The 126,330-nt window shown below is 44.2% G+C and overlaps 2 protein-coding genes across 2 annotated transcripts; one reads left to right on the top strand and one right to left on the bottom strand.

Annotated features, from left to right (window-relative positions):
• Window positions 1-57,953: 57,953 nt before the first annotated feature.
• On the top strand, window positions 57,954-115,361 carry LOC115893155. The gene is made up of 3 exons (XM_030916102.1): window positions 57,954-58,064; window positions 61,306-61,409; window positions 113,284-115,361. The coding sequence occupies exons 1-3, from the start codon at window positions 57,977-57,979 to the stop codon at window positions 113,455-113,457; spliced, it is 366 nt and encodes a 121-aa protein (XP_030771962.1). The 5' UTR covers window positions 57,954-57,976; the 3' UTR covers window positions 113,458-115,361.
• On the bottom strand, window positions 87,635-104,880 carry CHRNA1 (cholinergic receptor nicotinic alpha 1 subunit). The gene is made up of 9 exons (XM_010353720.2): window positions 104,764-104,880; window positions 99,900-100,045; window positions 99,747-99,791; window positions 97,977-98,086; window positions 95,025-95,220; window positions 94,309-94,546; window positions 90,359-90,582; window positions 88,617-88,856; window positions 87,635-88,292 (listed from the first exon to the last, which is right to left on the bottom strand). Exons 1-9 carry the CDS (start codon window positions 104,804-104,806, stop codon window positions 88,161-88,163), a joined length of 1,374 nt encoding a protein of 457 aa, XP_010352022.1. The 5' UTR covers window positions 104,807-104,880; the 3' UTR covers window positions 87,635-88,160.
• Window positions 115,362-126,330: the final 10,969 nt, after the last annotated feature.

The following is a 126,330-nucleotide window of genomic DNA, read 5'->3' as shown; positions in this document are numbered from 1 at the left end:
GTATCTTGTGCTGAACTCCTATCTCATTCTGTGAGTTAGAATGCCTTAACTGTCTGGGAATGCAGCCCAGTAGGTCTCAGCCTCATTTTACCCAGCTCCTATTTAAGGTGGAGTTGCTCTGGTTCACATGCCTCTGACAGTCTCAATCAGTTGCCTATGGTTTTGCAAGATGTCAACATTTGAGGAAGCTAGGTGAAGTGTATATGGAAACATTTTTACTGTTTTTGCAACTTAATTGTAAGTCTGAAATTATTTTAAAAAGTTAAAAAATTAAAGATAAAAAATATCAAACCCTAAAATTCTTCAACAGACACCTTGTTCCCTTAGGTGATGCCAAATTTTGGCTTAAAATGAAGACATCGAAGTTAGTAGCATGCAAAGGTATTATGCTAAACCTTTGTGGTCATGTACACTTTGATATGAATGAGTTAATAAGAAAAAATAACTTGGATGCTGCTTGAAGACTAAGCTAGGCTAGAAATGTTACAGTGATCTTGGGAAAAAGGGAGAAGTGAGGTAGATAGAAGGATGTTGAGATGCAAAACTAGGACAAACCAAGCAGGGCACAATCTCATTAAATACATATATTTGCTTACCATTTCATAACTGCCATCTGGGGACTTACTTTGACCTCTAAATTAGCTTAGTAGTGCCTTAGAACGTCCCCTCTTATAACAAGCATTTGTTTATTCTAATTACTTCTTCCCCAGTAGATAGTAGCCCCAGTCTAGGGGAAGAGAGTAGGCAAAGGGACCTGCCTGCCTGGCTCACCACATTCTTCCCAGCACCAGCACATTCTCAGTATTCATTACCACTTGATGAATAAGTGAGATGCTTTTACAGAGTACCTCACTGAATTCTTACAGTAACTTTGTGATTTAGATATTTGTCCTCATTTTACAGATGAGAAAACTGTGACTCAGAGAGCTTAGGTAACTTGCCCAAGACCACTTAGCTTGCGGCCTTCCAAATCCAGATTATTTTGATGCTAACACCCTTGTTTTAACCACTATTTAATACCGTCTCTTGGCTTTACTTCCTATTTTTGTTTTTGTTCCCTCTTTTGAGCTTTTGCTGGTGTGAATGACCTGAATTGACTGGCATCCAAATTCCTTGGTGCCAAACAGCAAAATAAGAAAATACTGTTTCTATTGTTGGAAAGAATTGTTGAGATTCAGGTAGATCTGGCTAAAGGCTGTTTACTAGCTTCGGTTTTCTTTTCTGCATCAATGCAGGGAGGAAACGGAATGCTACGTGGGACGACAGCACCATGCTAGGCCAGGGATACTGTGAAGAATCAGGATTTATTGGGGAGGAAGGAAGGAAGGAAGTTGCTTTGCACCTAAAAAATGCTCAGCATATATTTAATAGATACATCCAAAACTGAAAGGACTGAGCTCTTGAGAGCTAAATATTTTACCTATTTACACTACACCTTATTCCAAAAAAGACTTAAGACAGTAAGAGTTGAACAAGATGAAATTTAAGCTTTAGTCTGAGATAGCAAATTTAGTAAATATTTTGACTTTATCATTTTCTTTCCTTACTAAAAATAGTTCTTATTCTAAACAATTCAAATATTCCATAAGCATAAAATATAGAAAATGAGTCTCCCGCAATCCCATTCACCAGAGATAGCCACTAATAGTAGGATATATATTATTCCCTGTGTCTTTTTTCTATGTATTTTTATTTTTCTTAATCAACAAATATTTAATGAAAGCCAGGTGAATGGGATCATATTGTAAATCTTCTTCTTCTAATTTATTTTTCTTTTTCCGCTAAATAATCCGTATTCATTTCCTGTTGCTGTGTAACAAATTACCATAAATTTAGCAGCTCAAGACAACATCCATTTATTATTTCATGGCTCTGTAGAAGTCAGGACATGGTGTGATTCAGTTCACAGGTATCACAGGTGGCCTGAGTTCTTATATGGAGGTGCTGGAGAAAATAATCCACTTCCAAGCTCATTCAGGTCACTTGGCCCTGTGAATTCAATTCCTCATGGCAGTGGGGCTGAGGACCTTGTTACCTTGTTGGCTGTCACCTGTGGGACTGCTCTCAGCTCCTGGAAGTCACCTGCATTGCTTGCAACATGGCTTTCTTCTTCAAAGCCAGCAACAGAAAATCTCCCTCATGTTGAATCCCTCTCATACTTCTAGTCTCTTTTACCTGGAAGAGCCTAGTCCCTTTTAAGGTCTCAGGTGATTACGCTAGGCTCATTGAGGACAATCTCCCTATCTTAAATGCAGCCCTAATCACATCTACAAAATCCCTTCACAGCGGCATCTAGATCAGTATTTGACTGAACAAATGAGAGAAAGTGTGTGCACACCAGGGGATGAAAATCTTAGAATTTTGCCTACCATAGGTAACAAGGATTGTCTTTCCATTTCTCTAAATATAAATCAACCTCATTCTTTTTTAAGAACTGCAGTCTTTTACTGTATAACGTGTCATAATTCAACCAAAGCCCCTCTTAGTGGATATTTATGTTAATTCCAGTTATTTGTCTTTTAAAAATGCGTAATAAACATTCATGCTCTTAAATGCTCATGCATCTACATTCTTCTTAGTATCCTGACTCACAGAAGTAACTTCCATTAGCTAGTTGGAATTGCAAGATGGAAGTGTTTGCACTTTTTGATGGATACTACTAAATTGCTCTCCAAAATGTTGGTATCAGTCTGTACTTCCAATGACAATATATAAAAACGGAAGTAGCTAATTCTTATAAAGAAACTCCCTCATAGACTGTTTCATGTGCAATGGTTAAGTGCATGAGCGCTCAGTGAGGTTGTTTGGCTACCAATCTTGCCTTTTTGATTTCCAATGTGACCTAGGGCAGGTATCTAAGCCTTAGTTTCTGTATCTGTAAAATGAGGACAATAATAATGGCACCCCTTTGTAATCATTTTTTTGTTACTGTGTAACAAAGTACTCTAAAACTTGTGACTTACACACTTATTGTCTCCTAGCGTCTGTGGGTTAGGAATCTGGTAACTAAACTGGGTGTTTTTGGTTCAGGATCTCGCACAAGGCTGCAGTCAAGGTGCCAGCCAAGTCTCAGGGCTTGACTGGAGGACGAGCTACTTTCCAGTTCACTTGCATGGCTGTTTCAAGATTCAGATCTTCACTGGCTGTTGGCTGGAGACAGCAGTTCCTTGCCATGTGGGTGTCTCCCTGAGGCAGCTCACAACATGGCAACTGTTTTCCCTCAGAGTGACTGAGCAAGAGGGGACACGTGAGATGGAAGCCACAGTCTTTTTGTAACCTAACTTGAAAGTGACATCACATCACTGTGCTGTATTCTACTCATTAGAAGCAAGTCTCTAAATACAACCCACACTTAAGGTAAGAGTGTGGCACATAAATATGAATATCAGCTGGCCCTGGTCATTGAGGTCATCTTAGAGGCTTCTTTCTTTGCTCTTCACTACGTGGTCATGGGCTTAAAGTAAATTAATACATGTCAAATAATATAAATAGTGTCTGACTTTAATAAGGACTCAAGAAAAGTTCATTGTTTTTGTTGCTACCATCACTATCATCATCATTGTTCAGTAGTCTCACCTGTTTTCCTGTTAGTATCACATTAGAAACCAAAAAGTGGCTACTGTTTGGATTGTTTAGCAGGCAGTGTCCATCAGGAAACAGAAAGCTTCTCAAATGAGGTGCTATAGGAAAGCTTAGTAAATGAATTGTTTACAAAGGAGTTTAGGGAAAGGAACAAGGGATGGTACCATGCTGCAGAGCTGGAACAGCAGGGGGCCATTACCACGCTGGGCCTGAAGAGGAGGGGATGTGAACCAGAACCTGGGGAGGGTGGCTTCAGCTCTAGGAATTGCAACCCTAGATGATGCAAGAATGATGGCAAGCCATGGTGACCCAGTGGGATGAGGGAAAAGGGGGTAAATACCCTGAAATACCCTGACTTTACTCCTCTCCTGGCCAGCTCACCCATCATGTGAGCTCACTCAGAAGCCAGAGGACAGGAAACCCACAATGCTGTCCATGCAGATCAGCCTCCCTGGCCTGGAACAGGTGGAGAATGGTGACAGTGGAGGGGTGAATGGAAAACATCTGGCATGGGCAGGCACAGCTTCTCCCTAATGGGACTTTCCTGGGAACAGGACACCATGGTTCCTTCATGTAAAAGAGGAACTGAAAGGCAGTTAATCCTGAGTTTCCAGGATTGTGGGCAGGGAGAGGTGGTGGCAGGAAGCCTGCCTCCAGAGGTAATTGATCCAATCGTTGGTTCTTGGTCCTCCTTACCTTTGGGCCAGTGAGAAAGGTACAGGGGTTTAAACTCATAACTGGCAGATCCAGGGTAGGTGTGTCAGGAAGCCCATGTGGGCTGCAGGTTTTATTTTACCTGGAGAATGGACTTAATGACTTGAAGGTGTCTGTTTTGCTCCTGTCTTCTGACGCCTGTCATTGCTCACTGCTCAGGTATGGATGAAGGTACCCGCTGAGGACCTGAGGGGCTGCCAAGGCACAAGGTTTTCCAGAGGTTGTTCTCCAGCCATAACAAGGATCCAGGAGCCTCACTTCGGGAGAGAATGCAGTGTAGCTGGAGGGCCCAAGGAGAAGTGGAAACAGTACAATAACCAAGAAATGGGTGAACCCAGTGGGCTCGAGGCAGGCCTTTCCCTCCTGATGGCTACATTCACAGGGACTCCGTGTGCAAATTGGAATGTTTTTGAGCAGTTGCTTTCATGCTTTAACCCTGCTGGAGGGGAAGACATGGGAGAGGTCAGGAAAGGTTGCATTTACTTTACTGTGCTAATTGATATTTATCTTTTTAAATGCTGTGTGAAGATGCAGTTAAAATACGAGTGATCTGGGGACAACTCTTTTTTTTTTTTTTGAAATGAAATCTTACTCTGTTGCCCAAGCTGGAGTACAGTGGCATGATCTCGGCTTACTGCAACCTCTACCTCCCAGGTTCAAGAGAACCTCTAGCCTCAGCCTCCTGAGTAGCTGGGACTACAGGCGTGCGCCACTGCATCCAGCTAATTTTTGTAGTTTTAGTAGAGGTGAGCTTTTAAGATGTTAGCCAGGCTGGACTTGAAGTCCTGACCTCAGGTGATCTGCCCGCCTCGGCCTCCCAAAGTTTTGGGATTACAGGCATGAGCCACCATGCCCGGCTGGTGAGACAACTCTTTAAAAGGTAATGGGGGCACTAATTAAAACATTCCAAGAGTATTTTGAAGAGCTAGGGATAATAGGAAATTGAGGGATGGGGAATGGAATAGAATAAAAGATATACACACACACAAAGAAGACTATCAGTTAACATTGACTTAGATGAACCCATCCTGAGGAAGATTCTCAACATAAATATTAATAGATCCCTTATGGTGGATGTTTAGAAGATAAAAAATTAAAATCCATCAGTAAAGAAACACAGGACAAATCATCTTTTAACAATTACTTGTTGCAATGCAAATGCACGCACAGGACTAGCACCTCTTAAGAAGCAAACAGTATTGGTTTATTTTTGTTGCAGTTAACACTCAATAGTCCAAGGACAGAAAGCCCCTTGTCCTGCTTCTTCCTTCTGGTAACTTCCTTTTCTCATTTTTAGGGCAAATTGCCCACTGCACCAGCCCCGGGAAAGCCCAAGAAGGAGACCATTTTGTGTTCTTTTAGGTAATGGTCAGTCAGGTGTTGCCACAAGGGGAGATCAGGAGAGGTTCAGCGGAAAAGTTTACCATGATCTCACATCCTAGAAACAGGAGGCACAACAGGGCTACGTGGGAAACACCAGTGTGGGTCAGGGGCAGAAGGGACTGGAGGGGTGGGAGAGCCTAGGCCATGACCTTTTTTGGAGTTTTGGTGGGAAAGGCAGGGCAGTGCAGGGGAAGCAGTTTAAGCCTGGCTAGTTTGAATAATTTCCAAGGGCTCCGAGCTATAGGGATGGTTCCTCCTTGCCTGGTACCTGTCCCTGGGATGACAAAGGCAGAGGAATATTGCCTTTTGGGTATATGGCCAGATAGAGGAAGCATTGTTCTGGATTAGTTAGTTTGCATATCACAGGGTTGTTCCCAGCTGCGTGCTTTTGCTATCTGTAAGATTTGGCTATCCGCAGGAGGAGGAGCAGGCTGTCCTCAGCCAGAAACGTTTTTAAGATGTCAAAGCATCATAATGTACAGAAAATTAAAAATATAAACAATACAGAGATGGAAATAAGTATGGACAGAAGATGGTCTTCACAGACCAAGTAAAAAGGAAAGTATACACTTGAGCCTCAAACAGGAAGGGACTAGAAAAAACTTGTGGGTGCCATCTGCTTTTCTCCTCTCACATGCCAGATGAAGAAACTGCCAGCCACCATGCAGATGAGCACTCCCCAACAAGCTAATGACAGAGCTGAGTTCCACCCGTTCTGGCACTCTACTCACACAAAGCATCCTTCTCCATAGCAGAGCCATTGCAAAGCAGTATGAGGAAAGTGCCGGAATGGGTGGAACCTAGCTCTGTCATTAGCTTGTTGGGGAGTGCTCATCTGCATGGTGGCAGGCAAAATGGGTTCCATTCTTGTGGAACTTAACTCCGTAAAGCAAGTCTTCATCTTGCTCACCCTCAGTTGTCCACTTACCTCATTCTTCCTGGATGTGGGACAAGAACTTGGAACCTGCCAAATAGTGGGACTGAAAGAGCTGTAACACAAACAGGGCTAAAACATGACACCCCACCCCCCCCCCCGCCCACAGCACGTTGCAGGCAATGAGAAGAAGAGAAGATAGAAGAAGAGAAGAGCTGCAGCCCTTCAGGGAGCCCAGACCTAGGAGCTACCTGAGCCAGGGTTGTGATGCCCTCTTTGGGGCTCAGCAGGTCCTGGCATCTCCAAGCTTCCAGAGCACTGCATTCCCTGGTGCCCGCAGTGGAAGCCACTTGCAGTATGCCTGGTCCAGCCACAGCCTTGCAGGGAGCCAGTGCCCATGCAGCACCTGGAGCTGCCTGCCCCACTGCAGTGGCTGGATCCTGCACTTGCTCATTCACAGCCCCCTCGCTGCTCCGCACCTGGCTTGCCCCTGGCAGGCGTGGGATCTGGGCCAGTAGTGAGAGCCAAGCACAACCCTCCACGGTGATACTATGCACATTCAAAATGTTTGGAGCTCTCTGCACTGGTGCTTTCCTATGGAGGAAAAAAAAAGTATACTTCCTATGGCTTGGTGATTCCAGGCGTTGTAGTGATGAGCGCCCTTGGAAGGTGGTGCTGGAGGATGAGTTACTGAAGCTGCCTCCCTGTACCCAGGCAGCACCAGCCAAGCAGCATGAGAGGAAGGGGTTGGGCAGAGCAGCATCCTGATGGATGAGGGCTGAGGGACTTGGTTTCTGTGGGGGGCTTATATGAACTGGACGTTTGGTGACCTGATCAAGTGACAGGCAGGCCAGGGAGGCAGGTGTAGAATGCTGGGAGCAAGGTCCTCTTGCAGGAGAGGAAGAAAAGAATGGCTTAAACAGGCAATTAGTAAATGAGGTAAGGAGTGGTGGGCAAATGGGAAAGCCCAGAAAGCTTTAAAACAATAGATGTCAGCAGCAAGGTCAGTTCTACAGCACAGTGTGGGCTGTCGGTACCAAAAGCCCAGTTTCTGTTAAGGATCACCGGAGTGATAAGACCTGAGGGCTAAACTGGATAGAATGGACCCAGAGGGGCTGGAGGGACCAGCTGGGCCAGAGGGACTGACTTCCTGGGAGGAAGGAAGCAGTTCCTGCCTTCTCACTCATCACAGACTGGAACTGGGAAATTAAACGGCCACTTCTGGGCCTGTAGAGAGAGAATGCTTCGCATGGTACCCACCTAGTGGGAGAAAACCGTCAATGCAAACTCTCCCTGATCCCTGAAATCCTGAGTTCCTTTGATATGGTGTCCCATCAGGTACAACAGTGGTTCCACACGTCTTTTGGCCACAGGAGACTTTCTTAACACAATATGATGTAGAGCACCAAATACCTAAAGCAGATGAAGGCAGAGCTGCTCTTGGAAGGGCAGGGTGGGCTGGAGATAGAAGCTCAAATGCCTGGCCTTCCACAGTGGACCCTGAGGCATGGTTTGAGAACAACTGCCTGGAGAAGCAAGCCCATGTTCCTTGATGTGGCATTCACAGCCTTCCTTGACCCTGTTTTGTTCTCTCAGCTTGTCCTCAGCCAAGTATAGAACTATACTTACGCCTCCAAGTATAGAACTGCTTCCACACATCCAAAGCTGTTTTCATGCCTCTGTGCTTTTGCTCATGCTGTTCCTTCTGCTTGGAATGCCTTTCCTACTGGCTGCCTCTGACCTAGTCTTGAGAATTCACCAGTGACGTCATCTCTTCTGAGAAGCCCTCTGGGCTCCTGTAGTACTACTGATATCCCTACACCTGAGAAGCTACCTCCTTCTACTGAAATTCTTTCCACATCTATTACCCCCACTAAACTATAAACTCCCCAAGGCCAGAAATTTTTTAAACTGAGTCATCCAATCCCATTCAGAGTACCTGGCTTAACTGATGTTCTTATTACCTGAAACTCTTGTTAACTGATGCTCTTGCTTGGGCTTAGTATACAAGAGATCGTTTCTGGAAAGCAAGTTTGAGAAATTAAGAGAGGAGCCTGCGATAAAGAGGGAGTGGTACAGTACCTCAGAGGAGTTGGGGGGAAGAGAGGAATAAGGGGCTGGGGACAGGAAAACAAGTCCTGCCTCGTGGATTTTTGCATAGAATTACTGAGAGTTCAAATCAGGTCTTGGACTTGACGTACCTGGCACTACTGCCACTGATTAAGTTAGTGATAAGTATCTCTGGGGAGATGCACTCCCTGTCTGCAATAGAGACATCTTTCTAGGAGCAGGGCAGTCTTCTGATTACGTCCCTGAGATGCTGCAGGCCTCCAGAGATTCTAACTAGCATAATGGACTTTGAAAAGGGAGACAGCTTTGCTAAGAAAGTTAGTTCAAGGATGATGAAGGACTGGCTAAGGACTCTGTCAGATCTGTCTGAGACTAGTAGCTTGGGAAGACATCTCTTACTGGAATCATTAGCTAATGGTTAGGGAGGGAGAGATAGAAAAGGTTTTGTGTTATGAGAACCAGATGGATTCCAGGCCTTGCCTTAAAACATTGAATAATCTCTCCACCTAGTTATTATCCATATACACAATGAGCTAGCATTGCCCTATTCCCTGCAAAGACAAATGGGACCCACTCTGCCTTGAGCAATTTCTGTAAATTCTCTGAGCCTCAGTTTCTTCAAGTGCAAAATGGAGACAATACCAGTATTCACTGAGTAATAGCTAATCTTAGGATAATATCATACTGCTATATTAAATAAGCTGACTACTTGATATCATGACTAACTGTGATGCTGCTGTTCTATAACCAACAATTTTAGTAAATGAAAAATGGGAAAAAATAAAACGGGGACAATAACTGTATCCTACCTCATTTAATCAAAGAGATAATCCATATAAAGCTCTTAATACAGGGCTTGATATTCAGTAAGCACTGAATAGATATTAGCTAAAATTATTCCTGCTAACACATGGAGCTATTTCAGAAAGCCTAATTGAGGACAAAAAGGCAGCTGAACTACCAAGAGGCAAAGATAGCACAAAGCCTGGCTGCTTGACTTATGGCCCACAGGCCAGCAGCATCGGCGTCACGGGGAAGCTTGCTGGAAATGCAGGGTCTTGGGCGATACCCTGGACTGGTTGAGCCTGGATCTGCAATTTAACAAGATCCCTAGGTGATCACACGCACGCACATTAAAGGTCAAGAAATGCTGATGAAAAAGCACTGACATCTCTGGCATTACTAACTGTGTCACTTTGGGCACTTTGTCACTCCTTATGCTTATTTTGTCATCTATAAACCCTTACCTTGTTAGGGTCATGGCGTGCTTAAGTGCCTCGGGTGGTAAGTGCTATTCAGCCCTTGCTATCTGTGCTCTCCAGCCCAGGCTTGGGCCACTGCGGGCCCCTCACAGCCTCACACCTTGGGGCCATAGTTCAGCAGGAGCCAGACTGCCGAGTTCACACCCTGGATCCCTCACCTGGAGGAAGGTGTGGCCGTGCGACCTGCACAGATACCTTACTGTTCCAAGCCTTAATTTCTCATCTGTTAAAATTGGAACAATGGCTATGCCTAGCTCCCGGGGATGCCGAAGCGTGGAGTGAAATGGGCCACAAAGGTCAGGCCAAGGCTGTGCTCAAAGCACATTTTAGCCTCCTCAGTAGGCTGTGTTGAGCAGAGTCCATGCTGTGAGCTGAGTGAGTCCCTGCTCCACAGAGACTCAATGCCTCTTGCTGCTTGACTGACAGCTGCAAGAACTCCCTAGGTCTAGAACTTGGGTACCACGGAGGACAGGGTCCAAACCCTTATAGGCAAAAAAAAAAGGGCGGGGGGGACTCCTATCCTTTCTAATATTAGTCCTAGAGCAGGAGGAAGCAAATTACAACCTTAGCCTCTTCTGGAAATCAGAGGGCTTGGTTGTGTGGAGATGACTATGTGAAAGAGGCAGTTGGAAAGCCTTTGGAAAAAGTCAATCATGAGACAACTGCAAGCTCTTGTTCTGTGCTGTCCACCTTGTGGCCAGGAGAGAAGAGTAGTGCTGCTCCCAGCAAGGAGGGTCCGTTCCCTGATCCCTCTTTCCCCTTCCTCCCTTAAACACCACAAGGCCAATGCCACAAACTCCCCTACTGCCCAAACAACCAAGCCACGTGGCTGGGTCCAGAAGTGGGAGAAAGAGAGTAAAGGATGGTGGCCATGAGGCACGCACTGGACACCTCTCTTCTGCCCACCTTTTCCCTCTGCTGGATGCGAGAGTTTCTTTTCACCCCATAATTCCTTCCCACAGGTTTGGGCATCAGCCAGTTTCCACTCTGGCCCCTGACCCCGGGGACCTGATTTCTTGATCATTCTCACATACTACAAGTCAATAAAAAAAAAACTACTCGTTCAAGGGCATTTTAATATTTTGGGAAGGACAATGCTTGGTTGTGGCTCTGTCCTGTGCGTTGTAGGACGTTTAGCAGCATCTCTGGCCTCTGCCCACTAGATGTCAGTAACACTCCCAGCCCCTATTAGGTTGTGACAACCAAATCGTTCCGAGTGGAGGACCTCTGGTCTAGGAGTTGGTCACAGTGGACTTTGAAGCTCAATGATGGCTCCAAAAGGCTCTAACATCTCCCAGTTGATCTCTAAGTAGCGTTATTTTCTAGTGTTTTGCTCATTCCCCTAACCAAGCACAGAATTTTGTGCTTGGTTATTCAGAATTCTGTGACATGTATTCACAATGTCGAATATATATCATCTTTGCTGAGCCAGGACCTACACAGAATCCTGTAAAAGTAAAGCTTGCCCTCAGATAGACAGGTAAGTCCAGTAAGGCCAGTTACTGTTTTCTTCTAAGGGGAGGAGTTGCATTACCATGGCCCAAAGAGGCTGTGCGTGTGGCCTGACTGTGGGCAGTGGTAGGCAAGAGGCTACAGGTGCTTGCTGGGGTTCTTGGCTGTGCTCTGGTTGGTTGTTAGAATGATTCAGGACAAGCTACTTACCTACCTGCAGAGATAATTAGCTTGCCTTGGTTTACACATTTCAGCCCCAGTCTCTCTTCTGCAAAATGAGGGGTCTGATTTGGAAAAATCTCTGAGATTCTGTAAGTGATCTAAGATTAGTTAACATGCATTCAATCGAGAGAACTTTTTTATTAGATATTATGATCTTTCTACTTTTCGGTATTAAAATTTCAGTTTTTCTTTAAAACGATGATCATAATAAATGATGATTTAAGAAACTGTCTATACTTAGCAAAGTAAGACATTGGAAATCTCATGTTTGTACCTGAAAAAATTATTTTAAATATTTTACATAAAATCTCCATGTCCAGGAATCACTGATGAGAAGCTTGACCATCCCAGATGTGGAATGTGTGGGACAGTGGCTCAGCCAGAGTACACATTCGCATTCCGATGCCTGGCATGGCGTCCACCTTTGGAATCCAGCATCCTTTTATGACAGGCAGGATTTCTCCAACACCATGGTTTCTAGGATAAAATAAATCTTAACCTTCCATTGGGTCATTATGTTATCACTGAAATGCATGAGAAAAATTCAACATGCATTTTGGTGATGTGAAAGGAAAATAAATCTTGGGACTCCAAAATCACTAAGCTAAGGGAAAAGTCAAGCTAGGAACTATGTCAAGCAAACCTGCCTCCCATTTTAATTTCTAAATAAGATAGCTACCGAGATAAAAGAACTACCTACCTCCCTCACAATTTGCCCACAAGGAAATTCCATGTGGGCCTCAAGATTTTTACCTTCTAACAGTTCCGTTGAATATCACCCCGGCAAGGTAGACTAATATAATAGCTCATCTTCACAGATGCTAGACGGAAAGTCATCCCTCCACTTACTAGAGGCAAATGCATATCTGATTGCTTCCTCTGTCCTGTTGTCTATGTAAAAATGCAGATTCACTGAGCCAGACTCAGTGAAAGGTGATCAAGGACTCAAAAGAATGCAACCTTTTGTCTCTTATCTACCTATGACCTGGAAGACACCCTTCCCACCCCAGCCCGCCCTTCCTTCTAGTTGTCCCGCTTTACTGGACTGAACCAATATACATCTTACACATATTGATTGATGTCTCACGTCTCCCTAAAATGTATAAAAGCAAGCTGTACCCAACCACCTTGGGCACATGTCATCAGGACCCCTGAGGCTGTGTCATGGGTGTATCCTTAACCTTGGCAAAATAAACTTTCTAAATTGGTTGAGTCCTGTCTCAGATATTTTGGGTTCACAGCAGAAACAAAACAATAGCTACATACTCCACTTTTGATGGTTATGTGTACAAAGAGGTCAAATACAGTTCTTCATTAGAACTCTTTTTAAGCTATTAATAGCTAAGGGAATCTTGCTTTTTTATTTGTTTGAATTAAATTAAATGGAATAAATAGGCATTTGAATACAAACTGGACTAATGCTGAACGAGGGGCTGCAGGGAAACTGACACTGGATGACCCTGGGCTGCTGCCCTCAAAGGAGTTATTATCCTGGAAGGGTTACAAGACAAGAAAACAACTGGCTGCAGCCAAGGGGAGGCGTGGGGAACAAGCCTGAGCTGGACTCAGTTGTAGGGTGTGGGTGGGAGGTGAGAAGAGGAAGGGGGCAGTTCGAGGAGGCACAGGTCACCGTTGACAGGGGACCAGCATTATGAGAAAAGGTGGCATTAGATGGACCAGACCGTGTGAGCAATTTGGGGCCTGTAGCTATGTCATCACCCTAATGTCCCTAGTTCCTAGCAGTCTGTGAATGCTCAACAAATGTTGGAAAACTTAATTAAATAAAAATTAATGGCAGTGGATGTGCTATTAGAATCAAGAATTGGCCGAGTGCAGTGGCTCACACCTGGAATTCCACACATTGCAGGGCCGAGGAAGGTGGACCCCTTCAGCTGAGGAGTTCAAGACCAGCCTGGGCCACCTAAGGAGACCCTGTCTCTACAAAAATACAAAAATTAACCAGGCATAGTGGCACGTACTTGTAGCCCCAGCTACTCAGGAGACTGAGGTGGGAGGACCTGCGTGAGCCCAGGAGGTTGAGGCTAGAGTGAGCTTTGATTACACCAAGGCACTCCAGCCTGGGCGGCAGAGCAAGACCTTGTCTCAAAAATATTAAAATAAAATAAAATAAAATAAAAAAGAGTTACTGATCACTATGCTTTTCTTGGACTTAAAAGTTGGGAAAAGTTCTCAGTTTCGGAGTGTTATGTGCATGAAGGGATGCTTTCCCATACTTTAATTAAGTGTCTGTAGTACTTACTGTTCAACACAAGAGGGAGCTGCTGCCTAGTTTATTCAACTAAAATATTTTTTGTATGTTTGCTCCATTTCTTCTCAAACTACAGTAGTGTATAGTATACTGTGCTATCTAACCACCGTCCCCAAATATAGCCCACCAACCAAAAATTCCCGTCACAACCCAACAAAAGTATTACCAGCAGTACATTATTTTCCAAAATGAATTTCTCCTAAATTATGTGATTTGTAGGGGGAAAAAATAGTATTTTAAATGTCTTAGGAACAGATACCCGAGGCCAGTCTGGAGTGTTCTTCAGATCCTTAAATAAACCCAGGATTTTCCAGTGATGAAAGCTTTGCTTATAAAAATGTCTCGGGACCTCATATGAGGGCAGCAAGGCTGATATAAGAGTCATTTCTAAGTGCCCAGATTTTCATGAGGGTCAAAGTCTCCCTGAGATATTGGCTGAGTCCAGGCCTCAAACATAGCAAGTGAAATTTATTTTGCAAAGAGCTGCAAAGAACAGACTATGAAGTAGCCAAAATGCCGGTGTCCCTTGAATCAAGATCATCTGACATACATATGAGAACTTAGGGGAAAAAATAAGCAAATTATACTCATATGATTTTTGAAAATTTCTTGCTTTACTAAAGGATTCTCTTCAGAATTTCTTCCATAGCAAACTCCCTAGTATTGTACATTTTTTAAAAACTTCAATTACCAAAATCGAATCTACATACTATTCTTCAGAGTCACCATTTCTAGCAAATAAAGTGTGCTGTTACCATCGAAAAATAGCCCACTATAAATGCCGGTGTATAGTTCATTCAAATGTGGGAGGTGGCATTACTAAGTAAACAGAGATCAATGGGTCTTTAGTGATCTGAGAATGAAATCAAGAAAAGAAAGAGCGTAAAGTGAGAGAACATTTTCCCAATTCACAACCAAATTCAGTCTTTGCTAAGAAATCTATTTTTCATCTTAAAGAACGAAAACAATTTCTCTGATCTCCCTAGAATGGTATCATTATTAATGTTTCTTTTTGGAATAAGTCACAGCTATCTACAATTCCCATTGGCCAGACAGACCCTCCCATGTCTGGATGTCCATGTTTATGCATCACCTTCTGTTTGGACGAACCGAGGCAAGATGGCGCAGTTCCCGGTTCTTCACCGTCAACTTTCCCGCGCCCGGGAAAGACACGGGTCGACTGCGCAGGCGCAACCCGACCTCCTACGGAGAAGAACCGGAACCCGCCTAGCCACGCCTACCGCCCCGCCCCCGACCCGCCTATGTCCCGCCCACTGCCCGCCCACTCCCGGGCCCAGGACACAAAAGCCACTCCCGGCGGGCGCACGGTGCGAACTTCCTCAGCCCCTCCTCATGCGTGGGACCCAGGAACCTCGTCCAAGAACGCCGGAGCGAACTTTCTCGGCCCATCCTCGTACACGGGACCCGGGAACCTCGTCCGAGAACGCCGGAGCGAACTTCCTCGGCCCCTCCTCGTACGCGGGACCCGGGAACCTCCTCCGAGAATACCGGAGCGAACTTCCTCGGCCCCTCCTCTTACACGGGACCCAGGAACCTCGCCGGAGAATGCCGGAGCGACTTCGTCGGCCTCCACCGCCGGAGACCGGTGAACCTCGCCCCTCCCTCACATTGGCTTGTAAATAAAGTTTTTTTTGCCTTGCCTACTTGCCTTTTCTCTGGCATTTGCTCTGGGGGTCGCATTAAAGCAAATCACCTTCTCTCCCTTGTATTGATGTCTTATACTCTTCACTTCCTGGGGGCAAAGGTCATGCCTTCTTTACTTCTATGTTACCAACATGAGCCTAGTCCAGGCTGGTGGTAAGCAGTTCATTCGTGTTTAGAAAAAAATCACAGCCAGGCCAGGTGTGGTGGCTCACGCTTGTAATCTCAGCACTTTGGGAGGCCAAGGTGGTGGATCACCTGAGGTCAGGAGTTCGACATCAGCCTGACCAACATGGTGAGACCCTGTCTCTACTAAAAATACAAAAATCAGCTGGGTGTGGCAGCATGTGCCTGTAATCCCAGCTACTCAGGAGGCTGAGGCAGAAGACTTGCTTGAACCCAGGAGGCGGAGGTTGCAGTGAACCAAGATCGCACCACTGTACTCCAGCTTGGGTGACAGAGCAGGACTCTGTCTAGAAAAAAACACACACACACACACACACACACAGCCGAGGGGAGAGTGACTGATAAATAAAGAATGAAGAAAATGGGGCATTTCATACTCATACTTAAAGTTTGTGTGTTTTTGTTTGTTTCTGTTGTTTGCTTGTTAAATTTTAATTCTCTGCTCAAGAGGTAGCAGAGAGTGGTGAGGAGTGTGAACTCAGATGTCTTGGGTTCAGATCCCAGCTCTGCCACATCTAGCTGTGTAGTCTTGGGCAAGATTCTTGTCTTTGCCATGTCTCAGTTTCTTCATCAATAACATGAAGCTGCTGCTGTTGCTGCTGCTGCTGCTGCTGCTGCTGCTAAGACTTTCCACATGGGGTTTGTAATTTATAAAGTACTCAGAACAGTGTCTGACACAAAGTTAATACTATTAGTGTTTATAAAACAGAATAATTATATTTAGTGGGATGTAGTCAAGTGTACTTTGATTCATTAAAAGCCAAATAGGCCGGGTGCGGTGGCTCATGCCTATAATCCCAGCACTTTGGGAGGCCCAGGCAGTGGATCACCTGAGGTCAGGAGCTTGAGACCAGTGTGGTCAACATGGTGAAACTCTGTCTCTACTAAAAATACAAAAATTAGCTGGGTGTGGTGGTGAGCGCCTGTAATCCCAGCTACTCAGGAGGCTGAGGCAGGAGAATCTTTTGAACTCAGGTTGGGGAGCTTGCAGTGAGCCGAGATCGTGCCACTGCACTCCAGCCTGGGCAACAGAGCAGGACTTCTTCTCAAAAAAAAAAAAAAAAAAAAAAAAAAAAAAAAAAGCCAAATAAATCTTTAAAAAATGTAATGGAGATGGGATGATGAAAATGTTCTGGAGTTACATAGTGGTGATGGTTATGCAACCTTGTGAATATACTACAAACCACTGAACTGTACATTTTTTAATGGTGAATTTTATGTGAATTATATCACAATAAAAATGTGATAGAGGAAGACTCAATTCAACAAATGTTTGTGGACTCATAATAGCGATTCAGTCCTCTCCTGGATATAAAAAAAGCTTAGAATGTCATGTATGCTTTGAAGGATGTTATTTAAGGAGCACCTAGAGAGGAGAGTGTCAGTCACTTTTCCCAGCTCACTGGGGAAGGTGCTGCTATCCACATTCTTTACTCTGAGACTTAGAAGCATTCTAAGGTCCCACAGGAAGTGTGGGTAGCAGGAACCAGCCAGCTGGTTCCACCAAACTACCTTCTTCAGGTAGGGACAGTTTTGGTGAGGACGGAGAATTTACATCTATAAAGTAATGAGCAAAGTACACATCTCAGGAGGCTTTTAGGGCCAGTATGTGTGCTAAGGAAGAACAAGAAGAGTGCAGGCTCTGAGCAGCCGGTGGTTAGGGAAGGTTTTCTGGAAGCCGTGACCTCGGAAAGGGACTTTAACAGATTAGTCAGGTTTTAACTCTGCCGGTCAGTTGCACTGAGAGTAACTGTCTTTAGAGATGTGTAAGAAGTGCTTGCAAAACTGCTTTTCCTAGGATCATGCATATTATCAGGTTGAAAATTCTCACACTGACAGTATTAACAAACATGGATGTATGAATTTCATATTCATATCAGAAACTCATATCAACTGAGTTTGAAGCTGAAGCCATAGGCATTTGTTTTGACCAATTATACAAGGTAGGATGTTAATGAGAGAATGAGAGCACTCTAAAGACAACTAGCTTGCTTAACTACCCATTCACTTGTCTCTTCGTTTATTCAACAAACTTTTTTTTTTTTTTTTTTTTTTTTTGAGACAGAGTATCGCCCTGTTGCCCAGGCTGTAATGCAGTGGCACAATCTCAGCTCATTGCAACCTCCACCTTCCGGGTTCAAACGATTCTTCTGCGTCAGCCTCCCAGGAGCTCGGACTACAGCCTCCCAGGAGCTCGGCGCGTGCCACCATGCCTGGCTAATTTTTGTATTTTTGGTAGAGACAGGGTTTACCGTATTGTTCAGGCTGGTCTCAAACTCCGGACCTTGTGGGATCCACCTGCCTCAGCCTCCCAAAGTGCTGGGATTACAGGCGTGAGCCACAGCACCCAGTCTCAACAAACTTTTCTTTTCAGCACCTACCTCACTAGTACCTGATAATATAAATATAATGAAATGCAGTTTCTCTGCTTCAGGAAGATTCCAAGCTAGGAGCTGAAATCAGATACATAAAAATACTATAAAGTGATCATTGGTATAGCAAAGGGCAATAGAAGGGAGACGGGAAACCCAGGCTTGAAAGCACTACCTTAGATTGATGTTCAAAATTAAGAGTATTCAAGAGTTTTATTTTTCTGGCTAAAAAAAAAAAAAAAAAAAGCTCTTACAAAGTACTTTAGACTCACTTAGCAGCACCTTCACTGGCTGACAGAAGAGGAAGAAAGAATTAGGGAAGGGACAAGGAAACATTCTGTCCCCGTCTTTCCCCTCGTTATAGGCTCTCTGGGTGGTGGGTGAGCCACTTGCTTAAAAGTGGGTTGAAATTTGAGGTGGGATGACTTTCCTATTCTACACTTCCAAGCAGGCTTCCAGAGGGAAAATGTGTCGGGGTTTGAGGAAGAAGCCGGACTTCTTTAAGGCTATCTGTAGAGACAGAGAGATGATGGATTTCCCCTAAGAGGAAATTGGTTTCTCCATCAGTGCTCCATTTTGACCCAATTCTCACCCAACAACCAGTTTAAAAGATAGGAAAACAGTTTGTAATTAAAAAGAAAAAAACCTTTTTATTGTGTAAAATGCACATAACGTAAAACTTACCATTTTAACAATTTTTAAGTGTATTTCAGTGGCATTACATATATTCACAATGGTGTGTAACCAACACCACTATCCATCTCCAGAACTTTTTCATCATCACAAATTGAAATTCTACACCCATTCAGCAATAACTCATCCCCACCTCCAAACCCTGATAACCTCTATTCTACTTTCTGTTTCTATGAACTTGCCTATTTGAGGTACCGCGTATGAGTGGAATCACACCGTATTTCACTTAGCTGAATGTTTTTCAGGTTTAGGTATGTTTCAGAATTTCACTCCTTTTTAAGTCAGAGAGATATTCCACACTTACGTATCTACCACCTTTTGTTCATCCATGCATCTTCTTAGGCCCTTGGGCTGTTTCCATCTTCTGACGATTGTGAATAATGCTGCAATTGTGAACATAGGCATACAAGTATCTGTTCAAGTCCCTGCTTCCAATTCCTTTGGGTATATACCTAGGAATGGAATTGCTGGATCGTATGGTAATTCTATATTTAGCTTCTTGGGGAACTGCCAGACTTTTCCACAGCTGCTGCACCATTTTACATTCCCACCAGCAACAGCAAGGGTTCCAATTTCTCCACACCCTCCCCAAGGGCAATTGCAGAAGAGTTGGGAAGAGTTCTTAACTTTGAGTTGAAAGAGGTTTATTTGAATTTAATTGGTAAATGCTCAAGGTAAAAAAAAAATCCAAATGGAATATTCCTATTCATATGCTGTGTGGAGGGGGAGAGAGAAAGAGCAAGAGTCAACCAACTCAGAGGCCCATACAGGCAAAGTTGTGGAGGCCCCATGCCTGATTACACACCATAGTGACCACCAGCAGCAGTTTTGGGGTTACTTCCAGAAATTTAATATAAGAGAATTACCCCCCGCGATTCATATTTTGAGCAGGAATTTCCTTGCTGTGGGGACTGTCTATCTTCATGCCCAGCCCATGCTGACATAGTGACAGTGGTGCCTCTTTCCCCAGGCTGTCTATGACAGCCTGGGATGCAGCCCCCTCCTGACGTTTGCAGACACATTTGTCAGGGGTGCTCTGTATAGCCTGGTGGAGTTTCCAAACTGTCACTGAAACTTTCTAAGGGGTCTTCCTGCCGGTGTCCACAGAGGATATCCTCCATGTTCATCAACAGGGCGGCTATGACTTACAGAGCCTGCTGGCTGCCCACTGCTGATACAGCTGGGGCTCAGGGTCCATGCTTAGACATACATCTTGAAATGTTTTTCAACAATTACTGTAAAGAAAGTCTAAGAGGTCAAAGGTACCGTGTCACTCCCACTGCAGCAAAGAGAGTTCTTTCTAGAGCTGGGGCTGGAAGGAGCCTTGGGTGAAAGAGTATGGCCTGGCACCCATGTCTCCAACTACCAGCTGGAGTTTCCCCACTGTCCAGGAACAAGTGAGCCTGATGTGGTCAGGCATGGTAGCATCTCTTCCCTTCTGTCTCCCTTGGAGGATACTGTCCTCATGCTTGTCCAAGATCATAAAGGTTTGTAAGTGGAAAGGGAGGTAGATAGTGAATTCACAGAAGGTTGCAGGGATGCTTCTGCGGAGAGATGTTGGGGTGTAGCCCACTGTGAGGGCTATTCTTGGGGTCCTGCCCCACCACTCCAGGCTCCTTGTGCTGTGTGTGGGAGACAGACAGCACATCTGAGCATGCTCCTGGACTGTGCAGGGACACGTGCTTTGTAAGTTTGCTCAGCGTTCATCTTCCTTGGTTTTGAAAGCTGTTCCATGATGCCAATTTGTGTCCTGTGAATTCATGGAAAAATCCCTAAATTGTATTATTGAAAGCTGGAGAACAAAGAGAAGTGTATCTCGTCATCTAAGCTTTTGAATGATACTATAATGAAGCTGAGTTCAATACCAATACGAGACTAACAAGTTTATCTAACAGTATATACACCAGGCCGGGCGCGGTGGCTCACGCCTGTAATCCCAGCACTTTGGGAGGCCAAGGTGGGCAGATCACTTGCAGTCAGGAGTTCGAAACCAGCTTGGTCAACTTGGTGAAATCCCATCTCTACTAAAAGTACAAAAATTAGCTGGGCATGGTGGCAGGCGCCTGTAATCCCAGCTATGTGGGAGGCTGAGGCAGGAGAATGGCTTGAACCTGGGAGGCAGAGGTTGCAGTGAGCTGAGATTGCACCACTGCACTCCAGCCTAGGTGACAGAGTGAAACTCTGTCTTAAAATATATATATGTGTGTGTGTGTGTGTGTGTGTGTGTGTGTGTGTGTGTGTGTGTATGTGCTCCAAATATCATTTTACAGACCTAGGGCTGAAGAAATAAATCTGGTATAGCAATAACCTGCATTTTCCTTCAGGCTTTGAAGAAGTGAGTTTTGGGAACAAATGCTAATTTGGGGATTTGGTGCAGGCTTTTCTTTTGCTTGCCCTCAAAAAGACACAGTTTTACATTTGAGATTAAGAGGGTGGTAAATTTAGTTCACTCAGGTTTCAATATTGAAAATATATGATGGTATGCTCGCTTATGCAATAGGGTCTTTATATTTCAGAATGAATTTTTTTTTCTACATGGGATGAAATTGGAGAATCTCTGAGATGATCTTAAAAATCAGAAAATTACAGCTTAATTAAGTGTTACCGCTACAACTTCTTGCTTTAAAAGAAATATTATATAGGCATCTAGTATAAAATGCAAAAGATTAAAAAAATACTTTTTTTCTCACATAATCAGCTGTTTTTTAGCTCGTTAGCTCAAATACTTTTGGTATTTGAAAAAATGATCCCTACTGTAAAACATTTAGAAACTTCACCTTTGGTGTTGATGTGAAGCTTGACTTGCAATGTGACTGCTAGATGCTCTTTAGCTGAGCCTTTTCTCACACAAATCACTGTTTTTAAAACTCCTCATTCTGGGTATTTAAAAAATTATATTATTTTTCATTGTAGAACAATTAGAAAATTCATATTTGGAAATGATACTTAGCTTGACTTGTAGCATAGTTTGATGGTGTTTGTTATAAGGATCTAAATTTCTCAAGTTTTACTCAGAGAATGGGCAACAATGGCTTAGATTGCACATGGAGATGGTTCAGAATAGGGTGAAGAGGTTGGTACCGGCTGGATTAGAGGTTGGATTAGATGACCCCTCACCCTCAGGTACCTTCTACTCAAATGATTATAATTACTAAGGTATTGACCATAAACTACCACTGATTCTGTATCTATGTACCCAGCATAGGACCTGGAAAAGCGTCAGCCTTTTGTAAATGTGCACTGGCTGACTGAGATTCCTGCAGATCCTGACTCTGCTTTAGGGTTTGTGTGCTGATGCTCAGAATGGCTTTCTGGTTGTTGCACAGTTCATGGACTCCACTCAGATGTGCTACAGAAAATGTTGAGCCTCCAGCATAAAGAGTTGTATCTACTTCTTTCCATGACAGTCTATTAGTGGAACTTAGAACTCTGTTCTGGCCGGAAGTGGTAGCTCACGCCTGTGATCTCAGCACTTTGGGAGGCCAAGGCGGGCGGATCACCTGAGGTTGGGAGTTCGAGACCAGCCTGACCAATATGAAGAAACCCCACGTCTACTAAAAATACAAAATTAGCCAGGTGTGGTGGCGCATGCCTGTAATCCCAGCTATGAGAGAGGCTGAGGCAGGAGAATTGCTTGAACCTGGGAGGCAGAGGTTGCGGTGAGCAGAGATCGTACCGTTGCATTCCAGCCTGGGTAATAAGCGAAACTCTGTCTCAAAAACAAAACAAAACAAAACAAAACAAAAAAACCCCACATACACACAAAAAGAACTCTGTTCATCAAAATCCTGTTTTTATATGATCCAGTTTCAAGGGGAATTCTGGTTTGATGGGATGAAACCACTGTGTGTCCCCTGTGGTTGTAAGATCTGAGACACAGCAGCTTTTCACACAGGTGCTTGCACTCTGCACCCTTTTCTCCCTTTAAATATCATTGGGCTTAATATCTGGGTGATGGGATGATCTGTGCAGCAAACCAGCATGACACATAGTTACCAGTGTAACAAACCTGCACATCCTATACATGGACTCTTGAACTTAAAATAAAAGTTGGAAATAAATAAATAATGAATAAATAACATTATATCACCTGGGGTCTTAGAAGAGGTCGTGTGAGTAGCCCTGCTAGAGGATGAACAGGAAGGTAGCTAGAAGCTCAAACAGGGAAAACCCAGAGATGTTTCCAGACCTTTCTCCGAGCTCTGCCCTGCCTGCCTTCCGCTCTTGATATGTGTCTGGGTGTCTCTCCCACCTAGGTGACAGGTGTGCTGTGCACTCCTCCATGGTTTGTCCTGCAGAGGAAATTCAGTCATTCCCAAGTTTACTCTGTGGGCCTGCAGTCTATTCTCAGTGGAAACCGTTTTTGCCTTTTTTTTTTTTTTTTTTTTTGAGACAGTCTCTCTCTGCTGCCCCAGCTCACAGGAGTGCAGTGGTGTGATGTCAGCTCACTGCAACCTCTGCCTCCGAGATTCAAGTGATTGTACTCACTCAGACTCCCAAGTAGCTGGGATTACAGGTGCGTGCCATCACAGCTGGATAATTTTTGTATTTTGTGTAGAGACGGGGTTTCACTGTGTTGGTCACGCTGGTCTTGAACTCCTGACTTTAAGTCATCTGCCTGCTCTGGCCTACCAAAGTGCTGGGATTACAGGTGTTTGCCACTGCACCCAGCCTGTTTTTGTCTTTTTGAATGGTCTCCATATGCTGGTCTGTTACTCCACTAGGCTTTTCTGTCACAATCACTTTCTGATTAACCATTTAGTAGAATTTTATTTTTATGTTTTTGGAGACGGAGTCTTGCTCTGTCACCCAGGCTGGAGTGCAATGGTACGATCTCGGCTCACTGCAGTCTCTGCCTCCCAGGTTCAAGCAGTTCTCATTCCTCAGCCTCCTGAGTAGCTGGGATTACAGGCATGAGCCACCATGCCCAGCTGGTTCTGTATTTTTAGTAGAGACGGGGTTTCTCCATGTTGTTCAGGCTGGTCTCGAACTCCTGATCTCAGGTGATCCGCCTGCCTCGGCCTCCCAAAGTGTTGGGATTACAGATGTGAGCCACTGGGCCAGGCCCCATTTAGTAGAATTTTCACAAGAAAATAGTTTGAAGTGGCCGGGCGCGGTGGCTCAAGCCTGTAATCCCAGCACTTTGGGAGGCCGAGACGGGCGGATCATGAGGTCAGGAGATCGAGACCATCCTGGCTAACACGGTGAAACCCCATCTCTACTAAAAAAAAAAAAAAAATACAAAAAACTAGCCGGGCAAGGTGGCGGGCGTCTGTGGTCCCAGCTACTAGGGAGGCTGAGGCAGGAGAATGGCGTAAACCCGGGAGGCGGAGCTTGCAGTGAGCTGAGATTCGGCCACTGCACTCCAGCCCGGGCGACAGAGCGAGACTCCGTCTCAAAAAAAAAAAAAAAAAGAAAATAGTTTGAAGTATTAAAAACAATTCAAGTAATATTTCTTCTGATTATAAAAGTAATCATTTGTAGAAAATTTAGAAAATTCTAGGGAAGCAAAAGGAAGAAAATAAAATCATCTATTAATTCATATGTGAGAGAAATTGTTAGGACTTTGTAGTGTAATTTTGTTGACTTCCTCTTTAATCACAAATAATAAAGACAAACTTTACAAAGAAGGGAATATACCGTACCTGCCATTTTGCCTTTTTTTTTTTTTTTTTTTTTTTTTTGAGACAGTGTCTTGCTCTGTCACCCAGGCTAAAGTGCAATGGCATGATCTCGGCTCACTGCAACCTCCACCTCCCGAGTTCAAGCAATTCTCCTGCCTCAGCCTCCTGAGTAGCTGGGATTACAGGTGTTTGCCACCATGTCCAGCTAATTTTTGTATTTTTAGTAGAGATGGGGTTTCACCATGTTGACCAGGCTGGTCTGGAACTCCTGACTTCAGGTGATCTGCCCACCTCAGCCTCCCAAAGTGCTATGATTACAGGCGTGAGCCACCGCGCCCAGCCTCTTTTTTCTTTTCTATTATTATTATTATTTTTTTTCTGAGACAAGGTCTCACTCTCACCCATGCAGTGGCACAACCATGGCTCACTGAAGCCACGACCTCCCAGGTTCAAGGGATCCTCCCACCTCAGCCTCCCAAGAAGCTAGGTCTACAGGCGTGCACCACCATACCTGGCTCCTTTTTTATTTATTTGTTTGTTTTGTAGAGACGGGGTCTCACTACATTGCCAGGGCTGGTCGCAAACTCCTGGGCTCGAGCAATACTCCCACCTTTGCCTCCCAAAGTGCTGGGATTATAGGTGTACATTCCATTTCAAATCTTTCTTTTCATTTCAGTGTACTGTCAGTATTTCCTCATATCAGTCATTTTTTTCTACCATGTTTCTAGCAGCTGTATGTTTATTTGACAAGGGGGATTGTAAATGATCAGTTATTGAAAAAGTGAGTTAATATGGGAAATAATAAAAATGACACATACTTACGTGCTTCATTTTAAACTCAAGGTACATCCATTCCCCAGTTCTTTGGCTATAGACTGAAAGCCCTTTCTTGGTGGGTAGGTTCACAGATTCAAGTTTCTTATATAAACCATATCCATAATATCCAGTTTTGATCTCTGTAGAATGGATGGAGAATGTACAAAATATTTAAAGACACTCAATGCAACCTCCTAGATTGTTCGCAAAGTTTTCCAGGCTCTTGCTAACAAATACAACTGGCATAAATAGATGCTTGGAATGAATATATCTAAGTCTTGGGCAGACAAAGCTCAGATATGCTGCTGAACTTTTCAGAGAACAAATATGCAGATTGTCCAAAAGAGTCGTGTCAGTTACTAGTGTTTTATGGGAGAGTGGAGAATGTCAGTTAATTCATTTAGTGGGGCTGGGAGAGCATCTGCCCTTTCCACTTAATGGATGTGAAATAAGTCATTACCTAGTCCCTTGTGGTTGGGGATTCCGGTAGCTTCCAGTTAAGTCTTCTCAATTTTGTGCAAATCCATGATGATCTTGGGATGAATCCCTGGAGGTGTAATGGTGCTTGTATGTGCATAAATGTGCACGCACACGCATGTTATGTCTTTGAGACATATTGTCAGATTACGTTCCCAAAAGATTGTGCCAGTTTATACTTACTGCCATCAGACTGTAGGAAAGTGCCATTTTAATGCTCCCTTTTCAGCATTGAGTTCTATAATATGATTTTAAAACCCACAAAACTTGTTCAGTGTGATAAGTGAAATTTTAAATTGCATCTTGTTTTGGTTTGCATTTTTTAATTAGATATGAATATTTTCCATTTACAACATTATATTTCTTCATGAATTGATGAACATATACTGTGCTCATTTTTTGGTTCAGATGTTTGTCTGTTTCTTGTTGATTTGCATCCACTCTTTATAAATTAAGGATATTAAACCTTTCTCCATCATTTACAGCAAAATGGTAACATGTTTACTTCTGTCATTCAGCAAGGGTTGGAAATATAAGCTCACTTAAATATAAGTCTACAGAAAACATACCTTGAATTTTAACGTTAAATACAGATACCTTTTAGATAGTGTAAGTGTTTTTTTATCTTCATTTGGTAAATTAGTGTGATACACAAGTTCACATTAGTAGTTTGTATATTCTTAGAACTTCTTGGGTAAATGATTACAGCATAGCATAAGGTATAACCCATCAGATCTTTTCAGCGATTGTATAATAGTTTACTTCCTCTGTTTAAAAGTATTAATGACTTGGAGCACCTTGTATAGGTCTTATTTTCACACTCTGCTGTTTCTTTTGCCTTTCAGAAAAATCAGGGTTGAATTTAAATATCTTATGTCACGTCTATTAATAGACCCTAAATCGTATTTTGCAAGAAAGAAGGATGAAGAGTGAGATATTTATGTTGAGAGTTCAACCTCTAAATTTGTCTTCATGGCTGAATTTGGGGATTAGTTATAAAGTGATACGTGTCTTTGTCTAGTGTACTTTTAGGTTATTCCATATATTAATCCATTTATTTGCTCTTGGAGGTTATTATTTTACAGCTTCTTTTGAAACTCTGTCATTAAAAAAAATTACACTCCTTGCTTGAAACACTGTGTAACATAAAAGGCAAATGTTTGCCTTAACATTGTCCAAGTAAGTAGCCTAAGAATTAAGATGGCTATGGATTAGGGATAGTTTCAACCTTGTTTTGTGATATCTTGGATGTTCCGTCTTCCGCCAACATACACACAGCTTGGGTAGAAGGGAAATTGCAAAATTAAACAATCTCACAGAGTTTTGCAACTCCAAAGAGCTTTGAAATCCTGGTCTGTAGACTTACAGTGGTAGCAGAGCTCTTGCAGGCTGGCAGTGGAGTCCACCTGGGATAACTTCACATGGATGTGACCTTTTCTTTTGTTAACAAATGAAAATGTGGCTCCCATTGAAGCTGCAAGATCAAATCTTATTTTGGGGAGTGGAAAGAAAGAGATAAGGAAGCATTGGAGTAGAGTTTGATGTTTTTGACCTGCAGAATGATACCAGTCTGTATCTTCAACCTCTGTGTTTAGCATCGTTAGCTCATATATGGTGGTGGCAGTTCTGTTTTCCCAGACTTATAGATCATTTGAGTGACATTGATCATATGTGGGCCACGATCCTAGAAACTCTACTTTGTATCATTTGAGCATTCCTTCCCTTGGGCCCCTGTTTTTGTGCACTCTTCGGTCTGAAAGGTGAATGGGGAGGATATTGTTCATTCCTTCACATTGTCCTTTCCTAAGCTTCCACATGGCACATCGTCATAGATTGTCATAAGGTCCCACTACAGAGTCCACTGCCAAGAGCGCACTGTATCTCTGCAGCCCACCTGAGTTCCCATGGTTCACTGGACACCACCCACACCTGGCCAGGATTGCTGTTCTGCACTGACCCCAGACCACCTAGCTTCAGGAGGCCCCTGGAGGAGGGTTTTAGAGGAGCACTGCTTGGTCATTCTGTCAAAGTGCCCATCCTTGGATCACTTGGTTTTTGTTAAAGTGGAAATTCAAATTATTTCTAAAAAGGAAACAAAGCATCCTATCCAGTAACAACTTTATCGAAAGAGACATTAGATTACTATATTGTTATTTTTTAAGTTAGCTAATAAGTAGGGTAGATGAATAGAGACTGTCTCTACCTCTGAAGGGTTGGTGGTGCCCTGCCATATTGGGAATAATATTATTCTCCTCTCCACCACTCGTTATTAGGAACAATATCACATGGGAGGTGAACACCCCCTGCGATAATGGGAATTATATTACACTCTCCTCCCCTAAATATTAGGAACAATATCACAGAAGGGGTGTACACTTCCTGTCATATTGAGAGTAATATCATCCTCTTCTCCACTGAATATTAGGAACAATATCACAGGGGGATGTATACCCCCTGGGATATTGCAAGTAATATCATTATCTCCCAGGATATTAGGAACAATATACAGGGGGAATGTACATCCCTGAGATATTTGGGGTAATATCCTATCTTATCCTGAATATTAAAAACAACATTCCGGAGGGTGTGTACACTTCCTGGGATATTGGGAGTAATATTATCCTTGTCCTCCTTGGATATTAGAAACAATGTCACAGGGGAGGTCTACACCCTCTGTGATATTGGGAGTAATATCATCTTCTTCCCCCCGGATATTAGGAAAAATATCACAGAGGGTGTGTACACACCCTGTGATTTTGGGAACAATACTACCCTCTCCTCCCTGGATATTAGGAACAATAACACGGTGTGTGGGGGGGGTGCTGTACACCTTTTGTGACATTGGAAGTAATATCATCATCTCCTCCCCCTAAATATTAGGAACACTATTACAGAGGGGGTATACATCCCCTGCAATATTGAGAGTAATATCATCCTCTCCCTTTTGGATATTAGGAACAATATCACAGGGGAGGTGTACACCCCCTGAAATATTGGGGTAATGTCTTTCTGTCCTCCCCTGGATATTAGGAATAATATCACAAGGTGGGTGTACACCCCCTGTGATATTGGCAGTAATATCATCCTCTCCCCCCAGGATATTAGGAACAATATCAGTAATATCATCCTCTCCCCTCCTGGATGTAAGAAACAATATCACAGTCTGGGTTTACAGCCCCTGCAATATTGGGAGTAATGTCATCCTCTTTCCCCCTGTAAATTAGGAGCAATATTACAGGAGGTGGTGTACACCCCCTGAGATATTTGAAGTAATATAATCCTCTATCTACCAGGATATTAAAAACAATATTACAGGGTGGTGTGTACACTCCCTGTGAATTTGGGATATTACGATTAGTATCACTGGGAGTGCCCACACGTTGTGTACACTCACTGTGACACTAGGAATAACATCCCCCTATGATATTATGAATAATAACACAGGATGTACAAACATCATGTACACCCCGTGTGACATTAAAAGTAACATCCCCTAGGATATTACAGATAATATCACAGAGTGTATTCCCCTGGAACATCCCCCTAGAATATTATGAATAATATCACAGAGTGTACACATATGGTGTACACCCACTGTGACATTAGGAGGAACATTTTTCCAGGATACTACGAAAAATACCACAGGGTGTAAATGTATGGTGTACATACACTGTGACATTAGGAAAAACATCCTTCTAGAATATTACAAATTATTTCATATTAAGAATTATGATAATTATTATAACAATTATTAATTGTTATAATTAATTATTATTAATAATATCAAATAATAATTATTAATTGATATTATTAATAATATTTAAGGGAGATGTTACTCCTAATATCACAAGAGGTATACTACCGATTATATTATTCGTTATATCCTATTGAGATGTTACTCCTAATGTCACAGTGGGTGTACAACCAGTGATATTATTCATACTATCCTACTGAGATGTTACTCCTAATATCACAGTGGGTGTACATCTTGTGATATTATTTGAATTATCGTAGGGAGATGTTATTCCTAATGTCACAATAGGCGTACACCCTGTGAAATTATTCGAAATATTCTAGGAAAATGTTACACCTAATTCCAAGGTACATATTACAAGGGATTGTACACTCCGCGATTTTACTCCCCATATCGCGGGGTACAATGGAGAAGTAATATCACCCTCTTTCTTCCTGGATATTATGAACCATACCGCAGGAAGTGTACACCCCCCTGTGATATGGTTCGTAATATCACCCTCTCCCCTCCGGATATTACAAACTGTATCACAGCGGGATGTACACCCCCCGCGATATGGGAAGTAATGTCACCCTCTCCCTCCCTGGATATTATGAGCCATATCACAGGGGGGTGTACACCCCCTGCCATATGAGGAATAATATCACCTTCTCCCCCCTTGGATATTATGAACCATATCACAGGGGCGAGTACATACAGTGTATTCACTCTATTGGGAGTAATATTATCTCCCTTCCTGGATATTACAAACAATATCACAAGGGGGTGTACACCTTCTGTGATTTTGGGAGTAATATCATCCTCTCCCTCTCTGTATAATAAAAACATTATTAGAGGGGGCATGTATATCTTTTATGATATTGGAAGTAATAACATCCTGTCCACCTTGTGATATCAGGAACAATATTACACGTGGTGTGTACACCCCTGCGATTTTGGGAGTAATATGCTCTTTGCTTCTAGATATTAGAAATAATGTCACATGGGGGTGTACACGTCCTGTAATATTGCTTGTAATATCATCCTCTTCCCAACTTGATATTAGCAACAATATCATAGCGGAGGTGTACATTCCTTGCAATATTGGGAGTAATATCATCCTTTTGCCCCCTTGATATTAATAACAATATCACAGAGGGAGTGTACACCCCCTGCGATTTTGGGAGTAATATTATCCTCTCTTCCACTGGATATTAGGAACAATATCACAGGGGAATGTACACTTCCTGCGATATTGGGAGTAACATCATCCTCTCCCCTTCTGGATATTAGGAATAATATCACAGGGTAGGTATACACTCACTGTGATATTGGGAGTAATATCAATCTTTCTTCTTCTGGATATTAAAAACAATATCATGGGGGGTGTACACTTATCACAGTATCACAGGGGGTGTACACAGAGGGGCATGTACACTGGGATATTGGGAATAATATCATCCTCTCCCTTCCTTGATATTAGGAACAATATAATGGGGGGGTGTGCACACCCTGCGATATTGGGAGTAATATTATCCTCTCCTTCCCTGGATACAAAAACAATATCAGAGTTAGGGTGTACACTCCTTGCAATATTGAAAGTAATGTCATCCTTTCTTCCCCTGGATATTAGGAACAATATCATAGGTAAGGTGTAAACCCCCTGCGATATTGACAGTAATATCATCCTCTCTTCACCTGGATATTAGAAACAATATCACAGGATGGGTGTACACGTCCTGCGACATTGGGAGTAATATCATCCTTTTGCCCCCTGGATATTAGCAACAATATCATAGGGTGAGTATACACCCCTTGCAATATTGGGGGTAATATCCTTTTCTCCCCCCGAATACTAGGAACAATATTACAGAGAAAGTGTACACTCCCAGCAATACTGGAAGTAATATATTCTTCCCTCTCCCTGGATATTGGGAACAATATCGCAGGGAGGATGTACACCAACTGCAATATTGGGAGCAATATTATCCTCTTTCCCACTGGATATTATGAACAATATCATATGGGGTGTGTACACACTCTTCAATATTGGGAGTAATACCATCCTCTCCCTTTTTTGGATATTAGCAACAATATCACATGGGGGTGCACACCCCCTGCCATATTGGGAGTAATATCAGCCTCTCCCTTTTTGGATATAAGGAAAAATATCACAGGGAGGGTGTACAGCCCCTACAACAGTGCAAGTAATATCATGCTTTTTGTCCCTGGATGTCAGGAAGAATAACACGGGCAGGGAGTGTACACCCCATCCAATATTGAAAGTAATATCATCCTTTCCACTTCTGGATATTAGAAACAATATCACCAGGGGTTGTACACCCTCGGCAATATTGGGAGCAATATGACCCTCTTTCCCCCTGGATATTAGGAACAATACCGCAGTGGATGTACCTGCCCCATGCGATATTGGGAGTAATATCATCCTTTCCCTCACTAAATATTAGGAACAATATCATGGGGGGTGTACACCCTGTGCAATATTGGGAGTAATATCATCTTCTTACCCCCCGGATTTAGAAGCAATATATATGGGGGATGTACACCTGCTGCAGTACTGGGAGTAATATCATCCTCTCCCCACCTTGAAATTAGGAACAATAAAAAAAAAAGAAGAAATTAGGAACAATATCACAGTGGAGGTGTATATACCCAGTGATACTGGGAGTAATATCATGCTATTCACCTGGATATTAGAAACAGTATCACCGTAGGGGTTACACCCCCTGTGATACTGGGAACAAAATCACCCTCTCCCCCCCCAGATATTAGGAACAATATCACAGTGGGAGTGTACACCCCCTGCAATATTGGGAGTAACATCATCTTCTCACCCTCTGGATTTTGAAACAATATCACAGGGGGTTGTACAGCTCCTATGATATTGGTAGTGATATCATCCTCTTCCCTCTGGATATTAGGAACAATGTCATAGGGGAGGTGTACACCTTCAACGATATTGAGAGTACTATCATCCTCTCCCTCTCTCAATGTTAGGAACAATATCACAGCAGAGGTGTACATCCCCTGCACTATTGGTAGTAATATCATCCTCTTCCCCCATGGATATTAGGAACAATTTCTCAGGAGGGGTATACAGCCCCTGTGATATTGGGAGTAATATCATCTCGTCATTCCTGGATATTAGGAACAATATCTTAGGGTGGGTGAACCCCCACTGCGATATTAGGAGTAATATCATCCTTTCACTCCCTGTGATATTGGGAGTAATGTCACCTTCCCAGGATAATATCCCAGGAATGTTGTACACCCCCTGTGATATTGGGAGTAATGTCACCTTCCCCCTGCTTGGATATTTGAAACAATATCACAGAAGAGGTGTACACCCGCTGCGGTATTAGGGGTGATATCATCCTCTTCCCCCCCTGCCCTGGATATTAGGAAAAATATCATAAGGGGGGTGTACATCTTCTGCAATATTAAAAGTAATATTATCTTCTCCCCTCCTTGTGGGGACAGTTTTCCTCCAATATCCCTAGGCCTGGGCTCCTCCTTCATGCCACTGTGGCAGCATGTGCCATTTTCCTGGAAGAACGATTTTCACATTAGTAGAAACACAGCTTGTTTGTGGAGGAGGAGGCTGCTTTGGGCGTGGGATTCCAAGTAGTATTTCAGGGCCCAGGTTTAAGTCTCAGCTCTGCCATGTCCTAGGGCTATGACCGTAGGCAAAGACTTCTGCGACTCAGTTACTCATCTGTAAAGTGAGAGTAACAAGACTACCTTCTGCACAGGGTAGTAAAGGTTAAAGGAATTATTGCCTTAGATGCTTGGCCTTATCCCTGGCTAAACTTTGTTGGATTCAGAAGAGTGAAATATAAGACTTTGAAGAAATTGGGGCCAGGTGCGATGGCTCACGCCTGTAATCCTAGGACTTTGGGAAGCCATGGCAGGCGGATCACTTGAAGCTAGGAGTTGGAGACCAGCCTGGCCAACATGGCCAAACCCCATCTCTAGTAAAAATACACAGATTAGCCAGGCATGGTGGCTCGTGCCTGTAATCCCAGCTACTCAGGAGGCTGAGTCAGGAGAATTGCTTGAACTTGTGAGGCGGAGGTCCCAGCGAGTTGAGATCAGCCTGGGTGACAGAGCAAGACTCTGCCAAAAAAAAAAAAAAGAGGGAGCTCATCACAGGCCTGGGCCCCTGTGAGAACTGTCAGGCATTTTTCAGCCATTAGAGGTCTGGTTTTCCCAGCCCCGTGAGTCTAATCTCTGTTTATCAGCCTCTCAGCTGCTGGTTTGGAGTTGACAACCTCTGGGGGTGGAAGAGCAGACAGGCTCACAAGCCTCCGTTCCTTACGAGAAGTGGGTCTTGGCCCTTTACTTCTCCCTACCTTAGGAGTGCCCTGATCCCCTTACACAGATTTAAATATACAGCAGGTACTTGAATAACATCGTCTTGCTATAACATTGATGAGAAAAAACTAATTGATTTCTGATGGGGGCCACTGTCTGTGTGGAGTTTGCATGTTCCCCTTGTCTGTGTGGGTTTTCTCTGCATACATCAGCTTCTTCTCACATCCCAAAGATGGACATGTCCACATGGTCCCCGCCTGAGTGAGTGTGGGGGTGTGTGCGAGTGTGCCCTGTGATGGGTTGGCATCTGGTCCAGGGCTGGTTCTCATCTTGCGCCCTGAGCTGCTGGGATGGTGTCTTAGTCTGTGTTGCTATAAAGAAATGCCTGAGGCTGGGTAATTTATAAAGAAAGGGTTAATTGGCTCATGGTTCTGCAAACTGTACAAGAAGTGTGGTGATACCAGCTTCTGCTTCTGGTGAGGGCCTCAGGCGGCTTTCACTTATGGCGGAAGGGGAGCTGGTGTGTGCAGATTACATGGAGAGAAAGCAAGTGGGGGAGGCGCCAGGCTCTTTTTAACAACCAGCCTTTGGTGGTTGGAGGGGGGGCGGGTGGAATTATTGTGGGAACTAATAGAGTGAGAATTCACTCATTACCGTGAGGACAGCACCAAGCCATTCATGAGGGATCTACCACCATGACCAGACACCTCCCACCAGGCCCCACCTCCAGCACTGGGGATCAAATTCTAACATGAGACTTGGTGGGGGCAAAACATAGCCAAATCATACCTGCTGGGCTCGCTGCCTGAGGCCCTGAACTGAAACAAGTGGTCGACAATTCTCCTATGTGTTTTTATTAATCTCTCTTAAATGGATGTGTAGCTCCCATTTATTTCAGTGTTTAATATTCAAAGTGTTTTGGTCTTTATTTAGAAGTTTGGTGATGTTTTTGTGACCAGAAATAGGCCACAGGAACTTAACTGTTGTTTACAACCATTAGCCTATAGCAAAATTGGTTTTGTTATACAGTGGACAGTTGCAGTTTCCAAGAACCTATTGACAATGTTAAGTGCAGATTTACTGTATATATATTTATTAATTTATTTTGTAATTGTTTTCAGCAACAGCCTTTATCTAAAGCTCACTGGTCTACCATTGCCAGACATGGCATTGCTAGCCATATTTTTTCTACTTTATTCTTTTATCCACTTGGAATATGTTTATGTGATGAATCTTTGCTCTACTTCAAGTCCTCTTCAGACATGACCTTCTTTGCACAGTCCAGCCATATCTTATTGCTTCATAATAGCACCATGGACCCTTCCTTAAAGTGGGGGCTGTGTTGGAGCTTGTCACTGAGAAGGGCTGGGCTGGCAGGTCACCCAGCATCTCTCTACCCTTCAATTTAGTGATTTGAAACAACATTTGTCACTTCAGATTCTGTCGGTTAGGAGGCTGGGTCCCCAGCCAGGAGCCTGTCACAGGCTGCAGGGAGGGTGTCAGCTGTCATGTGGTCACCCCAGATACCACCAGGCAGGGCCCCTTTTCCTCACTGGCCTGGTTCCTGGGGGTATTTGGTCTCTCATGGTCTGTTGGCTGGAGCTGACCCAGGCCCTCGCTGCAAAGGCCTTTCCATAGGGCAGCTTGTGAGAACCAGGGGTCGGGGGTGGGGGTGAGAGAGAGAGAGAGGAAAATGAAGTCACAGTCTCATGACCTAATCTCACCTTTAGCAGACTCTGGTGGTTAGTCGCAAGTCAGTAGGGCACAAGGAGGGGTCAGGCAAGGCCATGAGCTCCTGAAGGTGGGATGCTTGGGGCCATTTTGGAGGTCGGCCCACCTTACCTCTGGAGGCTGGCCTTGTTTTCAAGCATGCTCTCTTGAGGTGCCAAGATGGCAACTGGCAACTCTAGGCTGGGGCTGCACAGCCCAGCACCCACAGCAACTCTGTCCCAAGGTACTTCTCACTGGGCCTGCTTAGGTTCAATGCTCATCCTGTGGCCAGGTGGAAGGAAGTTGCCAGTAGCCTGTGGTCCTCATCCATCCTGGAGTCTGAGGGAGGGCTATCCAGAAGCCGAGAGGATGGAACAAGTAAGGAGAGTTCTCAGAAGGAGAATCTCATTGCCAGGAGGGCCATGGGTTCCAGACATGCAGAAACAACCCAGCCATTTCCACCAGGCTCCTATCAGTCAGGGCTGTTGTTTGTAGGACTGGCCTCTTTCTTCCTCAGGCCTCTTCAAAATGCTCTTGTTTTTCAGCTCCTAAAGATCATGACCAAAACTTGTGACTGATTAAAATTGCATTTATGATGCAGTTTAATTTGCAGTGTTAATTGTTTCTGCCCCATAACATGGCATGCATTTATTCCAGTCATTATATGTATCCCTCTGTGAAGTTAGGTCACTTTCTTCTTGGCTCTACATACTTTGGTTCCTGGGTATTTTATGTTTTTATGGCTCCTGTGGAAGGGACTTAATTTTTATCTTTTCTGCCCAGTTATTCATATAAGGGGAAGCTATTTGATATTATAATAGTTTTTCTAATAATTTTCATGAAGGCAAATGAGAATGAATTTATGTCTTTTTGTTACCTTGTCTAATGCAGGTCCCATCCGGTAGTATTAACACTCTTCAGCACCCCTGTCTGGTCCGCAGAGTGCATCCGGCCTTTAACTCATAGTCATGGTGCTGGTTATAGAGCTGAGATGCATGTGTGTGTGTCTCTTGTTCAGTTGGAGTGGATGTTGACTTCATTAAGTGTGGTCCTGAGGCACTGAGGTCAGTCATACATGCAGATTTCTAAGGTTTACACTGTGGCCTTGTCTCCTATTGGCCAATGTGAACTGTTTTTGCATGCCTGGTAAATATCCACAAGCGAGATGGATTGTAGTTTTCTTATTCTGTGGCATCGTTTTCAGGTTTTTGTGTGTACTTTAAAAAGTCTCTACTCCTCCATCCTTTTATTCGGCCCCCTCTCCTGGTGTTTTCTTACTTTTCTACTTGGATATCACTTGCATTTCAGTGGGCAAGCAATTGCCTTTGGGTCAAATACCATCCACTGCTTGCTTTTGTAATACAGTTGTTCTGGGATATAGGCCTGATCATTTCGTTACAGATCATCTGTGGCTGCTTTCTTGCTACAGTGGCAGAGTTGAGTAGTTGTGACAGACTGGAAGACCCTCTAGCCTGAATTATGTACTGAGTGGATCCCTGCATTCTTCTCTTTGACTGCCCCCCTGCCCCACCTCTTCTGGCCCTGGCCCATTAACCTCTTCGATCTCAACGGCAGGACCCTTGCTTCAGCAGTTTTCTTACCAGGCAAAATTCTTGCCCTTACAGGGTGTGCACTCTAATGTGGAGAGAAAGGCAATGGAAAACAAGTTAGTAAATTGTACAGTATCATGTATAACTCCCCAGTGCAATCCCTCCCTCCTCCCCCCTCCCCATGATAGGCCCCAGTGTGTGATGTTCCCCTTCCCGAGTCCAAGGTGCTGACGAGTTGATGGGTGCAGCACACCAACATGGCATAAGCATACATATGTAACAAACCTGCACGTTATGCACATGTACCCTAGAACTTAAAGTATAATAAAAAAAATAAAAAAAAAATTGTACAGTAAATGAGAAGTGGGGAGAGAAGAGTCCAGCAAGGAGGGCTGAGAGGAGGCAGGAGGGTGCACAGGGTCTCACTGAGGTTCCTCTGGGTTTGTGCCCAACCTGGCGGCTCCTCCTCCTGTGTGCTGGCCCCTATCCCTTCCTTACGGGGACTGGACTGTCTGCGCCCCTCCTTCCTTTGTCTCCCTAACCAGAGCTGGTGCCTGACTTGGTCTCTATTACCCCGGGGGCTCCAGGGGAAGAGTCAACCTGGACTGAGTCCTAGGAGGTGCAGCTGGAGGTGGGACAGGGCTGTGTGCCTGGGGGTGTTGATGGGCTGGGATGGGAAGCTGGAAGGAAAGTGGTGTGAGGTGGGCCAGGGGGTGATGTCTCCTTCCTGAACCATCTCTGTCTAGTCTAGGAGTTGGCACTTGATCTATGGGTGATGCAGACAACTGCAAAATCCTGAGAATTGTGGTCACTTGTGCATTTTAAAAAATGATGGGCTGGATGTGGTGGCTCACGCCTGTAATCCCAGCACTTTGGGAGGCTGAGGGGGGAGGATCACTTGAGCCCAGGAGTCCAAGATCAGCCTGGCCAACATAGTGAGACTCTATCTCTAAACAAACAAAAAAAATAGCCAATCGTGGTGGCATGCACCTGTAGTCCTAGCTGCTTGGGAGGATTGCTTGAGTCCAGGAAGTTGAGGCTGCAGTGAGCTATGATCCTGCCACTGCACTCCAGCCTGGCTGACACAGCAAGACCTTGTCTTTAAAAATAAATAAATAAATAAATAAAAAGATGGCAGTAATAGGACCCCTCTTAGAGCTGTTGTGGAAGTTAAATCAGTTGTATTTGTAAAACCTGGTACATGGTGCGCACTAGTAAGGATTGCTAAATGAAGTAATATCATTCTGTTCAGTTTTATAGTCCTCATTTTTAATTAGTTGAGCTTTCTCTAGCAGCACAATGTGTTTCGGAAACATGTTTTACTGTTATTGCTGCTACTAATAGTACAGTTTTATCTAATATGAGATGGAAAAGAATAATCAACTTTTGTTTCCATTAACTAGAAAGCCAAATGGTTGGATATAGTTTTTCCAAGAAAAATTAAGTTTAGCTGTAGCAAGGAGTACATTTGCTATTGGTGTATATGTCAATGTACTTAGCAATTTGACATTTCCTTACTGGGAGGTAAGTTTCTACCTTGAGTATAAAGACTTCACAGGTAAATAAGTCCAGTGCACTTATTTTAAAATTAATAGCAACTTCAGTAATTAATACATTTGAAAAAATAAAACAGTTTGCATTTTAATGCTTGTCATCAGGTTCCTCTAGGTTAGAGTCTACATGCTATGAAATATAAAAAAGAAAGACTCGTGAATGGCGTGTTTCAGGTGGTATAACTGTAAGAATTTTTTCAAGTCAATATTTGCGTTTGTATGATTGAAGTTTTTTGTTTGTTTTTGAGACAGGGTCTCGCTCTGTTACCCAGGCTGGAGTGCAGTGGCATGATCATGGCTCATTGCAGCCTTGACCTCCCAGGCCCAAGAAATCTGCTTACCTCAGCCTTCTAAGTAGCTGGGACCAAGCATGTGCCACTATGCCTGGCTAATTTTTTTTTTTTTTTATTCTTTTAGCATAGACAAGGTCTCACTATGTTGCCCAGGCTGGTCTTGAACTCTTGGCCTCAAGCGATTCTCCCAGCCTCAGCCTCTCAAGGTGCTGGGATTACAGGCGTGAGCCACTGTGCCTGGCTGAGGTTTTATACTATTCACTAAGTATTAACCTTTAAGAATGTCTTTATATTAAAAAACACAAGATTTTTAGAGGTTATAACTGCATCTGTTTTTGTACACTATTGTACAGATAATTGTGTTTGATGATGTAATTTGTTGCATGACCTTGGACTGCCTTAACGTCTTAAGTGTTAGAGGAGACCCAGGATGTGGGGGAGGTTACAGATGGGGTGGCTTTTGAGATGAGAACTAGCAAGGTCCCTCGAGTGAAGACTGGCTTGTTGGCCTTCTGCCTGGAAGAGCAGAGACTTGGATCCTGAGGCTTTGCTGCAGGAAGCTTGAACACAGGTAGGAGGCAGTTCCCAGCAGGCTGATATGCACCCCTTGTACACAGTGTTGACACTGACGCTTGCATTAGGAGACAGATCCTGGATAGTGTTACTATTAACAGCTCCCATTGACCAACCTGCACTTTACAGGTAGCCTGGGACTTGCCTGATTTGAGCCCTGGAATTTCAGCAACCTAGGAGCCCTTCTTTGTCCCCAGAAGACCCGACTCAGATGGTTGGTCACCCCATGTACAGGGTTTTAAATGTTCAAATATTAATTTCACGGGGTGGGGGCTAGTGTGCTATCCCATTCTTCAGGCGGGAATGGAGTCCTAGGGTCTCCATGTTACTGCTCTGCTTGGGCTCCACCCTGGGAAGGAGGTGGAGCAGTTAGTGGTTCTTTTCAAAGGAGGACAGCAGCGAGCACGGAATGACAAGCAAATGCTAGCTTTTAGATTGGGGCAAGGCTGACTAAACTACACTGTGGTTGTACAGAACTTCAGTGGGGTGTTACGGTTGACCACAAATTGAAATTAACTCAGCAACATAGTGATTTTCTTTTTCAAGGAAGACTAAAATAACTTCCTGCTAACTTAGTTGGTTCTTGCTGTACTTCACCATTGTAAGTCAGTGAGGTCTTTATTAAAGTATTTAATTGTCCTTTAGGATTAGCTTCCAGGAGGTGGGGAGAATTTTAGGAAAGTGAGCACAGTTACAAGGAGGCTGGAGGGGCACCGTTTTAGGGGTGGAGGGTAGGATCATAGGTGACAATGCCAATGATCTTTCCATATGGAACTAAATTAGTTTATGTAGGATTCATGATCCCTTCAAAAACATATTCATGACTAACCTGGTTCATGAAAAGAGGCAATTTTTTTAATGTTCTAGAAAAAATTCTAACTACTGTATTAGCTATCTATTGCTATGAGTTAAACAACCTCAAAACTTAGCGGCTTACAATGACAGTAAACATGTATATTATCCTACACAGTTTCCATGGCTCAGGAATTTGGAAGTGGCTTGGTTTGGGTACGTCTGTGCCCGGATGTCTCATGTGGTTGCAGTCAGAGTGTTGCCCAGATCTGCAGTCATCAGAAAGCTTGAAGGGGGCTGGAGGGTCTGCTTCCAAGATGACTCACCCACATGGCCATGGGCAGGAGGCTTCTGTTTTTCACCATCAGGGCCTCTCCACAGGGCTGCTTGCGTGTCCTCACAACATGGCTGCCAGCTTTCCATGGAGTGAGTGATCCAAGAGAACAGCAACTATCCTAACTTCAGAATCCACACTCCATCACTTCCAGTCTCCAAAGGGCTACAGATGTCAGTTCAGTGAGGAGAGGATGACACAGGGGCAAATATCAAGTAGGCCTTACCCACCTGGCCTCACTCATCTGGCATTAAACTTCTGTTTTTAATATCCTGGCATTACCAACCTGGTTTACCCACCTGGCCTTAATTCCTTGGCTTTACTTACCTGGACTTATTAAACTCTTGGCCTGAACCTCTTGGGTTCATCCACCCAATGTTATCTACGTGGCTTTATTCACCAGGCCTTATCACACTGGCTGCAACCTTCTGGCCTTACGCATTTGTCCTTACTCAATTGGCTTATTCAGCTGGTCTTACTCACCTAGCCTTAACCTTTTGGCCTTACTCACCTGATGTTGACTACCTAGCTTTATTCAGCTGGCCTTAATCTCCTGACCTCAGTCTTAACTTCATGTTTTTCTCCAGCTGGCCACATTCACCTGGTTTTACTCATCTGGAATTAACCTCCTGGCCTTAACTTTTGGTATGTTACCCCCTAACTGCCACCATAACTCTCCTGGCCATATCCCCCTTGCAAGCTGTATCACCACCTTTCCCCGTCGTGCCCTCCCTGGTAGGTTCAGTGCATGAGTAACCAGAATGACGGGCATGTTGCTGCCTCTGTCTGAGACGATGCTCTGCATTGCTCCTGAGACTAAGCCAGGCCCAGGATTGGATTCCCACCTCATCCATCCTCTAGCGTTCCTATGAAATTCGGTCTTCCTGTGCTCCTGCCATGAGCCTGGGCTCCTGTTGCCCCATCAGGGTCCTGGTCATGATCCTCCTAATTCTATTCCACCTCATGCCTCCCAGCACTGCAGGTGGCTCTGGGCCACTTGTTTCACCTCTTCCTCCTCCTCCTCCTGCTACTGTGGATAGTCCATTTCCAGATTTCACCATATCCATCAGAGTTCTCCAGAGAAGCAGAGCCAGTGGGAGATATGTAATGCATGTCAAAGAGATTCATTTCAAGTAATTGGCCTACATGATTGTAAAAGCTGGCAAGTCTGAAATCTGTAGGGCAGGCTGGAAACAGGTAGGAATTGATGCTGAAGTCTTGAAGCAGAACTCCTTTATCAGGAAACATCAGTTTTTGCTCTTAGAGCCTTCAGCTGGTTAGATGAGGCTCACTCACTACCAAGAGTACTCTCCTTTACTTACTTAAAGTCCACTAACTATAGGTATTAACCTCATCTACAAAAGAGCTCCATAGCCACTCCAAGACTAATGTTTAGTTGAATAATTAGGTAATAGAGCTTCATCAAATTGACACATAAAACTGACCACCATACACATTGAGATTCAAAAAGCTCCTTGTTCCCCAGAAAAATGCACCAAACCTAATATTTTGCATCCACAGACACCCCAGGGACAAGAGCCCATGATGTAGAGTTTTAGACAATAAATTTCCACATGGGTCATTTTAGTTGTGGTAGTCATTTGGGTTGCTTCTGATTTTTTTTTTTTTTTTTACTAGTATAAAATGCTGGTATAAATATTTACATACACATTTGTGTGTGGGCATGTTTGTTTGTTGCTTTGGGGCAGATACTTAGGTTTGGAATTGCCAGGTCATACAGCCAACATCAGTGGCTGTACAATTTCACATTCCTATGCAGCAACATATGAGAGTTCCAGTTGCTCCACATTTTTACCAATGCTTGGTATTGTCAGTTTTTTAGATTTTCTTTCTTTCTGTGCCTCAATTGCTCCCTTTCTCTTACCCATATCACTTCTGTGGCCCTGCAGTATTGATAGGATTCTGTGCAGATTGCTTTGCCTATCACTGAAGTTTCTACCTGGCCCAATCCCACATCCCCATTCCAGGGTGATCTCCTTGTCCCATGCTAACTTCTCTGACCTGCTCAGAGTGCTCTACCATCCTTCCTGATAGGTCTATTCCTTCCTATCCCTTGGCCCCATGTCCCCAAGGACACCAGCCTTGGAGACCACAGCTGGAAGTGTGCTCATCTTTCTCTGATCTCAGTGGTATCTCTCTGTCAGCATTTAATGATACTTAAAAATAATACATGCTCGCTGAAAAACAATCCGAACTGTACCTAAGTATACAAATAGAAGTATGGATACTTATTTTAATGTGAATTCAGTATTTTGGTGAACCTTTTTGTAACATAAGTGCGTGTACATGTAATGTGTTTGTGACATGCAATAACCACTTCCCTACTGTATGGTGACCTCAGTTTTCCAGTCGTTGGGGTCCTTCCTGTCCTAGTTTTTAATGGCTATATGATGTTATTTACTACCTTTTGTTATTTGACATGTGTCTGTAGATCTCTAATTTCTCTTGGTTGATTATTAATATAAATCCGTCTTTTTCCCGGAAAGCTCTAAGGCACCCAGGCGGGGGTTGTGAGTTGTGTAGTGTGGGTTGCCCAGTCTGCTAGAGGGCAGAGCTTGGGTCCATTCTGCGGTTCTCCACTAACTCTAGGAGGGCCCTGCACATGTGGTCACTTGATTTTCTTTTCTCCATGCACTACCGATTTAACCCAGAATCGTTTCTTATGTCGTTTTCATCTAACTTATGAAAGAGCATCCTCCTTTGTTATGTTTTTATTTTCCTTCTGCTTCAGTATTGTGTCTTTCACCTTCAGAATAGGATTCTAAGGAAAAAGAGAGGAAAATTTAGCAATGATGTATCATAGAAAACTTAGCATTGTTTACATAATTCTTGACATGTGGTAACTGCTCCTTGTGAACTGCACCCTCCCAAACACACATATACACACACAGCCTAGGCAACATAGTGAGACATCATCACTACACAAAATTTTTCAAAAAATTAGCCAGGCAAGGTGGCATGCACCTGAATTTGATTGAGAATTACCTGTGAAGTCCATTTCTCCTAAGTCTCCTAATGGCTGTATGATGCTATTTTCTACCTTTTGTTTTTGGACATCTTTTTCTGAGCAACTGAAACTGACTTTGCAAAACTATCATAGCAAGGGAAATCTGACACTCCCAGCTACTCAGGAGGCTGAGGTTGAGTTTTAGCCAGGAGTTTGAGCCTGCAGTGAGCTGTGATTGCACCACTGCACTCCAGCCTGGGTGGCAGAGCAAGATCCTGTCTCAAAAAAATGAAAAAAACAAAACACACACCACGTGGATTGTGGGTGAATTCAATCTGGCCTTTCTGCAACAGTTAGGAAGAGGCACCCCTGTTGCAGGAGGAAGGGGCATAACTTTTGGTTGTCCCCTTCAAGTGGCTAACCACCTAGGGAACTTTCAGGTGTGGTCATTAACTTTTTCTCTCTTCCTATCCTTCTGTTTTTAACCTTAAATCTTTTAAAAATTCAGTGTAGTTTTTAGCCGAGTAATAACATTTATGTAGCTGTAAACCTTGTTCCTAGGCATGACATGATGACTCTTTGATGAAATGCTGTTCCAAGGAGGTAAAGGGCTGCAAACAGAGCTCTGCAGAGTTCACCTGCAGAGGTTTGTGGAAGTGGCCTGAAATGTGCTGTGAACTTGGATAAGCACATGCAGATTCTCAGGAGGATATCCTACCAGTGGAGCCCAGCTGCACCTGGGCACAGTGGAGATATGGTTTATGCAGTTGAATTCTGATGCTGCCAGGGGACAGCTATTGGATCATGATCGCCTCAGCTTGAATTCAATTAAGAATTATCTGTGAAGCCCATTTTTCATAAGTCTAAGCAGCTGAAATCACCTTTGCAAAAACTATAGTAGTAAGGTAAATCTGACATAACTGACTCCATCTTGCTGCTAGCAGGCTAAATTCCTTTTGCTCATTCTTGCACAGAGGCCATACTAGTACTTTCCTTGAATGGATCCCTTCCTTGTTCAAAAATTGAAACCATATTTGTAAAGACAACAGAAGGTCACGAGGTTAGAATTATGGGAGGGGCTTGAACTTCACTAAAATATAGGCATAGTTAAACAATAACCTGCCATGGCTTCACTTACTTTTCTATAAGTTGCTTACTGCTCTGAGTCAAGTAAGCAGTCACAAGATTTATAACTTCCCCAATTACTCCTGTAGACAACATTGCTATTGTGAAACCTAAAGAACTAGGGCCAGGCACAGTGGCTTATGCCTGTGATCCCAGCACTTTGGGAGGCTGAGGTGGGAGGATCACTTGAGGCCAAGAGTTTGAGACCAGCCTGGGCAACATTGATATGGTTGATATTTGTCCCCACTCAAATCTCATCTTGAATTGTAGCTCCCATGTGTCATGGGAGGGACCCAGTGACAGGTAATTGAATCATGAGGGTGGGTTTTCCTTGTGTTTTCCTCATGATAGTGAATAAGTCTCCTGAGATCTAATGGTTTTATAAAGGAGAGCTCCCCTGTACATGCTTACTTGCCTGCTGCCATGTGAGATATGCCTTTGCTTCTCCTTTGCTTTCCACCGTAATTGTGAGGCCTCCCCAGCCATGTGGGACTGTGAGTCAATGCATTAGTCTGTTTTTATGCTGATAAAGACATACATGAGACTGGGTAACTTACAAAAGAAAGAGGTTTATTGGACTCACAGTTCCACGTGGCTGGGGAGGCCTCACAATCACGGTGGAAGGCGAAGAGGAGGAAGTCGTGTCTTATATGGATGGAAATAGGCAAAGAGAGAGCTTGTGCAGAGAAACTCCCATTTTTAAAAGCATCAGATCTCATGAGATTTATTCATTATCACAAGAACAGCACAGGAAAGATCCACCCCCATGATTCAATTACCTCCCACTAGGTTCCTCCCAGGACATGTGGGAATTGTGGGAGTTACAATTTGAGATTAGATTTGGGTGGGGACACAGCCAAACCATATCATTCTGCCCCTGGGCCCTCTCAAATCTCATGTCTTCACATTTCAAAACTGATAATGCCCTCCCAACAGTCCCCCAAAGTCTCAACTCATTTTGGCATTAACTCAAAAGTCCACAGTCCAAAGACTCATCGGAGACAAGGCAAGTCTCTTCCGCCTATAAGCATGTAAAATCAAAAGCAAGTTAGCTACTTTCTAGATACAATGGGGGTATAGGCACTGGGCAAATACAGCCATTCTAAATGGGAGAAATGGGCCAAAACAAAGGAGCTACAGGCCCCATGCAAGTCTGAAATCCAGTGGGGCAGTCAAATCTTAAAGCTCGAAAATGATCTCCTTTGACTCCATGTCTCACATCCAGGTCACACTGATGCAAGAGGTGGGTTCCCATAGTCTTGGGCAGCTCCACCTCTGTGGCTTTGCAGGGTACAGCCCCTTCTGGCTGCTTTCATGGGCTGGCATTGAGTGTCTATGGCTTTTCCAGGTGCATGGTGCAAGCTGTTAATGGATCTACCATTCTGGGGTCTGGAGGATGGTGGACCTCTTCTCACAGCTCTACTAGGCAGTGCCCCAGTAGAGACTCTGTGTGGGGGTTCCCACCCCACATTTCCCTTCTGCACTGCGCTAGCAGAGGTTCTCCATGAGAGCCCTGCTCCTGCAGCAAACTTCTGCCTGGGCATCCAGGTGTTTCCATATATCCTCTGAAATTTAGGCGGAGGTTCCCAAACTTCAATTCTTGACTTCTGTGCACCTGCAGGCTCAACACCACATGGAAGCTGCCAAGGCTTGGACTTCCACCCTTTAAAGCAACAGCTGAGCTGTACCTTGGCCCCTTTTTGTCAGCTGGAGCAGCTTGGATGCAGGGCACCAAGTCCCTAGACTACACACAGCAAAGGGACCCTGGGCCTGGCCCACAAAACCATTTTGTTTCTCCTAAACCTCTGGGCCTATCAAGACCTCTGACATGTCCTGGAGACATTTTCCCCATTGTCTTGGGGATTAACATTCAGCTCTTTATTACTTATGTAAATTTCTGCAGCCAGCTTGAATTTCTCCTCAGAAAATGGGATTTTCTTTTCTATCACATTGTCAGGCTGCAAGTTTTCTTAACTTTTATGATTTGTTTCCCTTTCAAAACTGAATGCCTTTAACATCACCCAAGTCACCTCTTGAATGATTTACTGCTTAGAAATTTATTCTGCCAGATACCCTAAATCATCTCTCTCAAGTTCCAAGGTCCACAAATCTCTAGGGCAGGGGCAAAATGCCACCAGTCTCTTTCCTAAAACAAGAGTCACCCTTACTCCAGTTCCCAACAAGTTCCTCATTTCCATCTGAGACCACCTCAGCCTGTACTTTATTGTCCATATCACTATCAGCGTTTTGGGCAAAGCCATTCAACAAGTCTCTAGAAAGTTTCAAACTGTCCCACATTTTCCTGTCTTCTTCTGAGTCCTCCAAACTGTTCCCACCTCTTCCTGTTACCCAGTTCCAAAGTTGCTCCCACATTTTTGGGTATCTTTACAGTAGTGCCCCACTCTACTGGTACCAGTTTACTGTATTAGTTCATTTTCATGCTGCTGATAAAGACATACCTGAGACTGGACAATTTACAAAAGAAAGAGGTTTACTGGACTCACAGTTCCACACAGCTGGGAAGGCCTCACAATCATGGTGGAAGGCAAGGAGAAGCAAGTCACATTTTACATGGATGGCAGCAGGCAAAGAAAGCGTGTGCAGAGAAACTCCCATTTTTAAAAGCATCAGATCTCATGAGACTTATTCACTATCACAAGAGCAGCATGGGAAAGACCCACCCTCATGATTCAATTACCTCCCCCCAGGTTCCTCCTAGGACATGTGGGAATTGTGGGAGTTACAATTCGAGATGAGATTTGGGTGGGGACACAGCCAAACCATATCAGTCAATTAAATCTCTTTTTCTTTATAAATTACTCAGTCTTGGGTATTTCTTCATAGCAGTATGAAAATGGACCAATACATCTGTCTCTATAAAAAATACAAAAATTAGCTGGCTGTGGTGGTCCTTACCTGTAGTCCCAGCTATTCGGGAGGCTGAGGTGGGAGGATCACTTGAGCCCAGGAGGTAGAGGTTGCAGTGAGCCAAGATTGTGCCACTGCACTCCAGTCTGGACAACAGGCTGTCTCAAATTTTTTTTTTCTGATGAAATAATAAAATGAAAAGAAGAGCCAGTTTTGAGATGCTTTTCAGATTTAGCATTTTGGCAGACCAAGAGATATCACCTGGTCCTGAGTCCCCCTCCTGGGAACTGAGTTGGCTGCAGAAAGACAATTTCGATACCCCTGTGATTTCATCTCCAGCCAGTCCATTGTTCCAGTTCCCCAGCCTCCTGTCCACCAAAGTACCTTTAAAAACCTAGCTCCCAAATTCTCCTGTCCTTCTTGGCTGACCCTGTGATAATTAAAATTTTCTTCTTCTTCTTCTTTTTTTTTTTCTGCGACACCTGTGGTTCTCAGTGTATTGATTTTTTCAGGATGGGGGCAAGAAGAACCCACTGGGTTGTAACATAGGGTGATGATTAATACTGTCAACTTGATTGGATTGAATAATACAAAATACTGATCCTAGGTATGTCTGTAAGGGTACTGCCAACAGAGATTAACATTTGAGTCAGTGGGCTGGGAACAGCAGACCCACCCTTAATCTGGGTGGGTACCCAGCTGATTATAGCTGCTGGCATGGTCAGAATATAAAGTAGGCAGAAAAACATGAAAAGGCTAGACTGGTTTAGCCTCCCAGCTTATATATTTCTCCTGTGCTGGATGCTTCCTGCCCTTGAACATCACACTCCAAGTTCTTCAGCTTTGGGACTTGGACTGGCTTCCTTGCTCCTCAGCTTGCAGATGGCCTATTGTGGGACCTTGTGATTGTGTGAGTTAATACTACTTAATAAACTACCCTTTATATATCTGTCTATTAGTTCTGTCCCTCTAGAGAACCCAGACTAATACACATGGTGTTCAGCGAGAGTGGGTTGGAGAGCTTGTCTGTGTCAGGCAAGCATTTTTGCCATGACAGCTCAGGCAGGAGATTCTACCTCAGTGCTGAGAACTGAGAAGTTTTTTTTTTTTTTTTTTTTTTTTAATTTTAGAACTTGATTTGTTTTTATTTTTATTTTATTTATTTATTTTTTGGGGGGGTTCTGTACTGCCTTTTTTTTATTATTATACTTTAAGTTCTAGGGTACATGTGCACAATGTGCAGGTTTGTTACATATATATACATGTGCCATGTTGGTGTGCTGCACCCATTAACTCATCATTTACATTAGGGGTATCTCCTAATGCTATCCCTCCTCTCTCCCCCCACCCCACAACAAGCCCTGGTGTATGATGCTCCCCTTCCTGTGTCCAAGTGTTCTCATTGTTCAATTTCCACCTATGAGTAAGAATATGTGGTGTTTGGTTTTCTGTCCTTGTGATAGTTTGCTGAGAATGATGGTTTCTAGCTGCATCCATGTCCCTACAAAGGACATGAACTCGTCCTTTTTTATGGCTGCATAGTATATCATGGTGTATACGTGCCACATTTTCTTAATCCAGTCTGTTACTGATGGATATTTGGGTTGGTTCCAAGTCTTTGCTATTGTGAATAGTGCCGCAATAAACATAGGTGTGCATGTGTCTTTATAGCAGCATGATTTATAATCCTTTGGGTATATACCCAGTAATGGGATGGTTGGGTCAAATGGTATTTCTAGTTCTAGATCCTTGAGGAATCACCACACTGTCTTCCACAATGGTTGAACTAGTTTCCAGTCCCACCAACAGTGTAAAAGTGTTCCTATTTCTCCACATTCTCTCCAGCACCTGTTGTTTCCAGACTTTTTAATGATCGCCATTCTAACTGGTGTGAGATGGTATCTCATTGTGGTTTTGATTTGCGCTTATCTGATGGCAAGTGATGATGAGCATTTTTTCATGTGTCTGTTGGCTGCATGAATGTCATCTTTTGAGAAGTGTCTGTCCATATCCTTTGCCCACTTTTTCATGGGGTTGTTTTTTCTTGTAAATTTGTTTGAGTTCTTTGTAGGTTCTAGATATTAGCCCTTTGTCAGATGAGTAGATTGCAAACATTTTCTCCCATTCTGTAGGTTGCCTGTTCACTCTGATGGTAGTTTCTTTTGCTGTGCAGAAGCTCTTTAGTTTAATTAGATTCCATTTGTCAATTTTGGCTTTTGCTGCCGTTGCTTTCCGTGTTTTAGACATGAAGTCCTTGCCCATGCCTATGTCCTGAATGGTATTGCCTAGGTTTTCTTCAAGGGTTTTTATGGTTTTAGGTCTAACATTTAAGTCTCTAATCCATCTTGAATTAATTTTTGTATAAGGAATAAGGAAGGGATCCAGTTTCAGCTTTCTTCATATGGCTAGCCAGTTTTCCCAGCACCATTTATTAAATAGGGAATTCTTTCCCCATTTCTTGTTTTTGTCAGGTTTGTCAAAGATCAGATGGTTGTAGATGTGTGGTATTATTTCTGAGGGCTCTGTTCTGTTCCATTGGTCTATATCTCTGTTTTGGTACCAGTATCATGCTGTTTTGGTTACTGTACCCTTGTAGTATAGTTTGAAGTTAGGTAGCGTGATGCCTCCAGCTTTGTTCTTTTGGCTTAGAATTCTCTCGGCAATGCGGGCTCCTTTTTGGTTCCATATGAACTTTAAAGCAGTTTTTTCCAATTCTTTGAAGAAAGTCATTCGTAACTTAATTGGGATGGCATTAAATCTATAAATTACCTTGGGCAGTATGGCCATTTTCACAATATTTATTCTTCCTATCCATGAGCATGGAATGTTCTTCCATTTGTTTGTGCCCTCTTTTATTTCACTGAGCAGTGGTTTGTAGTTCTCCTTGAAGAGGTCCTTCACATCCCTTGTAAGTTGGATTCCTAGGTATTTTATTCTATTTGAAGCTATTGTGAATGGGAGTTCACTCATGATTTGGTTCTCTGTTTGTCTGTTATTGGTGTATAAGAATGCTTGTGAGTTTTGCACATTGATTTTGTATCCTGAGACTTTGCTGAAGTTGCTTATCAGCTTAAGGAGATTTTGGGCTGAGACGATGGGGTTTTCTAAATATACAATCATGTCATCTGCAAACAGGGACAATTTGACTTCCTCTTTTCCTAATTGAATACCCTTTATTTCCTTCTCCTGCCTGATTGGCCAGGCCAGAACTTCCAACACTATGTTGAATAGGAGTGGTGAGAGAGGGCATCCCTGTCTTGTGCCAGTTTTCAAAGGGGATGCTTCCAGTTTTTGCCCATTCAGTATGATATTGGCTGTGAGTTTGTCATAAATAGCTCTTATTGTTTTGAGATACATTCCATCAACACCGAATTATTGAGAGTTTTTAGCATGAAGGGCTGCTGAATTTTGTCAAAAGCCTTTTCTGCATCTATTGAGATAATCATGTGGTTCTTGTCTTTGGGTTCTGTTTATATGCTGGATTACGTTTATTGATTTGCGAATGTTGAACCAGCCTTGCATCCCAGGGATGAAGCCCACTTGATCATGGTGGATAAGCTTTTTGATGTGCTGCTGAATCCGGTTTGCCAGTATTTTATTGAGGATTTTGGCATCGATGTTCATCAGGGATATTGGTCTAAAATTCTCTTTTTTTGTTGTGTCTCTGCCAGGCTTTGGTATCAGGATGATGTTGGCCTCATAAAATGAGTTCGGGAGGATTCCCTCTTTTTCTATTGATTGGAATAGTTTCAGAAGGAATGGTACCAGCTCCTCCTTGTACCTCTGGTAGAATTCAGCTGTGAATCCATCTGGTCCTGGACTTTTTTTGGTTGGTAGGCTATTAATTATTGCCTCAATTTCAGAGCCTGTTATTGGTCTATTCAGGGATTCAACTTCTTCCTGGTTTAGTCTTGGGAGAGTGTATGTGTCCAGGAATTTATCCATTTCTTCTAGGTTTTCTAGTTTATTTGCATAGAGGTGTTTATAGTATTCTCTGATGGTAGTTTGTATTTCTGTGGGGTCGGTGGTGGTATCCCCTTTATCATTTTTTATTGCATCTATTTGATTCTTCTCTCTTTTCTTCTTTATTAGTCTTGCTAGTGGTCTATCAATTTTGTTGATCTTTTCAAAACCCAGCTCCTGGATTCATTGATTTTTTGAAGGGTTTTTTGTATCTCTATCTCCTTCAGTTCTGCTCTGATCTTAGTTATTTCTTGCCTTCTGCTAGTTTTTGAATGTGTTTGCTCTTACTTCTCTAGTTCTTTTCATTGTGATGTTAGGGTGTCAAGTTTAGATCTTTCCTGCTTTCTCTTGTGGGCATTTAATGCTATAAATTTCCCTCTACACACTGCTTTAAATGTGTCCCAGAGATTCTGGTATGTTGTATCTTTGTTCTCATTGGTTTCAAAGAACATCTTTATTTCTGTCTTCGTTTCGTTATGTACCCAGTAGTCATTCAGGAGCAGGTTGTTCAGTTTCCATGTAGCTGAGCAGTTTTGAGTGAGTTTCTTAATCCTGAGTTCTAGTTTGCTTGCACTGTGATCTGAGAGACAGTTTGTTATAATTTCTGTTCTTTTACATTTACTGAGGAGTGCTTTACTTCCAACTATGTGGTCAATTTTGGAATAAGTGCGATGTGGTGCTGAGAAGAATGTATATTCTGTTGATTTGGGGTGGAGAGTTCTGTAGATGTCTATTGGGTCCATTTGGTACAGACCTAAGCTCAATTCCCGGATATCCTTGTTAACTTTTTGTCTCATTGATCTGTCTAATGTTGACAGTGGGGGTGTTAAAGTCTCCCATTATTATTGTATGGGAGTCTAAGTCTCTTTGTAAGTCTCTAAGGACTTGCTTTATGAATCTGGGTGCTCCTGTATTGGGTGCATATATATTTAGGATAGTTAGCTCTTCTTGTTGAATTGATCCCTTTACCATGTAATGGCCTTCTTTGTCTCTTTTGATCTTTGTTGGTTTAAAGTCTGTTTTATCAGAGACTAGGATTGCAACCCCTGCCATTTTTTGTTTTCCATTTGCTTGGTAGATCTTCCTCCATCCGTTTATTTTGAGCCTATGTGTGTCTCTGCACATGAGATGGGTCTCCTGAATACAGCACACTGATGGGTCTTGACTCTTTATCCAGTTTGCCAGTCTGTGTCTTTTAATTGGAGCATTTAGCCCATTTACATGTAACGTTAATATTGTTATGTGTGAATTTGATCCTGTCATTATGATGTTAGCTGGTTATTTTGCTTGTTAGTTGATGCAGTTTCTTCCTATCATCGATGGTCTTTACATTTTGGCATGTTCTTACAGTGGCTGGTACCGGTTGTTCCTTTCCATGTTTAGTGCTTTCTTCAGGAGCTCTTGTAGGGCAGGCCTGGTGGTGACAAAATCTCTCAGCATTTGCTTGTCTGTAAAGGATTTTATTTCTCCTTCACTTATGAAACTTAGTTTGGCTGGATATGAAATTCTGGTTTGAAACTTCTTTTCTTTAAGAATGTCGAATATTGGCCCCCACTCTTTTCTGGTTTGTAGGGTTTCAGCCAAGAGATCTGCTGTTAGTCTGATGGGTTTCCCTTTGTGGATAACCTGACCTTTCTCTCTGGCTGCCCTTACTATTTTTTCCTTCATTTCAACTTTGGTGAATCTGACAATTATGTGTCTTGGAGTTGCTCTTCTCAAGGAGTATCTTTGTAGCATTCTCTGTATTTCCTGAATTTGAATGTTGGCCATGCTAGGTTGGGGAAGTTCTCCTGGATAATATTCTGCAGAGTGTTTTCCAACTTGGTTCCATTCTTCCCATCACTTTCAGGTACACCAATCAGATATAGATTTGGTCTTTTCACACAGTCCCATATTTCTTTGAGGCTTTGTTTCTTTTCACTCTTTTTTCTCTAAACTTCTCTTCTGGCTTCATTTCATTAATTTGATCTTCAATCACTGATACTCTTTCTTCCAGTTGATCGAATTGGTTACTGAAGCTTGTGCATTTGTCACGTAGTTCTTGTGCCATGGTTTTCAGCTCTACCAGGTCATTTAAGGACTTCTCTACACTGGTTATTCTAATTATCCATTCGTCTAATCTTTTTTCAAGATTTTTAGCTTCTTTGCGATGGGTTCAAACTTCCTCCTTTAGCTCAGAGAAGTTTGATCGTCTGAAGCCTTCTTCTCTCAGCTTGTCAAAGTCATTCTCCATCCAGCTTGGTTCCATTGCTGGTGAGGAGCTGTGTTCCTTTGGAGGGGGAGAGGTGCTCTGATTTTTAGAAATTTCAGCTTTTCTATCTGATTTTTTCTCCATCTTTGTGGTTTTATCTACCTTTGGTCTTTGTTGATGGTGACGTTCAGATGGGGTTTTGGTGTGGATGTCCTTTCTGTTTGTTAGTTTTCCTTCTAACAGTCAGGACCCTCAGCTGCAGGTCTGTTGGAGTTTGCTGGAGGTCCACTCCAGATCCTGTTTGCCTGGGTATCAGCAGCAGAGGCTGCAGAAGAGTGAATATTGCTGAACAGCAAATATTGCTGCCTGATCATTTCTCTGAAAGCTTCATCTCAGAGGGGTACCTGGCAGTGTGAGGTGTCAGTCTGCCTCTACTGGGGGATGCCTCCCAATTAGGCTACTCAGGGGTCAGAGACCCACTTGAGGAGTCAGTCTGTCCATTTTCAGATCTCAAACTCCGTGCTAGGAGAAGCACTACTCTCTTCAAAGCTGTCAGACAGGGACATTTACATCTGCAGAGGTTTCTGCTGCCTTTTGTTTGGCTATGCCCTGTCCCCAGAGGTGGAGTCTACAGAGGCAGGGAGGCCTCCTTGAGCTGCGGTGGGCTCCACCCAGTTCGAGCTTCCTGGCCTCTTTGTTTACCTACTCAAGCCTCAGCAATGGCGAGCACCCCTCCCCCAGCTTCGCTGCCACCTTGCAGTTAGATCTCAGACTGCCATGCTAGCAATGAGGGAGGCTCCATGGGCATGGGACCCTCGGAACCAGGTGCGGGATATAATCTCCTGGTGTGCCATTTGCTAAGACCCTTGGAAAAGCACAGTATTAGGGTTGGAGTGACCCGATTTTCCAGGTGCTGTGTGTCACAGTTTCCCTTGGCTAGGAAAGGGAATTCCCTTACCCCTTGCACTTCCCAGGTGAGGTGATGCCTCACCCTGCTTCAGCTCTTGCTTGGTGGGCTGCACCCACTGTCCTGCAACCACTGTCTGACACGCCCCAGTGAGATGAACCCGGTACCTCAGTTGGAAATGCAGAAATCACCAGTCTTCTGTGTTGCTCACGCTGGGAGCTGTAGCCTGGAGCTGTTCCTATTCGGCCATCTTGGAACCCGAGAAGTTCTGTTTTAGCTGTTCTAGTGTCTGCCAAGGCCGCCTGCAAGGCAGAACTGTAAAGGCACAGGTTTGCAACATGGTTACATTCTAGTGATTCTTTTAGTCACATTAACAAACAAAATATTTCTAGCACGATGGGCAAAATAATAATTCTTGAAACATTAGGTGTTGAAAATGTAAACATGTTTAGTTAAAATTACTTTTAAGACAACCCTAGACGTTATTCTTTCATAATTTAAAATATATCTTAAAATGTATATATATTAATGGTGTGTGATTAGACACATCATTAATATGTATAAAAATGTGAATGTAATATTGTTAGAATCCTTTTTTCTGTCAATGAATTATAGCAATTTAGACCAAATATGTTCTTTTTTTTTTATTGAGACAGAGTCTCGCTCTTTTGCCCAGGCTGGAGTGCAGTGGCGTGATCTCTGCCTGCTGGGTTTACACCATCCTCCTACCTCAGCCTCCCGAGTGACTGGGACTACAGACGCCCACCACCATGCCCGGCTAAGTTTTTGTATTTTTAGTAGAGACGGAGTTTCACCATGTTAGCCAGGATGGTCTTGATCTCCTAACCTCGTGATCTGCCCACCTTGGCCTCCCAAGGTGCTGGGATTACAGGTGTGAGCCACTGCACCTGGCAGACCAAATACATTCTTAACTAATTTGCTTGCCAGAAAGGAATTCCCCATTCATAACATTATATTTGAAAATATTTTGTTATATAGTTTATTTGAAAAGGCTTTGCAGTACAGTTTACAGTTTAAACAATATTATTTCTAGTGAATGGGTGTCTAGGCCATGTCATAACATAACATTTTGTAATAGAAATATTAGTCTTTCTTCCCAACATGAAAAGATTGTATGTGGCAGACTTTTTATCAGGAAAATGTGTTAAGCATTCAAAATTTATATTGCTGGATTAAAACAAAAATGAAATACCATTTTACCCTAAGCTTGGCAAAAAGTGACTAGTCTTTCTAAGTCAACAGGTGGCAGAGACCAGGTGGTAGGACAATCCTGGCTGCTGCTGGTGTGTTTGGACTGGAACAAGCACTGAGGTCCCATGGCAAATCCTGGGACAGAAGTCATCCAGGACCCCAAGATTCCCCTTGGCAGTTCGTGCCTGAGAGAAACCTGCACATGTGCAGTTCAGAAGGAAAACACAGCATTTCATTTAACATCTATATTTATATAATCATTTCATTATAATTGAATAACACAATAGCAGTAAAGGAAATTAACTAGACAAGTCTCAAAGACAATGCAAGCAAAATTGCGGAACACAGGCCGGGCATGGTTGTTCATGCTTGTACACCCAATACTTCGGGGGGCCGAGGCAGAAGCATTGCTTGAGCTCAGGAATTTGAGACAAGCCTGGACAACATAGTGAGATCTCTGTCTGTAAAACATAAAGATGAAAACATTTAGCTGGATGTGGTGGCACAAGCCTGTAGTCCCAGCTACTCGGGATACTGAGGCAGAAGGATCACTTGAGCCCAGGAGGTTGAGGCTGCAGTAAACTGTGATTGTACCACACTCTCTCTCTTACTCTGTTCCTCTCTGGGCAACAGAGAAAGACCTTGTCTCAAAAAAGAATAACAAAATTGCAGAACGTATAAAATGTATATATTTTTTCTAAATTTTAAAGGCACAAAAACAATCCTTATATTGTTCTTGGGTTCATATTCATGCCTGGAAAAATATTTAAAATGGACTAAGCATGTCCATCAGGGCCCTGATCATTGCAGGGGATGCAGAATGGAAGACAGGGGTAGGGCTGGGCCTGAGGATGTTGGGGAACTGTACTTTTAGCTCTAGTCCTTGTTGTTTTTTTCTTTAGGAAAATTGAAGCAAATATGATATAATGATAATAATTAATTTTAGGTGTACTGGAATAAGACTGTAATATTATTCTTTGTATTTCTTCTCACTCAGTAGAAACAAAAGGCTCACCAAGCACCCAGTACCTAGAAGTCAGCAGCCCATCCTAACCTGCATTCCTGGGGTATGGCCTGAGGTGCCCCATGTCCAAAGGAGAAAGGGGCATTGCTATAATCTGGTGGGTAGGCTGGTGTGCCCTGGGAGCTTCCCATCTGAAATGCTAGTGAGAGGTTTGCACCCTGAAAGAGACTGGGTTTCGTTCTCCTCTTTGTCACTAATGCACATACCCTCTGTCTTGTGCAAATGCCCACCCTATGTCTTGTGCAGAGTTTGTATGGTCACACAGTGACATTTCTGGATTGTGCTGGATTGGATTTTGGCATGGTGCTCAGAGGTCTTTGTTCTCATCCAGCCTTAGAGGGCCACTCTGTGCTTGGCAGGTCCTCAGTGGTTGAAAAACTCCTTACCTACCGCTAATTTGAGGCTTGTCTAGGTGGCTGGTGGAGACAGGTGGAGAAGCTTAGGGAACCTTGGAATTTCTGTGGGGATTGACTCATTCCGCCCTGAGTACCATGGATAGACCTTTTCCTTCTGCTTTTTTTCTCTCTCTTTTCTAGCAGGGAAAACCCTTGGAAATACATTCTCAAGCCTCATTGTGTTGGGTTCAGAGGCCAGAAGGGAGAGACCCAGGATGGAGTGACAGGTGGCTTAGAGGCCAACTGGTCAGCCTGTGGGCAGAGCAGATGGGAAGACAGGGGCAGAGATTCAGCCAGTGCTCTCTGGGGGTCTCAACTCCACTTCCGTCTCACAGATCTGCCGGTCACCTGGCACCTCCAGTTCTCCTCACTCCTGCTGCTGGGGCAGAAAATGAGAACCCCAGATTGGGATTCCAGGTGCATTACTTTGTACCCATGGCTCTGGGGTGCTGCTGCTGTTGTCCTGTGCAGTGGGTGGCTATTGTGGCTGCCCTACAGGTCGAGTCATACAGGATGTTGCCTGGTTCCTGTGGATCAAGATATTCTGACTTCCGAGTATTTGACATAGAAAATAAGCTTTAAAGCCTGGGCAATGTGGAGAAACCTCATCTCTGAACCAAAAAAAAAAAAAAAAAAAAAAAAAAAAAAAACCCAAAAAGACAAAAAAAAAAACAACCAAAAACAAAAATTAGGCAGGCATGGTGGCACACATCTGTAGTCCCAACTACTCAGGAGGCCGTAGTGGGAGGATTGCTTGAGCCTGGGAAGTTGAAGCTGCAGTGAGATGAGATCATGTCCAGCCTGTGCAGCAGAGCCAGAATCTGTCTCAAAACAACAACAACAACAACAAAAATAAGCTTTGAAATACGACCGTGTCATGGTAAGAACTGCCTGAGCTGCGATGGTGACAGTGATGACTCCCTCCACAAGCTTCTGTGAACTCGAAGGGTTCTGTTTCCTTCTTCATTTTCATTGAAATGAAGAAATCATTTGTGAATTGAAAAAAAAGGTTATATTTCTTTTTTATTAATCAGTTTAGTATTGTTGAAAACTTACTATTTACTCATCTGTACATGAATCTGAATGTGAAGTCTATTTGACTAATTGTATTTTAAATTGCTCACTGCAAAGTAACTTTATTTTATTTATTTATTTTTTTTGAGACGGAGTCTTGCTCTGTGGCCCAGGCTGGAGTGCAGTGGCCGGATCTCAGCTCACTGCAAGCTCCGCCTCCTGGGTTCACGCCATTCTCCCGCCTCAGCCTCCCGAGTATCTGAGACTACACGCGCCCGCCACCTTGCCCGGCTAGTTTTTTTGTATTTTGTTAGTAGAGACGGGGTTTCACCGTGTTAGCCAGGATGGTCTCGATCTCCTGACCTCGTGATCCGCCCGTCTCGGCCTCCCAAAGTGCTGGGATTACAGGCTTGAGCCACCGCGCCAGGCCTATTTTTGTTTTTAAAAATGCCTTTTACTAGTAATCATTATGTCAGGGGCTTTCAAACCAGAGTGACTCCATTTTGAGTGAGGGCTAGGAAAATGAGGCTGAGACTGGCTAGGCTGCATTCCCAGAAAATCAGGCATTCCTAGCCTCTAGATGTTTACGGTAAAGGGAACAGATTAATAATGTTTACTAAAACAGACCCAGACTTGGGAGTGTCCAGATACCCTGATATCTGGAGAACAAAGGCATTCCTAATTTTACTTTAAAGATAATATCTTTACTTTAAAGATAATAAAGATCCTTGCAAAAGATAGTAATTACGAAAATTAATCCTTTATCACAAACCCTGTAGCAGAGCACATCTCCCCGAGATCTATTTTTATCCTATATATATAGCAGCATTGTACATAGGGTGCATGCGTTCTTCCTCTTACTTTCAGGAAGGCCCTACTCTGTCTATGGAGTAGCTGTCCTATCACCATTTTACTTTCTTAATAAACTTGCTTTTACTTTGCACTGTGGACTTGCCCTGAATTCTTTGTTGCTCGAGATCCAAGAACTCTCTCTTGGGGTCTGGATCCGGACCCCTATACTGTAACAATTACACAATATGTATGTTTAAACATATATCATCATATTGTATACCTTAAATATATACAATCTTTGTCAACTAAATGTTCTAAAATCAAAAAGTCTTTCACATATACAACAATTAAAAAGTAAATACTTGTTTTTTTAAAGATACAGATCTTTATTTTTTTGGAAGAAAATAAAAATCCCAAAGCAGATAATCTTATTTTAGTTATAGAAAATAATTTAAATATGTTTTGATATTCAATGGTAAAAATATTGGTATTTACTTAGTTGAATTAAAAAGTGAATATCTTTCTAGGAACTTCCCATCTGTCTTGGTCAACTGAGGTTATTATTTTTTTTTTTCTGAAAATATGTCAGGTGCATACGACTGAGGTTATTATGAGAAATTATTCAGTGTTTCTGTGTAGAAACAAAATTCATTCATTAATGCATTTTAAAGAAGCCTATTGCTTAAAAATGCATAAAAAGCAATAGACTTCTTTAAAATGCACGAGTTGTAAAGGACCCTAATAGGAAAGTTCAGATTGATCTAAATTGAAGATATTTGAATGCCTTATTATTTGGAAGTTACTGTGATGGAATTGGTGGAAACGAAGGAAAATATTGTCCTGGTGTTAACCTTTGTGGGAGGAAGCTGTGAGCCCCATCCTCCCCCACAGCAACAGGTGGGCGGTCCTGGAAGAGGCTGGTGTGTGTGTGTGTGTGTGTGTGTGTGTGTTTGTTTTGTTTTGAGATGGAATTTCGCTCTTGTTGCCCAGGCTGAAGTGCAATGGTGCCATCTCGGCTCACTGCAACCTCCACCTCTCCAGTTCAAGTGATTCTCTTGCCTCAGCCTCCGAAAGTAGCCTCTGCTACCACGCCCAGCTGATTTTTGTATTTTTAGTAGACATGTGATTTCACCATGTTGGCCAGGCTGGTCTCAAACTCCTGACCTCAGGTGATCCACCTTCCTTGGCCTCCCAAAGTGCTGGGATTACAGCCGTGAGTCACTGCACCAGGCCAGGGCTGGTCTTTTGTAGAGAGATCAGAGTGGTTCGGAGCTTGACAGGAACAGAGATTTCTCCTTTCCTGCTGTTGTCAGGACCTGTAAATCTATCTTGTTCTTCAGTCTATCTTATTCTTCACTTAAGGGTGTCGGGCATTTCCTAGCTTCACTGGCCTCCCAGGCTGTGCTCGCTGCTCGACTCCATCTGGGTTTCACCCACAGATCCCCTTCCAGGGCTTTTCCCAACCATCCTGCCTCCTGCCTCGTTTTCCAAAGTGCCACAACCTACTTTACAGATTTCCTTGTTTATTTCCTCTCTGCCCTCTAATGCCATTTAAAAAATTTTATCATTTCTACTTCATTTTATTATTTATTATGTAAAATAAAATATTTCCAGATTTTGATTCATTGTTTTATCCCAAGGACCAAGAATGGTGCCGGGTACACAGAACACTCTTAGCATCCTTCCATTTGTGGAAGGAATAAATATTTGTATGTCTATGTAGATCTGTTTTCCCCCTTGCTTTGTGATCTGTGTATTTAAAGAGGTGGTAGCTTCTTCACAAGGCATTCTTTCTGGAAAGAGAAACGCAATTCTTCTTAAGGAAAAGTGGATCATTAAGATTTCTGAACTAGTTTTGCAACTATATAGAGAAATGTTGGGATAAAAGTTAATTCCAATGTTAAAATTCTATTCTGTAATTATCATAGAAACATAGACTTTTAAGAGCTGTTATTTCTGGATCACACAGTTCCACCAGCACTCTCCCTAGCAGACAGCCACAGAGGGGCTCAGAGCAGTCGGCGATATGCCGGGGACGCCCAAGTCCCAGCCAGGAAGTGCCCAGGGAGGAATGAACAAGACCTCTGGGAAGGAACAAGTGAGTCCTGCCACTGCAGCCCCTACCGTCCCTTTTAAAAAAATGACAATTAAGCTTAATGAAGGTATTTGCAATTGAACCATGGATCTAAAAAGGTAAAAGTGGGGGGAAAGTTAAGAGTTTCTAATTATAAGCATCATCTTCCTGAAACTCTCTCTTTTACTCCTAATTCAGAAAAGAAACGTGGCTCTTAACCTCCTGTGTTCTTGTGTTGCAGGTGGTGTCTTTGGTGGCTGTTCACCCTTACACAGTAAACACGCTTGGGAAGCAACTTTGCCAAAAGCCTTCGGACAGTCCAGCGTCAACACTGCAAGCCAAGGGGTAAGGCCCGCAGGGTCAGAACCGTCGCACCCTGGTGGCGAATCTGGGATGGATGAATTTGTTGCTGTTGGGGAAGGGCGGTGTTCACAGGAGCGCTTGGATTTGCTCGGGTTGGAAAGTGAGATGTTCCATTCTGCCCAAGGGGCCCATGTAGACAGGGCTAGATGTACCTTCTGCAGCCTCTGCAGCAACTTGAGGCGCGTCGCTGCTAGAGGGTCCTGGTGCCCTCGGGGTGCGTAAGGTTTGTTTTCCAGGGTGCTGTGAGTTCCGCCCCACACCCCGTACTATCCTCCCTGTAACTGGGCAGTGGATTCGGTGGGCACTGGAAGGACCCGAGGCAGGTGATGGGATGCAGCGCTTCCAGGTAGTGACCCCGGCTGGACGTGCGTGGGTGCGAACCGCCACCCGGGCTGGGGCCAGCTTGCTGCGCCGGGGACTCTCCGAGCTGGACCCTCCCAGCCCGGAACTGAGTCTGACGAGGATTTCTTACGCGTTCAAGCGAGGGTGGAGCGGCGAGGCAGTGCACTTGCCCGGTAGCTCCCGCGCTGGGAAACCCGGAAGGGAAGGGCTGTGGCTGGCAGGCGCCCCGGGCAGTAGAACGGTGCTTCTTCCTTGGTCCCATTACACGGGAAGGGCAAGGTGACGTGACTCAGTCACACGGGCCTCGCATCGGCGCCTTCCCTTCCCTCGCCAGGACGCGGTTATTAAACGCTGCTTTTAGCCGATTCTATTTCCTGTCTTGGAATCCGTTTTCTTTCTCCTCTCTGGTTGGTTGGTTCCAGATCTAAGCCCATCAAAGACAAGGAGCCTCCCTTTGTCAGAATTGGGGTATTCTAAAAAAAAAACCGAGTGCGGCAGGTTTCGCCTGTTCCTGGAGCTCGTGGTTAGGGTCGCTAGTGCACTGCCACCCCGAGAGCTGGACGGAGTTCCAGACCTGCCTCCAGGGACCTCCTGAGTCGGGGCGGAGGCTCTTTCATGACCGTGAGATGCTCCGAGCCTTCTCGGTCAGCATGGGCTGCAGCCTCCGCGCTGGGGCCCCCTGCCAAGTCCCGGGCTTTGGTGACATAGTGCCTTTTGCAGTCTCACCACCCGGGGAAAACTTATAGCGGTGTGGATTAAACTTTTGTTCTAAGTCTGTCTGATTGTGCTCTTTAATCTTGCTAAGGGAATCGATAAGGGTAGCCATTAAATTATTTTGTGTCGTTTAATTTGATTTTCCCATAGGTACCCAATAGGAAGCTTAGGATGAGAGCACTCTTTAAAAGCAAACAACTGGCCGGGTCCAGTGGCTCACGCCTGTAGTCCCAGCACTTTGGGAGGCCAAGGTGGGTGGGTCACCCGAGATCAGGAGTTCGAGACCAGCCTGGAACATATAGTGAAACCCTATCTCTACTAAAAAATACAAAAATTAGCTGGGCGGTGCCCGGCCGACCAGACCTTTTTTAAAACAAGGCAATGAAGTTGAGACAATTAAGACAAACTGCCCTAAGAACTGGCACAGTGGGAGAAAGAGGTACTTTGGTTCCAGACTCCTAGCCAGTTGGCTAGCCACCTGAAGCAAGCCTGATGACTGTGACTTCTGCTAGCGAAGACCACAGAGAATATCCTCACTGGTCCCCAAGCTAAGCTCTCAAGACATAAAACAAGATGAAAGCAACATCTTATGATTTTCCTCCTTATGACAAACTACACAAAAGACAGAGACAAGAAAAACAAGGACCATTCCTGGGAGGCTGTGATTAATAACCAATGGGTACTCAGAACCAAATTCATAAGAGTCACAATTTGAAGAATTAATTCTTATAAGTGTTTTCTCCTACCAATCTGAATTGGAAAGGAAAACACAAGGAATGATGTTTACCTCCCTTTCTCGACTGGCCACTACAGACAGAGATCTAAGAGCTGACTGGGTAAGATTTCCTACTTTCTACCATCTTTTGTCAGTCTTCGCAGTGCCATCTCCAAGCTGCAGAGCTACTGGGCATCCTTGCCTTTTAGGGTCCCTCCCTTGTCACCAGAAACTGTGGGGGAGGCAGAACTGCACCTCCATCCCCTTGGGGTCCTAGCTGGGCTCAAGAATTAAATTGATATAAGATAGATTAACAGGAAAAAAACATACAAATTCACTTAATACAAGTTTTATGTGGCACAGGAGTTTTATGTGGCCTCATACCAAAATGAAGCCCCAAAGAAGCCTTTAGAGTCTGTTACTTCTGTACTGAATTGGACAAAGCATAGTAAGTTGTGAAAACGAGGAAAGACAAAGGGGCTTGGGCTAGGGAGCTAACTGCATAGAGATGTGTTCAGGAAGATGGGTTCGTATAACAAGGTTTGTTTGTAAAGAATTTCTCCGGCCTCAGTTTTCCATCCTTGATGATAGGAAGGTTGCGTCTGGCAGCAGAGTCTTTGTCTGGGGGGAGCTTCTGTGCAAACCCCACCCCTCACTGAGTTTCTCCTCTCCCACTTTCTCATTGCAGCTAGTGCTCCCTTCACGCCCAGCTGCCCTGTAGAATGGCAGCCTAAATGTGGACAAAAGCTATACCCCCTTCCTTTGATGCCTTTAGTCCAACTAAAAGAGGCTACAAGTTTCCAAATGAACTTTGCATTACAAACACGAAGATGTGAAGGTGAACAGAGGGAAGCTGAGGGCAGGCCAACCCCAAAGGCCAGCACTGCTGCTTATCTTGTTCCTGAAGCCCCTTCCTCTCCTGGCCGCTATAGAGAAGCCCCCCTAAAGTTCCTCTCTCTACCCTCAGGGCTAGGTTACAGCCATCTCCTAGGTAGACAGTGGGAGACTACAGAACCACAGGCCCCTCCAAATACCCTTGGCCTTGACAGGACCGTAACTGCCTGCCCACTCTCACTCCACCTGATGTCAGGGATCACCCCCATCTTCCCTCTGGGCTCCATGCCCTGCCCTGTTCTCCTTCTTGCCACATCAGCACTGTTCCTTAGTTGACAAAAACCTCCCTATGCTTCTGGACACTTCCGGCCCCCAGTTAAGCCAGAATAGGCTCTGCCCAACTCTCGCCTTAGGTGTCTCTCCCCATCCCGCAGCCTTTCATGAGAATTTCTATTACTCCCCAGACTGCACTCAGCACAAGCACGAACCTTCCCATTTATTCCCACAGGTGCTGTGCCTGCTGGTGGGAGCATTTCTCTCCCTTTCTCAGACAGTTTAAGGCAGAACCATCCTTGCACAATCTCATTCTAGTCTCCATTTTGGTTGCATCTTACAAAACCATAGCTCAGCTTCTTTTTTATTTACTATTAAAACGGAAGAGTAAGTCTGGTGTCACTTTACACATCCTTGGGGCAGGGGGTGTCGTTGGGTCTTCTGTCTCTAGGAGCATGGAACCCCCAGAAAGATGATTTGCTGTCAAACCTGGACAAGATTACCTTGAGGAAAAAGATAAAATAGACTTAATTTTCCAGACAGACAAGGATAAAAATTTTTCCAACTGACAACAAGATTACCAATGGACACTTCCCTCAGAAACTATGTAAGGAAAACAAATTAGAGAAACAAATGTGCTACTCATCTGTCCAAAAATATGTTGCACTCTGTACAAACCTTACCATAGAACAAATCAAGTGTGTGAAAGCCTACAGTGCCAGCAAATTTGAGAAAGGAGGGCTCTGGGGCCCAGACATGTCTCAACTATAATTTTTAAAGAAAACATGTAGTTTTTTTTTCTGATCAATAAACTCTGAACTTTTTTATGATATAGCTTCCCCCCTTTAACAGTTTTATTGAGATATAATTCACATACCATACATTTTAAAATATACAATTCAATGGTTTTTAGCATCCATCACAAAATCAACTTCAGAACATTTTCACCCCCAGCCTTCAAATTTCTGTATCCTTTAGCTATCACCCACAACACTCCCAGGCCTGGAAAATCAGTAATCTCCTTGCCGCTTTGATATATTTGCCTATTCTGGACATCCCACATAAAGGGAATTACACAATATGTGGCCTTTCGTGTTTGGCTTTTTTCACTTAGGATGATATTTTCAGGGTTCAGCCATGTTGTAGCATGGATCAACACTTTGTTCCTTTTCATGGCTGGATAATATTTCACTGTACAGTGTGAGGAGTTGAATTTTGTCTCCCAGAAATTCACATGTTGATGTCCTAACCGCCAGCACCTCAAAATGTGGCCTTATTTGATGACGGGATCTTTCAAGATAATCGTGGTAAAATGAGGTAAGTAGGGCAGGTCCTGATCCAGTGACTGGTGTCCTTATAGAGAGGGAAAATTTCAACACGGTAGTGCATACAGGGAGAAAGCTGTTCAAACACAAAGACAGAGATTTACAAGCCAAAGAAAGAGGGCTGGAACAGCTCCTTTCTCCATAGCCCTCAGAAGGAACCAACCACCCCAATGCCTTGACCTCAGACTTCCAGCCTCCAGAGCTGTGAGACAACACGTTTCTGTTGTTTAGGTTGTGGTACACTTTGTTACAGCAGCTGTAGCAAACTGGTACATACAGCTACACCACATTTTGTTTCTCTATCACTTGGACTTTTGGGTCACTTCCATTTTTTGACTATTATGAGTAATGCTGCTCTGAGCATCCACACACAGGAATTTGTTTTCATTTCTCCTGGGTATGTACATAGGAGTGGAATGGCCGGGTCAAATGGTAACTCTTTTGAACTTTTTGCAGACTGCCAGACTCTCTTCCAGTGTGGCACTGCCCTTTCACATTCCCTGCAGGAACATATGAGAGTTCTCATTTCTCCACATTCTTGTGACACTTGTTATGATCTTTCTTTTTTACTGTAGTCATCTTAGTGGGCGACAGTGGTGTCTCACTGTTATTTTGATTTGTATTTCCCTGAAGTGATATTAAGCATCTTTTCATGTGCTTATTGTCTGTTTGTACATTCTTTGGAGATTAAATTTTTTTAATCCAAAGGTTCTGTGTAATCCAGACCCTGCACATCTCTGCAGGTACATGTTGGCTATGCCACCTTTCCCCTCACTCTGATTCCAGTTATCTGACTTTCTTCAGTCTTTGGAGGCAAGTTCTGTACATTTTCCTACATCAGGATGCTTATACTCTCAAGTCTCTTGAACAAAGACAATTCTTTTCCCCATATTTGCCCTGTTAACCTCAACTCATTTTTCAGAGTTCAGTTCAACCATCACTGCCTCAGGTAAACCTCCTCTGGCTCCCCCAGCCAAGGGTCCATCAGCTGGCTGAGCTCACAGAGAGCCCTGCATCAGGTAAATGTGTTCAGGCTAGAAAATGGCCTAATTGCCCCACCCAGGTAAGTCCTCAGTTCCACTAGGTACAGCTTTATCACCAAATTTTAATCTTTTCACTAGGCTAGGTAATCATACAACTTTAGAACTGAGTTAACTCTTTCAAGTAGGAAGATGAATATCCCTACCTTTCACTTAGATTTTCTGAACTAAAATAAAAATTACACTATAATTTATCTTGGTTTGAATCGGTTATTTTCTAAAGTTTCATTTGGGCATTTAACAATCGAACCCATACCTGAGCTAGAATCCTTTGAAGTATCCAGATTAGGGTTGGGGCACTTTAAAGTTTGAGAAAGAAATAACGTTTAAGAGCGGCTGGGCACAGGGGCTCACACCTGTAATCCCGCCACTTTGGGAGGCCGAGGCGGGTAGATCACCTGAGGTCGGGAGTTCGAGACCAGCCTGACCAACATGAAGAAACCCCATCTCTACTAAAAGTACAAAGTTAGCTGGGTATGGTGGCACATGCCTGTAATCCCAGCTACGTGGGAGGCTGAGGCAGAAGAATCGCTTGAACCCAGGAGGTGGAGGTTTCAGTGAGCCAGGATCACGCCATTGCACTCCAGTCTGGGCAACAAGAGCAAAACTCCATCTCAAAAAAGAAAAAAAAAAAAAAGGAAAGAAAAAAGAAAAAGAAATAAAGTTTAAGAATATCAGAAATAAAGTAAGGCATTATGTTCATTTTCTTAGAATGCCACTAAGCCAACATAAGATAAACACCTGTCTGCTGTAAATTGAATCACCTCTCTAGACCCAAGGCAGCCTTCCATGTCAAACACATGCCCAGCTACAAATGACAAAGGGTGCCATGTCTTCAGGGGAAAAAAGATTTAGACCAATACCAATAAATCTTTTTTTTTTTTTTTTTTTTTTTTTTTTTTTTTTTTTAAACGGAGTCTTGCTCTGTCACCAGGCTGGAGTGCAATGGCACAATTTTGGCTCACTGCAACCTTTACCTCCCAGGTTCAAGCGATTCTCCTGCCTCAGCCTCCCAAGTAGCTGAGACCACAGGCGCGTGCCATCATGCCCAGCTAATTTTTGTATTTTTAGTAGAGACAGGATTTCACCACGTTGGCTAGGATGGTCTTGATCTGTTGACCTCGTGACCCTTCTGCCTCAGCAACCCAAAGTGCTAGGATTACAGGCAGGAGCCACTGTGCCCAGCCTAGACCAAGAAATCTTAAATGTTTCACACTAAAGGGAGAACAGAAGCCCAACCCATTTTATGATTACATTTGGTTTGCTTTCCTTGTCATCCTTCCATTTTGTGCAAGGGAACTATATGGTTTCTTTGCTTCATCAGCTTGGCAACATCCTAGAAACTTCTGGGGCAAATAAGTTACTTGACACTGGAAAGGAAAAGGGCACCTGGTTTTAGATTCATTTTGTAATGAAAAGGCAGATAATGGTGCTTTATTATCCTGGGGAAGGGATTATTGTCCTTCCCCAGTTAATAGTCATGCAGGCAAACAAATATTAGCTGATTTATTTAATAAAATGACACAAATGATTTGAACATAAGGGGCTGAAGTTGGCCAGAAAATGTGGGATCAGAGCAGAAAAGGCCTTGAATGCAACCAGGAAGAACTGGCATCAGGCAGTGATTCTCTCCCACAGGGAATGAGGTGGAGTCACACAATTACCCAAGAGCTTCAAACTGGAATGGGCCTTGCTGTTTCCCCAGATGTTGATGGATTTTGGTGAATGTCAATGTTCAGGATAGAAAAGACTGACACTGACACTACTGCAGGGATTCAGATATGAAGCAGTGACAATGTAGGCCAGTGCGGGTGGCCTGGGAATGATGAGGAGAGGGCAGATTTGAAAAATAGGAAGTAGGCTTGGAAAAAAGGTGGACTAGCATAAATAAAGGAGATGAAGGGGGCTTCCAGAAGTTAATGACAATGTTAAATCAAGCAAAAACATTTCTATCTAAGGAGGATTGCCTCTCAGTGTAGCATGTCCCTTGTCTATATTTACGCCACCCCAATTAGATTGCACCAGAGAACAGAGCCTAGCACTCTTCCATTTTCTTTATATCTGGGGCATCTACCCATAGAATGGGCTGGTGAACAACAGGGCCTCAATTACTGGTTGACCAATTCCCTTGGGCTTGGGTAGAGACTGTTGTCTCTTCAATTTAATGAACATTGACTTTGTGTTCACTGAGTGATGGGTGCTCTGCAGAAATTAGGAGAAAATCCATGCCATAGAAAACAGCTTATGGGTTAATGCAACCGTGAGGACAGGGAGTTTTTGTGTGTTAGACAAGTAAGTCACTACAATACAAGACTAATAAGACCAGTGCTTTGCTGGCCCAAGACAGAGACTTAGACCTCTGAAGGTGAGGGATTTAGCATGAGTTTATGAATTTGGATGAGCTGAAACAAGTCTTCTAGGTTAAAAATGGGAGTGGGGAGAGGCAGCTCAGAAACAGAAGCAAAAGCAAAGAAAAGGATGTATTGACTGCAGCTGAGAGGTTTGCGTTAGCACTGCGAGCAGAGAAGCCTACCTGATGTAGCCACACTCTTGACAGGTATGTTACAGCCAAGCATTTAGAACCTTTATTAGATTTTAATCATCATGCTTTTATTGGGCATGCTACCACCATTAAAATTATTTTGTGTTGGAAAAATGAATTAGAAATGGGATAAGAGACTTGCAAAAGTAAGACAGTGGCCCAACCATGAGCTCAGTCTGCAGTCAAGTGACACAGGTGAATGCCTAATGTGGCCTTAGAACCATCCTCCAGGACTCTCAGGCATGTAGGGTGGGATAAAGAGCAGCAGGCTGAAACAAATGCATACAGACACATGTTTCTGTACTTGAATAACAAGTCACCCAGGCCAAAAGAGGACCCTACCCTCAGCAATTGCCACACCAGACCCACAACTAGTTTGTGCCTGTAAAAAAAGAAAAAGTTTTTATTTGTCCCAGCTTCAAGGATAGAAGTATGTGTTGCTATTTTCATTAGATATATAAAATTGACAATAACACTCCAGTGTTAAAGAAAACACCTAGTTATTGTGTGTTCAAGATTTATACAACTCAGTTGATGCTTCTCTCATCTTACTTTATTGAATTTAAAATAAGGCTAAAAGAACATTAGTCCTAGAGTTGAATTAAATATAAGAACATTTATCTTCTGTTCTCAAGGTTTAAAAAGTTGCAAAGACCCAGATTCTTCACATTTCACTTTTATAGATATTTGTTGAGAATAGTCTTATAGAAAATTGTGAAAAAATGTCATTATCCCATCATTCTAACCTAATGATTATTTCAATACTTTTTTTAAGTCTATGAATGCATGAATATGACAATCAATTCTAGCCATTAATATAAACAAATAAATAATTTTCTAAAAATGCAAATATATAGTTTAATTTTTGATAATTCAGCTTTACTTAGATTACCACACCTTTTTATTCTAAGAGGCATCATGTGACCATTACTAGAACAGGGACAGAAAAACTAGATTATAAACTGGTACTAATTTTGTACAAAAGGATGATGAAAATCTTCAAAAAGATCATTATGTTATGATAATTTCCCCAAATGTTGCAGATGTGAGAGCTTTCTCTCTCCTCAACAGTAGAGAGAAATAGGAAGTAGGAAAAATAGGAGGTAGGCTCTGCTCCCCATCATGTCCTGACTTCAAACTGCACAGACAAATAGCGTTATTGAGTGTGAACCTGAGCTCCTGTTGCACACACCTGACATGCCCCAGGATCCCTCATAGGCTCACAGCACCATCCTCTCCCAGCCCAATCAGCCAGCCTCCCCCTACCAGGTCTACCGTGTATGCAATCCTAATGTCCTTTTTGTTTTTTTTTTTTTTTTTTTTTTTTGAGACGGAGTCTCGCTCTGTTGCCCGGGCTGGAGTGCAGTGGCCGGATCTCGGCTCATTGCAAGCCGCGCCTCCCGGGTTCACGCCATTCTCCTGCCTCAGCCTCCCGAGTAGCTGGGACTACAGGCGCCCGCCACCTCGCCCAGCTAGTTTTTTGTATGTTTAGTAGAGACGGGGTTTCACCGTGTTAGCCAGGATGGTCTCGATCTCCTGACCTCGTGATCCGCCCGTCTCGGCCTCCCAAAGTGCTGGGATTACAGGCTTGAGCCACCGCGCCCGGCCGTCCTTTTTGTTTTATTACCTGCCCCCCGCCATCTTTCTTGAGATGTGATTAACAAATACAAATTTTACATATTTAAGGTGTGCAATGTGATGATTTGGTACACTGCAATCACAGTAATTAACATATCCATCTCCTCATGTAGTCACCCTTTGTGTGCGTGCGAGGACACTTAAGATCTACTCTCTTCCCACATTTTAAGTATCTGATTCAGTATGATTAACTATAGTCACCATGCTGTACATTAGATCCCAGCATGTATTCATCTAGTAACTGAAGGTTTGTACCCTTTGACCAACATCTTTGATTTCCCCTGTGCTTCCCATTCACTGATAACTACTATTCTATTCTCTGTTTCTGTGTGGTCTACATTTTTAGATGCCACAGATAAGAGATATCATGCAGATTTTTCTTTCTCTGTCTGGCTTATTTTACTAAGAGTAATATCCTCCAGGTTCATCCATGTTGTCACAAATGACAGGATTCCTTTTTTTTTTTTTTGAGACTGTGTCTTGCTCTGTCACTCAGGCTGGGAGTGCAGGGGCTCCATCTTGGTTCACTGCAACCTCCTTCTCCTGGGTTCAAGCGATTCTCCTGCCTCAGCCTCCCAAGTAGCTGAGATTACAGGCATGCACCACCACACCTGGCTAGTTTTTGTATTTTTAATGGAGATGGGATTTGGCCAGGCTGGTCTCGAACTCCTGACTTCAGGTGATCCGTCCACCTCAGCCCCCCAAAGTGCTGGGATTACAGGCGTGAGCCACTGCCTCCAGCCAGGATTCCTTCATAAGGCTAAATAATATTCCTCTGTGCGTGTGTGTGTGTATGTGTGTGGGTGTGTGTACAAACACACGTCACATTTTCTTTACCCATTTACCCACCATGGGCACTAGGTTGACTCTGCTATCTTGGCTATTGTGAATAATGCTGCAATGAACATAAGAATGCAGACAGCTCTTTGAAATGCTGATTCATTTACTTTGGTGCTTATTTTACTGAGCATAGTGTCCTCCAGGTTCATCCATGTTGTCACAAATGACAGGATTACAGGCTTGCCCACTATGCCCAGCTAATTACAGGCTTGCACCACCACGGACAGCTAATTTTTTGTATTTTTAGTAGAGATGGGGTTTCAGTGTGTTGGCTAAGCTGATCTCGAATGCCTGACCTCAGGCGATCCGCCCGCCTCAGCCTCCCAAAGTGCTGGGATTACAGGCATGAGCCATTGTGCCCAGCCAGTATTCCTTCTTAAGGCTAAATAATATTCCTCAGGGTGTGTGTATGTGTGTGTGTGTGTGTGTGTGTGTGTGTGGACGCGCGCCCGTGCGCACGCACACGCAGTGTGAGGCAGTGTGAGGAGTGGGAGTAGGAGAGTGTGCTAATGTGATTCCAGATCACATTAATCGCAGGAGCCAGTAGATGGAGCAGGCCGAGGGAGGCGAGGTGGGATGTGGAGAGAGAATGTGGAAACCATGAAGGACCTTCTCATCTACAATATACAGGGGTTCCCCTTCTCCCCTTGCTAGATCTTGACTGTTAGAGACAGCCATTCTAACAGGTGGGCCTACATCCCATTCTGCATTGGCCTCTAGCCCTTCCATCCGGTCCCCTCGGAATCACTCCCCTTCTCCAGTTCTTCTCACTATACTTTTCTGGCTTCTTGCCTCAGCTAGAACACGCCTGAGAAATGAACAGCTTGAAGAGCTCCCATTCAAATAAAACGCCCTTCCTGTGACCTTACACTCCATGCTCACTCTTGCCTGAACTCTCACTGCCTGTCTCACTCAAGAACTCCTAATTGGGCACAGTTGCTCCTTCCTGTAATTCCCTCCTTTTGGGAGGCTGAGGCAAGAGGATCGCTTGAACCCAGGAGGCTGAGGTTGCAGTTAGCTGTGATCACACCATGGCACTCCAACCTGGGCAGCAAAGCAAAACCCTGTCTCAGGAAAAAATAAAGAGCTGCTGGTCTTCATTTCTTCACTCCCCATTTCCTCTTTAACAGAGCCACCTGGCTTCTGCCCTGCATGTTACCAAAACCTCTTTAGCTGAAGCTGATAACTTTGGCCAGTGACTCCTGCACAACAGACCTTGAGCCCCCCTTTCAGTACTTAGTGACAGCGCTCTCAGATGACACAGTTGACAGGGCCCTCCATGGTTTCCACACCCCCTCTCTCCTATCCCACCTCTCCTCCCTCAGCCTGCTCCATCTCCTGGCTCCTGGGATTGATGTGACCCAGAATCATGTTGGCACATCCTCCTCTTCCCACTCCTCACACTACCTTACCAGTCACCTCAAGCCAAGATATTAGATCAAAATCTACCTCCTTCCCCGGTCTGGCCTCTGAGTTCTAGATGTCTGTTCTAGATGCCTGGGGACCAGAACCTGGATGTCACACGAGAATTTTACATTAAATATGATCATCCCTTAACTAATCACTGCTTTCCCATTCCACAGACACCTACTCTTCCTGACCTGTCTTTACAAAGAATCACATGCTGGATCCCCTGACTGGACCCTCCTGGTCATCTCAGCACCTGCTTCCTCTTCCCCATCCAGCAACCAATCCAGACCCTCCTCCTGGACATCTCTCAAGTTTGTCCTCTGCTCAACACATCCTCTGCTTTGGGCTCAGTTCAGCTCTCTCACTGGCTCTCACCTGGCTGGTTTAGAATGCTCAATGACTGTCCCTGCCTGCAGACCTACCCTCTCAGCTCACCTCTCATGTGACCATCCATGCCTCTGATGCCATCTTTGCTAATATCCTCCTGTGGGTTCTCACTGCTTCCAGGTAAAGCAGTGCTTCCTAGACACGACACCCAAGGACCTCCCGACCTGTTCCCTTATCTTCCACCCTGTGTGCTCCCCAAAAAGCTTCAGTGTCTCCAACATACCCTGCATCACACCACACAGACACACACCACACAGACATGCCCCACCCCTCCCCACAGCACTCTGCCTGAAACATCCTCCCTCTGCCTCCTTCCCCAGGGCCACTGCCTGTGGTCTTGCAGGTCATGCATCTCAGCTCTGGGTGCACCATGGGCATGTAGTATGATGTTGGGGTACCCTGAACTTTCATGTGCATGACCTCAAAAACTATGTGACAGCCCACACTCCCCTTGTTGCCTAAACTCCTGGTCATCCTTCAAGAATAATATTTCTCAAGGGTGGTCTGAGGACCCCAGCAAAATAACTATGTAAGGTGCCTTCTAAAAACAGTGCTTCCTGCCAGGCACAGTGGCTCACACTTGTAATCTCAGCACTTTGGGAGGCCAAGATGGGAGGGTTGCTTGAGCCCAGGAGTTCAAGACCAGCCTCGGCAACATACCCAGTCTCTACAGAAAACAAAAACAAAAACAAAACAAACCAGTGTTTCTGGACCCACAGAATCAGAATAGTTGAGGAATGAATGAAAAGGCAGGAAGAAAACAATAATGGTGTTGTTTGTGATTATGGGTGCTGAAAATCTCCATGTCCTCGTGTAATCATGACAAGAAGTCAATGACTTTAACAAATGCAGAGACTGAGGCTCAGAAAGGTTAATTAACTTTCTTCAAGGTCTGTCCCGACCTGCAGGACAGTCGAACGGGCCCTGGAAGGGGGAGTGGGAATGGAGGAGACAAGAAAACACAAGAAATGGAGACAAGACAAACAGCCTGATCAAGTCTCGTTTATTGAGTGTAGGGTCATGCCTTATATAGGCTGGCAGGGGAAGAGGTTGGGCCAGGGCGGTGATAGGGGCCGGATCTTCTCAAATTACAATCGCGCATGCGCCGTGGGTTTGTACTTTTCCCGGGCGCGGGATCGCACCTGCGCCCTGGGCTGCATATCTTCCTGGGCGGGAAAATGTTTGCGCGCGCGCGGGAAAGGTTGGCGCGCGCAGGAAAGGTTGGCGCGCGGGAACAGTTTTGGCGCGCGCGGGAGAAACTTAGGCGCGCGCGGGAGAAACTTAGGCGCGCGCGGGAGAAACTTTGGGCGCGCGCGGGAAGGGTTTATAAATAAAGAACCCGGGAATGCGCCCTCTTGTCTCCGCTTTGCGGAGATCAAGCAACAGAGGTCGGCTAATTCCGGGCCTCATGGCTCCGGACAGGTCCCCCTTTTTTATATATAATTATGGCTAGAAGATTGTCCCTCGGGAACTGCGCCTGTCTTAGGTTGGAGTAATGCATCTCATCACTGGTACCCGTCATGGGATTAGGCAGTAGCTTATGACGGCCCTCCTGTCTTAGGTTAGTGAGAGATGATACTCTCTTACCCGTCATTGGCTGTCCAGTTCAGCGCATAGGGAAGGTGGTCATAATGGGTGTGAGTATGAACCACCGCGATCTTCTTGTTCTAGGCGATGATAATGGACCTGTATAGGCTTCGCTTGGATAGCCTCGACTTGTTGCTTAATGAATGTCATGAGCTTATTGAAAACCAAAGGTCCTACAGAGAGTAAAAGCAATAGGCAAAGCAGGGGGCCCAGGAATGGCATAAGATAGGGAAGGAGTCCATGGAACCCAGTCCAAAACGGGTTATCGGTTATTTCCTTTCGTCGTTTTTCTAGGTCTTCTTGTAGACGCCTGATTTTGTCCCTGACGATCCCGGATTTGTTGGCATAAAAACAGCACTTCTCCTGTAAAGCCAAGCAGATGCCTCCCTGTTCTGCAGTTAGTAAATCTAGGCCTCTTCTATTTTGGAGCACTACTTCTGCCAGAGAATCTACCTGATCTTGTAAATCTTGTATAGTACTCGAAATGGCCTGCATATCTGAGATCAGTTGGCGAGACAATTTGGTGTATTGAGTAACAGAAACCCCTAGGCCTGTAGCCCCAGTTGCTACGGCAGTAGTTATGCCTAATCCTGCAAGTAAGGGGATAAATTGTATTGCCCTTTTGTTTCTTCCTAAAAAGTGATCTATAGCTGGGATAGGTACAGGTTCATCTCCAGGGATAATGTCTATGTCAGGTAAAAGTGTGGCTAAGACACAGCGTCCTGTCCAGTTAGTAGGTAAATAGGTATAAGCCCTATTATTGCCACATATAAAAACCGAGCTGTTTGGGGCACACAGCGATTGGAAAATATTTACTATGGTGGAACAATTATTGAATTGATTGAATCCTACATCGAGGTCGTAAGTGTTATTAAGGGGAGGGGAGTAGATGCAAGAGGAACTAGGAAATTCTAAAGGCTGTACTTTAAGGGGAGGAATTATGGTGCAAGGGGTATTGGATGTATAATTTAAGTTATTACTGGGTATGGCAAGAGGAACGGGATCTCCTGATTGCAGACACAGCCAGCAGTCATCAGCCAGACTAGAGTTGGAATTGTTAAGCAGGTTATGAGTAGCCGTGAGGAGGGCAAAGGTCTGGGCATCAATTTTCTCTTTCCCTCGGGCTTTGGGCAAGGCCAAGGGGTGGTAGTGAATTTCCGGGTACAGGGACCTTTGCAACTCTTCAAGTTTTTTGTATACCCTAATTTCTTGGACCTTGTCTTGTGGTCCTCCTCCGTCAGAGGTATGAAGAGGGGGGTGAATATTCCAGCAGACAGGCTGTCCTACAGTTCCAGTACAGCCAGCTGATATAAGGTTATTGGTACTTCCTACAACTGTAGGGACACTATTGGCCCCTATAGTAGGGGTTCTAGATCTTGTTAGGATAGCAGTATAGTATGTTTTACCGCCAGAGGTACATTCTAAATAAGTAGTGTAGCAGGAACTATGCATAGCAGTCTCAAATGTGTCACAAGGGCAGGTTGTGGTATCCCCTCCACTAAATATTCTTGGGGTTGACACACACCTCCACTTAAGAGAGTCACTAGACAGGTATGCTGTGTAAGCGGAGCAGGACACAGCTGAGATGTACGTATTTGGAAGGGAGGTCACATATCCCCCCAAACAATCACAGGGCTTACCGTATCGTTGTCGTATATATTTACGGGCCTCATGGGGATTACCAAAGCCGGCATATACCTGGAGTGCTTGGCAAATCAGCACCATGGTCCAGAGGGGCTTGTAGTTGAAGTTCATCTCTGCAATAGAGGAAAAGAGTACTCTCAGGGAGAAAATCACTCCCTGGATTGGTTATTATTAGGTACCTGTCTTACCAGTCGCTCTGGTAGCCATCTGGCTGCATCATGAGTTTGAGAAAAAACACAAACTGAGCCTCTTCCCCAGATTAACACTGGGTCTGGACCATGCCATGTGTTGTCTAAGGGGTCTTTCCATTTAACCGTGGCAAATTGTTTTTTGGACTCGGAATGCCAAAATCGATCGGCTGCTGATCTGTTCAGGTTGTCCAAATTTAAAAAATTTAAAATAAAAAGTGTGTGATTAAGGATATTTCTAGGGGTGCCCTTAGTAGGGTACCATTCTCCCCTTTTTATTTTGTCAATGGTGGTTTTTAAGGATAGGTGTGTTCTTTTAACTATTCCTTGTCCTTGAGGGTTATAGGGAATTCCAGTAATGTGTTTTATTTGTAATTTAAGACAAAAGTCTTGAAAGGCTTTGGATGTATAACCAGGACCATTGTCTGTTTTTAGTTGTTTAGGCTTTCCAACTATGGAAAAACAGTGTAGTAAATGAGCTATGACATGTTTGGTAGCTTCGCCTGTTTGTAGGGTGGCCAGTATAAATCCACTAAATGTATCTATACATACATGGATGTATTTTAAGTTACCGAATTTTGAATAATGAGTGACATCCATTTGCCAAATCATGTTGGGAACTAGTCCTCTTGGGTTAATTCCTAAGTGAGGGACTGGCAGGTATGTTATACAGGTCTGACATTGTTTAACTATTTGTCTTGCTTGTTCTCTAGTTATTTTAAACATCAGTCTCAAAGTTTGAGCATTAAGATGGTGTAAGGCATGAATAGCCTGTGCTTGGGCTAGGTTTGTATTTGTAGCTATGGCTACCGTCTTGGTTGCCATATCAGCCAGTTGATTGCCCTGGGATAGAGGTCCTGGTAATCCTGAATGAGCTCTAATATGTCCAAGAAAGAAAGGTGTTGATCTGTCATGTATTAATTGTTGGCATTGTAAAAATAACTTGGCTGTGTCTGAGACATGTTTGATTTGTGCTACGGTCTCAAGTAAAGATATTGAGTGAGCTAAATATGCACTGTCAGTATAAATATTAAGGGCCTGATTAGGGAAGGCTGACAGTACTGCGATTAGGGCCTGCAATTCTACTAGCTGAGCTGAAGTATGGCTGGTTTTGAATTTAACAGTGGTATCTGCAAAGGTGTATGCAGCAGTTCCTGTGGATGACCCATCAGTGAATACTAATAAGGCATTGTCTAAAGGTGTTTTACTGGTAACATGAGGGAAGACAAAAGCATGCAGCTTACAAAATTGAATAAGCCTGTTTGGTGGATAATGGTTATCTAAGTTGCCAGCATAAGAGGCGCAAGCAATCCGCCACGTTTCAGTATTTTGCATCAACCAATGGATTTGTGGCTTAGAATAAGGTTGTATGATCATAGAGGGTTCAATTCCAAAATATTTTTTGCTATTGTCTCTCCCTAGAATAATTAAATCTGCTATGGCATCATAATAGGGGAGTAATACCTTTTTGGGAGATGAAGGCAAGTGGACCCACATAATAGGGTTATTTTGCCAGAATAAACCAGTAGGTGTTAGTGTTGTGTTAAATATTAAAAGGGTTAATGGCTGTGAATAGTCTATGTTAGTAACAAATTGCTCAGCAATGGCTGCCTCTACTTTATTAAGTGATAAAAGAGCTTCTTTTGATAACGACCTAAGGGACTTAGGGCTGGGGTCACCTCTCAGGGTGTCGAATAAGGGTTTTAAGTCTCCTGTGGTGAGTTTTAAGTAGGGCCGAAGCCAATTTATGTCTCCAAGGAGCTTTTGGAAATCATTGAGGGTTTGTAACTTATCTTTACGGATAACGGCCTTTTGATTTGTAATTTTAGGTCCATTTATTTGAAAACCTAAATATGTATAAGGGTCTTGTAGTTGTATTTTTTCTGGAGCTATTTGTAAACCCGCCGTGGTTAGTTCTTGCTTGAGTTGAGCAAAACACTGTAAAACTTGTTCTCCCATTTTTCCTGCTATAAGAATGTCATCCATATAGTGTATAATATACATTTGTTTCCATGTCTCTCTAACTGAGTGTATGGCCGTAGCCACATATTTTTGACACAAGGTGGGACTGTTGGCCATACCTTGAGGTAACACTTTCCATTGGTATCGTTTCATTGGTTCTTTGAAATTTACAGATGGTAAGCTAAAGGCGAATCGTTTTTGGTCAGTAGGATGAAGGGGAATTGTAAAAAAGCAATCTTTAAGGTCTATGATAATTTTAAAATATCCTTGAGGGATTGCTACCGGAGAGGGTAGCCCTGGCTGTAAGGCGCCCATAAGGACCATAGTAGCATTTACTGCTCTTAGATCTTGTAAGAGTCTCCAATTTCCAGATTTCTTTTTTATGACGAATATGGGGGTGTTCCAAGGAGAGTTGCTTTCTGTGATGTGTCCTGCCTCTAATTGTTCCTGCACTAACTGTTGGGCAGCGGCAAGCTTCTCATTGGTTAGTGGCCATTGATCAACCCAAACGGGTTCATCTGATTTCCAAGTGATTGGATCAGCAAATTTTTGGGGTGCAGGCATGTCAATGGCCACGGTTAAAAATGTCCAAGCCCCATTTTATCCAATTTTCCTATGGCTGGGATTGGCTGTAAAATGCCATCTTCTCTTTTTCCTAACCCTTTTCCAGGGTGGTAGCCCTGAGCCAACATTTGTGCAGTGACTATATCATTTGGGCTACCCATCATGACCCTCATTTGGGAGAGAAGATCTCTACCCCAAAGGTTAACAGGCAAATCAGGGATAACAAATGGCTTAATGAGACCGGAATTACTTTCTTGATCTCTCCAGGTGAGATATTTGGAACTTTGTCTAGGGTTATTACTTTGCCCGATTCCTCGTAAATTTGTTAAGGTCTCTGAAGTGGGCCAACTGGAGGGCCAATCTTGCTCTTTAATAATTGTTACATCGGCCCCTGTGTCTATCAGTCCTGTAAATAACTTTCCGTCTAGCCACAAGGTGAGAGAGGGTTTTTGATTAGTAATGGGCTGTACCCAGTAGATGTCTGAGGATCCGAATCCTCCCTTTCCCCTTAGGGGCGACTGGACTTTATTAACTGTTTTTAGCAATGGTAACAGGAGTAACTGCGCTATTCTATCCCCTTGAGGAATGATAATGATGTTGTCAATAGCCTTGGCCATGATTTTGATTTCTCCTATATAATCACTATCCACTATTCCTGGAAAGACCTGTAGGCCTTTCATGATGACGCTGCTTCTTCCCAGGATTAATCCAAACATGTTTGAGGGTAGGGGCCCATATATACCCGTACTTAGGGCCTGAGGTCCCATTTCAGGGGTTAATACTGTGTGGGAGGTGGAACAGAGGTCCAATCCTGCGCTTCCTGGGGTTGCTCTACTAAGCTGTGAAACGGATTGTTGTTGGTTGGTACAAAACTGACCGCCCCATAAGCTTGTTTCGGGGCCTGGGGCCGGCCCCTCAATCCGTTTCCCTGTTGAGGTGTTAGGGGATTTCCTTGATTGTCAATTTTAGATTTACATTCATTGGACCAATGTTTTCCTCTTTTACACCTAGGGCAGAGGCCTGGAGCTTTTGCCTCTAAGGTCTTAGCTAGCTCTCCCTTACAATCCCTAGCGAAGTGTCCCAATTTTCCACACTTGAAGCACCCCTTGCTATTCTTATTTTTACTGGCGAGGAAGTCTTTTACGGTTTGTCCACTAAAGGCAGCAGCCATAGCCAAACCCTGTTGATATGAGGGCCCTATGTCTGAACAGAGGCGGATGTAACCTGTTAAGTCTGTTTTCTTTCTATAAGGTCTGATTGCTGCCTGACAAGCCGGGTTAGCGTTTTCGTAAGCTAGCTGTTTTACATAATCCACCCCTGCCTCGGCATTTCCAAATATTCTGCTGGCTGTGGTTAAAAGTCTATGTACAAAGTCTGCAAAAGGCTCATCAGGTCCTTGTTTGACCCCCGTGAGCGAGGCTCCTGGATCCCCCTTAACAGGAAGTTTTCTCCAGGCTTTGGTAGCCGCTGCCTGGATTTGAGAAAACAGTCCAGGATCATACTGCATCTGAGCATCGGTTTCTGTGTAATTACCCGAGCCAGTTAGCATATCAAAATCCCAACCATTTCCGGCTTGTTGGTTTCTCTTGGCCGTATCTCTACAATTTTCATAAAATTCTGACTTCCAAATCAGATGGTCGCCTCCGGAAAGAACTGCTCTAACTAAGGTATTCCAATCTATGGGAGTGAGCCAATTTTCGGCCACAGATTCGACTATGGCCAGGGTGTACGGGGCAGTAGCTCCGTATTGCGAGACAGCAGTTTTTAGTTCTTTTATTACAGTAAATTCAAACCCATTGTGGTGTCTCCAGGCTCGACCCTGCGTATCTGTAGTTTCCGTTACTGGAAAAACATCTCGAGGAGAGGAATCCTCCCTATCCCTACTACCAAGCGACCTTCCTTTTGGGACATGCTGTCCGGGTCTCTGAGGGTGAGAGGGTTTCTCTATTCCTTTAGGGTATTGAACGCTCTCACTTCCTGTCCTTAATTTCTGCAATCTAGTGATTAAAGACTGATGTAGTTCTTCGAGCTTTATTTGCTCTTCAAGCTGTGCAATTTTTTCTCTAAGCTCCTCTTTTGGGTCTATTACTGCCATAACTGCGGGGGCAGAAGCCTTATTATAGGGAGGGGGATAAGTAAGAGTTTGTGGCCAGTCAGAATTATAATATTTTGCTGCCCCTTCCTCTAAATTATCCCAGTTTACTTCTGAACAGTTAAGGTTATTTTTACTTTTGCTTTCATTAGTTGTAGGTAAAACTGGGTATTTTTTGAACTTTTCCTTATTTGATGTTTCTATATTTGTCATTGAGGGGACCCCAGCCTCTTCCTCGTCACTTTGTAGAGATATAAGGTCTATTTCTTTATTAGGTATGGGTTTTTCGAGGTCGGTTTGGGAGCTGCCTCTTAATATTTCCTCAGTCTGAGTAACCACTGCCATTACCTCAGGATCTTTTTCTTTTTCCTTTTTATCTATTATATCTCTGATTAGATTCCAATAAGAAAAAGCTGTCACCGGAACCTTTTCTGGTCCAAAAGTACTATAGTAATCTTGAAAACAGTCTCCCACTCTACGCCACCTCTTTACGTCAATGGTCCCTTCTTGTGGAAACCAAGGGCAGGTTTCTTTTACAAAATCAAAAAACTTAAACAAATCATTACTTTTAACCTTTACTCCTCGTGTTTTTAAAGCCTCTTTTAATTGCCCTACATAAATTTGATGCTGGCTTAATTCTTGTCCCATAATCAGACACTATTACTCACCTCTGGTTCCAACGCGGCAGGCTCCCGCGACGTCCGGGGGAATTTCTTTCCACTTTCACTTTCGGCCGACTTTAGTGCCTTCTTCCTCACTTTTTCCCCCGTGTCCAGGTCCCTGTTCGGGCGCCAGGTGTCCCGACCTGCAGGACAGTCGAACGGGCCCTGGAAGGGGGAGTGGGAATGGAGGAGACAAGAAAACACAAGAAATGGAGACAAGACAAACAGCCTGATCAAGTCTCGTTTATTGAGTGTAGGGTCATGCCTTATATAGGCTGGCAGGGGAAGAGGTTGGGCCAGGGCGGTGATAGGGGCCGGATCTTCTCAAATTACAATCGCGCATGCGCCGTGGGTTTGTACTTTTCCCGGGCGCGGGATCGCACCTGCGCCCTGGGCTGCATATCTTCCTGGGCGGGAAAATGTTTGCGCGCGCGCGGGAAAGGTTGGCGCGCGCAGGAAAGGTTGGCGCGCGGGAACAGTTTTGGCGCGCGCGGGAGAAACTTAGGCGCGCGCGGGAGAAACTTAGGCGCGCGCGGGAGAAACTTTGGGCGCGCGCGGGAAGGGTTTATAAATAAAGAACCCGGGAATGCGCCCTCTTGTCTCCGCTTTGCGGAGATCAAGCAACAGAGGTCGGCTAATTCCGGGCCTCATGGCTCCGGACAAAGGTCAAACAGCTAGTAAATAGAAAATGCAGCGTTTGATTCTAGGTCCTTAAAACTTTAAAGTCCAACTACCTGCCTATACCCTGCTGTAATGGTTAATGTTTAAGTGTCAACTTGACTGAACTAAGGAATACCTAGAGGGATGGTGAAGCACCACTTCTGAGTGTGGCTGTGAGGGGGTTTCCAGAGGAGACTGGTGTCTGAGTTTGGTTTGATCTTCTCCACCCTAGGAGTAGATCCATTATGTTTATGACATTATGCTGCTTGGACCTTTATGAGCATGAAGTAGCAACTACTACGGACTTGTTGGTAAGTAATTTGCATGTCAGAGGGTGGAAAATAAATCCAATCAAAATTTAAGGGCCTTCTACCTCTGAAATTTCTAGGAGTCCAGTGGTATGGAGCTTGTTGATATATCCCTTGTAAGGTGAAGGTTAAGTTGTTGCACCTGGTCCCTTCTACAACCAAGAAAAAGGCACACTGCCTAGTGGGCCTACTTGGATTTTGGAGTCAACATATTCCTCATTTGGGTGTGTTACTCAGGCTCATCCACCAAGTGACTGAAAAAGCCGCTAGTTTTGAGTAGAACCCAGAATAGGAGAAGGCTCTGCAACAGGTCCAGGCTGCTGTGCAAGCTGTTCTGCCACTTGGGGCCATACGATCCAGCAGATCCAATGGTGCTTGAGGGGTCAGTGGCAGATAGGGAGGGTATAGGAGAATCACAGCAGAGGCTCTTAGGATTTTGGAGCAAGGCCCTGCCATCATCTGCAGATAAGTACTCTCCTTTTGACAGATAGCTCTTGGCCTTGGTAGAAACTGAATGCTTGACCATGGGCCACCAAGTTACCACACAACCTGATCTGGCTATCATGAACTGGGTGTTATCTGATCTACCAACCCATAAAGTTGGGAGTGCACAGCAGTGTTTCATCTTTAAATAGAAGTAGTATGTACATGATCAGGCCCAAGCAGGCCCTGCAGACACAAGTAAGTTACATGAAGTGGCCCAAATGCCCATGGTTTCTCTCTCTTTGCCTGCACCTGTGGCCTCATGGGAAGTACCCTATGATCAGCTGAAGAGGAAGAGGAGGCCAGGTCCTGATTCACAGATGGTTCTGCACAATATGCAGGCACCATCAGAAAGTGGACAGCTGCAGCACTATGGCCCCTTCCTGGGACATCCCTGAAGGACACGGGTGAAGGGAAATCTTCTCAGTGGGCAGAACTTCAGGCAGTGCACCTGGCCATGCACTTTGCATAGAAGGAGAATGGCCAGACATGTGATTATATACTAATCCATGGGCTGTATCCCATGGTTTGGCTGGATGGTCAGAGATTTGGAAGGCACATGATTGGAAAATTGGTGACAAAGAAATCCTAGAAGAGGGTATGTTGATAGACCTCTCGTGTGGACAAAGGATGTGAAGATATTTTTGGCCCATGTAAATGCTCACCAAAATGATCTCTGCAGAGGAAGCCTTTAATAATCAGGTGGTTAGGATGACTTGTTCTGTGGATATTGTCAGCCTTTTTCCCTAGACACCCCTGACATGCTCCAGTGTGCTCATGAACAAGGTGGCCATGGTGGCAGGGATGGAGGTTATGCATGGACTCAGCAACATGGACTTCCACTCACCAAAGTCAACCTGATTACAGTCACCCACTGAAAACCCAATCTGCCAGCATCAGAGACCAAAGATGAGCCCGAAGATGGCACTATTTTCTGAGTGATCAGTCAGCTATCTGGGGGCAACTTGACTACGTTGGGCCTCTTCCATCATAGAAAGGGTAGCATTTTGTCTTTACTGGAATAGACACTTACCAAGTACTACAATACTGACACTTACTGGAATAGACACAAGGATATGGATTTGCCTTTCCTGCATGCAATGCTTCTGCCAAAACTACCATCTGTGGAGTTATAGATGCCTTAACCATCATCATGATATTCCACACAGCATTGATTCTGACCAAGAAACTCACTTTGTAGGCAAAGACATGTGACAATGGGCTCATGCTTATTGAACTCACTGGTCTTACCATCTTCCCCATTATCCTGAATCAGCTGGCTTTATAGAACAATGGAATGGCCTTTTGACATTGCAGTTACAGCACCAGCTAAGTGACAGCATTTTGTAGGGCTGAGGCAAGATTCTCCAGAAGGCTGTATACGCTCTGAATCAGTGTCTAGCATATGGTCCTGTTTCTCCCATAACCAGGGTTCGTGGGCTCAGGAATCAAGGGGTGAAAATGGGAGTGACACCACTCGTCATTATCCCTGGTGATCCACTAGTAAAATTTTTGCTTCCTGTTCGCACAACTTTATGCTCTGCTGGCCTTAAGTTCTTAGTTACAGAGGGAGGAATGCTTCCACCAGGAGACACAACAATGATTCCATTGAACTGGGAGTTCAGGCTGCCACCTGGCCACTTTGAGCTCCTTACGCCCTGAGTTGACAGGCTAAGAAGGGAGTTATGGTACGGACTGGGGTGATTAACCGGACTTCCAAAAGGAAATTGGGCTACTACTCCACACTGCAGGTAAGGAAGAGTGTGTCTGGAATACAGGAGATCCCTTGGGGCATCTCTCAGCATTAGCATACCCTGTGATTAAGGTCAATGGGAAATTGCAACCCAATTCAGGCAGGACTGACTGCAAATGGCCCAGACCCTTCAGGAATGAAAGCATGGGTCACCCCACAAGGAAAAGTGCCATGACCAGCTGAGGTGCTTGCTGGAGACAAAGGGAATACAGAATGGGTAGTGGAAGGAAGTAGTTACAAATACCAGCTATGACCACATAACCAGTTACAGAAATGAGGACCATGATTGTCATGAGTGTTTCCTCTCATTTGTTAAAAATACATTTGTATGTATATACATATACTAAGCAAATATCTTTGTTTTCATTCCTCTCTCTTATGTAGCATAAGATATTGACTTTATATCGGTATTGAAGTATTGTTAATTTTACATCATATGGGATCTCACGGGAGGAGTAAACATCAATCAAGGACTTGACCTCCTTTCTGGGGCAGGGGTTAATGCATTTTTGGTTGAATGCAGGATAGCTGTATCACGCTGGGTGAACTATGAACTTGTTATTGTCTTTATTTGGAGACCAGGTATGGTTTGAGGAGATGGGTATGGGTGCCAAGTTGACAAGGGGTGGGTTTGTGATGGTTAATTTTAGGTGTCGACTTGACAGGATTAAGGCATAGCTAGAGAACTGGTAAAACATCATCTCTGGGTGTATTTGTTTCCACAGGAGTCTGATGTGTCAGTCAGACTGAGTGGGGAAGATCTGTCCTCAATGTGGGTGGGCACCACCCAGTTGGCTGGGGGCCCAGATAGAACACAAAAAGGCAGGGGAAAGGCAAACTTGTGTCTCTCTTCTTGGAGCTGGGACACCCTCTTCCTCTTGCCCTTGGACATCAGAACTCCAGGCTCTCTGACTTTTGGACTCCAGGACTGAGACTGATGTTCCCTCTGGTTCTTGGGCCTTCAGCCTTGGACTGAGAATTATCCCATGGGCTTTCCTGGTTCTGAAGCCTTCAGATTTGGACTGAGCCATGCTACTGGAATCCCAGCTTGCAGACAACCTGTTGTGGGACTTTTTAGCCTCATAGATATATTTATGATTTCTCATATATATTATTTCTTTTCATCTTATAGACTTTAATCCATAATATAGTTTACTCTACAACTAGAAACTGTGATACACACACATATCTTATTGGCTTTGTGTTTCTGGAGAACCTTGACAAATACAGTTGGATTGTGGTGATTTGGAGGCCATCAACTAAGCCTGGCCTGTAGCTGCACAGTTTCTAGTTCTTGGGTAAACTATATTGTGGATTAAAGTTTACAATATGAAAAGAAATCATTTTCTCTTCTACTTACTTCTTCAGAATTTTAGAAATGGTGATGTGTAATACATTTCTGGTTTCATTTATAGGACTTGAACCTCAAACATGATTGGAATAAGGGCTGGTAGCAGGGGGAAGGCAGGAATTTTAATTGGGAAGACAGAAAGATGGTTTTTTGCTGAGACTGAAATTCTTGAAAACACTGAGCAGAGTTACAGGATGGCCTAGATGGAGCCAAGGGTGGCTGGGAGAGCCAGTGAACAGATGAACTGACCCAGCCTGGAGTTGCTTTGGAATCTCAAAGTCTGGATTCAAATCTCAGTTCTTCAAGTTGAGCAAAGAACTTAACCTCCCTGAAATTCAATTTTCTCATTTGTGAAATAGGGACATTACACAATTTCCCTGAAATTTAGTTTTCTCATTTGTAAAATAGGGACATTCTAGGATTTTATGAAGGGTATGAGGATGAAGTAAACCCACACAGGCAAGATGATTTCCATAGTGCCTAGGCCCTACTGTTAGGACTTGTTTCCCTTCAGACCCTGATCAAGCCCAGGTGCCATATGAGACAGGCAAACCTTCTCTGACTTCTCAGGTCTGGAAATCTGCTTTAAAATATGGAATTTTTGTCAAGGTCAATGGCTCACACCTATAATCCCAGCACTTTGGGAGGCCAAGGGGGGCGGATCACTTGAGCCCAGGAGTTTGAGACCAGCCTAGGCAACATGGCAAAACCCTGTCTCTGCAAAAAATACAAAAGTTAGTTGGGTGTGGTGATGTGCACCTGTAGAATCACCTGAATCTGGCAAGTGGAGGCTGCAGTGAGAGATGGGGCCACTGCACTCTAGCCTGGGTGATAGGAGTAAGACCCTGTCTCAAAAAACAATCAAACAAACAAAAAAACCCATGGATTTTTGATGCAGTTTGCATTTTAGTTTATTCCATTTCTACTGCTTCGCTCTCTCTGAATCAAATGCCTTATCTCTTTAGGACTGGTAGATGGAGTTTTCTTAGTAGGTAAAAAACTGACTGTTAAGCAAAGGATACACTACATTTAAAAAAGAACATCAGCAACTCCCTAGTGGTCTCGTGGTTAGACAAAATAAGTAAACACATAAATATAACAGCAATGACAATGCAACAGAAAACCTTGGTTATCCTGGGAAAAACTCTTCCCGACACTAGAAATGAACACTTTTTTTAGTGATTAGTTTCATTTACTAAAGAGGGTTCGCTCTTCAAGGAGACAGCAGAACTAAAGGGAGAAGCAATGTGAAAACACTTCAAGGCTATAAACTTACATAAAGGTAAATCTTATCGATAATAAGTACAGAAGATTACACGTTTGATAAGTGCGAGTGTAGCAAGCAGACAAATCTTCCTCTCCTGCCCTTCTTTGCTCTGGCAGGTTCTGGGGCAGAGCTAGGCTCAGCTCACTTTCTGCTCATCCTTGCTGATTTAATTCAATGAGTCGACCTGCAAACACAGCTAGAGTTCCGATGATGCAGACGAGCATGAAGACTCCGAGGAGAATGTGGTCCATCACCATTGCAACGTACTTCCACTCCTCCGCCGCCTGGGAGAGAGGAAAATGTTAGACAGAGTCTCCCTCAGGTGGTTTCTGGACTCACAACGTTTGTGCTTTGCATCATCTAAGGGCCCTTTAATTTGTAGATCTCTAAGTCCTGCCATCCTTTGGCTGACATTATCTTTATTTTTTGAATAGATTATTTACAAAGTGATAACTTACTAAGGTAGTCTAGAGGTGGTCACCAGGGTTCATTTCAGGTCAGTAGCTGCCTGTTGTATGCCACCTACTTGTCAAGTCAAACTCACCATCTGTGCTTATGCATTTGGCCATTTAAACCCAGAGGTGTGGATTTCAAGCCACAAAGCTTACATTGTTAGACTCCTGGTCTGACTTCATGGTCTCTGCGATGTACTTGATGCCCTCGATGGCACTTTTCACCTCGGGGTGTTTGATCAGGGGAGAGTGGAAGCCCATGGGTGGAGGCCCTGGCTTTCCAGAAATGTCGGAGATATCAATGTCTTCTGTAAAAATCTTTTTGTCTTGCTTTTCTCTAGATGGTCTTTTCATTGTGGAGAAAAACATGATATTTGGGATAGTGTCGATAAAAACCTAATATAGAAAAGAAATCCATGCATGAGAATTATTGTCCACGAGGAAAGTATAAAACTCTGTCTTTGAACTATCAATGTGATTTGGGGCAGGTCATTCAGTTTTTCTGGGCTTCAGTCTTCTTGTCCTTAAAACAAAAGAACTATACTAGATTTTTTCAAAGATCCCTCTGTATCCTGGGTCCTGTGAAACGGCTATGGTTAACAGTGATGATTCTGCAATGTGAGAAGTTCGCCACCGGAGGGAGCCCATGTGCAGTCATCGACCTGGGGCCACCAATGAGCTTAAAAGCTTCAGGATCCCCTACAGGTATGGAAACTGCCTTAGCAATGTGTCACCCGGATCAAATGGTTAAAGAAGGGGCCCCTCCACTTCAAATATATCCCACAAAACAGCTAGACTGTTTTCTTCTGTTTCCTGTTCCTGAAGAAACTGCAGTACAGGTATTGCCAGGAGCCATCTAACAGCCTTTACAGAAACAGGGACTCTTACTCTCCTCTTAAAAGAGGACATTGTGAGCAGTAGCTTCTTTTGTCAATTTCTGACAAATATTTTACATTCTGCACAAAACATCCTGGACTTTAAGCAGTAGCTTCTTTTGTCAATTCCTGACAAATATTTTACATTCTGCACAAAAGATCCTGGACTTCAGTGTCTCTGTTAAGTTTTGTCAAAGAAAGACATATTTGAAATGTTAAATTTTCAAATTCAGTAACGTAAATATTTGAGAGCAAATCCTTTACTAAAAGTCACCTTTTGACCCTCTCTCATCAGGAACCCACCCCCCCCATCTCTAGCCCTCATTCTATTCTCAACAGATGATTTCACCAGCAAAAAATCAGCCAGTCTGTTCACAAATTGGAAAACATACAAAAGAAATCTCGAGAATTTCATGGCATTTCAATAAAAAGAACCGTTTGTTGATCTTCTCTAATTAAAGAGATTCTTTAAACTTGAATTTGAAATGAGCTTTGTTAATTCTGTTTTTCTTTTCTCTCTGGGAAGGCTACAGGAGTTATTTATTCCTAAAAAGAGGCCAAAGAAAGTTCCTTCCAAAAATTCTAAAGCCCAGAGAGAACTCACTTTCGGCCGGGCGCAGTGGCTCACACCTGTAATCCCAGCACTTTGGGAGGCCGAGGTGGGCAGATCACAAGGTCAGGAGATCGAGACCATCCTGGCCAGCACGGTGAAACCCCATCTCTACTAAAAATACAAAAATTAGCCGGGCCTGGTGGCGAACGCCTGTAGTCACAGCTACTCAGGAGGCTGAGGCAGGAGAATGGCGTGAACCCGGGAGGCAGAGCTTGCAGTGAGCCGAGATCGCGCCACTGCACTCCAGCCTGGGTGACAAAGCGAGACTCCATCTCAAAAAAAAAAAAAAAAAAAAAAAAGAACTCAGTTGCTAAATAGCCCCAGGTATTAGCTGGAAACCCATTGGTTCCTCGAAGGGGAGGCCTGTAGATGTGCCCCCGTGTGGAGTCTGCAAGGGCCTCCCCACTCACCTTCCGCACCCAGTCGGGCATGACATGGGTGCTGGGTGAGCGGTGGTGTGTGTTGATGACGATGACGGTGATGATGATGGAGGCAATGACGAACACCATGGTGAATAGCATGTATTTTCCAATCAAGGGTACAGCACTGGATGTGGAGGGGATCAGCTCCACGATGACCAGAAGGAACACAGTCAAAGACAGTAAGACAGAGATGCTCAGAGTCATCTTCTCCCCTGGAAAGACAAAAAAAAAAAAAAAAAAAAAAAAAAAAAAATCCCACAACCACCTATCTGGGTTGGGCTGCAGTGTTCCTCCCACCCCACCATTTCTATGTGGAAGTCCTGAGTCCTGGGACCTCAGAATGTGACTCTATTTGAAGACAGTTACTTTAAGGAGGTAATTAAATGAAAATGACGTGATATGGGGTAGTGAGCAATCAAGTATGACCGGTGTCCTTATTAGGAGAGGAATTAGGACACAGATGCGTGGATGGAAGGCCATGGGACACAGGAAGAAGATGGCCATTACAAACCACGGAGAGAGGCCTCACAAGAAACCAACTCTGCTGGCACCTTGATCTTGGAATTCTAGTCTCCAGAACTGTGAGAAATTACATTTCTGTTATCTAAGCCTCCCAGTCTGTGGTGTTTTGTGTGGCAGCCCAAGCAAACTCATTCACTGAAACCCAAGGGTAAGAGGAATGTGACCGACATGTTCTCAAAGCATTATGCTGGGAAATCTCAAAGTATTTTTTTCTGCAGAATTTCCTGTGTAACCTCCATACCTTAACTTTTCTGACAGCAGCCAGTGGCAAGCATTTCCATTAGAGGCTGCCAAGCAGAAAATGGAACAATATTTCATCTCATGCTCCAGATTTCTGATCCTTGGTGGAACCCAGGAAACTGAAAGGAGTTCTGGGTGGAAAAGCTGGACTCGGTGTGGCATTTCCCTCCTGCAGCAGGATGCATTAAACCTCATAAAAGTGAACCACCCCTGGCCTACTTATTACCCAGCAGATGAATGGGCAGCCTGGAAGTACATGTTTCTTTCTGTTATTAAGGGAGCAAGCTGTAAGACCAAAACCCAAGAAAAGGACAAAATCTGAAAGGCTAAGGAGTTCTCCTTGGCATCCTGAGTAATCTTCTGATACAGTGGTTTCACACCACTCACTGTCTCATTTTCATGTAAGAGGAAGTTTGTCTTCTCATTTATTTCTTGTTTTGTTTGTTTTGTTTTGCATACTAATGGAGCAGGGATTTCCCCAGCCCCTACCTTTTTTCTGCAGACCCTTTGATCTCAGGAGGGTTTTGGCTGGGCAAACTTGGCAGCAGGAGGGTCAGGGGCCGAATGGCACTGAGGTATTTTTGTGAGGCTTGATCTCACAAATGAATATTTGTTGAACAAATATTCATTGAGTAAATGAAAAATCTTTTACTAGATGCAGCAGAGAAGCTCTGGGAGGGACTTTCTCTGGGCTGGCCTTGCTGTTGGTGCTGCTGGAAACCCTTGTGTTACCCTGCTTTCAATGATGAAGCTTTCCCCTACTGGCTGCTTCCAGATTCTAGAATATGTATAGAAGATGTATGTATGTATAGGATACAGCGTGGATGCGAACAAGAAATTGTCAATTCTACCTGGTGGGTAGGAAAACCTTTCCAAGTGAAAAAGAAGACAATTACAAATACAAAATATTTGTTCGCTTGCATAAAATTTCTTGATTAATAATAATTATAATAATAATAGCCAACATTTATCATCAAGCATAATCTTTGTCCTAAGTGCTTTTCTTTTTACTTTCTTTCTTTCTTTCTTTCTTTCTTTTTTGTGACGGAGTCTCAGTCTGTTGCCCAGGCTGGAGTTCAGCAGTGCCATCTCGGCTCACTGCAACCTCCGCCTCCAGGGTTCAAGCGATTCTCCTGCCTCAGCCTGCCAAGTAACTGGGATTACAGGCATGTGCCACCATACCTGGCTAATTGTTTGTATTTTTAATAGAGATGGGGTTTCACCATGTTGGCCAGGCTGGTCTCAAACTCCTGACCTCAAGTGATCCATCCGCCTCAGCCTCCCAAAGTGCTGGGATTACAGGTGTGAGCCACTGCATCTGGCCCCTAAGTGCTTTTCAAGTGCAAATCATTTAATGTTTATAGAGACTCTTGTTAGTTCCTATAACGCCCTGACAGTGTTTTTATTTATTTATTTATTTATTTATATATTTTTTTTTATTTTTCGAGACGGAGTCTCGCTCTGTCGCCCAGGCTGGAGTGCAGTGGTCGGATCTCAGCTCACTGCAAGCTCCGCCTCCCGGGTTTACACCATTCTCCTGCCTCAGCCTCCCGAGTAGCTGGGACTATAGGTGTCCGCCACCTCGCCTGGCTAGTTTTTTGTATTTTTTAGTAGAGACGGGGTTTCACTGTGTTAGCCAGGATGGTCTTGATCTCCTGACCTCGTGATCCGCCTGTCTCGGCCTCCCAAAGTGCTGGGATTACAGGCTTGAGCCACCGCGCCCGGCCAGTGTTTTTATTTTTAAAAGTTTCACTTGAGGGCCTGGTGCAGTGGCTCACGCTTGTAATCCTAACACCTTGGGAGGCCAAGGCAAGGGGGGATCACTTGAGGTCAGGAGTTTGAGACTAGCCTGGGCAACATAGCAAGACTCCATCTCTATTTATTTATTTATTTTAATGTAAAAAGTTGCATTTGATTAGAAAGTGGAAAAAATTGTGTTTGCGATAATTTGTTTAAAAACGAGTGCAGGGCAGGCACAGTGGCTCACACCTGTAATCCCAGCACTTTGGGAGGCCGAGGTGGGCAGATCATTTGAGCCCAGGAGTTCAAGACTGGCCTCGGCAACATGGTGCAACGCCGTTTCTACAAAAAATACAAAAATTAGCCAAGTGTGATGCCCTTAGTCCCAGCAACTCAGGGGGCTGAGGTGAAAGGATCACTTGGGCTTACGAGGTTGAGGCTGCAGTGAGCCGTGATCACGCCACTGTACTCCAGCCTGGGCAACAGAGTGAGACCCAGTCTCAAAACAAAAACAAAAACAAAGCCCCGAATGCAGTCACTGGAACATGCACTCTGTGGGGTGAGGCACTTTCTGTCTTATTCTCTACGGTCTGTCTGCCACATAATATTTGTTCAACAAATATTCATTGAGTAAATGAATAATCTTTTTTCCTAGTTGGCAGGTTGGATTTAAAGTTTGTGGGTGTTTTTTAAAGTCATTTTGACAAAAATTGCTACCTGTCATAAGCTTGAGGTCTCTCTGTAGCATCTTTCTTTTTTCCAAACTTGTCTGCCGTAAATTGTTTATGAATAGTGACTTGCTGGCAGGCAGATGGGTACCTTTTCCTCCTTTCTGGTAGGTTGTTGTTGTTTGATAAAATTATGTCAAAGATATGATTACTCAGTAGGAGGTGAGTAAGTTGTCTAGGCTGATATGTGAGAAAGAATAGCCACTTGGGAAGTAAGGTCTTGTGTGTGAAGATGCCGCCATCTGGAAATAGATTCTGCATATCTCTATATGCAGAATTTTCAAGTGGTGAGCAGCGGGTAAAGCATCAAGACCAGGATTAGTCAGTATATAGAAAGTAACTTCATCGTGGAAGTGGCATGAGAAGTGTCGGGGATCACACGCCTTACCCAGCACATTTCTGGGCACACAGTTGGTATTCAGCAAATAGGTATTGGTGGTTAATGTACTTTAACCAGCCTGAGCTACAACGTGCATCTTGAGGGTCATGTTCAACTCCCTGCCGCTCTGGATGTCTGCCCCAGCTGTGAGCTCCACTCACAGTGACTCTCACCACTGCACACACCCACTCAGCAAATGCACCCTCCTAATGATGATGGTTCGGGTCGATCTGCCTGTTTGTTAGCACATGATTATTTCTGGCTTTCCCCAAAATAGCAGCACGAGACCCATCAGCGTCAGCAGCAGCCGTCATGGCAACCGCACCCACCTGAGTCTGTGGGCAGGTAGAATACCAGGCCAGTTAAGAAGGAGAAGAGCAGGCAGGGGATGATGACATTGACGATGAAGTAGAGGGGCAGGCGCTGCATGACGAAGTGGTAGGTGATGTCCAGGTAGGGGGTGTTGGGGCAGCAGGAATAGAACACCCAGTGCTTCCAGCCTCGGGACTCCTTGATCACCCACTCTCCGCTTTCCATGAAGTTGCTCAGGTCTGGCTGATCGCTTTCCTGAGAAAGGAAATGAGGTTTCGAAATCCCAGGTGGGTCACCCTAATGAGGGGCAGCATTTTGTAATCAGCAGTGACAAGGCCACAGATTCCAGCTCTGTGGGTCACACACCCATGAGGGACTCTGGGGCACTACTGCTTTGAGGTCTTAGATTCCTTTCCTATAACATAAGGGGGTTTGGGCTAGTAGCATTCTCCATTTTGGCTACACATTCAAGTCACCTGGGAGCTTTAAAACATATTGATGCCCTACGGTCAGCCCAGGCCCATTACATCAAAATTCTTGAGACTGAGCCTGGGCGTAACAAATTAATTTAAGCTCCCATTTTGTTCTCCCTTGCCAAACAACTCGAACCATCAACCTGGATGATTCCTAAGTTCTAACTGGTACTGAGAGCTTATGATTTTCCAAGGAAAAGTTGGAGACCCGAATCACACTTTTCCTGAAACCACCCTTATCATATGTGGCCACCACCTACCGGGTTGATGGCCACAACAGAGCCGTCATAGGTCCAGGTACCCAGCTTCATGCTGCAGTTCTGTTCATCAAAGGGAAAGTGGGTGACGATGATCTCACAGTAGCTTTTAAAGATGGCTGGAGGTGTCCATGTGATGTGGCCAGTGTGGTCCAGGAGCACTTTGGTGAACTTGACAATAGCAAAGTCACCATCTGCACTACAATTGGGATAAAAGGAAAATGGCTCCAAGTGACAGATGAGTGTTCCATTTTGCTTGGGAATGTTAACAGGAGACAGCTGTTAATTATTCAGGTGCTAATTATAGAAGCTCTCTTTCGGGCAGTGTCACTTCTTATCTATTGCAATGTTTCCCAAATTTGATAATAAGGATCACTGGGGTGCTTGTTAAAAATACAGAGTCCTGCACACCCTCTAAGTAAACCCTGAATCTGAGTATCTGGGAAAGAATGTGGGAACCCACAGTTTTAAAGAAATAACAGGTAACGTGGGTCCACTGCATCCCAGATTATTTTTCCAGCCCTCAGGAGTATTCGTAATGTTAATCTTCATCTGTTGCCTCCCTGATGTACTGTGTTGGGTAAAAAAAAACAGGAATTTTACATAAAAGCCCCTCCAAGGCTCGTTACTGTGACAAGCAGGTTAGGGAAGGGGCCTCCTACTACTTTTGTTATTTTGTTGTTGTTGTTGTTGTTGTTGAGATAGAATCTCGCTTTGTTGCCCAGGCTGGAGTGCAATGGTGCAATCTTGGCTCACAGCAACCTCCACCTCCCGGGTGCAAGCAATTCTCCTGCCTCAGCCTCCCAGGTAGCTGAGATTATAGGCGCCTGCCACCACACCTGGCTAATTTTTTGTATTTTTACTAGATACTGGGTTTCACCATGTTGACCAGGCTGGCCCTGAATTCCTGACCTCAAGTGATCCGCCTGCCTTGGCCTCTGAAAGTGCTAGGATTACAGGAGTGAGCCACTGTGCCTGACTGGCCTACTGCTTTTTAAAGAACGATTTAGAACTCTCTGGAGTGGAGTCACAAACTCAGATACCTTCAGGGCCAGACAGGTGAGGAATGAGTGCAGGGTGACACTGCTGAACAGACTGCCCCTCTCTCCTGTCAGGAAGATGCCAGCTTGCGGTGTTCCCTGATGTGCTCATGTGGGAATGAAGGCCCAATCTTGCCAGATTTGGATTCTTCCTCAGAAGCTGGAAACCTAGTTTTTCTTTTTTTTTTTTTTTTTTTTTTTTGTGAGACAGAGTCTCACTCTGTCACCCAGGCTGGAGTGCAGTGGCGTGATCTCGGCTCACTGCAAGCTCCACCTCCCGGGTTCCCGCCATTTTCCTGCCTCAGCCCCCCAGAGTTTAAGGTTGCAATGAGCTATGATCACACCACAACACTCCAGCCTGAGCAACTGAGGAGAGACCTTGTCTCAAAAAAAATTCTGGAAGTTTCAATGTTGGATTTTTCTAGAGAGGCTAAAAAATAGATTTTAATGTGATATTTCTTGGTTTTCAAATGTCGGCAGTGATTTATTATTTTTAAAAATACAGACACCATGGGCGGTTCTAAGAAAACAAAATAAGCCACTTCTGCTGGCCTTATTCAGTGGACAACTTACTCTTTCCGTAAACAACAGTCTGTGTTCAAGTGATTTAGCAGAGGGCAGGGTGTTAGAATAGGTGTTGAATGGGCAGGATGGAGTCTGTCTCAGTGGGATTTCAGGGACATCATGGCATATGTTGGTCCCTCATGTCATAAATCAAGAGGTTTTCTTCCCATTGGTTTTTCCTTGGGACTGAAGTGGGCTCTTTACCTGGAAAACTGTGTGGCATTGGACCCACCCAAAGCAGCCCCAAAGGGTAGAGTCATAGGATTGTCTTAGTCTCTCCCAATAAGCAAATAAAAGAGAGTTCTCTCCTCACCAGGGTGTTCCTGAGTGAGTTTGGCAAAAGAACCAAAGGATTTTACTTGCTCTTCTCAGATTCCTACTGAAAAAGAAACTGAAAGATATTTTATCAGCCCATTTGTCCAAAAAGGTTACACAAATGATCGAATAATTTGGCTCAAACTTGAACCCCAAGTATAATTGGACAACTTGTCCAATGTGGCAGAAAATCGAAGCTTGAAAGGGCCTGCCTTAAAGGGTATCATTTTCATCCACTAGCCCTGTCACCTTCCCTGAGTCTGCTAGGACACACAGCTTGTGGACCCCCAACACATGTTGTATAATGTCAGATCATAAATCCTCCGGGCCGGTGTCGCATGCTCCTGCCGGGGAAGGATGCTTTTTGAAAACGAGCATTTCCTGACAAATGAAGGGCGTATGCTAATGAACGTGTCATTAGACTAGAACGTCTTGAATAATATTATAATTTCACAACATGCAGTCTGTCATGGGGCCCAGTGGACGGGCAGTGAAGGCATCCCATGCCAACAGCAGCAGTGGGTGTCAGGAAGGCATTCAGGATGTGATGAGTAACAACCCCAGTAGGCTCAGAAATATTTGGTAGGGAGGACACTGGATTCCAAGGAACTCAGCGATAGGGCATTTGGGTGCCTTGGAAAGTTGCCACACGTGCTTCAGGGGCTCTCAGGGATCAAATGTCCCCCACGCTCAGCCTGGATTCAATTTGGCGGCAGTAATCCTTTCTCTTTAAGTCATGAGACACCGTATGGCATCCCTAGCCCATCAACTTGGCTCTTGGTTTAGAGTGATTTTTTTTTTAATTTTCTAGAGACGTTGTCTTGCTATGTTGCCCAGGCTGATCTCAAACTCCTGGCCTCAAGCAATCCTCCCACCTTGGCCTCCCAAAGTGCTGAGTTTATAGGTGTGAGCCACCATCCTGGGTGATTTAATATTAGCAGTGTTGAGAAGCATTCCGAGCACGCAGCCCTTCCATTAGGGCACTTTACTCCACCTGCCCCAGGAGCGCCCTCCACCGCCCATGCAGTTTGCTCACTTGTTATAGAGAACAAGGTCTGGGCGCCAGATCTTTTCTGAAGGAATGTGAATTTTTTTCACACCGCCATAGTCATCTGGATTCCATTTTAGGTTGTAATCCACCCATTGCTAGAAACAAAGACATACAACTAATTAAAAAGTCAAAAACAGGAGATTATTAGATTTATTTTTAAAATCTAAGATTATCAAGAGCCCCGATGTGCATGGGAATTCAGTATTGACAGAAATTGTGCTTCCATAAGAAAAGCTGGATTCAGAATTCAGCTTTCACTTCAGTAAATAAGAACAGCAAACAGCACTGATGACGTGCTCACACTGTTTCAACCACCTTACCTATATTAACTCACTTAGTCCTCACAACAATCCCATGAGGGGAGGGTGATTACTGACCTCATTCTACAGATGAGAAAACAAAGGAACCCCCCAAGTCACACAGCTGGGAGGTGGCAGATCTACCATGTCACCCTGTCCAGGAAAGGAGAAAGATCCTAGTGTGAACATTTTCCTCAAGCAGGCAGCATCATTTTTAAAAAGTACCATATATTTTTCTACATTATAAAAGTAATGGCTGGGGGGGTGGCTCATGCCTGTAATCCCAGCACTTTGGGAGGCTGAGGCGGGTGGATCACCTGAGGTCAGGAGTTCGAGACCAGCCTGGCCAACATGGTGAAACCTCATCTCTACTAAAAATACAAAAATTGGCCAGACGTGGTGGTGGACACCTGTAATCCCATCTACTTGGGAGGCTGAAGCAGGAGAATTGCTTGAACCTGGGAGGCAGAGGTTGCGATGAGCCGAGATCGTGCCATTGCACTCCACCCTGGGCGACAGAGTGACACTCTGTCTCAAAAGAAAAGTAATACAGGTTGAGGATCCCAAATCTGCAATCTGAAATGCTCCAAAATCCAAAACTTTTTGAGCACCAACATAACACTCAAGGAAATGTTCATTGCAGAATTTTGAATTTCAGATTTTCAGATTTGGGATGTTTAACTGGTGAGTATATGCAAATATTTCAAAATTTAAAAAAAATCCAAAATCTGAAACACTTCTGGTCCCAGGCATTTTGGGAAAGGGGTACTCCACCTCTACGTGCCCATTGCAGCAAAGCTGGAAAGCACAATGCTATGGGTTCAGTTGTGTCCCCCTAAAATTCATGCTGAAGCCCTAACTCCCAGTATTTCAGAATGTGACCTAATTTGGAGATAGGTTCTTTACAGAGGTAATTATGTTAAAATGAAGTCATTAAAATAGACTCGCATTCAATATGACTGGTGTCTTCATAGAAAGGGGGAATTTAAAGATATAGATATATGTATTTAAATATACATATATATCATACGTATATGTATCACATACGCAAGAAGAACGCCATCTGAACATGAAGACAGTCATCTACAAGCTGAGGAGAGAGGCCTAGGACAGATTCTTCCTCACAGCCCTCAGAAGGGACCAACCCTGCCAATACCTAGACTTTGGACTTCTATCTTCCAGAACTATGAGATGATAAATTTCTGTTGTTTAAGCCACCCAGTTATGGCAGCCCTAGCAAACTAATACACACAGAAAAAGCCCTAAAGTTTAAAAATAAAATTTAAAAAAAAAAAGCAAAACCGAAACCAAACAGGATCCATGCTTTTACCATCTCAAAATATCTACTTTCAACATTTTGGTATATATCCCTGTTACCCAGATTGATTTCCTCTGGGCCCAGGTTTAATTTCAAGTGAATAAAAGTGACATATATGCGATTATCTGTCTAAGTTACCTGTTTCAGACGCACATTGGTTGTCACGATCTGATTTACTTCATCCTGGAAAAATAATAAGGCATTTTTGTGGGGGAGAGAGGGGAGCCAGGGGAGGAAACCCAGGGGTGAGAGGTCTGGGTGTGTGGGCAGCCCCCAGTGCTCTTGTCTCACCACATTGATGAGCTGTATCAGCTGCAGGCCCACGGTGACCTCCACGACCTGGTGGTGGTCTTCCACTGGCCGCACCACGCTGCTGTAGTCTTTAAATAGCTTTGCCACCAAACGAGTCTCATGTTCGGAGCCCAGGACGAGGCCAGCTGAGACAGCAGATGACACCCACACTGTCAGATTCTGCTCCCCACCCTCCAAACACATGAACATGTGTGCCTTCTAATGGAAGGCACACAGCCCTCCTTGTTGAAAGGCTCCCAAATGCAGCTGTTATTGCCTTAAGTTTTTTTCCAATTACAGTTGCTGGTGCAGTCCCTTACCCGGTGACAGTGGGGTATGCCAGATAATCACAACACTTGTACTTTGGACAGGTGACAATCCTTAATACAGCCTGGCTGAATCAAGTTTGCCAGGTACACACACACACACATACACACACAGGCACAGGCACACACACACATGAAAAAAAGCCCACAAAAAAAGCCAATCTCAGTGTTTCAGAGCAGTGTAATGAAATCTTGGACTGGCTGCGTCAGATCTCATGATGCCATGAACAGCCAAAATTGATGCTGGTTCAAACCCTCTAGAGTGGCCATAATTAACAAGTGGAAAATAACTAGGGTTGGGAAGGTTGCAGAGAAACTGGAACCTCATATGTTGCTGGTGGGAATGTAAAATGGCAGTTCCTCAACAAGTTAAACACAGTTACCATACCATCCAGCAATTCCACTCCTGGGTCCATACCCAAAAGAAGAGCAGCATTATTTACCATAGCCAAAGGGTGAAAACTCAAGTGTCCATCAACAGGTAAATGGATGGACAAATTATGATATACATATGAACTATTATTCAGACATGAAAAAGGAATAAAGGAATGATGTACTGACACATGCTACAACATGGATGGAGCTTGGAAACATTTTGCTAAGTGAAAGAAGCCAGACATAATGTGGCAAATATTGTATGATTTCATCTACATGAAGTATCCAGAATAGGTAAATCCATACAGAGAGAAAGCAGAGCAGGAGTTACCAGGGACTGAGGGGAGAGAAGGATGGGGTGAGACTCCTTAATGTGCATGATGTTTCCCTTTGGGGTGATGAAAACGTTCTGAAAATAGATAGTGGTGATGGTCATATAACATGTGAATGTACTTAATGCCACTGAATTGTATACTTTAAAGTAGTTAAAATGGTAAATTTTATGAAATGGGTATTTTACCACGATTTTTAAAAATACCACTGCTGGCAGGTACACGTCCTAGTTAAGTTGTTAAAGTAGAGTGAAAACTGTGCTTTGTTGACCTGGGTTTGGGGCTCCTAGTTGGAACATGAGCGATTCCAAGGAATCTTTACTTCATTTCCTTCAGGATAGAGAGCAATATCATCTAATACTCTCAGAACCCACGGCCCCCTTTTCTATCTACAGCTCTTTTCAATCTTCATCAGCCTCAGATGAAGCAGGCGGGCAGACATCCTCACCTGAGATTCAGGGAGGTTGGACCACTTGTCCAAGGTCATGTGACCAGTAAGGGCAAAGCTCGGATTAGAATCCTGTCATTCTGCCCTGAGCTCCTGCACTAACTCTTGATACTAACAGTGTGTTGTGAGCTGTCCTGGAAACTCACAACTGCAAGTGCCACTATTCCTAGGAGAAAATGTGTTCCAAATCCCAAGTGTCTTATGAAGGATCTTTGTAACTCAAGCCTTCCGTGCGTTGGGGACTGTGTGTTCAGAGCTGGGAGAGGAAGTAGACACATGATCCATTTGCCTTCATTCACGTAACCAGATCTCCCCTTTCCGCAAGTTACTGCTGAGGCTGCAGTGCAGTAGCACAATCACAGCTCACTGCCGCCTCGACCTCCCAGGCTCAAGCAATCCTCCCACCTCAGCCTCCCCCAACCAAGCAGCTGGGACCCCATCTCTATAAAAAATACAAAAATTACCTGGGCGTGCACCACCACACCCAGCTAATTTTTGTATTTTTTGTAGAGACGGGGTTTTGCCACGTTGTTCAGGCTGGTCTCAAACTCCTGAGCTCAAGCCATCCACCCACCTTGTCCTCCCAAAGTGCTGGGATTACAGGCAAGAGCCACCTCACGTGGCTAGTTTCACAAATTTTCTGAACCCAAAATGTTCCAAGGGCACTCAGTGTCCAACCATGCAGAGATTTCACGACATTTCCCCAAAACCACCTGCATCTGAGGACTCTTGAAGGGAATATGTTGTTTGAAGATCCAGTTTTTGCAACCACCCCATTGAGCCCCTGGGACTTGATAATCCTTCTGTCCTCCATGCATTTTCTATCCTGGGCCTCATCCCTCCCACGGTGGGGTTGCAGACTGGAATGGATTACTGAGCGCCTTGGCCACTGAATTTGAAGCTGTTGCTTTGGCCTTGCCTTGGGCTGCTTATTTTTAAATGACTGTTCACTCCAGTTTGACAGGAAGAACATATTAGAAAGCAGAGGACAGAGCAGATGGTCAGCATTATGTAGCAGGAGGACTACACAGAGCAACCCTATGGCCCACTGAGAAGAAGGGGAGGATGACAGAAGCAGGCATAATTAGCATTTCAGCGACAGTCACCTCCTCCTCTCCCACTCTAGCCAATAACAAGGTGCCTGTTCCTTCCATAAGGAATTTGTAAGGAAGGAGGGCTTCATTTCTTAGATTGGTTCACTGGTATTCTTTTCTTTTTTCCTCCCCAAAGCAGGGTAGAGTGATAGAAAACTCACAGGACTCAAAGTCAGAACTCTATGATTCCCTTCCCAACTCCAATATGGCCTGGAGAGTTGGATTAGTTCTTCACGGATTCAGTGAATCACAATAAATACTTTTGTAAAAAGGTAGGGCATAAATAAACAAATATGCAGATTAAATATTAAATAATGTCAAATCTCCCTTTTTAGCAAGAATATATTTGTAATCTTTATTCAGATGATGGTAACATTAATTTATTCATGAACTATTTATTGAGCATTTACTGTAAGCAAAGCATTGTTCTGGGAGATTTGAGATATTCAAAAGTGAATCCTTCTTCCTACCCTCATGGAGATTGACATTTGTCATTTACGTAAATAACTGTGAACAAGTTGGAAAGTGATATGCCATAAGAAAGATGGCAATGAAGTGCTTGGGATTCCAGAGACAAAGAGAAGAAAAAGTTGAAGTGAAAAGTGCTGTATAAATAGAACAGAGATCATGCTGTGTTAAGCTAACACAGTAAAAGAGTCCCTGATATAAATGACAATTTTGTCCACAAAGGACTGACTCTAAGAAGGGAAACTCAACCACAATTTCAAAGTGTTCCTTTTGTACCACACTGGTTCAATTTGTATTTGTCTGCAGGAAATAGCTCCCCGGGCTGGTCAAAACAAAGTCTGAACTGTTACTAGTCCTTATTAGATCATTATTATCTTAGATCATTATTATCTTAGATCACTATTATCTTAACCTGATGCTGTATCTCTTGCTACCTTTGGCTAGTTCAGGCTGTGTTTTCTGACTGAATGTAATAAACCGAGTCTCCAACTGACCACATTCCAAAATGTATAAATTAAGTGACCTTGGGCAGGTCAGCTTTAGCTTCCTTGTAATAAAAAATTGAGGATGTTGGACTGCCTGATCTAGCTCTAAATTTCTATAAAACACCCATGGAAATCAATGCCAGCAAACTCAAGATTTGCCCTAAATACATATCACATACTTCTTTAATAGCTAATCATGCATTTTTGGTTAGCAATAACCAAAATCCTAAGAGCTCTCTTAAGGATTTTTACATTAAAGCATATCATTTAAGAATTTTTCAGTGAGTGTCGTTTTGCACACACACACACACACACACACACACACACACACACCCCAAGTCAGCTTTGATTGGACAGAGTCCAAATCCCACAGGATATAATTTATCTGAGTTTAGGCTCTTTAACTCAACTCTGCTATTGAAAAAAATTAATAATAAAGCTTTTTGCCTCTTGCCCAGAAGGCCTGTGTTTTTCAGAGCAATATTGGAAATGAAAAATCACAGGATGTCAGCCACCTTGTTTCTCAGTTGGGATGATATCACCGGTCAACTTTTATGTGAAGCAATCAGCAAACAATCTCCTGTTTCCCTCTAGCGGAAGTCTGGGATTCAGGACAGTGTTTCAGCTGCTGTGTTAGGACACGTTCCAGAGTAGAATGCAGGTCAAATGCTGTGCAAGGTTTTATAGTTTCAATTCAAACCCAAACCTATATATAGTAACATCCTTTAAAAAAAAAAAAAAAGTAGATAGGAATGCATTCATATGGAATTTCTTTTTTACTTCACAAATTCAAAAAAATTACAAAATACTTCTGTCTCTGTGGAGAGAGTTTAGTTATGATTATTAACTGGTTTCTATCTCCAGCACATGTAGCTGTCAATCAGTCCTCTTTATTATTAGAATTCTCCTGGGGCAGTAAAAGGACTTGTTAATTCCATTGTTTGTGATTATAAGGCACTGTTCTAAGTCTCTGTCGTTGTTTAAATATGAACCCCAGGACACTACCATGGTCCACAAGTGGTCCAGGTCCTACAAGTGGTGCAGAGTGTTCAGAGGGATGAGTTGGCTGCCAGGCATGATGGAGGGAGAGACGTGCGTGTGTACCTTGAAGTCTTTGATTAGGCAGTTTCTATTTTAATTAGATAACGCAAACTAAAAATCTTTATCCAAAAACTCAGTCAAGCTAACATCAGGAAGAAATTGACAGAGCAGCCTCTGGTTGGGGAGGATCTGCCGTTTTGTGGTCTCATCAAAGAAGCAAGACTTTGATTTGGGGGCCTCCAGGACTTTAGCCTCAAAGGAGAGCCCTCCCCCATCCCCTGACCCCAACACTTACCTGAGCAAAGGCTAAAGAGTAGGAGGAGAGGCCAGGGCTCCATGGGCCACCGGAGCTGGTGTGGACTAGGGCAGAGTGGTGGCCTGTACTTCTCACTGGCACTCTGACTGGGTGCTTGGCTGCTGGAGGGTTTGGAAAGCAAGTCGGCTCACTAGAGCTATTGTTTTACACCACCTGTTTGCGGGAGCGACAGCTGGGCTGCCCTCAGCCCTGGAGCCCAGGGAGTTACTGGCACTGTACACCACTACAAATGTGCCTCGCTTTACACAATTGCTTACCCTTGACAAGCTGAGTATGAACTGCGTTATATTTTAAATGCACCAGGAGTCAGATCTTAATGGAAAAAAAAAATGTATAGAAAGGAAGGAATTATTTTGAATGGTGAGCAAACCGCCTCCCTTTTGTGTAAACCAGAACCTCATCTCTGTGAGTTGATTTGATTAGGGACATTTGGTCTGAGTAGATAGTCAGCTGTTTGTCCTAAACCACAAAAATCCACATTCTGCAAACATGGCTTCAGTTTCATTTCCTCTGCTTCAGTGTTAGGCTGAGGGTGCCGGGGGCTTTTGTGACTGCCTGGATTTCAGAAGAGTGTAGCTGGTGTTGAGTCTGCTGCTGGAGAGCCCCCATGTTGATTGGGTTTGGTTTTTAACAAAGACAGCTTCTTCCATAAAACTGACTTTACTGGCCCCCAGAGTGGCTGTTCCAACCCCTGCCTCTGTATCAGGCAATACTTATCCCACACGAACCATTAGCTGGAGCAAATTGCCCACGTCCTGTGCACTGTGATTCAAGTGAAGAGTAATTATCGGGAAAAAGTGTCCCACCGCATCAGCAGTTGTTCCGGGTCCCTGCCTCCTTCCATCCATTCCTCTGCCCACTCTCTCACTCAGAGAAGCAAAGAGCAAAGTGGTTCAGCTTTTCAATTCTCTTGCTTGAAAAACATCCTAAAAACCAGCAGTTAGTAATTTCTCAGTCTGAGAAGTATTGTTACCCGAGCTGTGCTTCTTTGCAGGGCATGAGGTGGGTTCACAGAAGGAGACAGTTATTTAAAAGTATCCTGCCTGTCCTTCCAGGCCTCCTTCCCACATGGAACTAGGTGAGAAAGGTCCTCTCACCTCAAGCCCAAGACAACATCCTGACAGATCCTCTCGTTCCAGTGGATCCAAACATATCATTAGAGAAGGGGCTCGGAGGGTAGAGGAGAGAGCTGCAAGCTCATACTATTTATATTTTTTGTTTAAACTGTGGGAGATTAGTTAACTGTTTGCTAAAACAAATTTAGTTCTCTCCCTTCCATGGAATAGCCCTGTGGGAGAAATACAACCCCCACCCTCTGACCAGCCCCTTCCATCTAAATGGAGCCATGAGACTGACCTCTGGCCAGTGGCATGAATGGAAAAATGTTCTCAGACTCACTCTCAGCCCTGCCCTTCTAGCTTTCTTTTTTTTTTTTTTTTTTTTTTTTTGAGGCGGAGTCTCGCTCTGTCGCCCGGACTGGAGTACAGTGGCCAGATCTCAGCTCACTGCAAGCTCCGCCTCCCGGGTTCACGCCATTCTCGCCCGGCTAGTTTTTGTATTTTTAGTAGAGACGGGGTTTCACCGTGTTAGCCAGGATGGTCTCGATCTCCTGACCTCGTGATCCGCCCGTCTCGGCCTCCCAAAGTGCTGGGATTACAGGCTTCCTTCTAGCTTTCTGACCGGCTAGAATGGACATGGTCCCCAGGGCAACCTTAGAAACCATGTTCTGAAGGTGTGTGTTGCTTTTGATATTCTGAATCCTTGAACGACTGCATGGAGGGGGACCCCCTACCCACCTGGTCACCACCCAGCACTATTTCAGTGAAAACAAAACATGTATTGTGTTGAACCATCAAAATCCTTGGGTTTATTTGTACAACAGCTAGTGTTCCATAATTAATAAAATGTTTAGCCCTTTGCACTAGTATCCTGAGGTTAAAAATAAATCCTAAAATATGTAGCACTGCAGCAGAAGGCAAGAAAATTGATATTGGAGGCTGAAAAGATGAAGACCCATGTTATATAGTACCAAATAATTTCATAAACTGTTGTCCTCAATTACTTGGTGAACAATGTGTCTACTGAGCCTGTAGCTCCCGGAGAAGAGGTTGGTAAACCCAAAGTTAGTGCACGATAGCTCTTTCTGGCTTTGTTTAGCAAGTCAGTACAAGGAAGAGCTGAGCTGAGGCAAAAATGTGTTGGTTCAAGAGCAGAAATGAAAAGAAATAGAATGAGTCCAGAAATGTGGAGTCTTCTGTTTTGAACTTCAAAGAGTAAGTGAAAACATGGAATAAAGGCTTTGAGCAACCAAAGCCATTTAAGACTTCTCTTTAAACAGGCAGCTTCGTCACAACAGCAAAGATCACTTTAAGGATGCTTTCTTCATAGGCAAGCTTATTTTTTTCAGATGACTTCACGATGGCTGCTATTAAGTTGAAGGAGAGAGGTATAGTGGTTACGATGCAAAGAAATACATCGGATTGGAAAGGTGTGTCCAGGAAAGAAGCCCATGTGTGTATATAGGCACGTGGGAATGTTGGAAACAAATATTGCAGAAGCTTACTCAGTATTTGAAGGAATTATATTGCCAAAGAGTTCACTAACCCAGGCTACAAAAGTTTTGGTTGTTCAAGGTTTAAAGCAGTCCTTGAGTTCCCAAACACATGCAGCCCGAAAGCAGGCTCCAAGATCTGCACAGTCTTCCAAAAAGGGTGCTCTCTCCATCCCCTCCTTCAAATGTGGCAGTGAGGGAAAGTGGGCAAGGAAGAACCTCCCAGGGGCATAGCCAGGAACCTCAGACAGCAACGGACACGGGAGTCCCACCCGCAGAGCAGAACTGGGTCGAATTGAGGAATCTGTTGAGAACTTTTCTGTGCCCACCCAGGTGCCGCTGGCTTTCTGCTTACTGCCAATGCCTGCAACCCTGTAACTGAGGGATTTTTTTTTTCTTATTTTTTTTATTTGGCGATGGGAACACATGAAACAAGCCTGAGATGCAGAAGTATTACTGCCTACAGAAACAGGTCTCAACCAATGTTGGAGTATAAATATCCCCTCTCCCTCACCCCTTGGACTGGGTCACCCCCAAGCGTGCCCTACAACGTCTCTCTGTGGGAGTGAGTCCCTGTTGCCCATGATAGAAATGCCTCAATAACCCTCCCTGTATTAGCTTCCTCTCCTCTGTTTCTTCTCTCCAATCTGCCACCTCTCAAGTCAACTCCCTACAGGGCCAGGGGGACCTCAACTCAAGACAGAATTTCTCCCACTGCCTGGCATGGGGTCTTCGCAGTGATATCACTGGAGGCTTCCCCCTTCATTGCCACCATCTTACCAAATTTCTTCTAAAGGTGAACAGTTGAAACCGTAGACTAAAAAAAATGACTAAAACTGCTATTAATATTATCCTCAGGAGTAACCTATTTTTTATTTAAAAGTTTATTATTCAAGTAATTTGAATTTATTATAGAGAAATTAGAGAACAGATGAATGAAAAGACCTGCTCTCCTTCTACCCAGAATATTTCTTTTAATGTTTTAGTTTGTGTCTGTTCAGACCCATTTTCCACGCATTCCATTCATTCATTCACTAAAAAGTTTTTCACTGGGTTTTGCTATGTGCCAAGCAGTGTTCTAGGCATTTGGAATACATCAGTAAACCCAGCAGACAAAGATTCCTGGTGCTCAGGAAAAATGCATTCTAATTGGAGGAGATGGAAAATTAAAAATATATATATATAATATACAAATAAGATATATATCCTTTAAACAATTTTATATATCATGTTATATAATATATGGTTATGTATGATATATCACATATGTTTACATATATTATGTAATATATGTTTATATATTTATGTATATATGTTTATATATTATGTAATAATATGTATGCATATATAATATATAAATTGTAAAAAATATGTATATATCTTATTTATATATAAACATATATCTTTATATATCTTTTTCTTATATGTTATATAAATAACATATGTAATTTATATAAGTAAATTGTTATAACTAGTAAGTAAATTGTTTAATGTGTCATTGGGTAAAAAATGCTATAGGAAAATGAAAAAGCAGAGCAGGATAAAAGGGGACCAGGACAGCTGGAAGGGGATTGCAATTTTAAACACAGCAGGTAGGGTGGGCTTCACGGAGGAGGTGGCATTTGAAGGAAATGCAGACAGGCATCTGTGGCAGGAGCATTGCAGGCAGAGTAGCAGCAACACAGTCCCTGAGGGGAATGGGACTGGTGTGCTTGGGCATAGCCAGGAAGCTGGCAGGCTGGAGCAGGGCGAGAGTGGGGAAACTGCTAGGAGATGAGGTCAGGGAGCATCCCAGGGAAGTGGGACGCAACATGCATCCTCGACTTTCATTCTCTGTGAGATGAGGAGCCTCTGCAGTGTTTTTAGCCAAGGGGTGACACCATCTGACATATGCTGTCAAAGGTCGACTCTGGCTGCTTTGAGGACACCAGGTTGTCGGGGTGTAAATTAGGAGCTACTACTGCAGTAATCCCTGAGGTAGATGGTGATGAACTGGACCAGAGTGGTTGCAGTGAAGGTGGTAAGAAGTCATTAGATTTGGGAAATGTATTTTGACATGAAGGTTAATGGGATTTCCTGAAGGATTTGATCTAGGATGCAAGAAAAAGGTAGGCGTTTAAGATGATTTGCAGGGTTTTGGCTTGAGCATAAGGAAGGATTTAAATGCCAACAAGTGGATTTAGGAAGACTGTGGATGAGCAGGTTTAAAGCGGGGGAAATTCAAGGGTTCTGCCTGGGACGTGATCAATTGGAGGTGCCCATTAGAAATGTGAGCAGGCAGTTGGATTTCTGAGTCAGTAGTTTGGGAGATCTAGAGTAGATATTGCTTAAAGCCACAACAGGATAAGGTCAAAGGAATCAGTATAGGCAGAGAAGAGAAGAAAACTAACATTAAAAAGTTGGAGGACGGGCGTGGTGGCTCACGCCTGTAATCCCAGCACTTTGGGAGGCCGAGGTGGGCGGATCACCTGATGTCAGGAGTTCAAGACCAGCCTGGTCAACATGGTGAAACCTCGTCTTTACAAAAATACAAAAGTTAGCCAGGCATGACGGTGGGCACCTGTAATCCCAGTTACTCGGGAGGCTGAGGCAGGAGAATCGCTTGAACCCAGCAGGTGGAGGTTGCAGTGAGCCAAGATCATACCATTGCATTCCAGCCTGGGCAACAGAGTGAGACGCCATCTCAAAAAAAAAAACAAAAAAAAAAACAAAAAAAATTTGGTAATAACTTGGGAGGCTGAGGCAGGAGGATCACTTGAGGCCAGGAGTTTGAGACCAACTTGGGCAACATAGTGAGACTTCATCTCTATGAAAAATAATAAAAAAATTAGTCGGGCACTGTGGTGTGTGCCTGTGGTCCCAGCTACTTGAGAGGCTGAGGTGGGAGGAGCCCTTGAGCTCAAGAGGTTGAGGCTGCAGTGAGCCATGATCACACCACTGCACTCTGGCCTGAGCAACAGAGTGAGACTCTGTGTCATTAAAAAAAAAAAAAATGTTGAGAAGAAGAGGAGAGTGCAGCAAAGAAGACTGAAAAGGAGGACACAGTGAGGCAGGAGGAGGTCCACAAGAGGGTAGAGTTCTGGAAGCCTGGTGAAGGCCAGTGCAGGAGGTGGGGGTGGGGGTGAGCCCATGAGATGAGGACAGAAATGGCTATGGGGCTTAGCACTATGGAGGCCACTGGCAACCTCATGTGTGCGAAACCTGACTGAAATAGGCTTAAGGGGACAAAATTGGAGGTTTTACTGCAAAAGGTAACAAAGAAATTAGTTGGGAGCTGGTGGGAGCAGAGTGAAAAGAATTTTGTTGTTGTTGTTGCTTTGTGCCTTTTTCTGAGTAGAAAAAATAACAGCATACAGCATATTTGCATGATGAACATAATGAGCTAACAATAATATTCAACAATAATAAATATATAATGTTTCGATCCAATCAACAACATTACAAATGTTCCAGAGAGGGCTGGGCCCAGTGGCTCATGCCTATCTATAATCCCAGTGCTTTGGGAGGCCGAGGAAGAAGGATCACTTAAGGCCAGGAGTTGGAAGTTACAGTGAACTGTGATAGCACCAGTGCGTTCCAGCCTGGGTAACAGAGTGAGACTCTGTCTCGAAAAAAAACAGTTTCAAATGGGATTTACTATATATGCTTTTCTTTTCTTTTTTTTAAATTGAGGCAGGGTCTTGCTCTGTCACCCAGGTTGGAGTACAGTGGTGTGATCTCAGCTCACTGCAACCTCTGCCTCCCAGGCTCAAGCGATTCTCCTGCCTCACCCTCCCGAGTAGCTGCGATTACAAGCGTGAGCCACCATGCCTGGCTAATTTTTTGTATTTTCAGTAAAGATGAGGTTTCACCATGTTGGCCAGACTGGTCTCGAACTCCTAACCTCAGGTGATCTGTCCACCTCAGCCTCCCAAAGTGCTGAGATTACAGGCGCAAGCCACTGTGCCCTGCCCATTTTCATTTTTAATGCCTGAGAATGTTCTGTTTTTTGAATGTATCATAATTTGTTTAACCAATTTCTTATTGGATGTTTTCATTTTTTATTTTTAATTTTTGCTTTTATAAATAATCATGCAGTGGACATCCTTATACATATAAATCAGCCCAATTTTCTAACTATTGCCTTAGGATGAGCTGTAGAGTAGAAGTGCTGGGTCAGAAAATGAAAACATGTTAAATAATTTTAATGCATATCATCAAATAGCTAAATCTCCATTTTAGAATCAACCAAAGTCACTTAGACCTGCTCTTCTCACAGTTATATTTTTCTATTATACCTGTCACGGGTGCATATGTTACATTTATTTGTGTGATTATCTGATTAACATCTGTTTCTCCCACTAGATTGCAACCCAGTGAGTGCAGAGATGGCACCTGTTTCTGCTCACCACTGTATCCTTAGCTCTTGGCTGACAGCTTGTCATATAGTAGGCAGTCAATAAATAACTGCTGATGAGGGAATGAATGGATGTAAAGCTTAATTCAATGAATAGGGTAGAAGATCACACTAGATAATGTCATTTGGGGATAAAATAAAATGTCTGTCTACATTTGGGTGCAGCTCCCTGGGGCCTGGCTAACGCTTAGCCAAACTCCTGTTTCCAGCATGGAGTACCTTGGTCCAGTGGCCAGCAGGTGGCAACAAATGGTTATTAAAGTGGCGGCTAAGCGCTAGAGGCTCTCTCCAGACGAGGTGTCTCTCCTGCTGTGCCCCCCCAGGGCCTGTGTTTTGGAAACTCCAGCAAGCCAGCCCAGCAGGCCCTTTCGGGTGACGAAGGCACCTCAGGAACTGCAGGTGCTCCTCAGAAGAGTCAAGAAAGGGGGGTCAACTTTCAGCCCCTGAAAGAGCCGGGCTTTGCATTTCTATTTCACAAGCTTACAGTTCTGAGTAATTGTACTGGAGGGCTGAAGAGTCAAAGGCAATTCATGTGCAAATCTAGGCTTCTTCAGGCATGAGATTTCATCCGGTTCACACCAGATGACCTGCCTCCGTCATGTCTCAGTCTGTCTGCAATGGTCAGTTTCTTTTGTTTTTTTTCAGCCAAGCTCAGTGCCATGCAATCAGGCTGACAGTCTGTAGTAATGATTGGGTTTGTTAGCACTGGATTATACAAAGGCTTCTAACTACATACAAAAAGGTTGCTTGGCTGGGCGCGGTGGCTCACGCCTGTAATCCCAGTACTTTGGGAGGCTGAGGCGGGTGGATCACGAGGTCAGGAGATCGAGACCATCCTGGCTAACACAGTGAAACCCCCGTCTCTACTAAAAGTACAAAAAAATTAGCCGGGCGTGATGGCGGGCGCCTGTAGTCCCAGCTACTCAAGAGGCTGAGGCAGGAGAGTGGCGTGAACCCGGGAGGCGGAGCTTGCAGTGAGCAGAGATGGCGCCACTGCACTCCAGCCTGGGCGACAGAGCAAGACTCTGTCTCAAAAAAAAAAAAAAAAAAAAAAAAAAAAGAGGTTGCTGACCATCATCATGGGTCCCCCAGACCTTGGTGCTGTTTCTTCCAGGGGCAGGGATGGATTTGCCCCCGTCCTGCTTCACACTCTCCCTTTTCCTTTGGGTCTAACGGTAGAGGGGAAATCACCCTGTACTGCAATCTTGTTACCTATCACCTCATTCTGGCAGCAGCTCAGCTGTGCACGTGTCATGTGTCTGAGCTCACTTAGGTACAAGTACCAGGAGGGGAATCTGATATTTCTGACCCCAAACACGATGCTGTCTCCACTACACTCATGGTTCAAATTGTGCTCCAAGAAGCTCTTCTGAGGTGGCCATGAGAGAAGGGAAGGAGGAGAGATAGCAGACGGGGAGGAGTGGCCAAAAGAGTGGTGCTCCCTGCTTCCACCCTTCCTTCATCTAGAACAGCTGTGCTTTGATTTTTAAAATATACATGTGTGTACATTAAATTATATATGTAATCTTTCTCTTAACTTTCCTTTCAGAAGGAGGAGAAAAATCTGCGCCTCATCCTCTCAAGGGATAATTTGCCTCTGGGGTACTTTCTGACCCAGTGGACCCCTGGCAGAAGTAAGTGTGGACTGTGGCTACAGTACTGCACAGAGTCAACAGGAACCGAAGCCAGGCCTTGGCCAGGGCAGCTCCGGGGTCCAACCACTTGATCAATGCAGGAAATGCTTTGATGAAAGAATTCTTCCATGGCCAGCTTCTCATATTCTCTGGGACAGACACAAACCAAGAAAAATGAGTGTGGTGCAGAATCTGATGTATCCTTCCTGTACCCCCTGCTGGTAGCAAAAAGTATGTTTTGAACTTTTCTTTGTTACACACAGTCTGGGTAATAACAGACTGAAGGAAAATTAAGGAAGCCTGGGAGGCTAAGTTCAATGAAAATTGAACTGAGGCAGAGAAAAAAGAGAATTGAGAAAGTATCTGGGTGTCTGGAGAGGTTGGGGGAATAGAGAAGGAGGAGATATAATTGGCCAGATAACTTGAGAGTGGGAGAGGAGTGCAAACATTATTTTTGAGGCGCTTTGTTGGATATTTAAAATGCACTCCTACCTTTGGCATTTTCTCAAAAGGCAGGAAAGATTTGTTTTCAATTCTATTTTTCTGCTGGACTGAACCAGTGCCAAGACTGGACCATGTAGGATCCTGGGTTTATTTCAGTTACATAAGCAAACGTTAGTGTGATTTGGAATAGTCAAAGCCATGAATGTTTCTCAACTTCCATTTTGTCAGCTGCTTGAGTTTCTATTCTGAGAGGTGCTGTTAACATTGTTATTCACTTGTGTTCCCTAAATAAATTTTAATTAGTTTTAATTTGAACCAAGAATGTTCTACTGTTGACACTATGTCAAGAATGATCAAAAATGAAATTAATAAAGAATTCACTTCAGAAAAAAATTTGCACTAATATTACAGTATTTTATAACATCTATCTCAGCAGAGTCACAGATAATTTAGAAATTTTAATTTTGTTTTTAAGTGATTTTCCTCAAAGCAGTAATAGCCTTGGTAAAGAGTTTAGTTAAACATTATTTTTCACCTCTCATGCATTTTGTATAATGAAATTTTTCTATCATCTTCCAGTGGAATTAATTGCATTGGTGCAAAAAATGCAATCAAATCAGTGACTGAATTTAGCTTTTGAAACCTCATGTCTAGCTGGGATAGTTACTATATTCATTACACACTGAAAAATGATAAGCAGTAATCTTTTCTCCTAAAAAACTGCCAAAGATAAGTTTTTCAGGGCTCTCAAAATATCATAAAGCTGACAATATGAGAAATGTTAAAATATTGTTGGAGTTTTTAATGGACCCTTCCCTCTCTTCTTTTCCTGTTCTTTAAGACAATGGTAGTTAGTTGTCCACTAATCATTAATACATGATTTTCTAACAAAGACTTGCATACCCTTTTGGCTAAAAAGTGGCCAAATACCAAAGAGCTGGAAATTTGGGAGACAGCCTTTAGTCTTTTCCAAAGCATGTAAACCCTTTTGAATCCTTTTGGGTAAATGTCTGATGAAGATCAAACAGAATTCGTAAAGGGTTTCTGATACACAGTGAAATGTGCCTGTGAGGACTCTACACATGATAATAATCTAAGCATGCTCTCTTTTAGTCCTAAAATGTGTGGAGTAATGTTACGTGAAATTGATAGAAGGCCATTGATTTGGACTGAGCTCCCACACTAGGCCTAGCAGACCAAACCAAAATGGAGTCACTCATGCTGAAGTTCACACCCACCAAGCCAAAACTAAGTTGTTTATCTGATCTTCCAAGAAATCAAGAAAGAAAGGGAGATAACAGCCCAATCCCCAAACAGGCCAGTTTTAGCTGGCATGATAAGGAAGGCCCCTCTGCTTCAACCTTTACAAGGAAAGTAACTTTGAAACAATCAATCTGCTTTTTGTTCTCCGTTTCTGCTTTCCTCAACCCTTTTCTGACCATAAAACCAACATCCTCTGTTCAGCTCACGGGAACACTCATTCTATTTTGTAGAATGAGGTATTGCCCGATATTCTAGATTTGCACATAAAAGCCAATTAAGATCTTTAAATGAAATCTGTTGTAACTTTGTCTTTTGACACTAATAAATGCACGAACAGGGTTCTTTAGAGAAAGTCCGTGATATGCAGGGTACATTTGACAAGTGCTGTGGTCAAATGTGATATTGTTTACATTCTCATTTTCATAATTTTCTTAAGTACTATGTAATTTGGTCTTGGGAATGCTTCGCTAATTACGGGTGAGGAGGATGGGCCTTGTATGTGACAGAATGATTTAGTGTTCTGCAGTTCAGTGGAAAGAGTGTAGATGTGTTGAATATTTATGACATTTTACCTTCTCTCTTTGTTACAGAGGCCTTACAACAAATTAAAACATGTGTGTCAGCTCCCCAATTATCTAGCTAGACTTTTAAAGATTGGCTAGTTAAGGCTGAATTTTATTCAAGCACTACTTCATCTGTCATACTATTTTAAGTACATTAGCCTTGTTAGCCTATTATATGGCCATTATCAGTACTATTTAAATTGCCAACTTCTACGAGTTCCTTCTGTGTGCTCTGGCTCAGTCAATGCATTAGTGGCACTAGCTTAGTTTTGTCACAATTCTGAGCACATTGGCAGTCCCCGGGTGGGAGGCCTGGAGCTCCTGGGTAAACATAGTGCGTCTGCCCAGAGCTTCAATTTTACTTGAGGATTTGGAAAAATATAAATTAATTGATTTAACCATTTATATAATATGCTCCAATTCTTTATTTAATTTGCTGCAAAGCAAACAAAATTATGCATTAGCTATGTTATGACTAAAACCCAAATGTTGTTGAATACTTTCAGGGATAGAATAACAACTTGTAAACCCAGAAGTATGGCTGCCAGCTAGAAACCGGCTGAGAAAAAAATGTGCTGACACTCATCCTGAGAAGTGTTGGGACGGAGCCCCACCTGGCTTCCGGGTGAGGCAGTCCAAAGCCTATTCCTATCTCATGTCAAAGTCCCCTGTCATTGCACAGGAACTCCAGGGACTGTTCAAGAAGGAACAGGAAGCCTCCAACCCAAGGGAACGGGACTCATCCTGTTGTCAGGTGAGATCCTGAGAAGCATGGGTGAGCTCAGCATGGGCAGGGCCATTGAGGAAGCTCCTCCTTCCTCAGCTAAGCCACACTGGCCAGGAGGTCCCCGAGTCCTGAGAGCATCCTCCCAGAGCTGTCCCCGTTACTCTCCAGACCTGGCCGTGGCACCTCCCAGCTCCTGGTGCCTGAGTCCCTGCCTTTGACTGGGATTACCATTTATTACCCCCCACTGCACGCTTTGCCCCTCCCCGCCCACTGTGGTGACACAGTCTTGCTTAGGTCCAGTCCTAGTCCTGTGAGAGAGTTTCTGCCCTTGACCTTGGTCCAGATTTCCAGTTGCTGTCTTTATGTGGTCCATTGCCAGGACTATAGATGAGTTGAACCAATGAACAATATAAAGTTTGATTTTTCTGTGAAAATAAATATGAATGCAAAATGCACATGAATGCTTAAAATACCAGACCTCAAAGATGAGTGCTGGCTCTCTGTGGCCCCTTTGTGCAATCCCTGTGCCCCTGGGGGATGCATTCATCCGCTGCTGTTACAGCGCCACCAGCAGTCACTTTTGAGGAGTGCAGCTCCAAGGGACGACGGTACAAGGGAAAGAATTCAGCCAATGTGAGATGTCCTCCAGCAAAATCAGAGACAGTGTCCTTCTGAGGGCACATGTCCTGCTGGAATCAGGGGAAATTCCATACGGTTCCGGATATTCAGCCTCCTAACTGAACTCTATGCAATGCCTTTATCCCCTCCTCCCAATCTGTGCAACATATCAAAGAAATAAAACCTGTTTTCTTTCTTAGTGGTTGCACCAATTTTGTGCAGTCTGGTTCCTTTCTGTTTTTCCATAAAATTGTTTTCAGAAGTACTTAAAGTTGTTTTGGTGAAAGTTGACTTTATGATGCTTGTTTGTCGTTTCAAAAACAACAAAGGCAGCTTTGAATGGTGTTGAGAACCTAAGAGAGCAGGAGATAGGATTCCAGGGACTTTTAGCCTTGGCTCTATCCTCTTGCCACCCTGCACCTCCTTTCTTAGAAACATGGGGAGCCCAGGCAGGCATGAGAAACCTTTCTGGCATGAGACTCTCACTGAACTGAAGGCTCAGAGGATGACTGGGCCCCCTTGTCCTGGACAAACAGTTGCTGTCCTGATGTTTTCCTCCTTGCTCCTAGGATGGGGGCTTTCAGGATACACTCTGGGTGGGAAGAAATGCACCACAAGGCATCCTAATTTGAGATGGGGCTGTGACGGTCTTTGTTTTAGCCAGGCCAGTTCCAGACCAGATGCAGCTAAACCTGCATTAAGGTCGAAGCTGCTGACTCCTCTCAGAGGGCCCCTCAAGTTCTGCCTCTTAAAAATATAAATATCAGTCCCGGAGACTGATCTTTGGCTCATGTTTCCTAGAGAAAAGTACTTGAAAAATTTGTAGGCATGTACTTCTGTGCTCATTTCTATTCTGAAGGTGAATTGGCATGGTGCTGGTTAAGGAGGACCCTGTCATTGATTATAATGGTCACCTTAAGAACTTGTTCCTAGTGCCTGACTCTGTGACAAGCATCCCCAGCCTGCCAGTGACACAGCATTTGTGTATCCCTTTTTGTCCTAAACCAGAGCTTATTCTTGTACCGTATGTATAAAGACCAATACTTTGCAGATGGAAATTCCTCCCTGAGACAGAGACAGATCATCTGCCCCCTCCCATATGGCTTAGGAAGGGCACAGAAAGAGCCAGAGGAAGCAAGCTTAGAAAGTGAGAGCAAGGGAATAGGGAGAGAACAATTCAAAGACAGAACTGGGAGGCAGGTTTTAGAAATAGGAGGTTGTTGTCAGAGACCCAAGGGAGACATCCCAGGGAGCTTCCTGGGAGTTTATGTGGCCTGAATCTTTACACTGGACCTGGTGTCTGGGAGAAAGAGCCGTGCCTTCAGGGACAAGAGGCTGAAGGAAAAAAACTGGCTGCCTGCTGTGGGGATGCAGTGAAGATGTGGGGTGGGGTGGGGGCTAGAGAGGAAAGCAAATTGGGATTAAGGAGAACATTCAGCCAGCCAGGCAATGCTGGGCTCTGCAGATCTGGGACCATCTCTGTATTTGGTGTCTGAATGTTCTCACACTTTAATTAGGCAGTTCTTCCCCCTGGATCGGAATAGGGTAAGTGCATACCCTTTCCTTCTTCCCTGCCACCCCCAAGGAGATGGCATAAGGATACCCCACTTTGGGACATAAATTCTAACATGTTTGATTTTTTAAAGATCAGTGTCATTACCCAAAAGTTATACTTGCTGTGTTCATGGTCTGCATTTATGCTCTCTGAATTTCCCTTTTCAAAGCCTGGCTTTTCTCCAGAATCCCACTATGGCAGGAGATCAAGGGAGGGCCTCACGCTCTCCAGCAAATGATAAAATTCCACAGCAAAGCTTTCCCAGCGTCACCCAGAAAGAACCCAGAATTAGCTGGGTCCTGACAACCATAGCACATGTCCCCACACAGGCTGTGCACCTTGACTGAGCAACACCCCTCTCCTTGGCCAGCAGAAGACTTGCTTGGCCCTGGTATGGGCAGACAACACACCCCAGGCTTTTCTCTTGGCACAGCTTGCTTGGAGCCCTCTTTGCTCCCCCAGAGCCACAGCCCTGCCCCTCGCCCCAGTGACGGTGCTGTGGTTTGCTTATTTTGACATATTGGTTCCTAACACGCTGAAGATGAAAGGCAGGAAATGTGCAGTTCCAGTTCCCATAGCAGGGGCGGTTGGACCACGTTGCATCACATTTACAGAAAGGTCATGGGATCCAGAAGGCAAACACAGCATAGGCTGACCTCAGGTCCAGGGGCTGGCCTGGCACAGCACATGCTGGGCGCTGCCTGCCCCTGGATGGAATCCCTCCTCACCACAGACTGACCACAGCCTGGCTCACTCCCACCACTGTCTGTGACAGAAGCCACCTCCTCACAAGGTCACTCCTCTTGGGGCTCCCCACTGTCCCGGAGAGAGCCCACTTCCTCTCAGACCACTCCCAGTCCTGGCAGTGTGACTGCTGCTGAGGGATAACTGTGGAACTCTCCCTGCCTTTCCGCTTCCCTTCGAGCAGGAAGTGCCTCCAGATCTTTGGGGCAGAGATTGGAAACCCCCAGTATTCTAAAGAAAAGCGGCAGAACTTGACCCACCAAGACCCAAAGGGGAAAAAAAGCTAAGGCCTTGCTGGTTTCCCTCAGTGGCCATTGGTCCTTCCTGCAGTCCCCAGCCAGCTAGATGATTCTTCTCTAAAACATGCCATCTTTTCCATAAGATACAACTAAGCATCACTTCCACCCACACTCAGGTTGTTAAGACATTTGAAGAATAATTTGTTCTAGACCCAAAAAAAACCTTGCAGGAAGAATTCCACTTCCCTTCCTCCAGGTGTGTGCCATGTGGTTGGGTTACGGGGGCAGTGGGGGCTGTAACTGGCTTTGTATGTGGTCATTTCCTGCCTTTGGTGCAGTTAAACCAAGTGCTCTGTCATTAGGCTGCAGGAATACCATTTGTGCATTTCATTTCCTTGGGGATGATTTTTTAAAGTGGCTCTAATGCACCTGATCACATTCAGATGTGTTCCCAGGGAAGCAGGCGATTTGAGAGTGCAGTAAAGCCAGCTTGCATGTGCCCAGATCCAGCTCAGTTTCTTGTTCAACAGAAGCCACTAAGGACAGGCACTCAGGCATGATAATGTTCTTCTGTGCCTTTGTCTGGGGCAGTTCATTAAGGCAGAGACACCTCAGCGCTGACAGGACAACCACTTCCTGTGTGTTCCAGGGAAACCTAATTGACTACAAAACCTTTTTTTTTTTTTTTTTGATGTCACCACTGCCAGATACAAATCCAATTAGCAGCAGAGTTAACTCAGATAAACCCTGGGAACATGGAAATACCATATTCTACAGCTAATCAGACCCATGGAATGATGACACATCTGGATGTCGTCAGGAAGGTGGGATTCTGAGGACAATAGGGGGCTGGATGCTCTCAGAGCCCACATGTTCCACTGATTTCAGAGCCCCCCTCTGTGGGTGAATTACAAGGACTTCGAGGTTTAACAATCAGAGGCCAGCTTCTGTCTGCTCAAGGCCTCTGGGCCTAGGAACATCATTGCTTTATTCTGAGGCCAGAGATATTCAAAAGAAGTCACTTAGGTCTTATTTCCAGGACAGCCCCTTGGTCCCTCCGCAAGTCCCTCTCCACAGATCTGGATGGATTTAAGAAACCCTTTGTTTCTTGTTATGTGACCCTTCTCCCAGAGACTCGGGAATCCTGTATTCTGACTCTCCTGAGAGTAGAAGCAAACAAGTAATTTCAAGGCACGGAGGGATGCTCTGGCCTCTCTGACCTCCCTTTAAATAATTAATGTTGCCAGGCAGGTGCTAAAACGCTAGGCAGAGAGAAAAATGCCAATGCAAAAGGGCAAGTGCAAAAGGAAGTACTCGCCTGACTTTTGAGTGATCATTATGGTGATTATTCATCATTGCAATGTGGATTGTAATGCTGGAAGACACTCCAGGCTCTGGGAATCTTGCTTTTAGTAATAAAAGCTCCATTTAGAAATAACCAGGTAGCTAGAACAGCAGGGCTAGAATCAAACCAATCAGAAGCCACGCAGGAGGCTTGTATGGGGGCTTTTCAGGACATCAAGTTTCATCATGATTGGTGGCCTTGTTGTTTCAGAAGTCCTCACTTGCCCACAGAACAGGTTACTCCTCGACCTACTCGCCTGATTGGCGGGAAAACCCCCACTGGTAGAAGCGGCCGCTGTCAGGGTAGGAGGGCAGGGGCTGGTGCAAGATTCGGAGGCTTTTATCCTTTTTATTTGGCACGTGATATGCTTGGTTCATTTAAGTGTAGTGGGTCTACTTTGGCCTCAGACAGGCGGAAAGCATTTGGAGATAAGTAGGGTGGAAGTCTCTGGAACCAAAGCCCAGGGGCCTGGGAAATCAGCTGGAGCTCTCAGATGGAAGCAGCAGAAATGAACAAGGGCTGTTTTCAGCAGGCAGTGTCCATCACAATTACCTTAGGTATTTACTTTACCCTTCTACAAGCCTCAGAATATTTCAAGGCCCCTCTTACTATCTCTGGTGGACTGTATGGCTCAACATTCTTCATAGCCACAGGCTTTCATGGACTTCATGTTATTGGATCAACGTTTCTCACTATCTGCCTTTTCAGTGGAAAAGGAGCGTATTGAATGGTTATGGGGTGGCTCAGAGTCAGCGAGGGCTGCAGCGTGAGCTTGGAAAACAGCAGGAAGGCTCTGACACAGTCAGGCTCATGGGCAGAACCACACCAGAAGCCTAGGGCCAGGAGGGCTCTGGGATGCCTGCTGTGGGTTGCTGAACATCACAGTCCCCTATGGGTACTACTGGTGCTGGGCCTGGCCACCGTGGGGGAATAGCTACCTCCAAGGCCACTGAGGACACAGGGTTCCACCCCCCGCAGCCCCCTGCCATAGTGGTCTCTCGTAGCTCCTGCCACTCTCAGCTCTGGCACCTCTAAGTCTGGGTGTCCCTAATTGGCCCAGCTCAACCATGTGCCTATGCCCCACGGCAAGGTGGTAAATATCCACCATGCCCGAATTCCGATGCAGATCCCACACTCTGCAGGAGGAAAGCTACTGATTGCTCCCTTTATCACCAGCGGAATACAATGAAGACCAAATGAGACAACAGCCTGACCCTCGTGAGGCTGTCCTTTCCTGCCCCTACCACCCAGCTCTTTTGGTCCAAGCACCATATTCTGCTTGGTGGATATCCAGGCCCTTCACTTCACTTGTCTTTCTTCCTTAGGCTGTTGTCCCTTCTGGATCTCTCCTTAGGGCCTCCATAGGGAAGGAAGGGGTTATGAGGCAAAGTTCAGTGCCACTGCTCGCCAGTTTACAGCAAGGCAGGTGCAGGTAGTGGCCAACTGATGGCCACAGCAAGGATAATAACTGGTTAGAAAATGCCAAACACCTGCCTCGGAGCTCAGTCCCCACCTGTGAAATAAAGCTGCAGCCAGGGTCTGAGGCTCACACGGAGGAGGAGGGTCTCCTCCAGCAAGGAGGTCACCCTTTAGATGCAGAACAGAGCAGCAGAAGCCAGGCGGAGTTCCACCCTAAGCAAGGTAGGAAGAAAATGAAGTGGGCTGCAGAGCACTGGGAGATTTTTGAAAAATTATAACAAGACTTCTTTGTTTATCTTCTCCCTGGCTTCCGCAGCCGGTCTGAGTCGGGATAAATTCAGCACAGGAGGAAAATGTAGCATTTCCTCCCCCTCTCCTCCCATTTTAGGTGAGAGGAGGAGGTGGCATGGGGGATAGAGAAAGATCTGGCAAGCTCGCCAGCTGGCAGTGCGGCTGGGCTGAACACAGTGAGCTTGCTCTGCGCCCCCACAGAGCGGGGCCTGGAGCAGAAACGTGGAGGTACCCTCTCTCTTTGCTCCCCTTCCTCCAACCCCTTAGAAGTCAGGTTGGTCTCAGGCATAGAGGGGTTGGTAGCCCCTTGCCCAGTATAATCCAAGGGTCCACACACCTGCATGCCCAAGCAGAGCCCCACCAATCAGGCTCACAGCATGCAGCTTCAGAGGGGAGCCATGTGTTTAAGAGCGTTGCTTTCAGAAAGACCCATTTAAAATGCAAACCTGTAGGTTGGAAACAGCAGTATATGACCAGCTCAATCCCCTCAGAGTTGACCAACACATTACTAAGGGATGGCTCAAGGGGCAGTTCTAAGGATGGGAGCTGGAGAGATTTTGATGCAAGTGAGGACATGCAGTGGTGGGTGCCCTGGGTGTAGGGATCACATGAGGGGCTTGGATAAGAAGGGGCACTAGGAAAATTAGAGTGAATAAGGAATGAGATTGGAGACAGGGATTGTGAGCACGAGGCCTCTTCACCCCTTAGGCTTACACTTACAGAGCCTCGCCTCTCCCTAGCATAGGGAAGAAGCTGGAAAGCTTTGGATCCTGTTTTCCAAAACCTGAAGACCTTTCACAAGAGCCTGGGTCTGGACAACATGTCTGGTCTCCTGATCCCTGTGTTGGTGGTGGAGAAGGTGGTGTGATGATGGAGGCCAGTGCACTCTGTAGGGGAGAAGGGACTCCCCTAGGAGCTGGATCTAGGGACAGACTTAAGCAGCATTTTATTTTTTGTATCAATTTCATGCATGATTTGTTTTAAAATCTGGTTCAAGGCATTGTAGCTATGGAGACTCAGTTATTATTGAGCCGACCCTGGGTGGGAGGATGGGGAGGTCTGCGGGGCTGCTGTTGCCCTTTTGAATAGGTCCATCCTGGTGCCCAGAGGCCAGCATCACAGGCAGTCCTTGGCCCTTGGCCACTGAACAGAATAAAGACTAAAAAAGGGACCATGGAGGTAGGTGACAGAGGTGCATTGCTAAATATTACATTGTATTTTGCATTAGTCTGTTTGGGTTGCCATAATATACTACAGGCTGGATGGATCACACAACAGATGTTTATTTTCTCACAGTTTTGGAGGTTGGAAGTCTAAGATCAGAGTACCAACAGGGTTAGTTTCTGGTGAGGGCTCTCTTCCTTGCTTGCAGACGGCCACCTTCTCACTGTGTTCTCACATGACCTTTTCTCTGTACACACATGGAGAGAGAGAGAGAGCTCTGGTGTCTCTTCTTCCTCTTGTAAGGATATCAGCTGTATTGGATTAGGGGCCTTATGACCTCATTTAACCTTAATTCTTTAAAGGCCTTGTCTCCAAATATAGTCACGTTGAAGATTAGGGCTTTGACACATGAATTATGGGGTGATATAATTTAGTCCATAACATACCTATATACATATGTATGCATATATGTTAACAGTAATCTTCTGGTGGTGGAATAGGAGTGCATTATTTTCTTTGTGTTCTATGATCTCCAGGTTTCTTCATTAAGAATATCTCCTGTACTTACAGGAAGAAAGTAATAGGTAATAGTTTCTAAAGAGAAGGAACACATTTTCAGTTCAAAATAACATGTGCTGTGGGATTATTTCTAGAATTACATCTATAACTTGTGTGCCCATCTACAGACTCACCCGCCTACCCATCTGTCTGTCCATTCGTCCATCCATCTACTCATCCATCCATTCTTTAGTTCGTCCTTCCTTCCATCCTTTTTTCCATCTGTATATTTGCATTGAGAGATATACGGGAATGATAATGAACAAATGTTTGTGATGGTTGTTTCCGTATGGTGGAGTTTTAAGTGATTTTGTATTCTTCATACTTATCTCTTTTGCTTGAAATTTGTAATAAGGAGGTACATAAAATTTTTCCTCAATACACAACATTGAACTTTTTATTTGCTTACACACATGATCTGAATCACTTGATTCTGGAACAGCAGTTGGTCTAACACAGCAGCTCTGCTCTATTCATAGGGTGGGTCCTAATCACCGAGCCTAACTGAGTGCAACTCTGACCCCACAGCCCTGGTGGTGCTGAGGTTGCCAAGCTCAGCGTGTAAAGTGGAGGTGTAGCTCAGTGGGGGAGAAAAGAGAGAGTTTGTAGGCTACACCTGGGCTCCATTTAAACCCACAGCCGGGCATCTCAAGCCTTTGATGTATGCTGTGCAACTGGCTGGTGGGTCTGTAGTGGGCGAGGCCCTGCCATTTACAACTCCAGGGTGGCTGCTAAGTGCCCTCAGGGCCTTCCTGCCCAGCTGCAATTGTCATCTCTGTTCCAGTCTCCCCTGACTCCCACTATTCTGAAATTGGGACAGGAGCTCCTGTGGAAAGATCTCCAAGGTCAAGGATGTGACTGTTGAACATTTTTAGCTCCAGTAAAATAGATAAGCAGCCTTCTGTGTTCATGGGTTTGCAGAGCATTTTCTGAGTGTTGGAGAGCAAAGGAGTAGTAGGCACTTTCTCACCTGTGGTGGGAGTGAGAATGACACAACGGTTTAGGAAAACAGCCTAACATTCATTATCTAGGAGAGGCGAAGATACACTGGCACCGTGACTTAGCAACCCTGCTCCTAGGCACATGCTTTGCATGTGGAGATGTGTAAGGATGATCATGAGAGTGTTTTTTCTAATAGCCCCATGCAGGAAGCAACCCAATGCCCATCAACAGTTATAGATGGCCTACATAAATTGAGCTATATTTGTGCAGTGGAATGCTATTCATCTGTAAAGATGAACTAATTACAGCTAGGGCAACAACATGGTCGTAACCCACAAGCATGAAGTCAAGTGAACAAAGAAAATCGAAAAAGAACATATACAGCATTATATTGTTCTTGTGAAGTTCAGAAACAAGCCATATTTTTTTAGGGATGGATAAAAAAGTAAAAATATGGAAAAAAATTTATAAAACACAGGATAGGGATACCCAGGAGGAAGGAAAGGAAACAGAATCGACCAGATTTTCTTTCCCAGGGTGGACAGGGACTTCTGGGGTGCCTGGTAATGGTTTTTTTTTCTTAACCTGGGTGGTGGTGACAAGGATGTTTGCTTTATAAATTATTCATTAAACTCTTCAGTTATATGTCTTACTTTGAATATTTTATATTCACTATGAGAATATGAAAAAGAGAAAAGCAAAATCCAGTCTCCATTTCTAGAAATGACTGCTTCCTTTACCCCAGGCTTCCTTCTGGGACCTCAAGCAGCGTTGGTCCAAGTCTATGACCAGGGTCATAAGTCAGTGTGCTCTTACTTTCCAAGTTCTATGATGAGCTTAGCCTTTTATCTGGGACTGTTGTATGTGTGGAAGTGGGAGGGATGGGAATATGCTGCCCCAAGGAGACAAAACATTAGGAATTACAGTGAAAACATGAGACCACGGTGTAGAGACTTCCAGTGTTGTGGAAGTTTGGAGAATGAGTCCAGAGAAGGAACACTCCACTGGTACTGAGGATGGACTGGAGGAGACAGAAGCTCGGAGTGGGGAGGTTGAGAGAGGATGCTGTGATGAAGGTCCCTGTGAATGACCA

The sequence above is a fragment of the Rhinopithecus roxellana genome, chromosome 14 (genome assembly GCF_007565055.1).
Source record: "Rhinopithecus roxellana isolate Shanxi Qingling chromosome 14, ASM756505v1, whole genome shotgun sequence".
Classification (NCBI taxonomy): domain Eukaryota; kingdom Metazoa; phylum Chordata; class Mammalia; order Primates; family Cercopithecidae; genus Rhinopithecus; species Rhinopithecus roxellana.
This window is presented reverse-complemented; position numbering and strand designations above follow the sequence as displayed.

What these genes read in the sequence shown, in the direction of transcription:
- LOC115893155 (XM_030916102.1), top strand. Translation starts at nt 57,977, where the DNA reads ATGTCCAGCCTGTGCAGCAGAGCCAGAATCTGTCTCAAAACAACAACA. An exon ending in TGAAATACGACCGTGTCATG is followed by an intron (nt 58,065 to 61,305) that starts GTAAGAACTGCC and finishes CTTGTGTTGCAG; the next exon opens with GTGGTGTCTTTGGTGGCTGT. An exon ending in TCAACACTGCAAGCCAAGGG is followed by an intron (nt 61,410 to 113,283) that starts GTAAGGCCCGCA and finishes TCCTTTCAGAAG; the next exon opens with GAGGAGAAAAATCTGCGCCT.
- CHRNA1 (XM_010353720.2), bottom strand. Translation starts at nt 104,806, where the DNA reads ATGGAGCCCTGGCCTCTCCTCCTACTCTTTAGCCTTTGCTCAG. An exon ending in ACTCTTTAGCCTTTGCTCAG is followed by an intron (nt 100,046 to 104,763) that starts GTAAGTGTTGGG and finishes CTGCTGTCTCAG; the next exon opens with CTGGCCTCGTCCTGGGCTCC. An exon ending in TGATACAGCTCATCAATGTG is followed by an intron (nt 99,792 to 99,899) that starts GTGAGACAAGAG and finishes TTATTTTTCCAG; the next exon opens with GATGAAGTAAATCAGATCGT.